The sequence below is a fragment of the Strongylocentrotus purpuratus genome, unplaced genomic scaffold (genome assembly GCF_000002235.5).
Source record: "Strongylocentrotus purpuratus isolate Spur 01 unplaced genomic scaffold, Spur_5.0 spur5_scaffold_8, whole genome shotgun sequence".
NCBI lineage: Eukaryota > Metazoa > Echinodermata > Echinoidea > Camarodonta > Strongylocentrotidae > Strongylocentrotus > Strongylocentrotus purpuratus.
This window is the reverse complement of record NW_022145614.1, coordinates 1231261-1375439: the sequence shown is the minus strand read 5'-3', so window position 1 is coordinate 1375439 and position 144179 is coordinate 1231261. Positions and strand designations below refer to the sequence as shown.

The following is a 144179-nucleotide window of genomic DNA, read 5'->3' as shown; positions in this document are numbered from 1 at the left end:
TTCTTACTTCCCATACATTGTGATGTATTGACATATTCTCAGTACACAAACACTCTCTTTCATTCCGTTTTTAAATGAATAATCAAGTTTGTAAGATTGACCATTATTGGTTTGTGACTCACCTTAAGGAGGCGAGTTGGCTCAGTCAGTAAAGCGTCTGCCTGTCGAACCAAAGATCCCGGGTTCGACTCCCACCCAGGTGGATGACTGAAGCCTGCGTTGTGTGTTAACGTGCCCCTTCCCTTGTTCATAGACGAAGGTTATGTTAAGTGGAAAACACTCCGTCCCTCGGATACGACGTTAAATGGAGGCCCCGTGCCGAGAAGAGTCACTACCTTTGCACGTTAAGAAACCCACTGCACTATTCGTATAAGAGTAGGGGGAAACCCCGGTGTAGTGGTCCACCTGCACACACCCCCAGTATAGTACGATACTCTGTAAAGAGGTCTGTACTCAAAAAGGAAGAAGAAGAAGACCTTGTGAGTCATCTTTATTTTACTATAGATATGACAGGTTTTTCCCCCAAGGGAAAAGTGAATGATATCTGCATTGAATCAAACATAGTTATCTTTCTACAAACAGATGAACAATGATGTAAGGGGTCTTTGCTGAAGTATTTAAAGGGCAGTATTTGTGATTCTCCACTCTTTAGACCGGTTAAGTTAATCTCTTTATTTCCTCTCTCTGTCTCTCTGTCTGTCTGTCTCTCTCTCCCTCTCTCTCTCTCTCTCTCTCTCTCTCTCACTATCACAGGTCCTGGCCTGGAATGAACAAGACGCTGAAGATAGGAAGAGTGACTTTGTTCCCAAGAAATATGACTGTCTCCGTAAGGTGCCTTACTATCCTCGCTTCATCCAGGACAGGTTTGAGAGATGCTTGGATCTCTATCTATGTCCCAGGCAGAGGAGAATGAGGGTGAGTGTATCATAGAGGAACAGGGGGTGTTTCACAAAACTTGTCATCAGTGACAAATTACACTTTTGTTATAAGCTACTGAAATCCTTGCTTTTGATTGGTTATCATCAGATTTGCACTGATTTTTGTCATTTGTCATTGAAAAAAGGCTTTGTGAAACACCCCCTCCCCCAGGTCATATGTAGGAATTGAGCTTTATCTCTACCTATGACAGACAGAGAATTATTCGATGTATGATAGTGAATGATTAGATCTCTGTGCCAGGCGAATAAGACAAATGGACATGTGTAGGGTTTGAGTGAATGATTTAAATCTATGTGTCCCAGACGAAGAACAGCAATTTTATCTCAAATATTGGGTTAGGTTATGGGTGTAGGTTGTTGATTATGTGTAGTAAGTGTATGTAAGCAACATATTTCTATTTTGTTGTATGCCCTCTCCAAACCTTATGACCCCACCAGGACTGGATCAGAAAAGGAATAGCAGTGTGATTAGATATAACCCCCCCCCCCCCACCATCCCCTAAGAATAATGTTATATGACTGAGGTCTTGAATGGGTTTATGAATATTAATACTGAAATTTAACAGTAGTTCAAGCCTTCAAGTTGTAGAGAAAAGGCTAAATCAGGGAACCATTCAGTGGACAGTCAAACAGTGGTATGAAATTCTCAGCCAATCAAACCTTTTCCCTTCCTTGAATGCTCAAACACAATGCTTTTTCAATAATATGATTCATTTGGCACATTGATCCCCAGGATTTTACATTTCTGCCATTCTATATCCAACCTCATTTCAATTTCTTTCAAAATCAAGTTACAGTCAAGTTGTAATGCGTGTGAAGGCTTTCTAGCCTTAATTAAACAAACCAAATACAAAAAAAGTGAATGATGAATGGTTTGTGTAATTATTCATGTGTTATATTTTATTTTGAAGGTTCAAGTCGAGCCAGAGGAGCTACTTCCCAAACTCCCAAGACCCAAGGATCTTCAACCCTTCCCAACCACTCAAGCTATTGTGTATGAAGGTCACAAGAGCTATGTGAGGTCAATTAGTACAGACCAATCAGGAGAATGGTTTGTCTCAGGTGTGTATATCAATCTCAATCACATTCTCAAAGGGATCGGGTATCTTTGTCTCAGAGTCTGAAACAAAATCCTGGATTTAGCTCATGCTGCAATGATGATTATAAAACTTTAGGTCAGTCAGGAACCCCATGACTTTTACAAACCGATCGCCTGTCTGATTATCAAGATATTTATGATTGGAAATTGCCTAAGGGTTTTCCTCTCTTTTTTGCCACTATGGTTCCCTTTTATGGTTGCACAAGGTTGGCAGCTCTGGGTTATACTCATGCATTTTATTTCAAAAATAAGTTTGGTACGAATTGTGAGAATGATGTTTTACTTATTTGATTGTACCACAGGTTCAGATGACAAGACAGTAAGGTTCTGGGAGGTGTCAACGGGACGATGTATGAAGACCATTGAGATGGCCGATACTGTGCTGAATGTAGCCTGGTGTCCTAACCCAGCTGTGTGTCTGGTAGCTGTGTGTGCAGAGAATAGCATCTATATCATCAACCCTCATCTTGGGGATAAGATGGTTGCCTCAGGAACAGACAGGTTGATAGAAGGATATGAGAGACCGGAGGAAATGAAGACATCTCCGCTGGTGGAATGGATTGTGGTAGAAGATGAGGAGAAGAAGGAACAAGGGTTTAGGTTACAGCTCAAACATTTCAAGGTTAGCATGTCAATATATATTATTACCGGTATGTAATAGCAAGATACTCTTTGTTTTTACAATGATTTAGTTAGAGTAATAAAAGTCTTTCCATATTATTCAGTGTGAAATATCCTGCAGGAAATATGGAAAATGTGAGCTAGATCTATAGTGGTTCTTAAATTGAAATGAATTTATCTCAATCAAATTGAAATAAATGTTTACATACAGGCAGTGAAGCAAAGTATGGGGAAGCAGATTACTTGTCATCGAGGATTCCAAAACCAGAAGACTCATCGGAATCGACAAGAATGACAGATAATGAATTCAATCAAACTGAATACAATTTAGTTCATGTGGACTGTCTATCACGTCTATACAGGCATTGAAGCAAGTAAAATGGCGTAGAAAAGAAAGTTACTTCTATGCCGAGATCTCAGCTCAGATGGAGAAATTTATCCAAATTGACATAGATGGAACACAATCAAATAAACTAAATTGAAATGAATGGAATGTTTGTAAACAGGCAGTGAAGCAAGTGACATGGCATGGGAAAGGAGACTATTTCTCCGCTGTGATTCCAGATGGTGGAAACTCGTCCGTTCTGATCCATCAGCTCTCCAAGAGAAGATCTCAAGCTCCCTTCAAAAAGAACAAAGGACTGGTCCAATGTGTAGCCTTCCATCCTACCAGACCATTCTTCTTTGTGGCGGTAAGAGAGTATTTCAAGGAGTAAATCCATGATACAGTCAGACCTGATTTAGCGACCACCTGTATAGAAAGAACACATTTTTTGTTTCCTTGAAAATGTTTTTTCATTGAAACATTTACTAAATGAACCTTTACATAGATACATGTACCCCCTGCCTATAAAGACAGCTTTTCTCCCCTGAGCGGTCTTTATTCACAGGTTCACTGTAGTGTTAAACACATGAAAAGCAAGCAGTGTCAACAGTTTGAAAAGAAGTTAATGTTATAAGCCATGTCAAAAGAATAACAATAGACAAGTAAAACTGCTTTTTATTTTTTGCTTACCAATTTGTCAGTAATAAATTGAAACAGCAAAGTTTAGTTTTGGAAGATTTGCTCTTTGGATACACCCATATATGTAAATCATATCTTTAAGAGTCTCCTCTCTCTTCTATAATTACATATTTCTATAGTTATTTCGATAACAAAATGTAAGTCCTCCGTTTTGCCTGTCACCCTAACAAAAACTTGGAATGGATTTAGACAAGAAAAAAAACCTGCAATTCACTTTTTTCAGGCTGTCAAATTTCAGAATTTATCATATTTGATGAGGCGCTTCACCCCAAAATCACTAACTTGACCTGTTTTCATTAGTCTACTTGATTACTTGTGTTTGTATTTCAGACGCAACGGTACATCCGTGTGTATCACCTAATGAAGCAAGAACTTACCAAGAAGCTTCTATCCAGTGCTAGATGGGTTTCCAGTATCTCAATACATCCAGCAGGTAAGCTTCTAGAACAATTTCAGTAAGATTAATCAGATTGGCTGATCACGGTCATTTACACATTACTTTGTCAGGCCACGATTATAGTCTGTTTCATAGCGTGTTGAGATAGGTGTGACACATACACACATGTGCAGTCATAGGTTGAATCACTGAGAACTGAACTCTAAATGCTTCCTTTCCAAATACAATCTCAATGCGATGGAAATCCATGTTTTTGAGGCTCCATAAGATGACTGACCAATCAAGAGCAAGTTCCGGTGATGGAACTAATTCTCTCAACTAGCTATGGTCTGTTTATGTGGAGTATATTAGCATCATTGTCTTTTTGTGGTTTAAAAAAAAAGTGTAAATGCGACATATAGAGAGACATTGATGGAAAATCTATATGTTGTATGATGTGAGCATTTTTGTTTTCCTCGTAAGTTTAAACATTGGTAATAAATTGGTATTCCTTTATTTCATTATAATCCTAACTATGTGTTTGATGCTGCTTTTCTTTGCTAGGTGACAATGTGTTGATAGGGAGCTATGATTGTAGAGTGTCTTGGTTTGATATGGATCTATCTACTAAGCCATACCAAACCCTAAGACATCATAGGAAAGCTGTGAGGCAAGTCAACTACCATCATCGTTATCCACTCTTTGCATCGGCATCAGACGACGGTGCTGTCATGATATTCCACGGCCAAGTCTACAAGTAAGCATTGATGGAAACATGTTCATATTATGAAGCAAAATACAATCTAAAGTGATCTCTATTATTCGCTAACTATAATACAAGATTTTGTGAGATCTTTTAAAGTTTTCAATGCAACACCTTTCCGTTTTCTAGGCAATTCTAAATTTTGTTTGGAATAGTTTTTCTTCCCCTTGACATGTATGTCATTTCAAGATTTAATGTCATGACAAGATTTGTGGTCTTGTCAAGATTTAAAGCCTCACTCCACTACTTGTAGCTACTTGCGCCCTCTATATAGCAAACAATGCCTAATCGGTGCCTGTTGGTCCCCCATGATCCCCTTTTTCTTATGTTAATTAAGAGCTGATTTGATGAGATAACCACCTGTCAGTAACCTTGCAGGGAGGTCTAATCCCCCTGGCCAAACTAGTGCAGACAGGCTTTAAGGTCATGTCAAGATTTAAGGTCAGTGATGAACAGTTTTGTATTGATTTTAGGAACGCCTTTATATCTGTCTCAATTAAAGATTTGATGTGTGTCCTATAATTTAATCTCCAAAATATATTGTTTTATTTTCCAGTGATCTACTACAGAATCCACTCATTGTACCTGTCAAGATTCTACGAGGTCATGTGATTACAAACAGTCTTGGTGTGCTTGCTTGTGAATTCCATCCTACTCAACCATGGATACTGACTGCTGGAGCCGATGCAACCATTAGGCTCTTCACATGATCATGTCACATGATGATGTCACATGATGATGTCACCTGATGATTACACTAGATCATTAGAACATTTAGAACATTCACAATTGACCTAAATGTTTAGGAGATTAAGGTCATGTATTCATGCAACATGTAGTGAATACCTGGGGGGCGTTTCACAAAACTTGTCATCAGTGACAAATGACAGTTTTTGTGACTTCTCAAAGGTGTCTGAATCTACATGCCCTTCCACACAAACAAGTCAGGATTAGGCAAACACATTGGCCCAAATTCACAAAGGAGGTTTGTAGACAAACGACGAAACACGTCATATGACGCACATAAAACTAGGTTTTTCGACAAACCTCCTTTGTGAATTTGGGCCATTATGTATATGAACTTTTACCCTCCAAATACATATACCACACTTTTGACCTTGTAACCCGGGTAATTTTTTATCAGACGGGTACTCGAGCATCTTCATGGTTCAAAGTTTGACCTAAATTAGAGGTTTATTATTGTAGGAATTTCCTTTATTTATCCCTCCATATTGAGTGGGTGTTCAATGACAAATGGTAAAGTCTGGAAAACAATAAATGGCAAAAAAAACCTTATCCTCATAAGAGAAAAAGATTCTTGAAATGGAAATGAATATTGCTTTTATAGTTGTCATTGTATGTCTTGAAATGGTTTTCATTCTCAATAATCACCAATAACATTTTATAGATACCAGTACATGTATTACATATTCAGATTGCAAGTGAAATACATGAAGTTGAAAATGCAAATGATCACTCCAATATCTAATTGCAAATATTCACATGATAATGGCAATTATGATTATTCCAAATCGACACAAAGCTTACAAATTATGAAAGCAGAATACAGCTAGTAATCATTGGGACATGGCAGTTTCCAAACACACTGTCCTGTTGAATAAATTATTTTTTAACCATGTGTGTTGATTTTGTTCCCGGTCTACCCAGCTCCCTTCTTCCATCTAGACTAGAGAGGTTTCTAGGACACCAAGCAATGTATGAAAGGCATGGCTGTCTATGTTGTGTAGGATTAGTCCTTGGATGTCAAAAAGAAGAATAGCTGTACCAATATTTGATACCATCCTGAGGCCTTGCCAACATTTTAGGATCAGTTTAATATTGTTTCACTGTAGACGTTAACCAGTTGGACTCGCCATAATGAATATATACTAACTGTGACAGTTAGAGTTGTTGCTGAAATACAAAGAACATCAATTTGATTGGAATTATCCCGCATGATGCATCTAAGAATGTTTTGATATGAAGGTCCTACCCATCCCCTGTACCTTACTCTAAACAAAATTTCAGTGAAGGGTTCAAGTTTTGAGCGATTTGTAAGCTCATATTCAGGAATAAGAAATACAAGTTATTCATTTTGTCTGCTGTGGCAAAAAGGAATCTTGAGAATTATGTAAAAACAAATCAGGGAGACTTATCCTAGTGGAAAAGCTTCTATTTTTAACTAGTTAACGAGTCAAACGTATTTAAGTATGCTCCTTTCTTCCTGCAAATTCATTGTACAATTTTTGTTGACACACTGTATGTTGATAAATAAAGCAAAATGAATTTTATTCTATTTAAAGTTGTTCATTTATTCATTTGTTTGTATACTGTACAAAATAAATACTATAGTTAATTAAAAAGAACACAAAACAGGAAAATGTTTACTGTAATGCCATAAACCTGTGCACGCATGACATGTTGGCAGTGTTTGTGAGTGGTGCAGATTCACTACAGTTTTAATGCCATGAAATTAATCAGTCGCAGTTAAACAAACCGAGAAAAAACTAGTGATTTACAAATCATAAAAGATTCATGTAGTGTAAGTTTCTGATTATACAGTATATGAATGTCTTAAAAAGTACAGCAGAAAGTTGCACAATTGCTGCTCTGAAGAAAAAATTTTAGGTAGATAATATGTTGGTGTACAATGACTAATTAGATCATCTACCAGAATTCATGTTCTACAAACTCTGTTCACATTATACAACGTCAGTAATGGAAGAAAAAATCTTTGGTTCGATGGTGTACTACATGTACTTACTAGCAGTACCGGTACACATATTAAAATAATAAAAGATCTTGATATAAATGATATGTTATAAATCATGAAAGAGTATGCAATTCAAAGTTGTTGTTTTTCTTCTAAATTCAAAGGCATGCAAACCTGACTTAACTTGTGATTTAAACTCTGATAATATTTGAAGTTGTAAAAACAGTATATCATTACAGTGACACCTAATTACAAATGCCTTGGGGCAAAAAATAGAAACTTATATATAACAGAACTTCTTCAGATCAGGGCTAAACACAACAATAGAATAGACAGAGCTACCACGTATCACGCATTAGGCGTGACATCACGCATTTCGAAGGTCTGAAAATGCTCTTATGCACAACGCGCCCGCTAGATTTTGAAAAAAAGCTATACCTTATACGTGTGTTATACCCTCGCACGCGCACTTGCGCGCCGAATCATGAAAATGTCACGCATTGCCGATCTTTGAACTTGGCATCTCTGAATAGAAAGAAGTGAGATCAGCAACATTACCTTGTTATAACGAGAATTTGTAGTAACAGTACTGGTACATATATTTCTGTGTCTTGGATGATTTCTACACTTAAACCCTGAAATCCAAGGATCTGCAAGTATAAAGTTAAGTGGCCTTCATATGAAAGAGTACACAGAGTCATGCAAAATTGAACATTTTCTTTGACTTGATTTAATATGTGTACTATCTCCTCCAGAAACAATGAAATATTCTTTGAAAACTTGCAGCTTTTCTTAGAAGTTCATTCAGTGACTTTGGGGAACTTTTGAAGCTATTTGAACCATCAGACAAAAAACTCTTTGATATGTCGGGTTATCTTTAAGGTTGAACCATGTCATATTGTCAATCAGACTGGGCCTAGATCATGAGCCATACATGGCTGGGTTACAGACATTCTGTGTCACAAGCAAATTCAGTAAGTTTTCCTGAAGTTCTGGAGCCAGATTTTAGCTGGGAGGAGTGGATATCTATTTGAGAGAGATCGATGAAAGACGTCAAAGTCCGCTCGCTGAATTCTCTTAAGGTAGGATTCAAGTGGAGCAGTGGCAAGGAATGCTGGGATAGCACCAGGTGTAACGTCCTTCTTCAGCTCACGAGCCTGTCAGAGTAAACAAACATTCAAAATTAAATATTCAAATATATAAATATACACATATAGTACATATTATTTTTCAATTCCATTTATATTGCTGATATTTTAATTAATTATATGACATCTCAAGCTGTTTAAAATGGCCGGCTTAAATCTTGATGATGGGAGAATTATGACATAAAGAAATTAATTTTCTAAAACTTTTTTGTTGTGAAAAGCTGCTTTAGAACTATGCTTCACTGAAGGATTTGATTGAGTAAACTCCATTCTCACAGTCTCAAACAAACAATTCAAATAATAATTTTGCATCTTACAACTAGGGGAAAACCCCCAAATCTTTACCATAAGAGTATTATAGACTTGGGATATCATGTCACTACCTTATAAAAGTCAAATGTACTCACATGTATAAGATGTGAATTTGCAAGACTAGCTAATTCAAAGGTCATATCCTTCATGTCCTGACACCTGTTGCCCCGGATAATGTCCTCTTGTGATAGGTCATACTGGAATACAAAAAGAAAAGATGTGTACTGGAATACAGGGGTCAGATTATTGTAAATGCTGAAGTAAGAGCTTTAAGCTCATATTTTTGAGTGATTGTGAAAAACTATTTAACATACTTTAATAACCTCCATAACATCTTCTCAGATACTTTCATACATTAAGATTCATACACACACAGTTACAGTAGTTACTAGTAGTATTGATCTGACACAGGTTTGCTGTTTATATGAAATCAACATATCCATGATTATTTCAGACTTACATATGTGATCATAATTGATTACTTCCTGAGCTATCCAGGGTATCATTTGTTTAGAAATTGAAACAGAAGTTCTACGCATTCTTCAAACAGACCATTGTAATACAATCACAATATGTGTAAGATTGAAATTATAAGAAATCAACTCAAACTCAAATGCTGCACTACCATTATAAGCGACATGTATTTTCAGCTTCTGTGGATGTATCAAGTTATCAACCATGCCACTTAAAAAAGCATAAGGTTTCAAACTGATTATGCTACCGTCAATTTTTAAAAATCAGTAAGTTGTTTTAATGAAAACTGCTAAACTCTGTCTGCAGCATCCAGATATCACAAGAATCATATAGAGAGAATAGACAAGACATTGCTATTATCCTTTTCAAGTCCTTAAAGCTTTCGGTCTCCTGGTCACTTACCTACAAGCATCCTATGCTTTCTTAGCGATTGGGTAAAACACGAGCCAAACCAAAACAATAATTTGTAGTGGTGCCTTATCAATATATTTTCTAGCTTTAAAACAGAAAGAAGTGACTTGACTCTACTCTTCTCACCTTTATTGTGAGTTCCATTGGAATGAGAACATCCCTCCTCTGAGCTAGGAGGGGTATCCCCCTGATCAAGTTGACAATGCCTTGAGATTTTCCTATGTGACTAGCAGCATGGTCTGCATGCACGTCTTGAATACCTTACCATCAGAGAGAGAGAAAGAAAGAAATACTCAAACAGCTGTTGTTACAGACGAAAAGGCCGACTACTTGAATATCCCCTTTCCAATACATCATTATCTATCAGATAAAATGACATTTCACTTTCCTTTATATATTCCATGCCATATAAAGGCATGATTTCACAAGGGAGTTGGGCTACTTTTTCCCCTTGATATTAATCTTTCTGTTTTCACGTTTGTCATTTTGTAAGCTAACAAAGCAAGCTAGAGAACAAACAAATACATAACAAAAAATTCATCCATTTAAAAGCATTTTTAATGACATTTTGTCATAAAGATATATATATACCATCTATACTTGAAATTACAAAGAAGAACCTGACTGATGGAATATGAGGTAACAGTATCCTGGCCAAAATAATGATGGGTCATTTAAAATGATCAGTGGTAGGAGGAGGGGGGAGGAGGGGGGGGGGGGGGCTGCAGCTTAACTCTCCCTGACTCTTATGCATGTGATAATACATCAATAAACATGAGCTAAAACATGAACTCGTCTACTATCACTGATTGCTTGGCTACATACCTAATGACTGAAGCACGAGGTAGAGCAACGAGGAAGAGGTATTTTCTGCATAAGTTTCCACATCAGCCACACTGGGAAAAGGTTTATCTTCTAAGGTATTCTCCTAAACCAGTACAACAAAAAAAAAGCTTAGCTAAGGAACCACTTGACAATTATTGCACTTAAATGAATATTTAATATTATCTCAGTTAAGGTAATTTCACTCACATCTATCTATATCAATAATGATATATTGCTTTTATTATAGGTATAATTCAAAATATTAAATAAAAAATTGAAATGGTTGAATTTTAAATGAATCTGTTTCAAGCAAGGGTATGACAGTAGTGTATCTTAAAAGATATTTTTTATTTCTCATCTATCTCTTTGTTTTCTGACGGCATTCAACTATTCAGAAAGGCATTTCGAGAATATCAAGCAAAATATTTAATTTTTAAAGAGAATTATTTCACCTTACTTTGAGTTGTTTTATTCAATGTATTTCATTTGCCGCAAACCTCTGATGGAGTTTTCAACATTGCCACAAAATGTTTGTAGGCAAGTAACTCCTTAACTTGCTTTTATTTACTAAAGACTCTACACTCTCAGTCTTACAAGACTTGCATGCTTCACTCTCTGATTGATGCATCATTTACACCTAAACTTTCATTGGGTTTAAAAAAATATATATTAAAGATTGAATGCTGTTCAACCGAATAAAAGCAATACACTTGGTAAATGAAGTGATATATTATACAGATAATAACTATATCCTACCCCTTGTAAAATTGATGTTTTTGCAACTCAAGAATGATAGGTGAAGGAATTGAATAAGGACCTTCAATACTTTATATGTAAACTGTTATACATCACATTCTCAATAAACATAAATTGGGACAAATCTTTTCACGTACTTAGAAATTACACAACTTAATAACCTTGGGTGTGAATAATTCATTTTTTAATTGTACTTACTCGTTCCTTTATCATCTGTGATAACCATCTCTTTGATAGCTTATGTCGATTGACTGCTTTGAAGAGTTCCTTGGCAATAGGTTGATGAGATGGTTTCCCCTGTAATGTATAAACAAAAGGCAGAGCAATCTAATGAAACAAATGAGGAACAAAAAGTGAGACTAAGACAGAAAGAGCAAGAGAGAAGGAGAGGAGATCAAGATAGAAAGGGGAAGATGTATGGAAACCATATACTTTAGGCAAACAAAATTAAAGAGAAGGAAGCTACAACAAAAACTTTGATTTATCAAAAATTTCAACAAGCTACAATCTTTCTTCAAGACAATTCATCTACAGGAGCATAATTCATTCAACTTCAAACTTTTTATTAAATAATATGATAAAAAGATAGATCACAAAATCCTAAAACATGCTTCTGTAAAATACAGTATACATTATATTTTATGATACAGGTACTCACTGCATAAATGTTTTCTAGACCATCTTTCCAAAACTGGAGTCTCATTTTACCAATGTGAACATTTGAGACAGAATCCCTGACTGAAGCTAGTTCAGCATTGAAAGCTCGGAGAGTAATCGCAGCAGAGCGTGATGTGTCAGGCATGAGAAGAGATACTAGGAATCCTTCATAATCTTGTTTCCTATTAGCAATGGGATAAATATGGAAAAACAAGACATGAAAAGGCCTCCTTAGTCCAAGGATCGAGTCTCAAGTCAAAAGAAAAATTACTTATTTGGACGGCTATCGGTACTCATAAAAGTCCTGAGCATAAAATATGAAAATATCTGAACACATGCGTTATTTCAATTCACCTTTACCATGTTGAAAAGCAAGATACAGGTCTAAATAATCATTTCATACAGAACATGAGAAATCCTAAGTTAATGTCACACAAAAATACTTTCAAAGACTCCAGACTCCCATGCATGATAGAAAAGAAACAAAAAAGAAGAAAGTAAAGCACTTAGAAACGTAGTAATAAGAGTTATACAAATGTGACTACTATTATTCTTTTAAGAAGAAGAGGAAGAAAAGAAGAAGTTTTTTTTTTTTAAAGAAGAATAGCGAAAAACAATGGGATCGAATTAGGAATGGATTAAGGCCATGTAAAATTGATTTCATGTTGATCGTCCCCGCCCGCTTCCTTTTTGGGGGCCGCCTCCTATTTTTTGTTATTTGTTATTTATTTTTTTTTGAAAGAAAAAAAACATGAAAAACACTGCTAAAATGGCTCTATTTCTGATTTTAAAAAAAAAATTTGTCGGCGGCCATCTTGAAAAAAAAAAGCCTCGACTGTCAGGGAAAATCACTGATCTCTACGGAAAATTGTGGGGAAAATGTACCGAGCGGCCATTTTGAGCGGCAATTTTGAAATATCAAATATCAAATAACATGGTACACCCTCCTCCTCTTTTTCAAAAAATCCGGACGATCAACATGTAATCAATTTTACATGGCCTAAAGCCATGATGATTACGGATTAGGAAAAAGAGCTTAGCCTTAGTCTTAGCAGAAGAAAAAGGAGGGGAAGAAGAAACACCAACAAAATAGCTCAGGACAAGGCATGGACAGAGTCGTAGTTTTGCTAGATTTTATCTATACTAGACTTAGCTGCAGTTTTGTAGGCCATTCTAAGCTTAACTCTAACTCTACTCTTTAACGTTACACAAACTTGTGGGGATGGGACCACAGATGAAAGTCGCATAGCCTAGAACAGAATGTTGTTTTACCTTACGAGGTCTAAGCAATATTGACCATCTCTAACATTTCTTGAACAATATCGACGAGATAAGCCGATATGCTTGCAACACTGTCGAGGGAAGCTAAACATGCTTGAATAACCACTGGCACAAATAAGTAACAAGTCAAGATTGTTCTGAGTTCATAGAAGCTGCCATCTTGTATGGTTACTTACAGAATGCACAAAAAATGAATAACAAGGAAAAAAAGAGGGAGACAAGAAAATCGTTATGAAGAAAAAAAAAACATTTAAAAAACACATTTTTAAACAGTAATTCCAGTGGGCTTACGCCTCTTGCCAATTATCAATTCGAGGCTATTCGAGCTAGCAAAGAAAAAATTGATACATTTTGTGGTAAAAAATGTTGTACTATCAATCATAATTGTCAACATACCGTTGACGAATCCAAGATTCTCGATCGGGCAATCGATAAATACTCTGAAAGTTCCCTTGTGGCCAGGCGCGTACACACAGGGGGTGGGGAGGGGGGGGGGGGGGGGGAGGGGGGGGGGGGGGGGGGGGGGGAGGGGGGGGTTGGGGGGTTAACCCCCCCCCCCTTGGTATTTTTCTGTGTGTAACCCCCCCCCCTAAACCCCCTAAATCCCCCTAAACCCCCTCCTTTGTTTTGTTTTTGGGTTTTGTTTTGTTTTTTGTCAAATTGTCAATGATGTCAAATTTATTTTCAAATGTCGAGACAAAAAAAAAAAAGACGATGTCCTCTTACCCCCCCCCCCCCCCCCCCGCTTATTCAACGGTCGGCTGAGCCGTTGCGATTTTTTTTTTTGGACCAAAAACAAAAAACCTCTTACACCCCCCCCCCCCCCCCCGCTTATTCAGCGACTGGCTGAGTCGTTGCGAAATTTTCGGCCTGATTTATAAATGTTAAACCCCCCCCCCCCCCTAGAAAAAATCCTGTGTACGCGCCTGCTTGTGGCACTAACAATAAAGTGTTATTAGATCTTTGGAGTGCCTTTCAAAAAAACAAACAAAAAATCGTAGGCAGGCACTGAAGTAGGTCATCACATTTTGGTCGTGCATGACATAAACTAGCCGCGCCGAAAGAACTAGTAAATAATAAGGGGGACTATGCTTTCATAGTTTCATAAATATTATTTTAAAGGGAAACTTATCAGAGGTGACGAAGGGCATTTATAAGAAGGGGATCAGGGGCATTTATCAAAAAGGAATATGGGCACTCATCAGATATGGGAATTAAAAGGGGCACTTATCTGAGCTATAACGAGGCACTTCTATTACCAGTGAAAAAAGTCACAGTCATCGGATGTGATTTGATTTTGATATCTAAAAAAAAAACGAGAAAGGAAATCCTCTCACGAGTATGTAGGCCTCGGAGGCGGGGGGGGGGGGCGGTCACTCTCATGCACAAGTGCTACCCACCTGTGTCCATCAACCTCCGAAATGGAACCTAATGGCATATCTCACCTTTTCTGAAATAGACCCTAATGTCGTACATGTATCGCCATTATCAGGCTGACCTAAAAAAGTTGACCTTACCCCCCCCCCCCCCCCCCAACGGAGCAAAATGTCAAATTTTCAAATTACGAGACCAAAAAAAAAATTAAAAATGTCCTCTTACCCCCCCCCCCCCCCCCCCCCCCCCCCCCACTTATTCAGCGGCTGGCTGAGTCGTTGCAAAATTTTCGGCCCGATTTAAAAATGTTAACCCCCCCCCCCCCCTTGAAAAAAATCCTGCGTACGCCAATGGCCATTATCATGTATTATTCATTATGGAATTGTCTAATTGGTTCCGACGCTATTTGTGTGACAGGACTCAATTTGTTGTAAGGGCCGGTACTAGTTACCAACTTGCTTCTATCAAATATGGTGTACAGTCAGGCAGAGGCGGAACCGCAGGGGGGGGGGGGGGGGGAATACAGGTAAAAACACGTAGTTTTACCTTTATTTGGAGACGAGCTCCCTCCCCTTGTGCTCAAGGGGGGGGGGTGAGATTTTAAAATTTTCGAGGGCAAAAAAAAAATTGTGCTCATGCACTACCCCCCCCCCCCACCCCCCCTTACTTTATTCGAAAGAGTGCTGATAACATTATAATATAATAGTATTATTCTTCCATATATGACATATTGTAATGTTGCTTGGGGCAGTGGCGGATCCAGGGGGGGGGGGGCTCCCCCTGGCCCCAAAACAGGTCAATTTCAGGGGCAAAGAGTAAAGGCGTGGAGTCTATAGGGGCATATAAAGCCCCGCCTGATAGGGCGGAGCCCCCGGAAACTCTATCCAGCCCTAGGCAGGGGCGTCGCCAGACCTTTTTTAGTGGGGGGTGTAGAGGCCAACGTTTACCGACAAAACTAGCCACCAATTACCGACAAAGAAATCCAATATCTACAAATTCAACCGTATAAACCTGGGGCCGAAGGCTAAACTGTTTTTCTATGGACTATCTATAGTACTTGCATATGCGCAAAATGGTAATTTTCCTCGACGAAATAAATATACGAATTATTTCTTCAATTTAGTCAGCATCATAGCTATATATTTCAATGCAGGCGCGGGGCTAGGATCTTATTTTAGGGAGGGGCGGTAGTGAGCAAGAGAATCACTTAATTAAAAGCGCGGAAGCCTAGACGTTTCCTGAAATTATTAGGAAAAGAAGACGATTAATGTACCGTTTTCAACTGGTAATCCTTGGCTGAATGAAGTTTCCCCCCTCCCTCTCCCGCATGAAGCGCGAAAGTTTTGACGTTTCATTAAATTATGATAAAAAAAGAAGACGATTCGCTGTACCGTTCTCGACTGTTTTTACTGAATTCAGTCCCCCCCCCCTCCCTCGCAAAGCGCGGAAGCTTTGACATTTCATTAAATTATGAGAAAAAACAGACGATTCGTCGTACCGTTCTCGACTCGTCTAGGCCTAAATGAAGTTTTCCCCTTTCGCGCGAAGCGCGGAATTTTTGGCGTTTCGATATAGAGAAAGGAAGACGATTCCTCGTACCGTTTTCGATTGTTATTAAGCCCTATTCATCTGAATTCAGTTTCCCCCTTTCGCGTCAAGCGCGAAAGCTTTGACGTGTCCTCAAATTATTAGAGAAAGAACACGATCCATTGTACCGTTTTCGACTTTTGATAAGCCCTAATTGTCTTAACTAAGTTTCCCACTCTCGCGCAAAGCGCGGAAACTTTGACGTTTCCTTAAATTATTAGAGAAAGAAGACGATTTGTTGTACCGTTCTTGACTCGTCTAAATGAAGTTTTTCCCTTCCGCGCGAAGCCCGGAATTTTGGGCGTTTCATCACAATATAGAGAAAGGAAGATGATTCCTCGTACCGTTTTCGAATCTTATTAAGCCTTATTCATCTGAATTCAGTTTTCCCCTCTCGCGCGAAGCGCGAAAGCTTTGACGTTTCCTTAAATTCTTAGAGACAGAAGACGTTTCGTCGTACCGTTCTCGACTCGTCTAAATGAAGTTTTCCCCTTCCGCGCGAAGCCCGGAATTTTGGGCGTTTCATCACAATATAGAGAAAGGAAGATGATTCCTCGTACCGTTTTCGAATCTTATTAAGCCTTATTCATCTGAATTCAGTTTTCACCTCTCGCGCGAAGCGCGAAAGCTTTGACGTTTCCTTAAATTCTTAGAGACAGAAGACGTTTCGTCGTACCGTTCTCGACTCGTCTAAATGAAGTTTCCCCTTCCGCGCGAAGCCCGGAATTTTGGGCGTTTCATCACAATATAGAGAAAGGAAGATGATTCCTCGTACCGTTTTCGAATCTTATTAAGCCTTATTCATCTGAATTCAGTTTTCCCCTCTCGCGCGAAGCGCGAAAGCTTTGACGTTTCCTTAAATTCTTAGAGACAGAAGACGTTTCGTCGTACCGTTCTCGACTCGTCTAAATGAAGTTTCCCCTTCCGCGCGAAGCGCGGAATTTTTTGGTGTTTCTTCACAATATAAAGAAAGGAAGACGATTCGTCGTACGGTTGTTGACTCTTAAACCTTGTTTGAATTTAGTTTCCCCGAAAATTTTAAACCTCTGATTTCTTTAGCTGATATTATAGGAAAGTGAAACTTCGAGAAAATACAAGTAATTGTAGTTGTAGTCACTCTCGAAGTCGTCACAGCGGATACGTAGTCACAGTTCGAGCAAGAATACCGACACAGCTGACCCGACACAGCAACATATTTACCCGTGTCTTTCTTGCTCCCTCGACGAGATGTCACCCCGGCGAGTCTCACATTGTTCTCTCTTTTACTCCCATTCCTCCTCTCTCAGACTCTTACCTCCCCTCTCTCTCCTCTCTTTCACCCCGGCCCCCCCCCCCCCCCGTTTCTTCTTTCGTTTCCCTTTCACTCTTTTTTCTTATTTTTCCCTTTTCTTTCTTTTCCTTTCTTTCCTCTCCTTACCTCTTTTTCTTTTTTCTCTTTCTTTCTTCTCTTTTCTTCCTTTCTTTTCCTTTCTTTCTTTTCTTTCCCTTTCGCTCTCTTTTTTTCCTCTCTTTTTTTCCCTCTCTTTTTTTCCCTCCCCTTTTCTCTTTTTCCCGACGGCAGCGCAATTTTACCGACTGAATATCCGACAGGTGGGGGGGGGGGTGTCGCACCCCCACACCCCCCCCCCTTTGGCGACGCCCCTGGCCCTAGGATGGATGGGTTAGGGGGAAAAGGCTCGTCCGGGGGGGGGGCATGGGCCGGGATGAATTATGTTCGAAGCATTATAGGTAGGCCTACCGCATGTTTTTATGTTTTTTTTTGTTTCGGGGGCTGAATAGGGGGCCGTGACCCCTTGTGCCCCCCTGTCTACGCCTATGGTGTAAATATACGTAAGCAGAGTATAACTAGGGTCATTATATTTTTTTTCAAGTTGGAGAACATGGAATGGTTGGCTGGCATCTTACCCCTGCCACTCCTCCAGGTACGTATGGTTAGTTGACCTTCTCCATCCCAGGTCAGCTGGCACGCGCAATGAACGTGAACATTTTGTTGTAGTCAATATCAAGGCTGTACTCATTTTTTAATTAGTAATTGGTGTACTTTATGTTACAATATATATCGAATAACTATCAGAAGTATTTGATAATATTTAAAATTACTCTTTTTATACGATATATTGAAAATAAATTTAGAAAGATATCAATCATTCCTATTGGTACAATATTAAAGTCTATTTAAAGACTATCATTCAGGCTACGTGATTCCGGCGTGCACGTATACACTGCAGACGTCAAAAATGGCTTTCAAGATAGCAGTAAAATCCTCTTTCCTACAATCATGTGTATCCAAAAACGTCAGATTTTTCGGATCAACAGCATCTGCAAAGTCAAGGTATTATTATTTGTGAAATGAATCCTTGGATTTTATGTAGGAAGGTGTTGACGCCGCGTCATCAAATGCGTGCCATAAATAAAGGCCAGGCCGACTCTGTTCTGCGGGGCTCCGACTCGGAGGCCCAGCTGAGCACCGGTACTGCTTGCCGCGCGCCGCGGCCCAGTTGACCGCGCCGTTGACGTTGTTGGCAGCCCGCTAGATCTAGGCAATCTTGACAATGGCAAGAGGGCATTTTCGTGATAAAAGCCGCCGAAGAACTATTGACCCGTAACTCCGGCGTGGAGATACCCTTCTAAAACATACCCAAAGTGAAGTAGCCTAGATCTAGATTTCTAAATATTCATCAAATATCCAAGATCATGATTTAAAGTTGACTAGACCTATGTTTGTTATCTGTTTTGTGTCAATTTTCTTATATTTTTCGGAGTATTTTTCCTTAAAACGAAGACTTATAATATGCACTTTCTCACAGGATTCACGGCAAACTGCAACACACAATTGCATACAGTACCAACGCTGGGTGCAGGCGCGCGTGTGTTAACATGGTTCAGTTAGGGACAGTAAACTATTACAGTCGCTAACTTAAAGTTGTACAAGTGGCTCTGAACATCACCGCCTCATCGCATTGTCAATAAACTGGTGATGATGTACAAGCTCCAAAACAACCCGGTAGCACTAGACACAGCATCCTACATCAACCCTGTCACAAGACCCTCCAGGACTGCCCATGCACATAGCTACCAAGTCCTCCGTTCAAGAACTGAGCAACATAAGCAGTCCTTCTTTCCCAGGACTGTGAGGAGTTGGAACAACCTGCCATCAGAAACGGTATGTGCCTCATCCGTCAATGCCTTCCGTCAATGCCTGACGGGAGGCAGCAACTAAGTCCTGGAACTTTTTACTTGCACCATGTAAATAGCATTACACCATGCACCTTGCTCTCGTAAGCACACACACTCATCAGTCTACAAGAATCTTCAACTGTAAAGGAGGTAGACTTAACCCAAAGAAGAAGAAGAAGAAGTTTGCACAAGGTTTTGCAAAAGCGTTGCAAACAGCTCCAAAAAAAAAAGGTGGCCGGATCTGAAGATGCAAAGGGTCCCTCACTTGGAGACACGAAAAGACTTACTCGGTACATAAGGATTCAATTTTTTTAAGGAACCCACTTTGATGTGCGCGATATCTTGGTCTTCATCCGTGAATGGGTTTTTCAATCGTCCCTCCATCGATGCGCCATTCAATCTGGACTGGACTACAAACACACTTCAGTGGATTGGGCGAATTTCCTTTGTGACCTGTGTCGGAAATTTGTCGACTGCCTTTATTTTGGAGGCACAGAAACGATGTTTCGTGGAGAGATGGAGATTGATGAAAGTTTGTTCGGCCGTCGGTGCAAATACCATCGAGGAGACCCAAGAGGGGGTTCGAAAGTGTGGATCCTGGGAATGGTGGAAAGGGCCACAAAGCGAATCATCCTCTACCCAGCAGACAAGAAAAGAGAGATGAGGCTACCCTCATGCCCCTCATCAAGAGGCACGTAGAGAAAGGCACCACGATCTACACCGACGGGTGGAGAGCCTATTCCACTTTGAATGAGAGGGGTTACTGGCATTTCTCCTTGGAGCACACACATGCCTATGTGCAGGTCTACAGAGAGCTAGCGACGGGGGAGGAGAAGACAGTACACACCAATACAATAGAGGGTAGTTGAAAACACGCAAAAGATCACTTCTGGCGCATTAATGGCACCAGCATCGGAAGTTTCGAGGGGGACTTGAGTGAGATCCTTTGGCGTAATCTCGAGGCGGTAGCAGGAAGTAATATGATCGAAGCATTCTTCTCGCTGATCATTGAATACTACACGTTGTCACGCAAGCCATCCCTGTGTGTCCGTGATCCACTCTTTGACTCCTGGTCGGCACGACACAAGCAAGACAAGGTCATCAGCGACACTCTGTATCACCCAGAGATGCCAACCAGTACGATTAATTCAGATTTAGTTCGATAATAAGAGTGAAATATGATAATACGATATCACCTCTTAAAGGTACTATGTCCCTTTTGCAGCCAACCTCAAATGCTGTAGAACTTTGCAGGAATTATGAATATGACATGTATGTCCTATCTGTGAAATTTTAACGTTAGCAGTGTCCTCATATTCAAATTATGCAAGGAAACACGTTTACTTGCTAGACTTCACTGTCAGACACTATTGAGTGACTGACTGGCTTTTTTTTTCTTCTTTGGTAATAACATACTTGAAAAGAGTTGTAAAAGGTACATGAGCATTTGTCTACATCAATAACCCACTTCTTGTGATGGCCAAGATTAAACTGATTGAATCTTTGCGCAGCATAAAACGTATGGCCATTCGGTACAATTGTCTGAAAATCAAGACTATTACTTTTGGGCTCTATAGCCCTAAAGTCGATTTGACAACTAATAGTCGTTATTTTCCCACTTGAAGACATTTTCAAGCCCCACATTTTACAGGGAAGTTCTAAATTAGTATTATCTTTCAAATGCAGTTGGAATTTAACTTTTTCATTTTTTTGGCCTGCAAATGGGACATAGTACCTTTAAAATAAGATTTTTCATCTGTCATTTTTTTTTTTAACCCCCCAAAACAGCGGAATCGCATAGAAACATGTACAAGTAAACCCTGGCAACCCAAACAAAAACTTTGCTTTACATTTTTCTTATTAAATTTTAATGAAAGAGCAAACATTTTACTTTACCGTACTTAAAAGTAAAATATTTTTATGACATTTTACTGGCCCGGAGCCCCAGGCCAGTGGTAGCGTCAAGTTTTCGTGAAAATCTGATTTTTTAGGATACTCGGTCTGTTTTTTTTTGTGTCAAGAGGTTGGCATCTCTGCATCACCCCCAAAACCGCATCCTTAAATTAAGAAAGGCTGGAAAACCAACATGCAAAGCCAAAGGGATGAAGAAGAAATCCACCCTAAACCCTAACCCTAATCCGAAAAAAATCATAACAAATTAAATCATGCCGGGACAGCTCGGCCCTGTATTCGCAACGGGCCGAGTTAGTTCGTTTCCTAGTAGACATAGTGAAGGAGACTTTAATTTTGAATATCACATGTGTACTGTAGTACATTAACAATTCAAACTAACAACAAGGCACTTTTTCCAACTTAGAATTTTGCCTTCCTAAGTTCTGAAGCCCATTTGTTTTGTGTGTGGAACTGTGGATGATTCAAAGAATAGTATGTATGAACACAAAAATAGACATTGAAGTTTTAAAGAAGATGGTTCAAGACTTCAAGTTCATTTTTTATTCCTTTGAATATCCATGACAATGTCAAAATACATCTATTGTAGAGTTGCCCAAAGAATGAATCAAATTGCTCAATTTGGTTTGGTATGTATTATTAAAAGTTTGAATTGCAATAGAGCCAAAAACCAATACTACTACCGATACTAGAACATTTTTTTTTTTATATTTTCTTTCTGACTAGCTTGTGGGATGGAGTTGAGATGGGACCTCCAGATCCAATCCTTGGTGTTTCAGAGGCCTTCAAACGAGATACCAATACAAACAAGATCAATCTTGGTGTAGGTGCATATCGTGATGATGAAGGAAAACCATTTGTTCTACAGTCAGTCAAACAGGTAAGAATTAAAATCTTCAATTCTGAGGGCTGGTAGTCTGTTCCAAGATGCATAGTCTCTGGAGATCTGGAGATAAAATGGTGGTCTTTAATCTTTAAGAAGTTTTATGTTCTTAACCACACACTCTTCAAACAAGATCACTGATGTGTGGATGCATTTGTATAAATATAGTCATTCCATTTTTACATTTACCAATTATGCTGCAAGCCTAGCTGCAAGGTTTATCATTTTATTGGTCTGAAATGATGTTTTTGACCAGCCTCTGGTCATGTTTTAGATGTGTGCAGTGAATTAAATACATTTATCAACTGCCCTTATTATTTTTCTAGATGTGAAAGAAAGTTGCTCTTATCAGTTTGGTAAAGAAATGTTTAGTCAGTATGGATAGTATCAGCCTTTAAGGAAAATGCAATGAAATTCCTAGCATCTTTGTACAAACAACATTTGATAAGATGCAATTTATAAGAGTGCTTCAGGAAGAGATTCAAAGTCTTACTTTTTACCTTTTAGAAGTGGTCTTCATGATAACTTTACAGCACGCTTGGTTTTCTCACAAAAAGTTCTGAAGTGTTCAGTAATTTCTCTAGATTTTTGGCTGGTCAGACACAATAATGGGATGATTTTGTTTGTATAATTACGTTTGAGCTTGCCTTATTTTCAATAGGCGGAGGACAAAGTGAGGAATATGAGTCTAGACAAGGAATATCTGCCTATCACAGGTTTAGCTGACTTTGCTAAAGGAGCTGCCAAGTTGGCCTTTGGGCAGGATAGTCAACACTTAGCAGAGGGCAGAGTAAGTATTTTGATAAGCTTCCAACTTCACCTTCTTGTGGGATTATTTGTGTCATGGAAGTTTGACTTTTTCTCATCTTGAGATGTACAGGAGTATGTGCAAAAAAAGACAGTGCGCCACAAAAGCAATGTCATTGAATTAAGCAAATAAAATAAAACTAGGGCCACGTTCATTCTAGTTGATTGAAAACTGAGTTTGTAAAACTCTCAAGACTTTTGAATTTTTATAAGGTCTGTTTTGTACGTATGTGGGTTGAAAGAATTTTATCTTGTAGTATTATTAACATAACTTTAATCAATAATTTTGTTTTATTCAGAATGTTACTGTGCAGACCATCTCTGGAACAGGATCTCTTCGTGTTGGGGGTAGTTTCCTTCAGAAATTCTTTCCTGGTAACAAGGTTGTCTACTTGCCATCACCATCATGGGGTAACCACACACCAATCTTCAAGTGAGTCAGTCACATTAGCCATTCTAAAACTCACAAATAATTTGTAGTATTTTGATAGGAAAGGCTGTTATTTGTATAAAATGATTAGTATAATTGAATTGATCATCAACAATTATAATTTGTTTTCTGTCCAAACATTACTAAATTTGTTTTTCCCCTTTTGTTAAGCACACAAAGCATTTCTTTCTTGTATGAAAATAATCATAAAAGATAACATTCTGTGGAGTGCTCCATCTCTGTTTACTTGTGGTAATAAATCTTCTCTTGCTATGTCATTTCTTTTACTTTGAAAAGGAAAATTAAGTAAAGATAAAGTTTGATAGTACCCTTATAAATTTCAATATGGATCTGTTACTCTTTTCTTTACTCCATTATTCCTATGCTACTTTGTTTACGGTGAAAGGAAATACCCTTTTTCATGAGAAGGAACACTTTTACCATCATTGCAATGTAAACTCATGGTATGTAATATTCTGAAATGTCTGTAAATACATGTATTTCTTTATGCTTGCATGAACAGACATGCTGGTTTAGATGTGGCAAGTTACCGCTATTATGATAGGGCAACATGCGGATTTGATGCAGCTGGGGCCATGGAAGATATATCGGTAAGTAAAGTTGTTTTTCGGTTGTAATTTTGTGTAGTTTTATCATAAGTAGCTTCAGTGAATAGAGGAAAACATAATGGTTCAGTCACTGTTGTAAATTTTATAGTTCATAGATTCCTACATTTTGAGAATGAAGATTTTAAATGTTAATACAGAATTCTGTTACTACACTATTAGATAAATATGTAATGGATTTAATGTCCTGCTTCACTGTTACATCCCATTGTTGAGTAAAAATGCTTATGTTTTCCATTATGACTTCAACTCACTTCCCCTTGTGTTGGTAAGTCATTTTATTCTTCCAAGATGTAATCCAGTCAAACCTGTCTTAGCAACCACCTGTCCATAACGACCATTATTTGTGTTTCCCTTGGGTGGAAGCTATAGACAGGTTTGACTGTATACATGTATACATGTAGGTAGTATAACACAGAGCCAATCACTTGGTAATGATTGCATGAACACAAAGTATGCTTTATTGTGTGTCAGGACCACATCTCTAATCCAGGGGCGTGTTTCACAAAGATCCTAAGTTGAACTTATCTCTAAGTTGGACTTAAAAAATATGGAAAGCCGTTAGCATCTATGAACATTTTTTCAAAAGTTATTTTTAAAGGCATACAATGTTGATTCAAATCATTCATATTTTCTATTATCAAGGAGATTTCATGTTCTTGATGTAGAATTTATAAAAAGTCTAAAATAATTCAAATTTTGCTTTTGAATATATTTTATTTTAAGGCTACAAATGGCTCTCCATAATTTTAAAGTCCAACTAAGATTTTAGTTAGACTTAGGATCTTTGTGAAACACCCCCCAGATCCATTCAAGTAGAGTTGGAATGATTTTTGCAATGCTTAAAGGTCTTCTAGTCTTTCAAGTAAACAAGTTATTCCCCTTTTACTCCACAGAATATCCCAGAGAACTCCATTATACTGTTCCATGCGTGTGCACACAACCCTACAGGTGTAGATCCCAAGGTTAGTTCAATGTCACTACAATCTCTGTGTGATAAGAGCCATGATACTGTGTGCAATTTGTAAACAGTAAGGGGGGGGGGGGGTTACAAAATAAAATACCTATGGAAATAGAGGCAATTACAAGTCATAAGATATACTGAAGTTAATGAAGTTCTAGAGGATTTTTTTTTTTCTTTTTAGATTTTACACTTCGAACTGTATCTTGTAAGAACGAAGGAACAAAAATAATTTTATAATTAATTTAAAAAAACTACAAAATAGGGGTAGCCATGTTGAGCCATTGATTCTTTTTACACAATTTTCTGTCATATATTCTCCTCTTTTCAGAGGAATTTGAAACCTGAAGTTTGTCTTCTTATTGAATTGAATTGAACTAATGAGTGCAATACTATTAGTGAGAGTAGTAGGAATCGTAATTGCATGAAAGTGATGATTACTGTGATAATTTCTAATGCGTTTGTACTGACATGTTTTCTTGAATGTTACTTTATCATGCTGTAAAAAGTAATCTGTAATACATATCCATTGATGTTTTCTGTATTTCATTACATTTTACAGCAAGAACAATGGAAGGAGCTGTCAAAGATTGTTAAGGTATGTTCTTACAAACTCAAAATATATTGTTCTAGAGTTTGCGGGTGAGTTGTGTGAAACAGTTTAAAAACTTTCAGGGATTTCATGCTATGAAATGAAATAACAAAGAAAGTATTACATTGAATTTAATATTTCAGAAAATGTTCTCAGACGCCATGGAGACTCCATCAAACAAGGTGACTCGAACAGGCACAGGTTCATAGCACAACTCTATCCTCCGCCCGTCTTGAGATTTTACGTATATCTAACAAGTTTTAATAAGTAGCTGATACATGATTCAGGTGTACAACTTGAAAATGGCTCAATTTAACTTCAATTTAAATATTTTCAGTCAAATTCTGTCTTATCATAATTTCATTTGTAATTATAATTTTGTTGTCAATTTGGAAATATTATTCTAGAAATAGTTTCATAAGAATGAGAATGTGAGAAGCAGATTACTTGAGAGGTATTGAAAGTGATTGCTCTCCCCTCCCCCCCCCCCCCTCTCTCTCTCTCTCTCTCTCTCTCTTATCACATCAGACAATCAAATCTTCTTTTTCTTTTTAATAAAGTATTCTTTATTATCTCTCACAGGACAGGAAGTTGTTTCCTTTCTTTGACATGGCTTACCAAGGGTTTGCATCAGGTAGTCTGGACAAAGATGCCTGGCCAGTACGTTACTTCATGGATGAAGGACACTCCCTAGTCCTCTCACAATCATTCGCTAAAAACATGGGTCTCTATGGTAAGCATCACTATTCATTATTTTACATCTTGCAAATAGAATGCAGAATGATCAAGACAAATTGCTTAGGTTTCTGAGGAATTTTTATTTATTTATTTATTTATTTATTTATTTATTTATTTATTTTTTTTTTTTTTTGGGGGGGGGGGTGGTTATTTTGTGTGATGTTAATTGTATGATGAAATGATCATGTTTCAAGGTACACATTTCATTACAGGTTGACTACATAGTATGTCATTTCTCTACAAACATGTACGATCCTACAGCTTAAAATGTTCAACAATACACAAGGATGAAATGAAATAGATAACTACTAATATCGGATTACTTGATGTTTTGTGTGTGTGTGTGTGTAGGTGAGCGAGTTGGAGGTTTTACAGTACTCTGTTCATCAGCTGAGGAAGCCAAGAGAGTCGAATCACAAATCAAGATCTTGATCAGACCCATGTACTCTAATCCACCTCTCAATGGAGCTAGGATAGCATCAACTATCCTCAATACACCAGAGCTATATGAATTGTGGTGAGTGTAAATGTACAGACAATATTGAGTCTTAGTTACACATGCCCCTTCCCTTTTCCTTAGATGCGAGCTAGGTTGCAGTGGGAAACAATTTGGATATTAAGCTTAGGTCCCTTGTTTCGAGGAGTCACTACCTTATAATGATAATAGTGATGAAACATTCCTATTGCACCTTTTCTTGAAAGAAGATACAAAGCACTTATGAAAATAATATGAAAAGAACCCACTACACTCTTCTTTCAAGACGGTTCCACCTGCACAATCCAATCAGTTTTACTTTGATGAGAGACTTAATGGTGACAGTGATTAAGTTCCCATCCCAGGGTGATGCCAATTTGTTTGTTTGTCTTACCTGGGGGTGTTTCATAAAGCTGTTCTCAAAGTTACTCATGACTTTACAAACGACTTGAATATGAAGTGCTAGATGGGATGCCAAAAGTTTTTCTTGATGTTTTAACAAAGTGTGACTATATTTCCAATAACCTCAATTAAATTATGGCAAAAATGCATTAAAAATGTTTGTTATAATAAGAATATTAATCTACGTCTGCACAGTTGAACTTTAGTTGATGCAGTTAAAAATGATTTAGCATCCCATTTGGCTTTTCTTATTTAAGTCATTCGTAAAGTCATGCGTAACTTTACGAAAAGCTTCATGAAACACCCCCCTGACTGCTGAGATATCATGTGTATGCTTGTAAGTAAGCAACCAGGGGACCAACTGCTTTAAGTCCTCTCGAAGGACTTGGTAATGAGGATAAATGTCTTACCAAAGGGCACTAGTGCATCAAATTGTTTTTTTTTTAACCCGGGTCCTCCCGGGTACATGACCACTGCTCTACCATTGAGCCATCAGTGATAATGCTGTAACATTGTATTGTACATGTACATTAAGCTCAATCTATTGTATTACAGGTTGGGTGAACTACGCCAGATGTCTGGACGTATCATCTCTATGAGAGAGCAGCTTGTTGCCAATTTGCAGAAGGAAGGATCTACGCACAATTGGCAACACATCACAGATCAGATTGGCATGTTCTGTTTTACCGGTCTTAATCCTGATCAGGTCAGTACTCATCTGTTAAAGGCTTTCAGATACAATAACATACATGCCAACTGTTCAGATTAAAGAGGAACATTCCTCTTTTTGGGAGAAGATAATTATCATTTTAATGCAGGTGTTCCTCTTCCTGTACAAATTTGTCTGTAGTATTGAATAGGAGAGTTAGGATTGTTCCTCTTTTTTTTGAAAATTCATAATTTGTACAGATTTCTGATTTTCAAATGTTGGCATGTATGCAATAACACGCATAAAAGGAACCTTACTTTCACCACTAAAGATGTCAAATTGCTCTGCTAGAATGCCAGATTGTTTTAACCACTATTTCAATATAGCAGTAACTCAAGAATTGTCAAGAGAACTGTCTTGAAAGAATGGCATATATGAACCTTGTAGCAGATTAGCCTTTTGCATCATAAGTTAGCCACATCAGTCTCCATCTACCACTACTACAACATACATAACTTGTATTCCCATTCTGTTAAAGGTACTATGTCCCATTTGCAGGCCCAAAAAATGAAAAGGTTAAATTCCAACGGCATTTGAAAGATAATACTAATTTAGAACTTCCCTAAAAAAAGAGGGCTTGAAAATGTCTTTAAGTGGGAAAATAACGACTATTAGTTGTCAAATCGACTTAAGAGCTATAGAGCCAGTAAGTAATAGTCTGATTTTCAGACCATTGTACTGAATGGTCATACGTTTTATGCTGTGCAAAGATTCAATCAGTTTAATTTTGGCCATTGGAAGAAGTCGGTTATTTATGTAGACAAATGCCCATGTACCCTTTACAGCTCATTTTATGTATGTTATTACCAAAGAAGAAAAAATAGCCAGTCAGTCACTCAATAGTGTCTGACAGTGAAGTCTAGCAAGTAAACAGGTTTCCTTGCATAATTTGAATATTAGGACACTGCTAACGTTTAAATTTCACAGATAGGACATACATGACATATTCATAATTTCTGCAAAGTTCTACAGAATTTGATGTTGGCTGCAAAAGGGACGTAGTATCTACAAAGGTCAAGGGTCATTCATGTCATTCACCATGTGTCAGATTGCTTGCCGAGGATGTACATGTACCTATTGTCATTCCAATTGTGCATGTTTTGATTTATTTCTTCCAATTGTATATTTTTGTTTTCAGGTTGAGCGTCTGACCAAGGACTTCTCCATCTACCTGACAAAGGATGGGCGAATCTCGGTAGCTGGGATCTCATCGAATAACAATGCCTACCTGGCGCATGCTATGCATGAAGTCACTAAGTAAAGCACTCTTGATTCAATCATCAAGGCCCGTATTCATATAACCTTACCGAGTCTAGTTCTATACTAACTAACTACAGTCAAACCTTCTTTAGTGACCACCTGTCTACAAAGACCATATTTGTTGTTTCCCTTGAAAATGGTTTCTCATTGAAACATGTACTAAAGGAACCTGTGTACAAAGGCCACCTGTCTTCACAGACCACTTTTTGTGTTTCCCTTGGGCGGTCGCTATAGACAGGTTTGACTGTATGTTGTAAAGCATATGTAATTAGTTGACAACCAGTTTTAATAGTAAGGTCTTGTGAATATGGGCTCTGATTGGTAGGCCCATGTATAGTTATTGTGTGTGACCGAGCATAGAAGAAAGGTCAGGAGTAACCGTGTTATCTTTGGGGTACAGACAATCACCAAAACTTTGTTTAATCAAAGTCTTTTACAGGAATTACAAAATCAGAAGAAAGGAACATCAGTTTGATGATAAGCAGATATGCGAATTGTGTTTCACATCTTATGTGAATTACTATTTACCAGCAAGAGTCCAAGGAATAGACCAGTTCACGGTTAGCACATTACTGCAATGACCCCGAATATCCACAGATCTTAAAAACATGAAGAGGTCCCACTTTTTACATTTTGAAATAATCACTCCTACAGCGATGGAGGTGCTATATAAATAGCCTTTGTTTCCCCTTTTCAAAGAATACTTCCACCTGTGTATCATGGATGGCACTGAATGTGCATGAATGAATAATGTTACATAACTTTCATGAACACGTATCCAGTATTTCGTCTCCGTGTATTTCAAAATTTGTTCTGCAATGACCTTTATCTGCTCATGCTCAGACTGCAACCGTGAACTGGCTTATTGGATGAATGGAGTTGAGTTACATACAAGAGCTGTACATGGGCTTTTGTAGTTACTGAGTGATGTTATGACTAGTTAGTTTGACTGATGGTCACAAGACATCATGTGTTCCTGTAAGGAATGTCTTGATCTGTTCCCTGTCTTAAAGTTTTACATTTACCTTTTAGAGTTCAATCTGAAATTGTTAGGAAAATTGTATAATGGAACTTTTTTCCTTGCTTATTCTGAATGGAATCCCATTGATATACCAGGGAAGACAAGTGGTTTGAGGACTCTGAATAATTGTAAGTTTTTCCTATTTCTTTACATGTAATGTAATGAACCATGTTAAATACATGTAAAAGTCTATTTAGTAGCATACATTATATGCTTGAGGATGATACATTGTACAATTCAGGGTAATTTCACTATGATTTAGACAATTTTACAGTCCATCCCTTTGGTTTGTTGTTGATTGTCTTTTTTTCATGGTGTTGTACTAAATGCATGTAACCATAGGAGAGAATTTATTTGCTGTGTTAAATTCAAGTACCATTGGCCTTCTTTGAGGTTTAGGTAAATCCCAACAAAGAGATGTTATTCTTGACCCAGTGCCCACCCACTGTTGAATTTAGACACTTCATGAGCTTTCTTGCTATGCACGTAACCAGACTGTCAAAGAGTCAAGTACCAATTTACAAAACTGCCATGATACAGCATGTGATGATTATAGCATGAAAAACAGTTGACATAACATTTCATATCTATAAAGGTGACTTTGAAAGGTGACAGAATCACCTCTCTCCTGTATTTGCCCCAAGATGATATGTCGTCATTCACTTATGATCCAACTTCAAAATACATGTACAATAAATAGTGTGTGGTAAAAGATTATATTTTCCCTTTATATATTTTACACTATGCTGAATGTGTATAAAATGCCTTGTCTAATGGCGTGACCACACACCAATCTCTCACATTTTGTATTTGAATTTCCAAAATTCATAAAGCTGCTTGGCTGTCTTGCTATTGATATGAAACTTGTCATGTCATAAAAGAGAAGGCAACATGTACTCCCTGATGTGAGAGTGAATCCTCATTCACAAATGACGCATTAAACCCTGGCATTTTTTTAAATATAAGAAGTCATTATTGTAGTTATCTTCGCATTTCTGTATGTTTTAACACAGAGCTCAGTGATTACATGTAGGTCCATTGGTGCAAGCAGTTGCAAATTGTTTGCACCAGGGGAGCGTTTCACAAAACTAAATCCTTGCTTCTGATTGGTTATCAGCAGATTTGTCACTGATTTTTGTCATTTGTTATTGAAAAAAGGCTTTGTGAAACGCCCCCAGTTTACTGCTTCATTTCTGAAGGAGCCACAGGTGTGTGTTCACTTTTCTTCTAAATCAGGTGGATTCACAGCAAAACAATCACTTTTGCCCTGGGGGGGGGGGGGTTCACAAAGCCTTTTTTTTCAATGACAAATGACAAAAATCAGTGACAAATCTGATGATAACCAATTAGGAGCAAGGATTTCAGTAGCTTATAACAAAAACTGTCATTTGTCACTGATGACAAGTTTTGTGAAATGCCCCCCTGGATGGGTGGTTTCATTACTTTTTTGTCTTAAAAAAAAAATCTTGAGAAGATCTTGGATACAAAGGTGATGCTAGTGTTATAAATTGAGTACTCTTCCGATTATATGAAGGTTGTGATGCTTTCATACCGGTAGTTATAATGATGGTCAAACTATGAATTAAACTTCTATTGAGGTCAGCCCCCTTTCTTACTCCTGATTCAGAATATTAGAGTACTAAAATTCTCTGTCATAAAATATTAGATTATGACTTGTGTATTCAGCTTTAACTGAATGAAATAAGCTGATATATGGTGCAGAATTGCAGATGGATTAATTTTTTTAAAATGTTAGTGTTCATACGAAAGAATTATAGGATTTGTTTGTGGTTTCTTCCAAGAAGGACTCGACTGTGTATGGAGAGTATTAAAGCAGCTTCAATTATATGAATCGTTATAATTTTGTTTTATTACATTTTCAGATTTTATTTGCTTTTCTGAATCAAGTATTTGAGGATGGAAAGAGAATGGCAGTCGGGAGGGAAGGAAAAGAAAATGAGAGAAACAAAGTAGAGCATTTAAAGAGTAAAAGAGAGAAAAATTGAGATAATATGAGAAAGAGAATGTAGGATGAAATTAAAAAGAGGTAGCTAGTGAAGAGAGGATGCGAAATGGGGTGAGTGATAAGGAACGATTGGGGAGAGAAAAAAAGAGGAAGATGGCAATCCCCAGAGAGAAAAAAGCAAATTGGGAATGATCAAGATATAAATTAGTAGAGAGGGAGTGATTGAGAAAATACAAACAGAAAGAGAGATTTGCAAGAAGGAAAATGAAGAAAGCAGTAGATCAAAAGAAATGGAGCCGTATACAACTTTGTGATTCTGTATCGAGGTTTATCCATCCATTTTTTATGCTATATGAATTAAGCCTGGAATTTAAGTCGTTGAAATTAAGGCTAATGCTACAGAAGGGGATATAATATTAGACTTTCCATCATTGTCCTAACCCCCATAGACCCGTCAGAAAAGGGTTCCGCGGTCCCTGGTTACAAACCACTTGAACCTAAATTCGGAATAATTTCTCAGGAGTCCAAAGAGATGAGAGAAAGAAGAAAAAATCACCCCTTTTTAAAGAAATCTTCGGGTGAAAAGTCAAATACACCCCTTTTTTACAATTCTCGGGCCGGACTTTGTCGCACGAAAAGTACCCCTTTACCGGACATTTTGGTAACACGCATGCGGTCATTCTGACCCCGGAGTGAGGGGGGGGGGGGGGGGAGTCGGGAGTAAAATACATCATCTTGATGTAAAGTTCACAGGCGTACTATGCCTTTTGCCCGAATAGCAGCGCTTCAGTTTTTTTCAATTTTCCCCGCGTGAGTGAAGCGGGTGCGCAAAAACTTCACACTTGTTGTACTAAGTTCAAGAAATTACATATTTGGGCACCCCCCCCCCCCCGAATATAATCTATTGAAGCATCTCGCTCGCCGGCCGAATGTGATGATTGTCGGGCATTTAGATCACTCCCCCAATCTGAGGTGGCGGTTGCCCGAATATTGGAACTAAAAATACCGTAGGTGCGGGAAGGGGCAGTGGGGGGGGGGGGGGGTCTGCATCCCCTGGCCCAGTTCGCCCATGGTTACGTTTGTTATCGATTATTTAAAAACCCTCCTGGCTGTGTGACCTTGCTGGTCCAGTTAACTTTCTTTTAGTCCCGTTTTGTTTGTAAGAGCTGTAAGTGACACTCGACTGGTAAAAGTTTGAACAGTTTGACAATGTCAATAGACATTCATTCTCCTCGTCAGTGCAAACATAACTTCGTGTTTTTCTATGCGCTGTATTTTAATGTGTACACGTAAAGATACACCCTCTCATTATAAAGATAACAGGAAACAAAATCTAACTACTTTACACGAATAATATACACACCTATACAGCAAATAATTATAATGTAAGTGCCAGAAATGTTTGTCAGGGATTTAGGAGAATATTTCCTGTCATTGTCGATTAGGTTAGGTTAGGTTAGGTTAGGTTAGGTTAGGTTAGGTTAGGTTAGGTTAGGTTATGTTTGTTTGTTTGTTTTACCTAGCTGACTGCCAAGAAATATGGTGAATAGAGGCCGCCTGCCTGCTACGCATTGCCTTTAAAGTTTGACGGTTGGTGAATTTTTGTTTTATGATATGAATGAAAGATAATCAGTAAGGAAAAGTTTTCCTTTTTCGTGAATTTGTATGACCCAAAACAATACGATGAAGGTCCTCCAAGGCTACTTTAAAAAGTATCCATTATTTTCCGCCAAAAGTTAATGAGGCCTACTTGTTCTGAAACGCAACCAAACTAAGACAAATGATCATGACAGAAACAATTACAAAATTCAGTTTGTATCACTTCGACATCCGAATGGCCTGTCTGTATGCTGTTATGAAAACTGTTTTTCCGCCAACTGAAACTATACCTTTCGTCCTTCGAATAACTTTCAGCCGCAATGATGATACTTAATTTAATTGAACTGATTTTTTTTTTTTTTTTGGGGGGGGGGGGGGAAGGTTAATTGGTGTGATGGCAAAAAAGTATTCCGTGGTGGGCTTATTGTCGGAAACTATATATTGAGTTCACGAAGATGAAAAAAGCATGATTACATAATTTACAATTTCGAGTTCTTTTATTCATAGTTTTCTCCTTCACAAAAAAGGGAATAAATTCGATCAATTAAAATAATACCATTACAATGTATACTTTTACGGTCAGAAAAAAGGGCTAAAAGGGTTGAAAATCAACACTACATTTACATTACGTCTGACATAGCAACTCCCATGTTGGTGTTATATGGTCTATTGTAAACAGTTAGTCAGCTCTGATGAAGCTACATATACCACTGTCTCTTGTTAGCTCACAAATGATCGACAGATGATGTCACAAGATGAATAAGATCTGGAGCATGATTTTAGGGTGGAGCTTAGCGGGTCTGAGAAAATTGATTTAAAAAATATTTAAATATCTATGAAATATATTTAGATTTTTGAATTACAAAATATGAGTTGTATGCAGTCCTGCTCTTCAACAGGAATCAACTAATTTATAGCCTGGAATCGAACCCGATACCTTTGCATTTTGAAGCGATCGGTTATCCACAAGACCACTCTGACGTTATTATCTAATACGCTTCTACTTAAACACTTTCTGATTTCAATTACTTTACACAAATGCAGATTTACTGCTTTTACGCTTTCGGGTATAGCCCACTGCGTAGCTCCCTGATGACATAGCATATAATAATGAATACAACAAAATGGGCTTTTTAAATTTAGTATGACTTGTATTCCCTAACATGCATGAATAAGGAAGCTTCGCTATTCAGTTCTGTTATCAACAGCTTGCATCAGGGATATTCGAACAGTGACGTAACAAATTACTCAGATCTTTCTGATATATGGAATAAATGCCAATACCAATACGTAGCATCAATAAATGAATTTAAAAGAAAACGACCCTCTCTTCCTCGGAGAGGCATGCTTTATTTGATTTATTGTGTGTCCTCTTTGCCTTCTCTCTCTCTCTCTCTCTCTCTCTCTCTCTCTCTCTCTCTCTCTCTCTCTCTCTCTCTCTCATAGCATTTGCAATATGTTTGTTTTGCCATTTGATTGGGGACATTTGCCCCCGTCGCTATGCAACTGGGTCACCAAGATGCCTCAATACATCATGAGTCTGATTGTACATCAAAAGCATAAACATCGAAAATACCAAAATACTGTCCCATCATACACAAAAGAAAATAACATTTCGTTTGATTAGCGACCATTATCAATTGATTCTAATAAAGTGGCAATTATATTATTTTTTACTTTTGGTTATTGTGTCACTGTTATCTCGTTTAATCAGACCCCGCCCCCCCCCCTCATAAAATATATAAAAAAAGAAAAATTTACAAAGTGTTAAAGTTCCTCTTGAAATATATTTCAAAAGTCTTTAAAGTATACACAATCCATGACCTTAATCAATAACGTAACAATTGAATTTACATTTGGATTAACACATTGTCATTTTGTTTTACTTCATACTATTGTCTCCAAGAGAGACAGACAACTTCACCTGTGTTAGTGTGTAGAAACCCTAGAGTCAGCTTTCTTTCTATTGTATGATGGAATAATGGAAGAGTCCCTCGAGAGAGTCTGTGAGGGGTTTCGTATTGATTGTGTAGTCGCTTGAATGAACTCTTTCTTGGTATAGCTGCTTGGAAAGTGAATAGTTAAAGGGGAGTCAAAGTAGGTTCAATCTTCCAACCTCTTTCCTTGATGTAGTTTCGTTTCGTATCCTTTGAACTCTGTGTTAACATTGATCCTCGCAAGATCTGTACAGTTGAGATTCGTTCTTCTTTTCCACTCTGGTACACTACACTGCTGGAGTATTATCGTATATGCTTTGCTCGTGGAATGCACTCGACAAACTCAGGATATATAATTCTATAGATGAATTATTATAGTGAAATATTTTGCCTTCGGAGAGGTTCCTTAGCGGATTATAAGATTGTTCCATCGGCCGTCTGTATCTGAAGCTGAATCTGGAAATAATACGATTCAACACAGTGAAGTAAAACGAGTTGGACTGGGTGTGCGCATAGAATAATATAAATTTCATTTTGGTTCCGATGTGGATTAATTGGAATACGCTCAAGCGAATTTTTGCCCGATAGTAACATTGTGTGGTGAGTATTCCATGCCTAAGCTAAAATTTGAGAGTGAACTAATTGTGATTCATATAGTTTATTTCGTCAAATATCATAAGAAACGAAAATGGCGATTATTTAAGTAATTTAGATTCCCATAGGCCTTGTATGTTATCGTCCCCTTCATTTTTGTCGACGCATAATTATGTCACCTTCTGTTGATTTTGTTTTATCCCCAAAAATGTAGGTCTGTTAATATTTTTGTTATAATTTATGCTATGATTGATATCATCATCCGAAAAAAGCCACACTTCCTCTTTTCCTCGTTTCGGGTTTTTGGGGTGCTTGCTTGCATCCCAAGGGGTGTATGTACGCACCTTTCAGGAATTGTGCACCCCAAACCCCTGCACCATAATCAAAACTCTATGTTCTTGATTTGACCAAAGCTCTGTGTTCTTGATTTAATCAAATATAATTCTGGATTTGATCAAGGATCTCATTTACCGTTCATTTGACATTACAACTATACGGATCGAACTTTGCAAGAATAAATAGTTTAGCCTTATATGCTCTTCGTCCATTCTTGCACAACCAACTTCATTCAGTTTCTGCCTAATGCACTATAAAGACCCAAGGAGGAATAAACCCTCCTGAATTATCTTCTCTCTTAATGATAGGCCTATATGTTCATATGGCTCATCAATCAGAAAACAATCATGTTATATGCATTTGATTTGTTATGAAATACGATCCATGTTGCCGATGCAAAGGCCTACCAGGAATATGTGAGTTAAACTCACATATCCCTGGGCCTACCGTGCATGAACTACACAGCTATATATTATGGGGAATGCATGAACAGGGAATCACTTAATTTCTTAATTGCCTGACATGTCACGTGGCTTTGTGTACTATAGTATGCATGCCTGCACAGACCGTCAGATAGCTTTCCGTTACCATGACAACAGTCATAGAGTGAAACCGATCCTATTGTTGTATTGGAGTGAGGTGTACGAGAGATTATACTTAGTCTATAAACCCAGACACTGTGGAAGATAACAATGCACTCTAGCTGATCTCTCTCTCTCTCTCCCCCCCTCTCTCTCTCTCTCTCTCTCTCTCTCTTTCCCCTCCCCCCTCTCTCTCTCCCCTCCCCCCCTCTCTCTCTCCCTTCCCCTCGCTCTCTCTTTCCCTTGATCCCCGTCTCTATCTCTCTCTATCTCTCTCTCTCTACCTCCCTTTCTCTCTCTTTCTGCCCACCTATAAATAGTCGATCTTAATTTCAATTTCTAAATAATTGACAATTCAAACAAAATGTTATCAAAGAATTTTACTAAATATACTTTGATCATTATAATGATATTTGTTCACAGGTAATTTTATATACGATCTACCTTTTCATAAAACTCCTAATACTCAAAAATTGATCAGAGAATATAATTGTGAACGCCTGAACGGTATATAGCTCATACAGTATATTATGTCGTACATTACACTGTATATTCTTGTGATATAAAACACCTAATGATTCTACCAAAGCAAGTGGAGTTTATTATGTTGAGACTAGACGCGCACATGCACGGAAATATGGATCGTTCAAAATCTCCTTGGTTCAATACATGGTGTGGACATAGCGGGACAGGCCGGGGGGACAGGTCGATTGGTTTGGGCAACAGTCCGAAGTTATAGGAAATCAATATAATAGTGGTCAAACATTGAATCACATCTGATTGTGAAAGAGGAATTTGTGTGGTCATCATATGGGAACAGGCTGATTTCTCTAGGCCAGGCACACAGCTAATTTGTGATACTCGGGTAAGTCAAACGAACATAGTTTTCTAAATATCACATGCAACTTGATGCAAGCAACACTGTTGATATGCTGATAATATGAGATGAATCTCAGTGAGATGGCCGATGGTTGACCAGTAATTTCATTTCACTTACGCCTTTAAGGGTAATTATATTATTTGGGTGTCACAGTCACTGCCAGTGGAGTTGTTCAATTGTCTGATAGTTGGTGATCTATGAAATATATGATTATTAATTTACTCTCGCTTATCATAAATTATAACCCTAACCCTACGGGGGTGGTATGGTAGTGAACACTATTTTTTTTTTTTTGCCCTCAATTTTTTTTAAATTGCATCACCCTCTTGAGCACCAGGGGAGGGGGCCCTCCTCAAAAAAAGGGTAAAATTAACGTTTTTCCCCCTTTTTTTTTCTTCTTCCCCTGGCTTCCCCCTGGATCCGCCACTGGACGAAGATAAGCACTCAAGTAGTTATATATATATCTGCCATTTTGGCTTAATTTAATTACTAGAAATCAAAACCTTTCATAGAAAAAGGATCAGTCACACAACTATTTTATGATGATTGGTGTAAATTCAAATCTCTGATTTGAAGCCTGAACCTAAGGGAGAGGAAAGGAGAGAGAGAGAGAGAGAGAGAGAGAAAGAAATACATTTAAAAAAAATAGAGTAGTCTTTAAATTCGAGGAAAAAATAATAATAGTAAATGGTATCTAAAATGAAATTGATATTAGGCGCTTAATACGGGTGTCTCTAACTGCACCATAGTCTGACCAAAAAATGATTTACCAATCCTTATAATAAACACACAACTTATACATCTGTTCTTTATTCAATAAATCATGCATATATAAAGAGTGAGATCAAACATACATAATGTCAAACATAGGATCAAACATAAGATCGAACAAACAAGCAATAATACGGTGTGCACCTCCTTTGACCGACTCGCAACTGCAGAATATCATTCATGAATTAAAAAGTTGCGTTTTCAGCAAGGACTTAAATTGGTCAAGAGAATGAATATTATGAAAATGTGCTGGTAATTTATTCCAAAGGATAGGGGCATTTACTGAAAAAGCTCGATCGCCATATTTTGTAACGGTACGAGGTCCAAGGGTTAACTGCAAGGTTGATGATGATCGAAGAGGTCTTAAAGAACTAGAAGAACGTAAGGAAATCAAATCTGAAAGATATTTAGGGGCTTGGCCATGGAGAATTTGATCTTCTACAAACTAATTATTAGAAAACACGTAAATGTAAAGGTGTATCAATTGTATTTATTCTAGAGGGAACTGGGCATTGTCTTTTGTGATATGCAGGATGGTGTTATTTCAGACTTCCAACAAGGGTAGTTAATTACTTTATACGAGCAACTGCACAATGCTGCTTATGAATTGATTTATTGAGTATTTGCATTATAATATCAATTTGCACTTCACTTCATTAACTATTTGTAGGTAGCGATTGGATTAAGATCGAGGCTCACAAACCTGTCATAGTACTATCCTTAAACTGGCAGCGTACTGTATCATGCTATCACCATGGATACATCATCAACAAACTCCACAGAAATGTATAGTCATTTCATGAATCCAATTATGGGAAGATCGTTGACAAATTTACTTATGGTTATTGGAATATATGCAAGTCCTTGGCACATATTATATTTAATTATATTATCTTTTCTGCCCTCTACTATTTGGTGATATTGTTGTCATGGCAACATATAATTTGATTAATTTTGCAGGACTGAATATGTGATATATATATTGACACACAGTATTCCTGGTGGTATATTGATATAATATTTCACAAAGCCAGATAAGAAACTGTGGGACTTTTTTTTCTTCACCTGACCATATTATTGTACCAAAATATGTTTTATCATATTGATTTATTTGATTGGGAATGAGATGTTTACTTTAAGGCATTTCATATAGTCTGCCAATTTTGTAGGTGTGATAAGTTTTTGTTAGTTGTTGTTGTTTGTATACCGGTACAATTTTAAATCAAATTCTTAGTAACATATTTGCTTTTTTGTGTAATGATTGCCAGAAATAACATTTAGGGAAAATTTAACTTTCGTAATCCATGCAGGGAAGTGGGAGGACACCTCCCTGATCCATGTCACTATTTTAAACAGGGCAAATGAAACATTTTGTCTTTTTAGGCCTAACAGATCAGATCAAAGAACAGGTGCAACTGAGTTCACTGTGTGTTTGAAGGGAAGCTGACATTATGCCTGGGTGCTGTTGCCATATGAAATGTGCTATAGATCAATACAAGATATAATTTGTTTATCAAAGAGTTTAACTAAATTGCATTTGACCCAGTTCCTCATTTAAATTCTTTGTTGACTTTCCTATCATTTTATATTTGAAGATAGAAGCAAATATATAGCATAATTATTTTATCCCATTCTGCTTCCCATGGTATAGCATTTTAAATTTGGCATTGATTTCCACTTGCATTTTATAACACCTTTAAATGACATATGAGTGGGTTCCTTTGAACTGATAGAAAATGTCATCAGCTTTTTCATTTAGGCTACCCCATGATGTCATAAGAAAGTTTTTAATTATTTAAACACATAATTATTTTGAAATGTATGTTTTCTTTGTTTATCCAATATTTCAGGTAGAGTTTGCTGAGGATTGCTACAACACGATACTTGCAGATGTTACAATGTACTGAAGGAAGAAAAGACATTAGTATTTCAGGATCAGGTTTATACACATAACAAGATGTCTTTTAATAATCAGCCGGTCCCTCAAGGTGTGAATCATAACCCCCAGTATGGAATGGAATCATCCAGGGAGAGTGATGGCAGTCAGTTTGATTGGATGATGGATCAGTTGATGGAAGGACAAGGGGAGGGAGGAGCAGGACCAGGTGAGGGGGGAGCAGGGCAAGGAGACCATCTTCTACATATGATTCTTGAAGAGGATGAAGGGGAACATGGCAGAAATAAAGGTAAATAATACTTTTGATTCAACCTGTTATGATTATATAACTACTCTTCCTTTTATTAAAGAATCATCAGCATGTTATTTTGTTTAGCACCTTTACAAGGGAGTCAAAAGCACTTCACCCATGTGCTCCGCAAAGTAGCTGTTGGTCACAATAAAACATAAAATAATAAAAAACACGTCGGCCAGCTTGGCCATTAAATCCATGTAACATGTAAACGAGCCTCCAAAAGGTAATAGTTTGTTAATTTAGAAGCAAGGTTACATCAACCGGTTTTAAAAAAAAAGTTAAAAATAGATGTATCAACAATAAATCATCCTTGATATTGTATAGGAGCAGTATTTTTGATGCGGTTGTTTTTTCATATATACAGACATACATAAATAATAAACATGGCAGTCATAATGTAGGATCTTATGTCATTGCAGTTTCACAATACCTGCATGTATATGATCTAAAAATAGCTTGCAGTATATGAAGTCTATTAATTACATAAAGACATTTCTAATGTATTTTAACAACAGATTTTGAAACTGATGCAGACGGTAGACCTGTAAATGCTGGATATGTCACATCAGATGATGAGTTTAGAAGTCAGTCTGTGGTTCGTCCTATGTCACGTGACCAACCTATGTCAGGTGACCAGTCCGGTGATCACCATCAAGGATCAACCCCTAGGAAAGGTCGTAAGAGGAGGTTGATTGACCCGTTTGGAGAGCTTCCTCCTATTAAAGATGCGCTAGAGACCGATGACCTGGATGAATTTGGAGAGGTACATTTATTTCATTAACTTATCATACTTGCATAGTCGATATACTTTAAGTATCCATGCAGGTTCAATACTAAAAATTTAACTTCAAGAAGACTAAATTCTCAGTATTGAATTAAAAAGAGTATTACCTGGATTAATTTCCACATATATATGGCATTTCCACTCATGCTAATAAAACACATATTGCTTTTATGAAGAGCCATGTATTGGAATTGTAAATTTGTTATAAACAGCATTTGCCTCAACTCCTGCAGTAAACTATTAAACACAAATCCCAAATGAGAAGAAAGAAGAGTGATCTGAACAACAATATTATCACTTCATTTTGTAACTTGTCACTTTTGACCCTGCCCCTTATTCTGATGTACTGTTCACTCCATGGCTGCAAAATCATAGCAAGTATGGTATAATTTCAAAGACGAATAAATACTTATGATACTATAATCAAAGTTATGATTATGTCATAATAGAGCTATCAATCCAACTTGAGTTCCCAAATTTTGTTAAGTCATATGTCATATGTCATCATATTCCATTCAACTAATGTAATTTAATTCTTATTTGTTGATTTCATAACGATCAGACCAAGGAAAGGGTTTGTACATATATTAGATATTAGAATATTTGCACCCTTAATCATATAATAAACAGCATTCTGCTTCATTTGTATTACCTATAAGTTTTAGCATGATGTATTCTTTCTTGCTTTATTATCAAACATATAGTTTGACAATTAAATAGTAACAATTTATAAAAGGAGTATATTGTTTCAAAACAATTTCTGCATGTTTTCTGCGTAGAAATATATTGAGTGCATTAATAATTAAGTTGTGTGTTTTTGCAATTTATTTCAAGTTTATTTTCTCACTATACATAAATGCTTTCACTAGAATAGTTACTCAATCTCTGCATGTAGTTGTACCTATAAAGGATTCATAATGGTGATGCTGGGTATTTACTGTTTTATTGAGTGACTGCATGTATGCACATGAGAGTAGTTGATCCATAATCTGGCCGATTTTATTTTTAATAATCTCCACCTCCCCGATCTCCCCCTACTTGCCGCAAGCCGAAGATGATGTACAGTGTAATCCTTGAATTTCTATGCCCAGCGAAAATCGCTAATGTTTATTTATACAGTCAAACCTTTCTATAGCGACTGCCCAAGGGAAACACAAAAAGTGGTCTTTGTAGACAGGTTCCTTCAGTGCATGTTTCAATGAGAAACCATTTTCAAGGGAAACAACAAATGTGGTCTTTGTAGACAGGTGGTCTTTGTAGACAGGTGGTCTTAGTAGACAGGTGGTCACTAAAGCAGGTTTGACTGTATATATATATATATATATATATATATATATATTTATGACAATCTTGAATCATATTTTGTACAAATTAATCAATATCCATGAGCATAATACTATTTATAAGTGAAGTCATATATTTTTCTTCATTCAAAGTAGAAAAACAAGTGCTCCTCCTAAAATGAAAAAGAAATTGAAAGTTTAAATTTTCAATTCCCCATACTTAACTTGTAAAAATATTTACATTTTCTATCAAGACCAAACTGAAGGGGATTGGTTTAATCTGTCTAATTAAAAAGATTGTATCAAGCATTTTCTTACTTCGTTTTGTTTCTCATGCAGAAGAAAAAGCAGCGGGTAAAACGTTTCAAGTGTACCCAATTCAGTGAGCCTGACAAACAGCTTGTATGGACCATCTTCAGGACTGCTGATAGAGATAATGACAGCAAAATAAATAGGAAAGAGTTTGGAATGGTAAGATGAAAGTGGATCTTCGGTTGAGTTTAATTTATCTGTGGATGCAATACCTTATCAAGGTTGTAAAGCTGTATTATATTTTTAATCTAATGTTAATCTTTTTCAATCATTAGTAACTGATTTTCCCCAGTAAACTATATTTTATTGCATAGAAAATATAACAAAATCTTTCCTCTGAGGATAGTTTGATTTGTAGACTTGAAGGCTCCTTTGTTTAATTAATATCTTATATAGCATTAATAGGGTCTGTTATTTCTTTTATATGTCCAGTATTTGAAGTTGATGGTTGAACACTTTGTTTCTGTAAACAGATCATGAACTCTCCTCGACTGGATCTTGAAGTCTCCAAAGATGACATCACCAAGCTAATGAAAGACATCTGCCATGGACGAGATAACCTTAAAGTAAGATTCTAGTAAATTTAATTTATTTCCACATTACCATTTAAAATATGGAATTTATTTCATAATTTACAAGCTGTTACAGGACACAATAAATGAATAATAACATCATCAATATAAAGCATCATTAATATCATGCATCTACAAATTTATATCTTTTTATGTGCTAGCTTATTGGCAAACGTGATGCAAGCTATTATTTCATGTAAATAGCGGCAAGCTTGCCGCAAGCTTGATGGCAGGCTTATTAAGTTGATCATCTTTTTTACAGGATTCCCCGATGACATTTGATGAGTTCCTGCCGTTTGGTGTTCATCTGCTCAAGTTTTTCTACAGTAAGAAGGATGTCAATTCAGAGGTAATCAGATGCTAATTTAATCTCTTTAAGATATGTTTTGTAGATAAAGAAAAAGAGGGAGAATGAGAAAGAGAGATGGAGAGAAGGGGGGGGGGGGGGATAGAGAGAGAAAAGAGGGAAAAGATTACCTTGAAAAGGATAGAGAGGGAATGCAGTATTGTCTTCTTAATAATTATGTTGATATCCACTCACAACAAAATTGTTGGTCAAAAATAAGCTTTTTATTATCCATGCATTTGAAGAGATGTTTTCCTCCTTTTTTCATTGCAACCTCCAAGCACTTCAAATCCATACTTAATATATTTTTCAGAACTTTCATAATCTAGCTGATCCGTGTTCAGAAGTGTTTATGTTAAGAAGCTCAATAACTAAGAAAAAGAAGTTACACTGACATGATCTTGTGTTGATTACTTTGGCCTCTCTCTAGAGTAGTTGCTTTACATCTGTATGTTTGGGACACAAACAAAATTTAACACACACAACAAAAACTCTCTTGGTTCCTATTATCTTAATCTAAGATAAAAGCAACGATTAGAAAAGATTATTTTATTGATTAGAAAAAATTATTTAATTGATTAGAAAAGATTATTTCATTGATCTTCTTTCTAATGTCTTCTAGAACCACTGGGTTGTGTTGGACAAAGGCTTGAAGAATGGAGTGATATACTTTAACAAAGAAACAGGCGAGGCTAGGTAAGAAATTACATCTGTTTTCCTAATAGTAATGCCTACCGGTATCTAGATTACAATATCCAGTCATTCTTTGTATTAAACTTGCATTCCTTATTTAAAACAAATATATCCAGAATGGTTTTGAAAAGCAAGATTGTCTAGATGGTTATATATAATGGTATAGAAACTACTCCTCTACTTTATGATTTTTATGAGCTTAGATTTTATTTTTGTTCTTATTGAATATCAATATGATTGTTTTTCCTTCATTGAATACATCATTTTTCCTACAAATTTCAAGGATAATTTTATTATGTTCTCTGGCAAATCGATAGATGATGAACTGCTTTCAGAATTACATGAAAAAGTTGAATAGTTCATTTCATTTTTTATTTGCCCCTTCCCACCTTTTTTTTTACAGGCAGGTTTAAATGAAGTGAAACATATTAGGATAAATATGATATGAATACATCTATGTTACTTATTATACCAATCTCTCTGTAGCACTACACGGCCATTAGACTACGATGCATGGCATTTTCAAGAACCAGATCTCTTTGAGAGATCTCTGATGGATCTCTTTGAGATTGCTGATATGAATAATGATGGAAAGATTAACATCAACGATTTGTTAGGGTAAGATAAACAACTGTTCATTAATTCAAATTCAAAATCGATGTTTATACACAAGACAATATTTATTTTACATATATAAAAACATATAACTCAAGTTAATATGAAACGTCATGCACTTAAGAGAATATGTCATATTAATTATTAAGAATTAATATATGAAGTGAAGGAAATTTGATCAATTTGGCAGGAGGTATTGAAGATGCTGGCCTACTTCTGATAACATCATGTAATCATGTATTCTTTGTAACTGCTTGGTTAGTTATTGATGTGGAACACACTTGAATGGCTCATATTAAAAGTCTTACTACTTTTAACCATTTATCTCAGGAAATAGGTATCTGTATTTGAATTGTTTAAAATCATATGTGCTTTTTTGCTGAGTACATGTAGGGACTGAAAAGTGACATGCACTATACAAATATGGTCTATTATATATGATTATTATTCAGCTATCTATGCAAAATGTTAACATTATTATTTTGCAATTAATATATGATATATTATATTTTCCTTTGCTAGATAATAAATTCAATCAACTTTGGATTACAACTGACTGACGAGGACTTGAATCAAATCAGCAACCACTTTGTCAAGTAAGTATCTCATTTATTGAATAAAGTTTTATTGAAACAAAATAGAAATATATTACAACCATTTACACAAAATATGATTTCATAATATTGGTATAATCTCCTTAATTTGATTGTAAAATTTATGGTTTAGACAGGACAGGTCATCTTTTTGTGAATTGTAGATTGTTCATTAGACACTGGACTATGACAAGGGTCCTATTTTCACAAAACTTGTCATCAGTGACAAATGACAGTTTTTGTTATAAGCTAGTAAAATCATTGTTTCTGATTGGTTATTAGCAGATTTGTCTCTGATGTTTGTCATTTGTCATTGAAAAAGGCTTTGTGAAACAGGTCCCTGGTCAAGCCTTTAAAATGCTACATTTTGTATGCATTCTAGTGTAATTTTACCGATGTATTTTCTCTCCATACCTCTGTTTATCTTTCAGTGAGGCTGGTAGGAAGATTAATATGCCGTATGTTTACTTTGTTCCCATGGCAAAGAGACTCATTGTTACACTGTACAGAGCAAGGGATCCTTATCCTGTAAGTCTTGTGGAATATTTTGCATGTTATATAATTTTGTTTTTATGTGACAAATAAAATAATGGATATATAGTATCTCTATCATCAGTCATTCTTGTTTTCAACCATATATATAGTGCAACTATTGCTATAAGGTTGAGGAAAGATAGAAATTAAATGTGCAAGTATTTTATTAAGTATTAAATAGCTATGAACATGTAATTAAGAATTTTACATTTGGAATTGAAATGCAATGACTATTATGATACTATATATACTTATCCTTGAAATATATTCTTGGGCTACAAAGTTGGTTTGTTCACAACAGAGAGATATATACAATCTCTTTAAAAGTTGCTTGACATGTATTTTAGATGCTTTAGTCTTTATGATCCATATCTGACATTAATAAGACTTAATTTACAGTATATGTTCATGTAGTTGTATCTTTCACTGCCCAATTTGAGCTCATTCATATAGGCTGTGTGATTATGTGTAACCACCAGATTTGTAAGTTTGTGGGATATGTGGATTACTACAGACATTGGAAAAGACTTATTGAAAAGATATTCTCCTAAACTATATCTCCAGGGGGTGTTTCACAAAGATCCGAACTTAACTCTAAGTTGGACTTAAATTTTATGGAGAGCCATTTGTAGCCTAAAATAAAATATGTTCAAAGCGAAATTCAAGTATTTTAGACTTTTTATAAATTCCAGATCAAGAACATGAAATCTCCTTGATAATAGAAAATTGTGATTGATTTGAATCAACATTTTATACCTCTTAAAAAAATATTTTCAAAGATGCTAACGGCTTTCCATAATTTTTAAGTCCAACTTAGAGATAAGTTCAACTTAGGATCTTTGTGAAACACCCCCCTGAAGAACAACGTAGTACATATAATGACTATTATGAATCATGTTAGGATCTTGATATTCCACAAACTTTGAATAGAGATGGGTGCTATTATTTCATTTCATTTCATTTATTTATTTCACTCTCTTTTAAAAAACATCTAAAGAAAATACATGTTCGTTCATTATCAACATAAGATAAAAGGAAGTGAGGAATCATGAAAACCAAAATTGGCTTGATGAGAATGATCCCCAAGATATTAATCAATGTTGTAAGCAAAGTCTGATATAAAATACTGATGATATAGTTCATGATAAAGTAGACAAGTGACAAAATGGAGAGCTAAGTATAATACAGTTCAGGTGTAAAAATGTTGAGGAAATGATTACCGTTTATAGGGTATATAATGCATTCTCCAGGGTATGTTTGTTACCATGGTAATTTGATATTACCTGAATGTTTAGTTTAAAAACACTCAGAGAATCAACTGTCAAACTGGCCAATGTGTCTTTGTAAATAGAGTTGTTGAAAGTAGCTTTTAATTCTGTTTGCTGCGTTCTCTAGCCTTTGTAACCGATGAAGGGATCACAATCAGTAGCTTTCTTTGTATTGAAGATAATAGGGCTATGGTTAAGTGCTCATCTATTCAGGGACTTACCTTTATATAGAATAGTCTTGCTTGGGCAGACCCTTTCAAATCCCTTTTGTGTTATTGTAAGAAAGAGATGTATGTAACATTTGAAAAAGGCTTAAAAACAATTTCATGATTAGTCCTCAGTTATTTCAAATTAATATAAAATCTTTACAGTTCCACTGCATTGTATTTGTGAAGTTGAAAGCTCTTTGGCAACAACTTTGAGGCTGGTCTTTATAGACTAGTAGAGCGAGCGTATGGTTGCTAGGGCTCACAGTCAATCTATATGGGGGTAGATTTTTATTATTGAACGAGGGTTTGCGATAACCCTGTTATCATTATAAGGGATATATACACGTTGTATTGTTGTGAAACTTGAGAACTTAACAATATATACCAGTATGTGTATGGATCAAGTCATGTTCATCTTATTGAATAGGTAAATGCATGCCATACTCTTTTGTACGGTACTTCTTTATTTTGTTTATTTGCTTTCATTATTGCAAAAAAGGCTTATCTATTTGTTATTTGTTCTGGATGTAATCTTACTATTTATATTGTAGGCCTATGTACTATGACAGGTGTTGGCAATTAAGCATGTACATGTATGCAAGACACACATTAAGTGAAATGTATGAATTAGAATACTTTTTAGATCAGTTTCAATTGTTGATAAAGTTCTTAATGATTATATTTTTGTATGCTAATAATATCATTAGTATAGGCCCTATACTTTTTCTTACTGTCAACATGTTAATTTTAAATGATTATTGTATTACAACGTGACCTGAGCTGACTGTATTTTGTTTCTGTTCATCTAATATCCCGAGCCCAGATATATAACCATGATTTCTTTATATTATATATGGTTTAAAGAAAGATAAGAAAGGATAAGGAGGCTAGACTTGAAGAAGTAATATTAAGATATCCCGACATTAACCTGTCAACCATATATTATCAAGATTTCAAATTTATTCATGTTTCCAACAAAACATTACAAATCAATAATAAGCATTTAAAACAAATTTAAGAAATACATGTTGGAAACAGAGGGGTCCACTAAAAAGCAATGCTTGTACAAGTGTGAACACCTCAAATGAAACTTAGGAATAATGAGTAATTAAATAAACTAATCTGTTTTCTCCATCACAGCATGAATGGTGTCATCTGTACACTGGTAATGTAGGATCATTCTGGTTTAATAAGAGAACAGGAGAATCATCACGTGTTCCACCAAAGAAGTACGTCACTCAGCAGCAACTCAGATTGGTGGATAGGTCAGTTCTTATACTTTATAAGTTTGGTATGATATTTTTTGAGAAAAAAGTACCTAGGTATTAATTAATAAATCACATTAATAAACAATCTGGAAAGCATACAGCTGAGATAACACAACAATTTAAAAGAATTGATCTACATGTATTTGTGAGCATTCAGTTGTTGATCCCGTTTTATAATCAGTACTATAATTTTTAACAGCTAATGGGGGATTTATATGTTGCTATGTGGATTGTGAGCAAGGTATGAATTAATTCTCATGCAGGCATAAAATCTCCTGTCAATAGTGATATCTTGTTACAGTATGTCTACACCATAGATTATTGTTTATATTTGAAGGCTGAAATAATCCCTTTTTGATGTTTTATTTTATTTTTTTAATTTTTTTAAATACTTCCTCTGCTACATACTGGTAGTCATAAACAAATCTTCTGTTGATACTTTAACACATAGTCAACACCCTCCTGGCTCTTAACACACAAAATATACATTCCAATGTTGAATGTACATGTTGCCTTTCCATTTGACATATTTAGTAAACACTGTCAAAGAGTATATGACATTGACCAATATCCCTATTAAAAATAGTTCATGTTTCTACTCAAATTATTTGGAGGAAAAACATTTGGTAACATTAAAGATAAACTTCAGTACTGGTAAAAAAAAAATTAATTCTCACAGAATCAAACGAAACTTACACTGAATGTTCAAGATTACAAATAAATGACATGTGCCAAACAATTTTGGAAGAAAATGTATACTGGCTGAGTAATGAGCATAGAAAGACAAGGAAATCAAGGTAGTACTAGCCCCGACACCATGTGTGTTGTCCCATATATAGCTTTCTATGTGAGTGCTGTTACTTTACCAAGACTCGGTCAAATTTATTATGATTTTGATGACTCCAGAACCTTGCAGTGCACACCAATACTTACATGCTACATGATCAACTGTTTCTGATCCTTTCACACCTTTTCTTTCACAATGCAATCGCATTACCAGTACTAAAGTTTATCTTTAATGTTTGTATGTATTCACAGAGAACTGGAGATGGAGATGCTGACTACTTCTGCAGAAGATCTGGCATCTACCAGAATTGAACTGGAGAAAGAAAGAACAAAGAGACAGGTAGATAGACAGTGATTTAGATTATATCATGTGGCGTGCATCAGAAGGGCGTTAATTCTGTATTACAACCTTCTAGCTCTCGGTATAGAGGGAGTTAAATTGAGAAAGAAAGAAAATGGAGACAGGTAAACAAAGGTCCAAGACGGGAACAAATAAAATAAAGTCTATGTTATTTGGTTAAGAGGAAAGAAATGAAGGTTACAAATACATTAAAGACAAATACTTAGAGCTATTGTGGATTTCATGTTATTATTTTTATACAAATTGACGTGTTTTAATACCTCTTTTAAAAATTTGTTGATTTATTGTTATTAATTTTTAAAGAGGTAGGAAATAAACTTTTATCATGATTCATTTTTTTTTGTCCTACAGGATCTTGAGAAGCAGCTAAGCACTGTATCGAGAGAAAACAGTAGCAATGCCAGTGCTCTGGAGAAAACTACTAAAACCTTGGAGAGGACCAAATCAGAGGTATGAATTACACACTTCTATCTGACTTCTGTCAAGTTCAGATGTTTATACCATTTGATGCACCCATACCTTTTCCTCTGTACTCACTATCCTATCCAGATATATGCTCATGTCTCTGTTGGTGGCTGTAAGATTCATAAAATTTCATTGAAGTATATTAACTTGAATTTAGGGCTTCTTTAGGGGGAGTGATTATATGCAAAATGAATTCTCACACATGTAGAGAATTTGTGCTTGAAAAAAAGAGATCATTGTAATACAATTACTAAAACTGGGTTGTTATATTGAATGTTCATGCAATACCAGCATTAATGACTGAATATTTATTGAAGGATCCATTTTTAATTATCTAAGACTGACCAAAATATATTTGTTACAGTGTTGCTAGTCTGAAAAGCCATCACAAAGGTCGGATATCAATAATTGCCTTGCACAATTATTGTGTCAATTAAATTTGACTAATACTGATAGAATATTGAAGACAGGTGAGTCATTAGTGAAAGCCTAATAGATAATAATGTTGTATCTTGACAGAATGAACGAAGAGGAAAGCAGATTGAACATCTGGAGAGAGAAGTAGAGAAACTCAATACCAAGATGAAAGGATTAGAAGCAAGAGGTATGATCTTTCTCTAAATAAAATATGATTGTGGTATATGATACCAAACTGCCCTGTATTTTTTACAAATTTTTGTGGTATTTCCTAGAAAATTATTGTCCTTCTTTTTTCTTATGAAAATGGAAAATAGACAAAAAAGAAAATGGATGAAAAATATATTCAGAGTTGAAAAAAGTAAAAATTAAAAAAATAAAAATAAAATGAATACAAAATATATTATCTGTGCTGTTTCCTTCCCCCTTCTCTATTTACAGCTAGTTTTAGACTAATTTATTTGACTAGGGTGATTACTTTGAAGTATAAATCATACTGACAAAAAATAAAAATTGAATTATATAAGAAGGGTGTGATCATGATCCTTCAAATATTCTATTTATTTGTGGAGTAATTAGAAGAGACTTCTTATATCTTTATGTGTATAATTAGTAGTTCATCCTGCGAGACAAAACAAGGACTTTAAACTTAATTAGGGCCTAAATAAGCAACCAGTATTGCAATATCTCTTTGATATGTTTTAGTATGTTTCAGGCATATTTTTTATATCTCTTCTGTATGTTTCAGTAAATATCATAGATATGTTTCAATAGCTATTTGATGTATTTCGCAATATATTTGATATCTTTCAATATACATCTACTATATATCTGATGTTTCAATAAATTATACATCTACTATATTTATGATATATTTCTATATACATCTACTATATTTCTGATATGTTTCAAGATACATCTACTATATTTCCGATGTTTCAATATATCTCTTGTATGTCTGATATGTAGCTGCTGAAGGAGACAAAGCTGAACTGAACCTTGAATCAGTGAGAGATATCCTCAAAGTAACACAGTGAGTTCTTACAACATTCTAAAGATACTGTCTTACAAGTCATTTCCTAAATATAGTTCAGCATATTATATTCACAATTTGGGCATTTACTTAATTACTGAGGTACTATTTCAATTCAAACACAACATGTTTTTATTCTTTTGTCTCTCCAAACCTTTGATTCCAGTGTTATTAAATTGTTTCTCTGCTTTGCAGATTGAAAGAATAAATGGAAAAGGTGCAAAATTATGAGAGGAATCTTGGAGTTACATAATCATATCATTTGAGGGGATGAAGGGGGGATAAATCAGTGTGGGGTGGGGTCTGTATCTCACATTTGATTTAGATGTCAGATGTATAATCACAGATGATGCCAAATACACACAACCAAGATCATTGTATTTGAGGAATTTAAAGGTAATACAAAGTTTTGGTATGGGGTCATGAATTTGGTTCAAATGAACATATTGGAAGCATATACGATCCTACAATATTCAGTGATCGGTGTCGCGGTCGAAATCGACTCTAAAGTTATGAAATTGTAAATAATAAACACTTTATATTGAATAGCTCCCTCTCAAGGTCAAGTTATTAATTAAGCTATAAAACAATGTTTATGACTAAAATTGACTGATTAGCTATTCTCGTTCGAAAATTATATACCACAACTACATACTCTGAGATTTCCATGGTCACAGCTACCATTGTACGGCCGTAGGAGCTATTTGAAATTTATCAAAATTTACCGGGAGCACCGGTAAATCTATATATTCAATTTTTCTCGAAAGCAGAAGTGTTTTAGGGGCTAAAATTTCTGGTGTTTTTAATACATCCATAGGGGCATCCAAATATATCAAAATTGTAAAGAATCACTATCCACCCATTTTTCAAAATTTCCCAAAACTTTGTAATACCTTTAATCTTGGGGATATGATCAATCAGCGTGTTGTATAATCTTTGCATTGAATCTAGGTCTACCGTTCGAGAGAAAGACTATGATCTGCGTCACATGAAGACCAAACTAGAGGAAACCAACAAGACGCTAACTGAGAGCAAGGAGAATGTGGAGATATTAGAAGCTAAGGTAGCTGATCTTCATCATCAGCTCAGAGGTGAAATCAAGAGGAACCAACAAATGGAAGAGGTGAAGATTACCCCCCCCCCCCTTGATGTTTGATAAAAGCTAATATTAAGAGTTTGAAACTGGCTTTTTTGAGAGTGTATATTACTATTGTTATTAGAAGTTTGGATAGGTGAATAATCCTTTACATGATTTTCTAGATCTAACTCCAACTCCTTCCATATGCCTTAGTCACACGGACAAGATCAGTATTAGACTGATTAATCAAAACACACTTCATTAATGGCATAAAAGTCATTCAGTTAAGAGTTTGGTTGTGTAACCGACTTCTTAGGATGAAGCGTTTGATAAAAGTGTAATTTTTTATAAGTCCCACTGTTTTAATTGTTATGATGTTTCAGGAGCTGAGGGTGATCCCATTATTGAAGAAAGATCTTTCTGAGACCGATGAGAGAGTGGCAGCAGTACAGAGTGTCTTAGACGAGAAGAAAACTCAACTTACACACGCAAGATACATCCTGAGAGATAACAAGATAACTATCAAGGTATATAAGAAATCAGAGTAATACAAATCAACAGTTACAATGATGGTAGCAAAATCTTCATTATACAGTAGGCTTGCGGGTGCACCATGTGTGAGAGAGAGAGAGAGGATTGAGGAGTCCTGAAAAAGACTCTGTAATCTTTCTTGAGGATGTGTAGAGAATGGTAGAAAAAAGGTGTATGGTAGTCAACAGTACAAGGAAATTGTTAAAGTATGCAAAATTATCTAAATGATTGAAGGTGTTTATTGATTTGAATCTTAGATAACTTGTTTAACATAATGATAATCATCAGAATTTAGCAATGCTTATGATATATAAATTTGCGTATTATCTCTTGAGAAGCAGAAGGGAGCGAGTTCATTTCTGTCAACAGCCTTTAGGCTCTAGTCAGAAGATGTTTTGCACCTATAACCTATCACAAGAATCTACTTTGTAAATATACAAACCATATACTTTGTTCTCTCTGCTCCCATTGTGAGATATTACTCTTGAGTGGGTTAATGATATCAATCTTATTATTTTGTTCTTCCAGCATCTTGAGGATGAGATAGACCGTTTGATTGCCGTGGAAACTGAGATGGAACATGCTAAGTGTGAAGTTGAGACTTTAAAGAAGCTGTTAGATGGGAAGGATCGCCTTGTCATAAAACAAGCTCAACAGATTGCTAATGCAACAGGGAACAGAAAATCAATGGAATCCATCAACTAGTAAGTAAACCATTTAGAACGGTAACTATTATTTAGGTAGCCAGCTTTTTAGTGGGGTGCAGGCAGCAACATTATTTTACCAAGAGATTGCACAGAAATGATTTGCTTACTTTTGCCTAGAGGGTGCTGAATGTGCCAACCAAATGTGCCACTAACTCTTTTATTTGCCATTGATCAAAACTTAAGAATGCCATATTGTTCGGAGTATATATAGCATACTTCCAGTGCTAAGAGTTAAACAATAACATTATTTTAAAATCATTATTGCAGCAAGTGCCCCCATCCCCTCCCTCCCTCCCTCCCTCCTTCCTCCCTCCCTTCATTCATGTAAGTTCTAGACTTTAGTTCATAAAACCTTGTACAATACTTTTGTTTTCAGCACATTAAGATCATGCAGTGATCCATCATGTCCACTCTACCAGAACCCTAGGAAGACACAAGGTATACAGACGAATGGATACCACAAGGTAGGTCTTCCTGGGATATCGTTGAGGGAGAGAGAGACGGAGATAAGGAGAGAAGCCGAGAGAGAGAGGGAGAGAGAGAGGGAGAGAAAGATAAGGTAGAGAGAGAGGAGGCAAGATAGAGTAGAGAGAGAGAGGGGGGGGGGGGGGGGGGGGGTGGGGGAGGACCAAGAAAGAAAAAGGGAAATATAGAGTAGAGAGAAAGACCAAAATAGAAAGAAACAGAAAAGGAGGGATAGAGAATAATGATAAAGAAATGAGATGTAGAGAGACACTTATCAAGGGAAAGGAATAGATAATGAAACATAAATTGTGATGGTATTGATAATTTCTCATGCAATTGAATGTCCTTAGTAATTTTCACACCCTAGGTGAAAGATGAGATTGTTTATTCATATGCAGTTTTATCTTTTTGTATGATTCTTTTACTCATTTTACTGTTTATGGTGGCTGTCCAGACAAACCCACTAGGGTTTTTATACAGCAACCGATTTCCTATTTTTTTTTTTACTGTCAATATCTTACTATTTTAATAATAATTATGTATAAGTAGTACTTCTTTTATATTACCTGTATGTTGATGTTACTGTTTTTATTATGGAATTGAATAAATGCTAAAATGCCGAATATAGATATATTCTATTTTCTGTATTATTCCTTCCTTCCAGTCTGCTCCAAAACAAGGTGCTTCACCATTACTAGAAGACATCTCAGATGAAGGAGATAATTACCCCTTTCATACAAAGCGCAACTCTCCAACTAAAGCTATCGATACGTCCCAGAAAAGCTTCCTCCGATTTCTAGAGAATGATGGTAACCATGACGACATGCCAACAGTTTATGACCTCTATGAACCCAATGGAGTTTACTCTCCACAAGATAAGAGGTCAGGGTCACCAAGGTCACATCAACGTGTTCGACCCAAGTCTTGTGTTGCTAGGATACAGAGGCGGGACAAGTCAGCGCTTCCTAAAGGGACCCGTCTGTATGAAGATGATTTCATGGTGGCTCAGTTTGTACATGTTGGGGACCGAGTGAGGGTTAAGAAGAGCGGTACAAAGATCATATGTAAGTTACCCTCTTTTTCTAATGTTTAGTCATTTGAAAAGAAAAGATATTCCTGTGACTCAATTCACCTTGTAAACATGTTTCTTCTGAAAACATAAATCCACCAATCATATTGCAGATATATGAAAATGTAAAATTAGTTGTTTGGAAAATAGCATTACAGTTATCAATATGCATATATACTGGATGTCTTTTTTAATGTAATACCCTGTAGCTCAACATAATTTTTTATTTTAATACAAAGCATTCTTCATAAAATAGAGAGAATGTATATGTGTTATTGACTTTCTTTAACGGATGAAATAGAATGCAAAATGCAGATTCCTTCTTTTCAAAACATTAATCTGAAGAAAGGAGTGTTTGGAATTGAATTATCTTTTCTCTTGCAGCAATGAAACCAAGTGATTTCCTGACAGGGATTGTGAAGTTTGTTGGCAAGATCGACAAGGATCCTATCGACCATCATATATACGTGGGGCTAAGGCTAGATGAACCAAGTAAGTTGATTTTTATACAAAAACTTCCTTATCATAGTACAAGAAGAGGAGGTAACTAAGCATGAGTGAATTTTATAGAGTATATATCCTTTTCTCGAGACCTGATGATGGATTGTTTCTAACTATATTTTCTGTAATCCCAAAATGCAATTTAGTGACAAGAACTGTTTTGATAAAGAGAACAGTTACAACATTCTGTAACTAAAAATGGCAACATTTAAAGAATAACCTCAAGTTAACAAATTTGGTGATCTGTTGATTTCCAATACATCATACTTTTTCTGGAATATGGGTCTAACGAGAGTTTAATAGTGGGAATGATTCTGAATTCAGTGTAGCAGGCTTTTTGACTGCTTAGCCTTGAAACAAATCTTTATACTTCATTTTATTTTACCAGCTGGCGACACAGACGGAATCATCAACGGTAAGAGATACTTTCACGCGAACAAGAAACACGGCAAGATAGTCAAGATCACAGACATGTTCCTTGTTCTCAATGCAAAGGTATGTTTATCTCAGAAAGAAGTTATTTATATGTGTCACTAAAGTTCTAAGGTTACTGTGATCCCTGATGTATGGAAGGCACAAAAACAATCTAACACCAAGCAATCTTTATAGGGACTTACTACGAAGCAAAGCAATAGGACAAAAATGGCTCATAAATCCTTTTTGTGTTAAAATATGCAAGGATCGTCTATAGTTAAGTACATTGCTGTTGTTGATTAAGATCCAACTTGAGAAGTTGAGGTATGATAACATGACATATTTGAAATGTGAAATCTTCGTGATTGAGAATCTAAGAAAACAATCTGTATTGATCTGTTGCTTAGTACACCTGAATATAAAGCCAATAATCATCCACCCATTCGTTCAATATCTCAAATCAATTTGTGTGTGTGTGTATGTTTACCATCCATCTCTCATACTTGTTTTTCCTTTTGTAGACTGCTACATACCAGAGAATTAATGAGTTGGTTAGAGAGCTAAGACACAAGACTGGAACTACAAAGACTTACCGAGAAGGAGAGCCAGAACTCATTGAAATACCATGAATAGAAGACTGCTACATACCAGAGAATCAATGAGTTAGTTAGAGAGCTAAGACACAAGACTGGAACTACAAAGACTTACAGAGAAGGAGAGCCAGAACTCATTGAAATACCATGAATAAAAGGCTGCTACATACCAGAGAATCAATGAGTTAATGAGAGAGCTACGACACAAGACTGGAACTACAAAGACTTACCGAGAAGGAGAGCCAGAACTCATTGAAATACCATGAATAGCAGCCTGTTACGTACCAGAGAACCAATGAGTTAATGAGAGAGCCAAGACTCAAGACTGGAACTCACTACAATATAGAGACATGCAGAGCATGAGATGCTTAGTTTGGTTATGGTGTACACAGAGTAACTAGCCGTCTCATTATACATGTATCTATTAATTGTGGATGATCACCATCAATGCAATATAACAGGATGATGTTTAATCTTGAAATGTCATATTAGTTCATTACTTTGGTCAGGTACTCTTTGTCACATGAACATCTATGTACAGAGATTCTGGTGTTTCTTTAGCAAGATATTGAAATATACCATTTATTGTTATGCCTCAGCTACAAAGTAGTCATAGGCATTATGTTTTCAGGTTGTCTGTCCTTTCGTACATCACGTTCGCGTTATCTCAAGAACCGATTGATGGATTACTGCCAAACTTAGGTCATGTATGTATCTTGCAGAGCCTATGAGCTCATTAGATCTTGGGGTCACAAGGTCAAAGGTCACAGGTCTCATTATGTATTTAAAAAAAAAATATTATTATGAGAACCGATCAACAGATTACCCTCAAACTCAAGACATGTATATGTATCTTGCAGAGCCGATGAACCGATTAGATTTTAGGATCATGAGGTCAAAGGTCATGGGGCTCATTATGTATGCCTAATTGCCTATAAATAGCTTGTGAATGCATTATCATAATCCAACAGATGGATTACAATCAAATTTGAATTTTAAAAATTGCTTCCGTTTTGGTTTGTGAAATTGCTTTATGACGGAGGCATCATTTTTTAATATGTGCAGTCAAAGTTCCATCTAGTTCAAAATATCATCAAATTAATTATCCTCATTTCCCAAAAACCATTGATATGAAATTTTCTTTAAAAAAAACAACAATTTTACCACTTACAATCTCAAACCAGAACTACTTAAAATGTAATCCATTATTGCCGCATTTTTGGGAATAATAAAGAATGTTCTAAGTAATAGCCAGAATACATTTGAAATACATGTAATTTCTTATATAATAACCGGATTTCAAACCTCATGGATTTTTTTTATATAGCATAGGGTTTGAAACGATCAAAGGCTGCAAAATCTTTAAGATTTCATGATCATCGTTTGCTGTTGTTGTTGATAGTTAATTAGTAAGTGCCAAAGGGGATGTCAGAGCAGAACAAATTTTGTGCAATAGCTTGCCATGTACATTTATATTCTGATTTTGTGAACATGTTATTTGTTCACTATTGTTGTATGTATGTTTATTTGCAAGAATGATCCTAAGTGGAACTAATGTGAGGTTTTTCAGGTGGAAAACAGCTCACTGTGGTGAATCACTGAATAGGTTCATCTGATTGGTGATGTAACTTGAAAATTAATTCTTCCTCCGCAATCACTGATTTTGAAGAAAGGACTCGTTTTCAAGCACACTATGAAATAATGTATATTTTGAAATATTTGTCTGACTTTAAAAGAAAGTTCAGTGACCTTGTAATGACATTTTGAGAATCAAGTAAAAATAAAGTAAGAATTTAATGTTTATTTTAAAGATAAAAGATATATTGCAATATAATGTGATTGAAGTTACAGTGCAGTATGAATGTATGTAGAGTGTAACCTCACGATGGCAAACACCTCGAGACCAAATGGGTTAACTTGTTTTATCAGGGCTACACAAAACCACAGGATGGTGGGGCCAGCCAAAGTACAGTTTGTTATTATGAGGTCCTTCTGTATTTCCCAAGATGTATATGTATCAACCTGTTTGAAGTGTCTTGCTATACTTTCACAAATATTGCTAGCAATTGTTGATATGCACAGAGTAATCATAGATACTGTAATGGCAATACAAAACTAAAAATCAGAGTATAAAACTAAATGACTTGTTGATAGTATTTATTTATGTCAATCAGTGAATCATTCAATAATTCAGTCAATATTATTCTTCATAAAAAGCACTTTGTACTACTTCAAACATATCACAGTTCAGAACCCCATCCACAAAATGTGGGAAAATGGTTAACTGACTGGACATGACAAAAATAGATTCATATCTGAGACAGGGGTGATAGTGAGCACTAAAAAAAAACAAGGATTCAGGGGGGGAAAATGGCATCTAACAACATTCCCCGCCTTTTGAGTAAGAAAATTGTGAACAAGTTCGGATAAATTGGAGAAGAAAAAAAATCTGGAAACAAACGGGAAACCGATTTAAATTGGGTAATTAATCAGGCCTGATATTCCGAGAACTTCCTTCACTTTCCACTAAGAAGTGGCATCTAGCGATCATATCAATATTTGAACATTAGAAGATGTACCCCTTGAACTCATACATCCCCTCTACTGAGTGTAATATATGACAGACCGTCCACTAGGTTTATAATGACTGCAAGTGGCACATCATTTCTTGGTGCTCTCATAATCCCCCACACCACAGGTGATTGACTGAGGCTAGTTCAACACTTGATAGTTACACATCCAACAACCTGTTTCAATCTATTTCTTACATTATAGCCACTATCCAGGAGATAAATAAGGAATTTGAAGAACTATTACCTCCAAAGAATGATGGCTTACAAATCCAGGAATGCCAGTTAGAATTGATCAGAGGGCCTGAAAATCACCTAGAACAAGCTATTTTGTACACAAAAAAGCCTAAGCTATGGACTGAAAATAACTTGCTAGGGTCTGAATTCAGACTATTGCCTGAAAACTGGCATTCCTGCAAACCAATTCATGATTATTCATAGTAATCACTCAAAATATCACACAAACCTCCCTCCTCTTCTTATATTGAAGATTGGGATTTGTGCTGTGTATAGTCTCTATCAATGTTTGTAAGGCATGGAGTTCGATCCAAGCCTCTGTAAATCTAATGTCTGTCTTTCCATGATTCACATGTCATCATGACACTTCCTCTTCCTCAATCTCATATTCAATGCTAGCATGGGAGAAGTTATGCAGTGATTCATCCATGAGATCTTCTTCTATCTCTTCTTCTGGGTAGTATGTAGGGAAGGGTGGCATCTCAGAGACGGGATGGAGGTGAGAGTCTTTGACCTTGACGAAGCCCAAGTTACGCCCGTGAATGGTACCCTTGACATAGAGGATGTTATGCTTGGTATTCACCCGTAGTACCTGAGGAATGGAATAACAGGATGGAGTCAAATTGATCAGTACAAGAAACTAGACATTCATTGCAATAAATTATCATGGATAAATGATTAAAATTCTGTATTTTTCTACACTCTGCCATAGTCAAAACCAAAGAAGATGTTTATCCAGATTGTGAAAATGTGTTTGCTTCCTCTGTGAATAGTTCAAATACCTATTGTTTAAATTTACATCTGCACAAAAGAGATGAAGAAAAACCCCAATTACTTTTATTAGTGCAAACCTCAACATTTCATACAATCTACAATTATTCATATCACATATGAGTGGCCTGTTTAATCATGTTTCTTAAATACAAAAACATATTGAATCAGGACACCTACCCCCTGGACATCTACCATCCACCTCCCCCCCCCCCCCCCCTTCCACTCGAATAACCACCCCAGTCAACTACCTCCTAAGGCAACATTGGTTGGAGGAAAAAAAAATATTGCTGGTAATTCTATTTCAGAAAACCAATTATTAATCCAGTTGAGACCTGGCTTGAGGAGGAGGAGGGGGAGAGGAGAAGGGGGAGAGGAGAAGGGGGAGGAGGAGGAGGGGGAGGAGGAGGAGGGGGGGAGAGGAGGGGGGGAGGGGAGGGGGGGGGGGGGGGGGGGGGGAGGGGGAGGAGGGAGGGGGAGGGGTGTCATGCTCTGCATGTCTCAAAGCTTGGAATGGTAGAACTGACTTAACAAGACCCTGGAACCCATTTCACAAAGCCTTTTTTTCAATGACAAATAACAGTGACAAATCTGCTGATAACCAATCAGAAGCAAGGATTTCAGTAGCTTATAACAAAAGCTGTCATTTGTCACCGATGACAAGTTTTGTGAAACGCCCCCCTGGTGTGTACCAAGTCTTTCATCATACACTACATACCTTCAGGCCAAATGTCCACCGGAGCTTATCACCCATGAATCCAGGCATCTTCTTACCAGGCCATATCCTACCAGGATCCTATCATAAACAAGACAGTTAACAAGATTGTAAACAAAAAACAAAAAACATAAATAACCAAACAATTAATATAATAATAATATAATCATATGGAATATTCAAGGGAAATCACATCATAAGCACCCTAGCCTTTCAAAACACAGATTTGAAGACAGAAATTTAAAACAGTAGATTACATTTGATTACTGGGGGAAGTGCATAGTAAAGGGAACCTACAAGGTCCTATCATAGACAAAGACAGTAAACAAACACGTTGGTTATACACCTGGAATATCCCACCATGCTCCAATCATAAACATGATAGTGAACGGGGTACAAATTTGACCCCTCTACCATCTTTTCAGCCTACAACGCTGGTATTCTCATAAATATACAAGTCCTTTCATTCCACTTAACTTTATGGTCATAATACTCATCAGCATAGAGGTATAAGTCTTATGACTAGTATTTTCATACATAGAGGTACAAGTGTCACCCCTCCTGTGTTCATACGACTAGTATTTTCATACATAGAGGTACAAGTGTTACCCCTCCTGTATTCATACGACTGGTATTTTCATACATAGAGGTACAAGTGTTACCCCTCCTGTGTTCATACGACTGGTATTTTCATACATATAGGTACAAGTGTTACCCCTCCTGTATTCATACGACTGGTATTTTCATACATAGAGGTACAAGTGTCACCCCTCCTGTGTTCATACGACTGGTAGTTTCATACATAGAGGCACAAGTGTCACCCCTCCTGTGTTCATATGACTGGTATTTTCATACATAGAGGTACAAGTGTCACCCCTCCTGTGTTCATACGACTGGTATTTTCATACATAGAGGTACAAGTGTTACCCCTCCTGTATTCATACGACTGGTATTTTCATACATAGAGGTACAAGTGTCACCCCTCCTGTGTTCATACGACTGGTATTTTCATACATAGAGGCACAAGTGTCACCCGTCCTGTGTTCATATGACTGGTATTTTCATACATAGAGGTACAAGTGTCACCCCTCCTGTGTTCATACGACTGGTATTTTCATACATAGAGGTACAAGTGTTACCCCTCCTGTATTCATACGACTGGTATTTTCATACATAGAGGTACAAGTGTTACCCCTCCTGTGTTCATACGACTGGTATTTTCATTCATATAGGTACAAGTGTTACCCCTCCTGTATTCATACGACTGGTATTTTCATACATAGAGGTACAAGTGTTACCCCTCCTGTGTTCATATGACTGGTATTTTCATACATAGAGGTACAAGTGTTAGCCCTCCTGTATTCATACGACTGGTATTTTCATACATAGAGGTACAAGTGTTAGCCCTCCTGTATTCATACGACTGGTATTTTCATACATAGAGGTACAAGTGTTACCCCTCCTGTGTTCATATGACTGGTATTTTCATACATAGAGGTACAAGTGTTACCCCTCCTGTGTTAATATTACTGGTATTTTCATACATAGAGGTATAAGTGTCACCCCTCCTGTGTTCATACGACTGGTATTTTCATACATAGAGGCACAAGTGTCACCCGTCCTGTGTTCATACGACTGGTATTTTCATACATAGAGGTACAAGTGTCACCCCTCCTGTGTTCATACGACTGGTATTTTCATACATAGAGGTACAAGTGTTACCCCTCCTGTATTCATACGACTGGTATTTTCATACATAGAGGTACAAGTGTTAGCCCTCCTGTATTCATACGACTGGTATTTTCATACATAGAGGTACAAGTGTTACCCCTCCTGTGTTCATATGACTGGTATTTTCATACATAGAGGTACAAGTGTTACCCCTCCTGTGTTAATATTACTGGTATTTTCATACATAGAGGTATAAGTGTCACCCCTCCTGTGTTCATACGACTGGTATTTTCATACATATAGGTACAAGTGTTAGCCCTCCGGTATTCATACGACTGGTATTTTCATACATAGAGGTACAAGTGTTACCCCTCCTGTGTTCATATGACTGGTATTTTCATACATAGAGGAACAAGTGTTAGCCCTCCTGTATTCATACGACTGGTATTTTCATACATAGAGGTACAAGTGTTACCCTCCTGTGTTCATATGACTGGTATTTTCGTTCATATGACTGGTATTTTCATACATAGAGGTACAAGTGTTAGCCCTCCTGTATTCATACGACTGGTATTTTCATACATAGAGGTACAAGTGTTACCCCTCCTGTATTCATACGACTGGTATTTTCATACATAGAGGTACAAGTGTTACCCCTCCTGTGTTCATATGACTGGTATTTTCATACATAGAGGTACAAGTGTTACCCCTCCTGTGTTCATATGACTGGTATTTTCATACATAGAGGTACAAGTGTTACCCCTCCTGTGTTCATATGACTGGTATTTCCATACATAGAGGTACAAGTGTTACCCCTCCTGTGTTCATATGACTGGTATTTCCATACATAGGGGTACAAGTGTTACCAAGACTGGTATTTTCATACATAGAGGTACAAGTGTTACCCCTCCTGTGTTCATATGACTGGTATTTTAATACATAGAGGTACAAGTGTTACCCCTCCTGTGTTCATATGACTGGTATTTTAATACATAGAGGTACAAGTGTTACCCCTCCTGTGTTCATATGACTGGTATTTTCATACATAGAGGTACAAGTGTTACCCCTCCTGTGTTCATAAGACTGGTATTTTCATACATAGAGGTCCAAGTTTTACCCCTCCTGTTTTCATACGACTGGTATTTTCACACATAGAGGCACAAGTGTCACCCCTCCTGTGTTCATACGACTGGTATTATCATACATAGAGGCACAAGTGTTACCCCTCCTGTGTTCATACGACTGGTATTATCATACATAGAGGCACAAGTGTTACCCCTCCTGTGTTCATACGACTGGTATTATCATACATAGAGGCACAAGTGTTACCCCTCCTGTGTTCATACGACTGGTATTTTCATACATAGAGGTGCAAGTCTTACCCCTCCACCACCTGATCCTCCCATCTTCCTATGTGTTTTGGTAGCACCATGAGAAGCTGGTTGTCCTTTCATACCCCATCTCTTCATCACACCTTGGAAACCCTTGTCTATCCTGTTTAAATCAAACATCAAAGGAATAAAGTCATCTCATAGGTGTGATGTTAACATAAAGCCTTGCCAATTGAAGATTTTACAGAGGCTCATCAAGATAAATTACAGCATCTTTGGATGTTCATGTTTAAAAAAAAAGTGCATCAAACATATTTGTATTGATGATTTAAGATTGGCAATTTTAAATTGTTTTATGCTTTTTTTTTCCTTCACCAAATGAAAAATTCATCTGCAATCAATATGCGACGTTTTCTTTGAATATAAAAACAGAAAAACAATGTGATTCAGTAACCTCTTCTAAACATGTGCCTCATCGGGTTAACATGGTTTTATGAACTTAAAGATAAACTTGAGTTCTGGTAATGCGATTGCAGAAAAGTTGATCATATAGCATGTAGCAATGGTGTGTAATGCAAGGTTCTGTAGTCATCAAAATCATCATAAATTTGGCAGAGTCTTGGTAAAGTAACAATCACTTACACAGAAAGATGTATATGGGACAACACATGTGATTTCGGGGCTGGTACTACCCTGATTTCCTTATCTTTCTATGCTCATTACTCAGCCAGTATACATTTTCTTCCAAAATTGTTTGGCACATGACATTTATTTGTAATCTTGAACATTCAGTGTAAGTTTCGTTTGATTCTGTGAGAATTTTTTTAATTTTTTTTTACCAGAACTGGAGTTTATCTTTAACATAAAGCCTTGCCAATTGAAGATTTACAGAGGCTCATCAAGAGAGATTACAGCATTTTGGGATGTTCATGTTTTACAAAAAAAGTGCATCAAGCATACCTGTATTGATGATTTAAGATTGGCAATTTGTGATTGTTTTTATGCTTTTTTTTCCCTTCACCATATGAAAAATACATCTGCAATCATTATGCGATGTTTTGTTTGGAATATAAAATGGTTGCCATTTGAAGAGAAAAATAATTTGATTTGAGTAACCTCTTCTGAACATGTGCCTCATCGGGTTAACATTGTTTTATGAACTTAAAAGAGAGAAGAGATACTTACGTCTTAGCTGCGATGTCCACATACATGCCTGGTCTAAAATGAGCAGCATACAGAGGTGTACCTGGAACCAAAACAATCAAATGAAAAGATTATAGAACAAACCAAAACAGTGTTGATATATGATAATATTCACATAATCCAAGCAATAATGATGGTATCTATAGGAAAGGTAGAAACTTTCAAAAACTCTTCCTCAAGAATGTTGATATACATCAACTTTGAAATGGTTGGCCATCATATATCATCATAGTAATTCATTGGCTTGAAATATAAGAAGCAAAACCTGACATTGTGATCAGAAGAATCAAAATTTATACAAAGGTACATAGATCAAATTATAGCCTTGTAAAATCTATGTAATCACATGTCATAGAGATAAAGATGATAAACACCCAACTCAAATTATACTAGTGCTGTAACATCACGGATATCTCCAATTCCGTTTAACCGCCAGTCAAAACCGGACGGTTTTCGGTTAAACGATTTAAAAAAAAAAAAAAAAAAAAAAAAAAAAAAATGGTTTTTTTTTTTTTTTTTTTTTTTACCTGCGAGGTGCATTTAAAGGGGCCGATTTGTGCTTGTGAACTTGTCACAAATAATAGTAACAATGTTGTTTTTAGAAGAATGTGTAAGATCATTAATGTAAATTAAAAACAGTAGAGGACCTAGGACAGAACCTTGTGTAAAAGTTGGATGAATTATTATTATAAACTACATATTGAGATGATGAGATCTATTACAAAGATTACTTTCAAACCAAGATGACAGACAAATTGGAGTGTTGTTCTAGTTTTGGAGTGGTGAGTCAACACACAGATTACTGAGCTGGGAGACATTGCCAGGCATAGTGCCAGGTGGAGGGGCATAAATCGAAACTTTAAAAAAAAAAAAAAAAAAAAAAAAAAATTATAAAAAAAAAAAAAAAAAAATCGGGAAAACGAAACCGTCCAATTGAAAACGGAATCCGCCATGGGCGGTCGGATACCGGACGGTTAAACGTTTGACTACAGCACTAAATTATACAATCATTAGAATAGACAGGGCTTGACACAAACTGGTGCATGGGACACATGGATGTCCAAAATGTAAGTCCCTTCCCCCCCCCCCCCCCCCCCCCCACCACCACCTCTGATAAAAAGAAAAAAAAGAAGGGTTTTCTATAAAGGGCAAAAGCATAGACTCTTAAAAACAATCTGGGTCTCCCTTCCATAAAAGTTATTGTGGAGCCCTGGTATAGAGTACAGAAGTGCTAACGTCATATTGACGGTAACTTTGCCATCAATGGTAACTACCATGGAAACCTTGATTTTGATTGGCTGTTGAGCCCTGTTACCATGGTAGTTGCCATTGATTGCAAAGTTACCATCAATGGTAAGTTTTATGCAACAGGTCCCAGGTTAATGGTTCCCAGTGAGTTTCAACGAAAAGTCATTCAGACAACAGACTGGAGCAAGGCAAATTCAATGTTTGGCACAACCTTGCTTGGAACCAGGGACCTTGACAACTTGGCTAATATGGAGTCACACTTAGGTACTCTATAGTATTGTACAAACAGGCAGTTCTTAGAAATGGGAATTGTTAAATAATGCTTGCAAGAACAAATTCATCTTTATCATTACATTGTTGTAGTAGATCACTAGAAAGCTCTGGTTAATGATATATGGTATTATCTCGAAGGAATGATGTGAAAGCTTCTCTCTGCTCTAAACTACATAATTGACTGCTAGCTTACCTGGTTGAAGAGCTGCATTATCTGTCACATTGAAGCTAGTGATGTGTTCTTTGACAGGTAGACACACTGACTTGAACAGATCTGCATACTCCTCATCTTTCTGAAGAATGGAATAAAAGACAAGAGTTTTTAGACTATAATCTAGTATTTAATCCTTGGTGTATGAATATTGCTCTCTATACACAATCCAATTGGATACTTTCAAGTGTAACAATCATGAGAAAATATATTGTTCTGTTTATTAGGAGTTCTATTATATGACTGCACTGTATTCCAACTACGAGCTCCAATAATACTTCCAAACAGAGATAATGCCGATTTAAATACAATCCAATTAACATAAAGCGACTTGGGAGTCGACTACTCACCCATACACGCTCGCATAAGCTTATATAGATCTGCCCTGTTGAGGTTTACTTCTGAATCAGCTTAGAATATATTCATTGATCTGATGAAAGCCAACATGAATAAATCACATGCTGAACTAAATCTTTCAAATGTGTAGATCAGGGGTGATAGTGAGCACTAAATAAAAAAATTAAAAAATTCCCCCTCAACTAGCCCCCCCCCCCCTTGAGTAAAAAAAAAAAAGGCATGTAACAACATCCCCCCCCCCCCCTTTTTGAGAAAGAAAATTGTAGGGAAAAGGGTGAAATCGGGAAGAAGGAAAAAAAAAAAAAAGGAAAACCTGGGGGGGGGGGGGGGGGGAGGAATAAAAAAATAAAAAATAAATAAATAAAAAATAAATAAATAAGGAAACCGATTTAAGTCAGGTAATTAATCAGGCCTGGTATAGCTGCTTGCAAATATCATAATCAAATATGCTTCAGTTTTTTTTTTTTATTTTTTTTTTTTTATTGTCCCGACTTATTCCTGAGCTCCACTGACTACTTCTGATTGGCATCATGAATAAGTTTACTTTTGAGATACGAAATACTGCTGATGGATGGATTTGAAGATGGACTCACATAGTATGGTGGGGCATTCTTGGCGGCTACAAGGACAGTCCCAGGTCGATCACTCCCATTTAGCCCTTGAGGATGGAAATCTATTACATTGCACTCCAAAACCTGTCAAATAAAACGGCATATTATATATCAATTAACAACTACATCTACATAATGTTTATTAAATCAACAGATTTGATTCATTAATGCACTATGCGCACCATCTCCATTCCCTGGGGAGTATTCCTACCATATGGTCACTGTAAGGGCATATGGCAATTACTAACACAATTTTTTTTTTCTTCATCCTACCAGGTCACCTTTGCTCTCCTGGCCCTGGGTATGGAGTGGCAAATGTAGATTAATGCCTTGACAAAGGACATTAGTAAAGAATAGAAAAAATGCTATTCTCAGAACTCCCTGAAGAATAATGGGACTGGGAATTGATTTCAAATGACGTATCAACTATGAAATTTACAATAAAATGTAAGACTCATCAAATAAAAACTACTAACATGTTTATATGCACAGAGATGTTAGAGTAGAATATATTCTGCCATAAATAATCAGAGGTTAACAAGAGTACTAGTATAAGGATGTACATGTAACGGTGCCACATCACTATCTTACATGGACTCTGAATTACTCGTCGCAGCCCTACTCTGAATACCCGGTATTTCATAAAAGACGAAGTACCAAGTTATTTTTTGTTGGTATGGTAACCATGAAGCTGCCCTAGAAGTACTAACCTGTAAGAGTGTAGTAGGAACTCGTTTTCCTTCCTTTGTCCATAGAGGTTGCATGCCTAGCTTGATGGCGATGACTCCTGCCCTCTTGGACTGAGGAGTCCATTCACCTTTCAACCATGGAGCCTGCTTCAATGGACTCATCATGTGCTTCGTCTGACTCCATTTATATACAAACGTCTCATTCTCCTTGGTTAGATCGCCCTCTACTGGTCGTTGCTTGAAACGGTTGAAGTTTTCTTTGGAGAGATCAACCTCTTTGAACTTAGGATAGAAGTGTTTATGTCTCACATTCCCAGTGGTGGATGAGGTGGGAGCCAGTAATCTAAACAATGCAAAGAGATGAATAGAAAATAAACATTGCTGTTAGCAAATTTTCATGTCATTCTCGAATGCATTGTTTCTTTTTTTTTTTCTTTTTTTGATAATCATTTATTCATAATCATATTTCACAAAATCATAAATAAGAAAGACTTGAACACACAATCACACATAGCATCATAATAATCCAATTTCCTACATGATATAACTAATAAGGTATTCTTGACATGATATAACACTATTTATCAAATATGTACATATATATTCTTAAGTGTATACTATTCACAAAATCACAATAAATCAAATATTCACAATAAATCCTTAGCTGTGAAAGAAACAATGTGGTCATCTTTCTGCCAAAATTGCTTGGTTCATTTATCAAATCCATAAAAAGTCTTTGGTCCATATATTTAATAGAGTGCTTGATCACTAATGATACTTTGGTACATATTCATATGTATGCCATGCAATAGGTCTGTGAAAGCACTTTAACGACACAAACCGCTTTCTAATAGTCAACAAATATGTTTAGTAAATGTCATTCTGAACATGTGAAATAGTTTGTAAAATCTTAAATACTTCACTTAAGAATCATCAAGTACTGATACAGCCAAACCTACTATTGAACATAATTTTTTTTAAATCAACATCAAATCAAGACATCAACATGCCTGATATAAATATCTCTTTGAAAAAAAGTCAATATTCAAATATGCTTTGGTTTCAATAAATATTAAGTAGTAGAATAATTGGGCATATAAAGAGCTGATAACACGATGCAACCATATTCCTTTTTTAGAAATCGGATCTTGAGAAAAGATTCTGTAGGCTCTCATGAAAACGTGGTACCATAAAATGAAGCTAGATGAGTTGTGACCTTGTCACAATGTTGATAACAGCTTGAGAAAAGTTTTTGAAGGATGTCAAACAAATCTGGTACCATACAGTGCAGCTAGATGATTTGTGACCCAGTCACAATGTTGGTAACAGCTTGAGAAAAGTTTTTGAAGGATCTCAAGAAAATCTGGTACCACGCAACAATGATAGATGAGTTGTGACCCAGTCACAATGTTGACAACAGCTTGAGAAAAGTTTTTGAAGGATCTCAAGAAAATGTGGTACCATAAAATGAAGCTGTGACCCAGTCACAAAGTTGATGAATTCTTGAAAAAGATTGTGAAGGCTGTAGAACAAGTCTGGTACCATACAGTGCAGCTAGATGATTTGTCATCCAGTTACAATATTGATAACTTCTTGAGAAAAGTTCTTGTATCCTACCAATGAAATGTGGTTCCACATGATGATGCTAGATGGTTGTTTTGGTTGTGACCATCACAATTGTTGGATGCTGGTTAAGAAGTTCTTTGAGAATAATAAGAAGTTCACCTGTTGAATATTAGAAGTTCCTGTACCCAACCATCTGAAGCTGAAACAAACTATCTATTTGATTGACCAGTCAAAATTTCAGTACTTTGGCCAAAAACCAGCTCTCATATCAGTTTCTTGATGAATTTGAAGTAATTAGTACATTAGTACAATGCATTGGTTCTCTACTTTAACAACATTCTTTTTTAATCTTTATTTTTTCAATAACAGATTCATCAAATACATTGTATCTCTTAGAGTTGTTATTTCAACATTTAAACAAACTTTAGCACACATAAAACAATTCATTTGCACTGTTAATGGAGTTTACATAGGTTTGGCTGCATCATGATGACAAGAAACATTTCAATAATTAATACATTTTGGGAATTTCACCCCTCCTGAAAATCATCATACATAACAATTTCAATGGAAAATATTCTTCTTCTTCTTGGATTCACTGCTAAATTTGGCTGAGAATATCTTTCAGAAGAAGAAGTTTTGACAACTAATGCATGTACATGGTATGGTTTTACTTCAGAAAAGGAAGAAAGCCAGCCATTTTAGTGCATCATTACAACAAAATTAGAATATTCTTAGGCAGAATTTTGGCATCCCTGACACAAGAGGGGTCCAGGCATACTTAGTCATGTGATTATAATGGTTATCTTTACAATTATACCAATGGGCAATCCTGTGTTTGTCATAATAGGACATACACACATTTTCTACCCAATTGTTTAACCAAACAGTTAATGAAAATTGTTTTGTGGTCAACATATGATACTACAAAAGGACCCTAAGGTCAAACAATTACATTCATGATTTTTCTTTTAATAAATAATGAATGAAATTAAATGAAAAAGAAAAAAAAAAGGGCAAACATCATACAGGCAAGGCTCCACACTGAAGGGGGTCCAGACTGAACTTTTTACAGTTTCTATGTACGAGCCTTATGTAAAAACTTCATAATGATGGGGGTCTGGACTTAAATCGTATGTGCTCAGGTACCCTAGGCACCCGTTAGTGTCTAGCCCTGATATAGGACATGGAGATATCCTCAATGGATCGGACCCATTTGTATCATTTCCCATAATGAGAAATCACTTGAAGTGAACAGTAAGAACTTTGATACTCTTGACAGTACTTCACGGCTGCGCCAAAACATATCCAACTTAAAAAATTTGTACAAGTAGGCAGCACATCATTCCATAATAATAAATAATAATAGATCACATTTATAACGCGCCTAATACATTGTTTCTAGGCGCAGTGGTGCTGTTGTCCCAGCAGCCATTAAGTGAAGCAATATCCTTACACGAAATAAAGCCGGGACGACAGCACCACAAGTACACAATATTTATATAATATTGACTGGCCTTGAGGGGTATATCAGATATATTGACCAAGCTCAGATCATATTGCCCCGAGTCGAAAGACGAGGGCAATATGGTCTTAGCGCGGTCATTATTTCTGATATCCCCCGAAAGTAAAGCCAGTCAATATTTTTATTGTTATCCAAATCAGACATCTAGAGCAAATACAGAAATCCACCATGACAATCTCAAGAACTGAACAAACTTTGTCAAACCAGCACCAGTGCTTGACAAAATTTTCGATACACTGCAAACAGTGTGCATTTGGTGTGATTATTACGTCACAATAGAGTGCGCGCAAAGTGCGCAGGTTCTCGTACGCATAATAGATGCGCAATGAAAATGACAAAATACGGCGCGGAGACAACGATGCGCGGAGACCGTGGAAAATACCAAGGTATATTTTCACTCGTCTCTACACGCAAAGTCAATACGCGCAGGGAGACCAAGGAAAATACAAAGAATATACCCCTCCGTTCCCACTGCTAGTGAAAACTAGGGCAATACGGTTTTGTAAATGACCAGCTCAGATGTCTGATACGGGTAATAATATTCAATATTATTCTATAATAGAAAAGAAAGGAATATTTGAACTAAAAATGTTCCTTGCTTTTGTAACATAGAATTGCCATACTTGTACAATTTAATACTTCACATGCATTACCATGCAGCAGAAAGAATCTGAAAATATATCATGTACTATTACAAAAACACCCCCCCCCCTCCAAAAAAAAGAAGAAGATAGATAACCATATATGATATTGATGGGTATGTGTACTATGCCAATTAGGTTTCAAATGGGAGCACAGGCTGGTTGTGCCACCTTATACATTCATTTGCATATGAATGCAAGATGATATGGTTTTGAATTGAATGATTTGTTATATTCTCCTACAGGCAAACATAAAGAGCAAGACAAGGACTATATCTCCCACACTGCAATCATCTAACAACACCCGTCTCTCAACCATCTCCCCTATACCATCATCATCTCTACAAGTTTTGCCATCTTCCAACCAGTTCTTAAAGTCAATGTAGGACAAAAACTCTATTGGTAGAACAGTTTCTTATCTAAGATTCAAGAGAGGCACAATTCCAAAATGTTCTGACATGCTGATGCACATATATTTTGTTTAAAGGCTTAAGTGACTGTTGGATTGAAAATGTGAAAGGTGGACACAATTTGTGTACTATGCCACTTATGTTTCAAATGGGAGCATAGGTCGGTTGTGCCACCTTATATACATTCATTTGCATATGAATGCAAGATGATATGGTTTTGAATTGAATGATTTGTTATATTCTCCTACAGGCAAACATAAAGAAAGAGCAAGACAGGTACATCGCTATTCATCATCTCTCTCACACCAGCCTCTCAACCATCTCCCCTATATCGTCATCATCTCTACAAGTTTTGCCATCTTCCAACCAGTTCTGCCAACATCTTCCAACCAGTTCTCCAAACATCTTCCAACCAGTTCTCCAAACATCTTCCAACCAGTTCTGCCAACATCTTCACACCAGTTTTCCAAACATCTTCCAATCAGTTCTCCCAACATCTTCCAACCAGTTCTCCCAACATCTTCCAACTAGTTCTCCCAACATCTTCCCACCAGTTCTCCCAACATCTTCCAACCAGTTCTCCCAACATCTTCCAACCAGTTCTTTCAACATCTTCCCACCAGTTCTCCCAACATCTTCCAACCAGTTCTGCCAACATCTTCCAACCAGTTCTGCCAACATCTTCCCACCAGTTCTCCCAACATCTTCCAACCAGTTCTCCCAACATCTTCCAACCAGTTCTCCAAACATCTTCCAACCAGTTCTCCCAACATCTTCCAACCAGTTCTCCCAACATCTTCCAACCAGTTCTCCCAACATCTTCCCACCAGTTCTCCCAACATCTTCCCACCAGTTCTCCCAACATCTTCCAACCAGTTCTCCCAACATCTTCCAACCAGTTCTCCCAACATTTTCCAACCAGTTTTGTCATTATCTTCCAACAAATTCTTTCATTGTTTAACAGGTATTCCAACCTTCTTCACAGCCAATACTGCCATTTGTGTCTTGATAGTCTATACACTTATTTATATCAATATTCTATAAACTTGTTTATCTCCACAGTACCTTGTCACACTCAATTACCATTGTATTTCCTGTACCTTGTCTTGCGATTTTTTTTATGTGAATTTTAAAGTGTTGCTTCCCATGGCAAGAGGTTCCCTATTGACAAAGTCTATATTTGCATATGAATGCAAGATGATATGGTTTTGAATTGAATGATTTGTTATATTCTCCTACAGGCAAACATAAAGAAAGAGCAAGACAGGTACATCGCTATTCATCATCTCCCACACTGCAATCATCTAACCAATTCAATTCAATTTCAATTTCAAATTGCTGGTTCCTCATTCGTATATATATTTGTATTCTATGTTCATCTTTCATTTTGTTATTTGTATGTTCTTCACTTATCAATGTAAATATCAATGTTATAATTATGTATGTTTTTATATGACGAATGAAATAAATTGAAATTCATAAAATGTCAATATGGCATTAGTATATAAACTTGGCACCGGAGGATTATAGATGGAGGCAAAGGCCTCAATCCCTGTTCCAATTATAAATTAAGTAGGATTTGCATACGATTACTAAAGATCAGAGATGTGAAAAAAGCAATGTTCATTAATTTGTAGCAAGGAAAATTAAAATAGCATTAAAGTAAATGATTAAAGCAATGTTATGATATGATAAACTGAAACATATTTCTCTTGTACTACAAATAATTATAATTAAATTTGTTAACTGTTTCGTTCTGTTTGTGGTTTTCTAGACTGCTTCCGTAGCCTTTTCGGTGTCCAACCGAAAAAGTTGGATGCTAATGAGGTGTTCGACCTTTTCCACCCTGAATACTCCCTTCCTGGAAGTAATAGAAGGACTAAAGAAGAGGAGACTACCATGCACTTCATTATGTTTTTCTCGAGCAGTGTGGAAGAGAAGGTAGTCATATTTTTTGCCTCCTGCACAACATGGCTGGTGGCATTAGTCTTAAAAAGACCGAGGATGGGCCTCCCTCCTCCCCTAGGCTCCCCATGCAGCCCCGCACAAATTCTCCAGTCTTCTGAAGATTGAGTTTTGGGGTTGTCCATCTGTCCCGTTTTGTTCTTGCAATATCTTGGGAATATCTTGGGAATGGTTTGCCGGAACCTCTCCAAACTTGTTACATGTATAGGCCTACATATTGGGGTTGCTATGACAATGACAATTAATTTTTATTTTGCCATGTATATATTCAACCCAGCAATTGCTGCAATGGTAGAAGGCTACATCAGAATAAAGACCAACACCCATCTTGTGTCTGCCATGTATTCATTTGGGAAGTATGCTGGGGCAGCAAGGGCTCTTCAGAAGAGAGGCAAGAAGCGTGTTTGCTTAAGTGGGAGTAAGATTGGTGTGCAACCGACTGCAACTGCGAGACGAAGAAGCCATATGGGCAGAGGAGGGTCGAGGCTTCATGCTGGGCGGCCAATCAAAATCATCTAACATTCCTGAACATGGGTATTCCCACCCCAATCATCCCAGTCTTCTGCTGCTCTCCTCCACGCAGAAGAAGAGTGCCAGCGCCGCACAATCTAAGCCATACTGTCGCTAACAATCAGTCGCTTGGAAAAACACATACCAGTAGTTCCAAATAAATAAGAGAATTATAATAATAAGAAATATGACAAGAAGAGTGCACACCTTGGAGGTGTCTCTTCAGTCAAAAGGGAGGCAGAGGAACTTCCTCGTGACCGGTCAAACAATTTTTCTGACCTGATGAACAACAATTCAACAACACAGGTTTTAATCCCTCCCAGATGACTTCCCCCAGAATTTTGTGGGAGCAACAACAACAAAATTCCTTCTCTTCTTCGAATGTGCATCACTCTTAACTCCAAGTCCTCTTCTGCTTATAATCTCCTCCAGGATTCCGGAATCATGAACCTCCCACATCAAAACACATTAAGAAACTATACACACTTCACAGACACATCTCTCCTAGCACACATTATCAAAGAGCAAGACTTGGATAATCAACCAAACTTCAAGAGAAATGTTTGTGTGTTGATGGATGAGATGAAAATCAAATCTGGATTAGTTTTCAGTGCAAGTGAAAGGTTGGTGGGGTTTTGTGACCTGGGTGATATAAACAATGAAACCTTTAAAGAAAGTTTGAAGTTTTATCAACCTTTGTAACATTTCAGACTCATGGGCGAAAGCCAACATTAGATGTGATCCGCTGTTATTTACCTCAAATCCGAGCGAAAGTGAGGAGGAGGAGGTGGCCATCCCACAGAAGAGGGCTAGGAAGTAGGTTCATAATTAGTTGTTACTTTCCTTGACCAAAGGTCAAACACTTTATAGGCAACAACCTGTCATGAATTCCTTCTTTTTTTTAAAGAGTTGTTAAAGTGAAATCAAAGGCCAGAATAGTTGCTTTCTGTTACAGATAATTCCTGGCAGTTCTGGTCATTTATTTCCTCTTGGGTGACACTATACCCTTACAAAAAAATCTAATGGTACTTGAATGGTGGAGTCTGTATGGTGAATGGTGTTTCAATGGTGGTGTCTGATGGTGAATGGTGTTTCAATGGTAGAGTCTGTATAGTGAATGTTGCTTCAATGGCGGGATCTGATGGTGAATGGTGTTTCAATGGTAGAGTTTGTATGGTGAATGGTGTTTCAATGGTGGAGTCTGTATGGTGAATGGTGTTTCAATGGTGGAGTCTGTATGGTGAAAGGTGTTTCAATGGTGGGATCTGATGGTAAATGGTGTTTCAACGGTGGAATCTGATGGTAAAGGGTGTTTCAATGGTGGAATCTGATGGTCCATAATCAAATCTATTCATTCTCTCTCTTTCCGTAAATACAGACAGCAAAACTGAGCTAAAAACACCTCTTGATAGAGCGCTGGAAGGGAAAGAAGTTAACAGTACCGACAGTCCTCTGGGGCGAGGGAAGAGATTAACAATAAGGAACAAGAGGCTCGCGCTCCATTCATCAGAAGAGGAATATGATGAGGAGTGTTCTGGTTTATTTCAATATTTTTTTTTTTACTTGTGTTAATTTGGTAGGAAGATAATTTATTCCTGCGTACCAACTTTGCTTTTATCACAATATTGCTTCTACAGAAATTAATTATTTTGTGTGAAGTTGATTAGTGTTCTGATGTGAAAATGTAAAACTTTGTGGTGATTGCTGAACTTTCATGATCAATATGTAAATTTCATCCCGCCGTGTAAATAGATATTTTTGTTTTATGTACAGGATACTTCGTAGAAAGACTAAAGAAGAAGAACCTAACAGAAAAGGAGCAGGAGCTTGAACTTCTCAAAATGAAAAAGTATATCGGAGAAAAGATACAAGACCTAAACAAAAAGTAGTTAGCCAAGTACTACTACAGAAAAGGATCAGGAGCTGGAACTTCTCAAAATGAAAAAGTATATCGGAGAAAAGATACATTTCATCCTGCCGTGTAAATAGATATTTTTGTTTTATGTACAGGATACTTCGTAGAAAGACTAAAGAAGAAGAACCTAACAGAAAAGGAGCAGGAGCTTGAACTTCTCAAAATGAAAAAGTATATCGGAGAAAAGATACAAGACCTAAACAAAAAGTAGTTAGCCAAGTACTACTACAGAAAAGGATCAGGAGCTGGAACTTCTCAAAATGAAAAAGTATATCGGAGAAAAGATACATTTCATCCTGCCGTGTAAATAGATATTTTTGTTTTATGTACAGGATACTTCGTAGAAAGACTAAAGAAGAAGAACCTAACAGAAAAGGAGCAGGAGCTTGAACTTCTCAAAATGAAAAAGTATATCGGAGAAAAGATACAAGACCTAAACAAAAAGTAGTTAGCCAAGTACTACTACAGAAAAGGATCAGGAGCTGGAACTTCTCAAAATGAAAAAGTATATCGGAGAAAAGATACATTTCATCCTGCCGTGTAAATAGATATTTTTGTTTTATGTACAGGATACTTCGTAGAAAGACTAAAGAAGAAGAACCTAACAGAAAAGGAGCAGGAGCTTGAACTTCTCAAAATGAAAAAGTATATCGGAGAAAAGATACAAGACCCAAACAAAAAGTAGTTAGCCAAGTACTACTAAAAATTAATCCCTCTAAGAAAATTGGCCCGAGGCGAAGCAGAGGAATATAATAGATCAGGGGTGTGTCGTGGGCCATGGGAAGCAGTATGTCTTCATGAGCAAGAAGGGTGATGATGTTCTGGCTGCTCCACACATCCTTGACATGCTGGAAAAGAGCTACATGCCTTTAAATGCCAGATTCCAACTGGAAGGAGCTGGTGAGGCAGTGTACCACACACCTGTAAAGCTGGGGAGGGATAGAAGGAATGTACAGGAGTACAGCGAGGTCAGCTTTGAACCAGTGGACCTGTCAGATCAATTCCGTCACTCCAAAGTGCTTCTCACGCAAAATTTGGGGGCGTGCATGCAAAATAGCTCCTTGTTTCCTGAGCAAACGTTACGTATTCGTGGTTGTGATGTACCTCTTCTAATGCTTGGACACCCTGCCTACCCTCTTCTCCCAATTTTGTTGAAACCATTCAGCGACAATGGCCGTCTCACTCCTGAGCAATTTGTCTTCAACAATCGTCTCAGCAGCTGCCGTATTGTGGTAGAGCATGCATTTGGGCGCCTAAAAGGCCGCTAGCGATTGCTCTACAAGACTTGTGATCATGACTTACGCAATATGTCAGACATTGTAACATCATGTTGCATTCTACATACATTGTTGAAAAGCAAAATAATCCCTACCTGGATCATTGGAACGAGCAACCCTGGCATCTCGCACGTCTGCGAAATGGTAGTAGTCAAGTGCAGTTAGGGTTAAGGGCCTTACTCTACCGGTATGGCATTTTTGTCATAAAAATTTAGTTTTTGTTCTTTCACGATTTCATAATTTCTTGACTTAGTTCCATGCAGCAAAGAGGAGCCATGCCTGTCCAAGACTCAGAGACCTTCATAATTGAAACTGAAGGGTTGATGACCACGCTTTACTTCCTAATAGAGGCATATAAGGCAGATGCGATTTCTAAGGAAGAATTGATTACCATGATTGTGGACATACTTTATCAGTAGAATGGTAAATGAACTAGACCCAAATTAAGGCCCGTATTTGGAACCCTGGTTTAATGTTTGACAGATGGTATCAAAATACAGTCTAAGTTTGTTTTCAGAGCATGTAGGTCAAAGGTCATGGCTCTTGAACTATGCAAAAGTAGCTAATTAGGCCCCTGTTTATCCGAAAATATGGTTTCCGTTTGATAAATTTAGTTATGTTGTACAGCTCTCACTATCCATCTCCTTTCCCCCTTTTCTCCCCCTTCTCTCCCCTAAGTAGGCCGGTAGGCACTTTTTATCCAAGGTTGGCTTGAGGGAAGTGATTCCGCATGGAAAGGTCATGCAAATCATGAATATTCAATAGCACAAACCCTGCTCTACGGAAAATGAATATTTATCAACCCCCGGCCAATCACGTACCGGTACCACACAATGCACAGAGTGAGCATGCAGCTCTGGGAGAGATGGGGGAGGAGAAAGTACTGCCCACATGTATAGTGCACAAAATGATAACAGCTAGCAGTCTGCTAGCTATACCGGTAGCTATGATATTTGACAGCCCTATTCACTTCACATGCTTCATGTCATGCATGCGGGGGATGCTGTACCCAACATGGCGAACTCGTGGGACCACATGTGGACTCCAATCGAAGTGGAAGGAAATGGATGGCAAGGATGAGTACCATCGTTATCGGAGGTTGCCCCAGTAGTAAAGTCTTTCGAGATATCATCCTCAGTTACGTATGTGAAAGACTTCAAAGAAGTATATCATGATCCAAGTAAGTTTAGTTGCCCTCTTCATAGATCTAACTCAACTTAGATTCTAGATCTATTAAACTAAAGTATTATTAGTAACTAAAAAAGTAACTAACGACGATCACTTAGATCTAGTCTAGAATCTACTGTCTAAATGTTAGAGTCTAAATTCTAACGTTAGATCTATTCTAACTTTAGATCTAGCAAGAACGTTAGTACTAGATCTAACTTTAGATCTAACGTTTAGATCTAGTAGATCTAGTAGTAACTTTAAGCCTTTAACTAAGGGCCTATTTACATGATTTAAGACTAACGTAATGTAACTGTTCGTCTCCTAACAAGTAACAGTAACAGACTAACACCACTGTTTCCTAGGGCTCATCTCACTCTAACGTTAGACTTGTGTTATTGCAACTTATTGTTATTATTATTGGGGTTAAAATAGCGATCATTTGTCTCATAACACTTTCCTATAGGGCTAGGCTTATGAAACCTCACCCTACACTCCCCTCATCTCACTCTAGACTTGGCTCATTTGTCTCCTAACACATTCCTAGTGCTATTCTTATGGAACCTCACCCTACATTCCCCTTAATTTGGGTTAGAAAGTCCAGTGTTTCCCAGTTAGACAAGTTCACTGTTTTTATTTTTTATTTTACAAGTCTGACATAAACTTTCAATTATTCAGGCAAGTGGGTGAGTCCCATTGTCAAGCTTTTACTTTATTATAGTGGGCATTCTTCTTTTTTTTTTGGAAAAAATACATTGAAACATTTTTAATATTAAATGCAAGTCATATCATTTAAAAAGAAGACTAGCAAAACAAAATGTTATATCTTTCTGTAGCATGCACAGTCTACTTGTGTGATTTCCATCGGGAACAAGCGTGGGTCCGATGGACCAACAAAACTGACAACGGAGTCAGTTCATGCAAGCAGAGGATATTGGCCATGATGAGAAATTGTGCTCATGCTGCCCAACCAGCCGACTATGAGGCCCCGTTGGCAGCTTTTAAGTCATCACCCGAGTGGAAGGCAAACAGCAAACTGCATAAGTGGTTCACCAAGCAATGACTTCCACATTACAAGGTACTGTATTATGATGTTGGCCGGTAGAATTTGTCATTTCAGCGTTTGCATGTGGGGAATTTGTCATTACAGTGTTTGCATGTGGGGAATGTGCCGTCATCATGGAACAATGTATATGTTATTGGGAAATGTTATTCATGCATTGTTGAAATACAAAGGCGCTTGAATTCATTAAAGACCAATGTATGCCCATGTGTAGTATGTCCATGCACGAAGAAAAAGGAAAATAATGCTAATCTCGGTGTCAGTTCACCTGAAAAGTCTTCTGAATTGCTAAAAATCTAGAGTAATGATCAACCAAATACATTAGTTGTTCAGTGTATCCCAAGAATGTAACAAATCAGCACTTCTGGTTTTGAGCTCCACCCTGTTTTATACATGCTTATGCGTGAATGTGCCCAGCCATATCAATGCAACAGTTACATAATATGGGTAGGGTCACATTTGAATTCAATTTTACAGGCGTCTCCAAATTATTGCATTCTTCATTCATTATTAAGAAATTACTGTCCAATTGGAGTTGGTGCAATTTTGCATGAGGTCATAAATCTTTACTTCATTCTTTGATTTCAGCGTTGGGTGTGGACCTTTCGTGCAGACAGAGATCTACAGATCAACACCAACAATGGTCTGGAACGTCAGAATCGGGTCTTCAAATACAAGTTCCTACAGCAGAGAAGGGACCTCAGCATATCTGGAATGATATCTGTCCTTATCACAGAATACCTGCCCTCAATGAAGCATAGGTGAGATTGTGTTCTTTATCAGCTAAAATGAATTGCTTTAAAGAATTTAATTAGTACCAATATTACCATTATGTGTCGGTAGTATTGCTATTTTAGGAAGTGCATAAGGTTTGTTCTGCCAGAAAAAAAACAACAATCTAGTCTAATTTTTCAAGAGATATTTATGTTGTAGTGAAAAAAATGCTAAACCCCATCCTTATAACAATTTTATTGTGAAAAAAAAGTTGAAACCCCATCCTATTTCATAAAATTGCAATATCTTTGTTAATCATTGGCCAATTTCCAGAGTCTCTTCTTTATCATAATATATGAAAAATGTTCTTGCATGAGTGATCATCTTTGGGATTACAATAGAAAATTTGGTCTTTGTTGAAAGACCCATTGCTTTGGAAACCAGATTAATGTAAAAATATTTGCATCACCATGTCTAGCTTTATAGCTTACCTGAGCCAAGTGAGTCATAATTCTCAATACCTTCCAGTCTGTTTGAAGTTTGCACCATCTGTTGCCATAATGCAGACAACTGAAATATTTCACTCTGAGGTTAATCAGTTGCTATGTTACAAGCACTCATAGCAACCAATTCTAAAAAGACTAAATTTTCAACATATCAAAAGGTCTAAGTTTTGATCCGTGTAATCATTTATTGGATTTTGTTTGAGAAATATGTTATCTGTGGGTGTGGGAACAGTTGGTTGTCTCAGAAACCAGAGTTTAGAAGAAAAAAAAGGACAATTCCCATATAAATTGGACAGCTGATACTCGAGTTTCTCTCTTATCATGGGTGGGGTAATCTCATTCAATGAAGTTTCTCTTTATAAATATTGTTATTAATATCTAAAAGATACATCCGGGAGAATGTCATCTCTATGGAATCTGTAGGAAGGACATACAATGACGGTGTACCTACTTACCTCAGAAACCGTCCGGCCTCGTTCATACTACATTGTATGAAGAAAATGGGAGTATGCAAGGACCATGGAGAGGGGAGATGTTGTCCGAATCTCTGGACCTCACTTCAAGGTAATACACTTGCATATTACATGTAAGGATTTACAATGAAATTTGCATAAAACAATTGTAAATGCACTTATATGAGGTCTATGCTTACATTTTCAGCTCGCCTGACCAGCATCAAGTGCATACATTTGAGTAAGAGTACACACCAATAGGAGAATTCACTGACCTGGGGAAACAAGCGTTTCACCGATATATAAATTTCTAGTTTGTAATTGGTATTTGGTAATGGCAATATTTAGTGATTGCGTGAGAAGGCAGAGGCATCCCCATTGACAGCGAGGCAGTCAAATTGCTGTAGGTACATTTAAGATACCCCTGTAACTTGTCGATGAAAACTGAATTGGCCTATTTTTTTCCAAATTCATCTTTTTGTCATATTAGGTTACAAGTGAAACTGCTCTACCGGGATCACACTACAATGTCCACCTCCATAAGGAAAACAACATGCCCTCATGTGAGTGCTGGAACTGGAGATGGACCCACTTACCGTGCAAACATATCCTTGCCGTTTTGCAACACAGCGAAGCCAAATGGGTAGACCTACCAGAGGCTTATAGAGAGTCCCCTCTATTCACACTGGACCCAGATGTTCCTGTATTTCTACAAACACAGCCCCAAGTCATGGTTGAAAGAGTAGAGGACGAGGAAGATCTTGCTGAGTATGATGACCTGCCTATGGAGAAACAATTTTCATTAAAGAAAGCGGTAGCGATAAAGTGTCGTGAGCATCTAGCGATCCTCCGTGATCTCACCTATGTTTGCACAGACATCGAGGTTCTTAATTCGATGGAGGACAAACTAGGGTTGTTAGTAATGACAACCAAGCTGCGTATGCAAGATGAGGTTGGTCTAATCGGAGATGCAGCTGTTTCAGGGCCCTCCAAGAGAAAAAGGAAACGGCCACATCAATGTGGAGAATCTAAGTCACTTCCAGAAAGGAAAAGAAAGCAATCGGTGCGTGTTGGAGCTGCAGCAGACCAAAAGAGGCAAAATCTGAAGCTGATAACAGCTAGCAACAAGCATAAGGATAATCGTGTACAAAGAGCAATATCACTTCCATGAGATGAGAGAATATCTGCTTTCGAGGTCTTCAAAAAGGAAGGAATTTTGCATGTAAATAAAGATTTAGCTTCTCTGCAAGACCTAGTAAATGATAATCTTTTTAAGCTGTGTACGTGGTTCCAGGCAAATAGGCTATCTGTTAATCCCCTCAAATGGAATTAAATTGTTTTTAGTACCGGTAATCGAAATAAATTATACAACACCAACTCTGGTCAAGTTCAATTAATTAATGTGGAGATTCCTAGAGTTGAAAAAACTAAATTTCTTGGTGTAATTATTGATTCAAAGTTAACATGGAAATTTCATATTCAAGAGTTGGAGAAAAAGAATTCAAAGAATATTGGTATTATATCCAGATTAATTAAGCTATATTTTACCAGATGGCGTATTACGGATGTTGTACTCCACATTGGTCTTGCCCTATTCGTCTTATTGTAATTTAGTGTGGGGAAGTACTTTTCAGTCTAGCTTAACAAAATTGGTTGCAAAGCAAAATAAAATAGTACAAATCATATCAGGAGCACGCCAGTGATCAAAAGCTGGCATACTATATTATATTAAAGTTAAAGTTGCTCACTTTGAAAGATATTACCACTTTAATACCAGCAGTGTATTTTTATTTATCAATGTATTAACAATTTATGCCTGTCCAGTTTGTTCATTTGTTCGATACAAATCAGAGCTTGGAGAAATGATGTTGACAGGACATTTTCTGCACCAGCGGATCCCATGTCCATGTCAGGACAGTCAGAAGAAACTCCACAATCATTTGTGAGGCGAAGCGTCCCTACTCTTTATGTTGCCAGGGAACCAGGCCAAAGTCCTTTTTCATGAAAAGAACACTCCAAGCATTCTAGGCCTCATATCATGGGAGGAGGAATTAGTTCGTCAATAACCTAGTAGGGCGAGACCTGAACTTTGATCAACATCACAAAATATAATTGTAGTTAAAAAAAATCAAATGAGACTCTCCTTATTATGTAATTTGCAAACTTAAAATGTTGATCTTTGTAGACAAAATGGTTATGTATGATGTAATGTTTTTTTGGTATATCTTACTGGCATTCTTTTTTTTTGCTGGGGGAACTTTTCTCCGGTCGGTGGTGGGGAATGTAATGAAGAAAATCATTGCTCACCCTTTGAGCAAGGATGTAAACTTGACAGGAGCAAAGGGGAAGATGGCGATGTCAGAGATGAAGGCCATATATGCAGTTTTAACAATTATGTTATCTCTTAGCTGTTTAATTCATTAACTTGGAAAAGCGATGAATTCAAATCTTCTTGGTTCTCTACTTGGCCAATACAGGTTGTTATGAATGAATTAGACAAGAGATGAGACCCAAACATGTACTGTTCTGTGGGCTATGGGTTGAGCCTTGAAGCAAACCAGACATGAACACCTTCTTTACACCTATGGTAAGGGAAGCAAAACACATGGCTGAAGAAGGATTCGACTGGATTGACTTAAATATTACAGAGACAATACAATACTCTGTTGCTCGGCCAGTCATGAGGAATCGCATGCAGTTCAATGGCAGGTATGTGTGTGATTGGTGTTTTCATCCAGGTCAAGTGGCAGAAAAAGGAGCGGTAATTTCTGGTGTTTCCTTGATACTGACCCAGAAACAGCACCTCGTTCTCAAGTGCATTGGGAAGATGATTTTCCCCAAGTGTCTCCTACACATCCAGTACATGGTGTGAAAGGGCCTATATTACTTCTCTTTCTTCCCCTTTCTAACATTACAGGATTTGTGCCCGATTATATGCACTGTGTTTTGTTGGGTGTGGTGAGGCAGTTTGTCAAACTTTGGTTTGATTCAAGCTACTACAACAAGCAGTGGTACTTAGGCACCAGTACACAACACTTTGATCGCAAATTGCTCAATATGAAGCCACCCAGAGAATTGAGTCGAGCTCCAAGATCGATTACCACCCTAAGTTACTGGAAAGCTTCAGAGTGGAAGCTTTCCCCATTTGTTCTTTGTGGACTGTTGCCAGTTCAGTACTTCAAACATTTGTGTTTACAGGTGTTTGGATTCCATATTTTGGTGCGAAACAACGTTTCTATGAGAATGATTGACAAGGATGAAGTAGCTCTGAAACAGTTTGTTGAAATATTGTATGGCAAGGATTATTTGAGTTTTAGTGTTCATTTTCTGACTCACTTACCTACTTCTGTGAGTGATTTTGGCCCATTGTGGGCAGCTTCAGCACTTTCCTTTGAGGCCAATAATGGAAAACTTTCATGGTACTCAGTTTGTTCCACAACAGATAGCAGCAACATTGTCCTTTCGCAAAGTATTCCAAAGTTTTTAAAATTATTTATTCATTTATTTCACATATTTTTTAAAAAATCGGGAAAAAAAAATAGTAATCAGGAAACCGATTTAAATCAGGTAATTATCAGGCCAGTACAAGATACACTACTGCCTGTAAAAATGTAAAATGCTATGTTGAAAGATTGTGGATGTGCAGTGGTACTTTGCCTTTAAGTGCTGTTAAGTTGTCAAGAAAGATGGGGTGCCCTGCATCATTGGAAATGAGGGAAGTGGTATGCTTTGTGGATTTTCAGGTGGATAAGCCTGATTCCATATGGCAAATGAAAAGGGTGAGCCCGAAGCTGAGAGAGGCCTTAGTAAAAGGTGAGAAGCTCAAGGTAGAGGTACAGTTTTACCTGAAGCTCCCACATGACAAAGAACACATGAATATCCATAGCCTTGGACAGGAAGCTCATTCAAGAAGTGACAAAAGCACCAAACCTTGGTGGTCAGAAGAGGACACAACCGGACCATCTACCAAGCATTCCCTAGTGAAAAGCGATGAGACAAATAAAACACAGGAAGAAGATCCTGATTGGGAACCTGTTCAACCTGAGGTACATATAGTTTGCTGAAAACGGAAGAGTCCTGTCAGAGGAAGACGAGGACTCCATGATCAGCAGGGTAAAGACAGTTTGTGGGGGTAATAGGAGAATGGGTCGCCCTCAATCATATAGAGAAGTGATGACACTTGTATACCACTCTATGACTCAAGTCCATCGCCCTATGCATTTAAGTCCTAACAAAAGAAGATGATGGCCTGAGTGATGGAGAGGCGACCTAGAGGTTGTGGGCCTACATGAAAAGATTTAGCAGGATGAGTAAAGAGATGACACCAACAGATAGGAGAGACACTCTCAACAGTGCTCTAAGTCCTAACAAAGGAAGATGATGGCCTGAGTGATGGAGAGGCGACCGAGAGGTTGTGGGCCTACATGAGAAGGTTTAGCAGGATGAGTAAAGAGATGACACCAACAGATAGGAGAGACACTCTCAACAGTGCTCTAAGTCCTAACAAAGGAAGATCTTGGCCTAAGCGACGGAGAGGCAGCGGAGAGGTTGTGGGTCTACATGAGAAGATTTAGCAGTATGAGTAAAGAAATGATGCCAACAGGTAGGAGAGACACTCTCAACAGTGCTATCCTTCATTTTGCCTTCAGGAAGCAAGAACATGTTGGTATGTTTTTCTTTACACTGGCTATAACTGAAAGGAGATGCTATACAATACAGCTGAATGATAAGGTCAGCAAATTGGTCCAATCAGGGAAAATTGTTTAACATAATCGAAGTTAATATCCTATCCACCTTTTGCAAGCCAAAAGTTAAGGTTGCAAGATTATTATCTTACATGAAAGAAAATGCCATTTAAGAGCTAACCTAAAAGATTGCTACTAAAAACCTTCCTTCCATGGAGTTATATTGATTTAAGACCTACAGATAATTAATATAACTGTAAACATTTGTTCTAGTTGAAGAGCCATGTCTGATTTTGCTCACATAATCTGTTAAGGCAGTGCTAGCTGATCTCCTTGATCTGTACAATGACAGCTGAACACACTGGCAGACGCCTAATTGGTGAGGCATTACAAGACCTACTCACAATGGTTGATCAGTTTGTTCCTGGATTATCTCCTACCTAAAGCTTTTATTTAACAAATGTTTTCTAGATACCAAGGGGCAAATAGAAATTCATTATTACTGCAAATCTTGTACGACATACATAGATCAAGATGAGAATGTAATCACTTGTCTAAATGAAGCATGTGGGGAAGCATTTGATGCTTCTCAAAGCAGAAAGAATGGCTGTTTTCTTCTCTACATTCCATTGGAGTCTCAATTGAAAGACGATTGCCTTCCAATGCGCATCACAACATTGACTTCAAAGAGGAAGTATAAGGAACAGTGTAGGCTCCCAAAGTCCAAAGGAAATCACTCCCTCAAGCCGCCCCATATACTGGACGAACTAGAAAAAAAATACATGCCTGGCAGCGTCCGGTTCCAACTAGACGGGGGAGCTGACCTCATCCATCATACCCCTGTGAAGGCAGGCGCAGCCCACATTGAATATGAAAACGTATCATTTGAGCCAGCCGTCATTGAAAGTGGAGCACTACTGTACATGAGGAACTGGAGCTGCCTCTGCCGAACTTTAAGGGTGTAGAATGGACTCACCAGGACCCTTGAGGAATTGGATCAAGAAACAGAGAGCGGGTTGGTGAAGTGTGGGCTAGACACAAAAGAAGACCATCTGATCTTCACAACCATCAAGGATGGCGCTGATGGCATTTGAGACATAAGCATCATGAAGGAAGCTAGTGATAGGCTGCCATCAGACAAGGCTTTTCATGCTGCCTTTGCTATTATTGAATGTGAAGTGAAGGTAGGGGATGAAAGGAAAATTGTCTATAGACCCGACAACCCTAATTCCATTGAAGTAACCCGGTCCATCTTAGAGGCAATAGCCGACGAGAACAACGAGGCGTGTGGTGTGGCAATGCTTGACTCCATGGAGCACAGCCGAGAGGTCATGCTGAAGACGGAGATGAGGGTCCATACGAATGGATGGTGGAGAAAATCATCGCCTCATCTTCTTCAATTCAATGATCGATGAGAAGTTACATTACTCATTGGGATGAAGCAACAGGCTGGGGGAACAGGAGAGGAATATGTAAGCTCAATAACAGAATCCATATCAGCAGCTCACCCTAACCTCCTGAAAGGCATCCAAAATACTATGACCGACAGAGCCACAGTAAATACATGTATAGATAAGAAACTGTCTGAATACACAGATGAAAAAATCTACAGTTTCCGGTGTGGAATGCACCCACTTGACACACTGGCAAAGTCATGTGACCGCGCCCTAAAGGAAAACGAAACACCCGGACACTATCCAAGACTTTTTAAAAGGAGGGGAGAGAGCAGCGTTTCTGGCCTGTTAAGAAAAGCAGCAGATTTATTCCACAATGCAGCTACAGGCTGTGCTATAGAATTGAGTTCATACCTAAAAAGTGTTAATTGTCCTTTTACAACTCTCTGCAAGGAAGTGGATCAAGATATCTGTGCACATTGTGCCATGCCACAAGAGAGACAGCTAGATCGGATGTCGGCGAACTCACCATAACGCGCACCTTGGAGGAGACCAGAGACACTGCCGACTATATATAAACCAATCAGGACGACCTTACCCACAATGACCTCACCAACGTTGCTAAAGACGTCAAAGAATGTCCACTCCTCACATCTGAACCACATCACAAATTAATTGATGCCACTCATGCAGACATCAATATGGGGTCTTTTTTCAAGAAACTTATAGTATGTGAAGTGACACACACATATACATGGAGCATTACACGTGATGTTAAAGCGATGTTCGAGGAGGGAGAAAAAAAATTCAATGACCATGTGAGAGCATTGCCTGGACTTGCACCAAGCCTGATAATGCCAGGTAATTATGCCCGTCAACTGTTTGAATCTGGAAATATTGCTACAGTTCCAAGCCTCATCCCTGACGTAGAGAGGAGGAAACATCTCTATGATGTAATGGATCTGTTCAGAAAGCTCCGTGAAGTGTACAGGGCCCATCATCCCAGACCAGCAGATGTGGCAACATACAAAGCTAACGTAAGTAAGTGGGTGATGGACCAGCTGGACAAGCACGAGGTACTTTTGGTCACTACTGCTGAGCACCAGCAGGCACCGTTAGCCACGTGGTCAAAGAGCCACGAATGCAATGGAGGCAAATATTGTCATTATAAACAACATCCGACAAAGTACTGCCAGACTTATTTTAGCGATACAAGATGGCAGAGATATTGATGAAACCATTCAATTTCGGCTAGACAACCTTTGCAAGGATAGGATGTACTGGAATTGCGGGACTACATCGCAAACTTTGATGTTTCACGGTCCCTGCTTCACGCTAAAGAAACACTTGAAAGGGGCATTGCAGCTAGCCAGGCTGCGGACGTGGCTACACCTCCCGTGGCTCAACCTGCTGGAGGTGTAGGTGGTGTTGGGAGACTGAGAATCAATATATCGGAGGAGCAAAGAGGAAGGAGAACTTCTCACATTAGAACACATAGTCCAGTTTGTAACTGGACTAACAAACAAGCCAGTGTGTGGATGGCAGCCGCCTCTCACTATATTATTTGTGAAGCAGGATGTGACCACAATGGGCATTGGGGCATCCACCAGCTCCCATGAATTGCATCTCCCCATTCCCCAGAATCCGGCACAGTCCCTACCCTCAAGGAACGTTTTTTTCCAACTATTGTGTGTATCCTTCCCTGACAAATATTTTGGGAAGGATTAATCTACCATCACAATTCAATCCAAAGGGAATCCCCCCCCCCCAAAAAAAAGTACAAAATACAAACAAAAATCTCCCTCCCAAGTAGGGATTAAAGATGCTGCCAAACCATTTTTTTGTTTTCCCCTCAACCACGCCCCCCTTGATTAAAAAAAAAAAAGAGGATTCGCGGGGCAAAAATGGCATCTAACAACATTCCCCCCTTTCGAGTAAGAAAATTGGGAAGAAAATAGGGCAAAAAAGGGAAAAATAGAGAAAATAAGGGAGAAATCGGGAAAATCAGGATAAAATAGGGAAGAAAAAAAAAATCTGGTAAAAAGGACTTTGAACAGTATTTGCAAGAGAAGAGGGCCCTCTCAGTATTATACGATCCACATTGTCTGTTCAATGCAGATTAGAGTGTATTCGCTTTAGGTGGCAGGTTGCGTGACCGTGTTTTAGCTAAAAAGGGTGAAAAGCGTATTTACAAGTACGGAATAGACATTGCCTAACTTGACGGATCGGTTTATCCTTGATACAGATGCCTCTACGATTGCCATCGGCACTAAATTACTCCAACTCCAAGATGGTATGGGAAAATATGGGTAGCTATACGGACCGCACGCGTGCGTCGGGTGGCTTTCCACGCTCGCACATACATGCGTGCGCCGTATATATAAAGAGGCTTAATCCCGCCGGCCTTCGCCAGAACCAGAGTTGCACCACTAGCTTATGCAAGTCTTTCTCTTTCACCTGAATAATGTAGATATTGTGTCACCGGGCGTGAGCTATTAGCAATTGTTATATTAAAGCAAGATCATCCATCCTGCAAAAAGAAAGACAAGAAAATGCAGTCGTCAAAGAAGACGGGATATCCAGCAAAACTCCACATGAGGGAAGTCGCATGCATCATGGATTTTAAGGCTGACAAGGCTTCTACCACCTATCAGCATAAAAGGACAAGTCTAAGAGTGAAAGAGGCCATGGCAAGAGGCAGGGGTGATAGTGAGAAGTTTTAAAATAAAGTGGGTTTTTTTTTGTTTTTCCCTCAACCACGCCCCCCTTGTGTGCACCAATGAAAGTATGCGACGTTGCCATTGATGTACATTCTTCAATCCCATGAGGTCTCAGGGTACTCTTTGCCACGCAACTCAAAAATCAGCAAAGGCAGACTTGGGTTCTTTTTCGATCTCAAGAACTTGCACAGAAACAGATGAAACAGCAAAGTACATCAGGGTGAACCCAGACAACTTGTCCATCGCTGACCTCGGTAGCTTCGCAAAAAAGGTCAAATCTCGGCCGGTCCTGGAGTCTGAGCCACGATAGTGCCTCATAGATGCTATTCACTCTGACATCAACATGGGAAGCTTCTTCTACAAGATAATCACGTGTGAGATGGCCAGACTGGATACATGGGAGATAACAGCTGACCTCAAGGCAAGCTTCCAGGACAGTCAGAAGAAACTAAAACAATCATTTACGTGCTACTTTGGCAAGCGTCCCTACTCTTTATGTTGCCAGGGAACCAGGCCAGAGTCCTTTTTCGTGAAAAGAACACTCTAACCATTCTAGGCCTCATAGAGGATCATGGGAGGAGGAATAAGTTCGTCAATAACCTAGTAGGGTGAGACTTGAAATTCGATCAACATCACAAAATATATTTGAAGTTAAAAAATCACGAGACTCTCCTTATCATGTAATTTGCCAACTTAAAATTTAGATTTTTGTAGACAAAATGGTTTTGTATGATGTAATTTTTTTTGTCTTGCAGACTGGCATCCTGTCCCTTGCTGGGGGAGCTTGTCTCCGGTCGGTGGTGGGAAATGTAATGAAGAAAATCATTTCTCACCCTTTGAGCAAGGATGTAAACTTGACAGGAGCAAAGGGGAAGATGTCCATGTCAGAGATGAGGGCACTGTATTTCAGACTGGCATCCTGTCCCTTGCTGGGGGAACTTGTCTCCGGTCGGTGGTGGGGAATGTGATGAAGAACATAATATCTCACCCTCTGAGCAAGGATTTAAACTTGACAGGAGCAAAGGGGAAGATGGCGATGTCAGAGATGAGGGCACTGTATTTCAGACTGGCATCCTGTCCCTTGCTGGGGGAACTTGTCTCCGGTCGGTGGTGGGGAATGTGATGAAAAACATAATATCTCACCCTCTGAGCAAGGATTTAAACTTGACAGGAGCAAAGGGGAAGATGGCGATGTCAGAGATGAGGGCACTGTATTTCAGACTGGCATCCTGTCCCTTGCTGGGGGAACTTGTCTCCGGTCGGTGGTGGGGAATGTGTTGAAAAACATAATATCTCACCCTCTGAGCAAGGACGTGAACTTGACAGGAGCAAAGGGGAAGATGGCGTTGTCAGAGATGAGGGCACTGTATTTCAGACTGGCATCCTGTCCCTTGCTGGGGGAACTTGTCTCCGATTGGTGGTGGGGAATGTGTTGAAAAACATAATATCTCACCCTCTGAGCAAGGACGTGAACTTGACAGGAGCAAAGGGGAAGATGTCGATGTCGGAGATGAAGGCATTCTATGCAGTCTTAACAAGTATGTTATCTCTTAGCTGTTTAATTCATTAACTTGGAAAAGTGATGAATTCAAATTTTATCAGTACTTTTATTTTGAATGTGGATTTATTGATGCTAGTGTATTTGATATATGTGTGCTATACGTTTTCGCCAAGCAATTTAGAGTGAACTGCTTCAACATCCTCAAAGACTCTGACATCAACATGGGAAACTCCTTCTACAAGATAATCACGTGTGAGATGGCCAGACTGCAAACATGGGAGATCACAGCTGACCTCAAGCAAGCTTGAGCTCAGGCAAGCTTCCTGGACAGTGAGAAGAAACTCCACAATCATTTGCGAGCTACTTTGGGAAGTGTCCCTACTCTCATGATGCCAGGGAACCAGGCCAGAGTTCTTTTTCTCGAAGAAAACGCTTAAGGCATTTTAGGCCTCATCGAGGACCATGAGAGGAGGAACAAGTTGGCTGAGGTTTTGGCACTCTTTCGTCGCCTGAGAACCGTGTACCGGGCAACTCACCCCAAACAGGATGAGGTTAGGGTTTACAAGACCACAGCTATAGAGATGGGGCAGCTTCTTCGCCATCATTTCTCCTACGTGTCGTGGCCAAATTATCTCCACAAGCCGATCGAGCATGTGCAGGAGGTGCTTCAAGATCCACTTGGGCCGGGCAGTATTGGTGGTCTGAGCAGCGAGGGCAACGAGGCAGCCAACAAGTTGTTTAGAGACTTACGAAAGAACTTCTCTCTACAGAATTCCACCACGCAATCCCTTTGTGACATACTCTGGTTTCATTGGCTTTATACCAGTCCAAAATTACGCAGGATTGGAGCAGTACCCTCGAGAAAGACACATGTTCGAAGTGTGGTCAGCTTGGTCCTTCCTGCATTGTCCAGCTCCATAAGTTCGATTTGAGTGTTGGGTATTTTGACGAGTCTCTCATAGTAAAAGACGAAGTGTGCGAGTATCTTACAAGCCCTGGCCCCTTTGATAAAATCGCTCTCTCTCTCTTCTTCAGCACACTCTCATCACTTTTCTTCAGCTCTTTAAACGTGTTACGGCAGACTACCTTCCAGGTGGAAAATTCTACAATGTCAAAGATGACATAGACTTTAGACAAGCTACAGCATCAGCTCTCAAACATAATAAGCTTCCCGAAAGAGTATTTGGATATCTTGATTATTTGATACATAAACGCCCAAATTCTACAGCAATAGCAAATGAGGCACAAGTCATGTATGTTTTTAATAAAACTGCTGCAAAACCTAACGTCAGCAGCTGTAAAACCCCCAAAACAGAGGAAGGTTTGCGATATGGTGGGGTGTACCCAGCCCAAATTGCCCACTGATTGGGTGTGTTGTGAAGTTTGTGGGAGATGGTGCCACTACAAATGTGTCCAAATATGCAAGCCTCCTGAAGGAGACTATGTCTGTTCGATTTGTAAAGCGCAATATGAATGAAGTCACTTAAAGGGAAACTCCAACCTGATTAAGTTGTTTTTAATAAAAGCAGAACATTAAGAGAAACGTATCAGTGAAGGTTTGACGAAGATCCGATAGAGGATACAAAACTTAATAATTTTTAAAGTTTTGGTTTTGTGACGTCACATGCGAGCTGCTTTCCCATACGTTGTGTGCTGTAAATTCCAAAAATTGCCATTTTCTCAGAATAATACAAATTATTTTACCTGTGCATTCGATATATTATCAGACACATGTTTTTATACACACCTCTATGAAATAGATCCATTCCTTCATCAAGAACCATGAAAAAAAAAGGACAATTTGTGGAAGTTACAGTGCACAACCTCTGGGAGAGCGGCTTGCGGGTGACGTCATAGAATTGAAACTTGAACAATTTAAAACTTTGTTATCCTTTCATGAGTTTTTGTCGAGCCTTCACTGATATATTTCTCTCATTCTTATTAAAACCAACTTATTTTTCAGGGTGGACTTCCCCTTTAAAAGTGTAATCTGATGCCAAAGAGAGTATATGTTGGTTCCTAATTTTGATAAAGTAGGTATAGATCCAGTAGGGGAGGATGTAGCAGGGCGAGCCAGAGATGATAATGTTAATGTTCCAGGGAATCAGGATGGTGCCGTCCCAGGAAGGTCGCAAAGACAAACTAAGGGTAGACATTCTAACCCTTTTAATTTACCAAAATCAGTTTTGCGCTGATTATCTACAAATTTTGAGATATTCTATGTACAGTCGGATATTTCGTTGTTTTTTTTTTCAGACAAATTGAGAGACTTTGTATTTTGATAAAATTTAAGGCAAATTGAGAAATTGAGGCGATATTTTTCACCAATTATTGAAGGGACCGTAATATTGACGGTTAATTATCACGGTAATTAGTCGTTTACATCAAATTGGAGAGTTAATAATTTTAATTATCAAACTTTTACTGTTTTAGGGCTGGGCACCCGTCCTGATTTTATGAGTCATGTTCTTATTCGGTCATAGCTTTGTCCGCCGGACTCTGGGCCGGCGGGCTGGGGAGTTGTCACTTATCGTAGCTGCTGAGCAGCGTTCTGTGCAGTGTTACGGAGAGGGGGGGCTGAGCTTCTCCAGGATGCGGGCTAACCCGAGAAGGTATTTTCGTATTCTGGAGGAGGCCAGCTCCACGCACTCTGTGTTGGTCATCGATTTGGGTACCAACGACTTGAGTCATGCGGAGCCCGTGACCGTGGCTCGGCGTCTGTGGGAGTTCGTGGATGAGTTGGGTCGTCGGGGGTTGTTCCCCACGGCGATCTTTCTCCTCCCCATGCTCCCACGGACTCGGAGATGGGCCGGTTCGACTGTCTCTAAGGGAATTCAACTCCTGTGTGGAGGAATTCAACCGACTTATGTCGGATGGTTCCTTCCACCGGGACTTTGTGTGGGTGTGGGAGCATCGTTTGCTCCCACACGCACCCCATCTTATCATTGATGGGGTGCACCTCACTCCCCGGGGGACAGAGTTGTATCGGCGTACGCTCCGTCGGATTTCTAGTTTTTGTCGAAACAGTTTTTGGATGTAATTGTGGTGATTTGTAATTGGGGTCATTTATGGTTATGGTGATTTTTGCCTAATTGCGTGTTGAAATTGGTTGTATATTCCATAGGTCTGCATATTACAAATTTTTATATTTTTCCAGTTACACGTATCGTTGTCTATTCCAGTGTTTATTTCTGATTACATATGGATGTTTACAAGTGGCAGGAGAAGTCCCAACAACCGGTTGGAGGGGGTCTGGGGTATCCGGCTCTGACCGCCGGGGTTGTGACACTTCCCTAAGCTTCATGATAGTAGTAGGTCATTAATGGGGGGTGATATTTCTAAGTATGTTTGAACTAGTGGGTATTTTTGTGAGTTGGATTAACAGTTTGATATGTGTGTTTACATTTTGTAATTTGGAAGCCATGTTCGCTTTATATGATGTATATGAAGTTATTGTAAATGTTTTAGGGCTGGGCAGCCATGTACGTGTGTGTAACTTGGAGGGGAACGTATATATGACGAGAATTTCTATTTTTTTTTTTTTTTTTTTTTTTTTGCGATCTTATGGGACAGATCGTTTCAGTAGGGGAGTTTGTAATAATATGGATATTCTCGTGTTTACGTTTTCCTCAAAAATTCATTGACGTACATGTACAAGGCAAATTCCTGGTAGATTTCGCTAGAACTATTTTTACAAACATACATGGTGAATTCCTTGTATGCTATTTTTAACACCTGTTCCGAGACGTTGCGCTCTTAATTTTGGCTCTACTTTTTCGGCTTGGCCGATTGGATTAGGTGTCGCTGGGCGTGTCGCCACAGTTGACTTAAATTTAATTAGGCAAATTTGGAAAATAGATTTGTATTACAATTGGAAGGGTTTTTCCTTGTTGCCGGGTCTGTTCACACTTATCGAAATAGTATGAGAGGGGAAGTGAGGATTACAGGTGTGTAATAGCCAGAAGCATGTGGGCTCGCTAGTGTGGACGGACATAGCAACATTTATCCCTTTTTATATTCATTGAATTAATTTCCAGGGTTGTTGGGTCTCCGGGTGATTTGCATCTCTTGTTTGAAAGATTAGAATGTAAGAGACACAGGTGGGTGCGTGAAAGAAGTATGTGAGGAATAGAGATGCGGATCATCCGGAGCACCTTATATCCGGGGGGGGGGGGGGGGTAAATTCGCCAAGAAATATAGAACCTTTTAATACGGAAACTAATTATGGGTGGATTGATATTACGCAAAGCGTCTGTGTGACACGCCTCAATTTTTGGGAGGACGAGGCTTGTCAGTTCAGGGGGATAAAAACCGAGTTGCGTCTCTGGAGCGGGACCTCTTTTCCGTTACGATACCGACATGAGTTGCTAATTTGCTTGAATTAGGTTGCCCAGCCCCAAAACATGAACTTCGTGATTTATTAATTCTACGTTTATTTTAATAAATCTTCAACTCCAATCAAGAATTTGTTTTAGTGACTTTGATTTATCTTCGTTTTCTACACTTCAAGAACTAAAGTTATACTTTAACATTTTCTGAGTCGGTACTAGGCGGGGCGGCTTTGGCCACCGGGCCGTCTCGCCGTGGATCGCTTCACTATCATGAAGTGAAGTGAAGGTAGGGGATGAAAGGAAAGTAGTCTATGAACCAGACAACCCTAATTCCATTGAAGTAACCCGGCCCACCTTAGAGGCAATAGCCGATGAGAACAACGCAGCGTGTAGTGTGGCAATGCTTGACTCTATCGAGCACAGCCGAGAGCTCATGCAAAAGACGGAATTGAGGGTCTACGCGAATGGATGGTGGAGGAGACATCGCCTCATCTTCTTCAATTCCATGATAGATGAGAAGTTGGATCGAGCGCAGGGGGGTCTGCAAGGAAGTGGATAAGATATCTGTGCACAATGTGCCATGCCACAAGAGAGACAGCTAGATCGGATGTCGGGCAATTCACCATAACACGCACCTTGGAGGAGACCAGAGACAATGCAGACTATATATAAACCAATCAGGACGACCTTACCCAAAATGACCTCACCAACGTTGCTAAAGGCGCCAAAGAATATCCGCTCCTCACATCTCAACCACATCACAAATTAATTGATGCCACTCATGCAGACATCAATATGGGGTCTTTTTTCAAGAAACTTATAGTATGTGAAGTGACACGCACATATACATGGAACATTACACGTGATGTTAAAGCGATGTTCGAGGAGGGAGAAAAAAAATTCAATGACCATGTGAGAGCGTCGCCTGGACTTGCATCAAGCCTGATGATGCCAGGCAACTATGCCCGTCAACTGTTTGAATCTGGAAATACTCCTCCAGTTCCAAGCCTCATCCCTGACGTGGAGAGGAGGAAACCTCTCTGTGGTGTAATGGATCTGTTCAGAAAGCTCCGTGAAGTGTACAGGGCCCATCATCCCAGACCAGCAGACGTGGCAACATACAAAGCCAACGTAAGTGGGTGATGGACCGGCTGGACAAGCACGAGGCACTTCTGGTCACTACTGCTGAACACCAGCAGGCACCGTTAGCCACGTGGTTAAAGGGCCACGATTGCAATGGAGGCAAATATCGTCATTATAAACAACATCAGACAAGGTACTGCCAGACTTATTTTAGCGATACAAGATGGCAGAGATATTATTGATGAAACCATTCAATTTAGGCTAGACAACCTTTGCAAGGATGTACTGGAATTGCAGGACTACATCGCAAACTTTGATGTTTCACGGTCCCTGCTTCATGCTAAAGAAACACTTGACAGAGGCATTGCAGCTAGCCAGGCAGCGGACGCGGCTACACCTCCCATGGCTCAACCTGCTGGAGGTGTAGGTGGTGTTGGGAAACTGAGAATCAATATATCGGAGGAGCAAAGAGGAAGGAGAACTTCTGACATTAGAACACATAGTCCAGTTTGTTACTGGACTAACAAACAAGCCAGTGTGTGGATGGCAGCCGCCTCTCACTATATTATTTGTTAAGCAGGATGTGACCACAATGGGCATCGGGGCATCCACCTGCTCCCATGAATTGCATCTCCCCATTCCCCAGAATCCAGCACAGTCCCTACCCTCAAGGAACATTTTTTTCAAACTATTGTGTGCATCCTTCCCTGATGAGTATTTTGGGAAATGATAAGAGGAAGAAGGTTGGGATGCTGGCAAGCTACTGCTTAAGCGTGGCTAACTTTTTCAACTTGACCTACTTGGCGACCATGCCAGGAAGAGGAGTGTGGACCATGTGCACTGTGCAACAACAAAAAGTTAACAAGGTATTGCTATCTCATTAATATGGATTCTCAAGCAATAATTAATATGTTACGTGCAAAATATGAGAATGTAAGTGATGTAGATTGTATTTGTAATGCTTCTAGACAAAAATATAGTACCAAAGTAAAAAAAAATGGTTCATACACACCGTAACAAACCAGAAAAAAAGAAAGAATAATCTTTGTACTTTATCATGTGCATCAGAATGTTCCAGTATTTCAACAGTTGAGGCATCAGATGTAGCCGATTTGATCCTATTATTTGGAACATCATAAGTTTGCTCACTTTAAATTTGCATCGCTAAAGGACATATTAGTTTCCAAATGAAGGTACCTCACATGGTATGCAAAGAAAAATCAGAAGGATAGTCATAGTTTTCATTTTGCAGTTTGCATTATAATAGCAATTGTTGTGAAGAGAATGTTGCACTCTTCAAAGTTACTTAAAATAATGAATAGGTTAGGTTTGTGTTGTTCAGAATCCACCCTTGATAGATTTCTACAGCATGACAAAGAAGATAGAGATGCTCATCCAGCCCAAGCACGAGCTCCAGCAGCTCAACTCACCCTCCCAGAGATCGTTGCTAGGGCGTAGCAAAAATGTGAAAGCCATCCATCGCTCAATCAGAAAATTGATAGCCATCGATTTGAGGCTGTATTCTGTTGTGGAGAATGACAGCTTCAGAGGACTATTCACAATGTTGGATTTTAGGTACAAAATCCCATCTTGATGGCTCTTTTCTGAAAGGGTGATACCAGAGATGTATGCTGAAGTGAAGGACGCTATAAAGTCTGAACAATCACAAGCTCTTCACAGGATTAGCCACCGACATGTTGAGGTCTAATCAGAACAAGGAGTGCATGGTGGTGACTTTCCACTGCGCAACTCTCAAGGATGAAATGGTAAGTAATAATTTTATCTTTGGGATCTCCCCCTTTTGTTCATTAAGCTTATAACTTATTTGGTTATTTTCTTACATTATATCATTCTGATTGCAATGTAAAAAAGTTCATATTTAAGCCTGGCCGAATAATAAGGAAATGTGTTTTTTCCTTTCAAAGAAAAAGAATTCAACTTCCTGTATATAAAGCGGAAAAAATTGAAAAAATATACCGTAAATCTATGGAAATAAGATGCATTACAAAACCTCCTCCTCCATCGATACATTACAAGACCTCCTCCTCCTTCGATGCATTACAAAGCCTTCTCATCCTCCGATACATTACAAGACCTCCTCCTCCTCCGATGCATTACAAAGCCTCCTCATCCTCCGATACATTACAAGACCTCCTCCTCCTCCGATGCATTACAAAGCCTCCTCATCCTCCGATACATTACAAGACCTCCTCCTCCTCCGATGCATTACAAAACCTCCTCCTCCATCGATACATTACAAAACATCCTCCTCCATCGATACATTACAAACATCCTCCTCCTTCAAGGCCTTACAAAACCTCCTCCTCCTTCTTGGCCTTACAAAGCCTTCTCATCCTTCCAAGGCCTTACAAAGCCTTCTCATCCTTCCGAGGCCTTACAAAACCTCCTCCTCCTTCGATACATTACAAAACATCCTCCTCCTTCGAGGCCTTACAAAGCCTCCTCCTCCTTCTGAGGCCTTACAAAACCTCCTCCTCCTTCGAGGCCTTACAAAACCTCCTCCTCCTTCGAGGCCTTACAAAACCTCCTCCTCCTTCGATACATTACAAAACCTCCTCATCCTTCCGAGGCCTTACAAAACCTCCTCCTCCTTCGAGGCCTTACAAAGCCTTCTCATCCTTCCGAGGCCTTACAAAACCTCCTCCTCCATCGAGGCCTTACAAAGCCTCCTCATCCTTCCGAGGACTTACAAAGTCTCCTCATCCTTTAAGGCCTTACAAAGCCTCCTCATCCTTCCGAGGCCTTACAAAGCTTCCTCATCCTTTAAGGCCTTACAAAGCCTTCTCATCCTTCTGAGGCCTTACAATACCTCCTCCTCCATCGAGGCCTTACAAAGCCTCCTCATCCTTCCAAGGCCTTACAAAGCCTCCTCATCCTTCCGAGGCCTTACAAAGCCTCCTCATCCCTCCGAGGCCTTACAAAGCTTCCTCATCCTTTAAGGCCTTACAAAAACTCCTCCTCCTTCGATACATACAATGCAAGGCATCCAAAGCGGTTGCGAAGGAGCACTCCAACACCTGGCTAGGTAAGAACGTTGCTTACTCCAAGCCTGTAGCTTTCCACTATAGCTTGGATTTTGCGCAACTTATCAATTTCCCAGGAGACCCCTTCATCAACCTGGCCCTGTGTACTTTCGTACACCAAGACAGTGTCATATTTTTGGCATCGAGTGGAGAGGGGCTCTCTGTTCGGGTCAATTACTTGGAAGATGAGGGGGTTAGCTGTGGTAAACAGCGAACGCAGGTGTAAGTTACTTACATCATTTCTTGGAAACATTTCTTGGAAAACTACTGGATTGGAGAGCAACATGTACACTTCCATGCTGATAACTGTTCATGACAAAACAAAAACAACATAATAGGCCTGTCATCATCAGCCTGAGTTGACCAAATAGCCCACTATTTCTGATCCAAGAAATTAGCCGGATCACAAAATAGCTGGCTATTTGTTCGGGAAATCATCCCAAGATATCTAGGGCTAGTTTGCAATTTATGGTACGTCTTCGCTAGCTAGAAGACTCAGGAAGATTTCTTGATCCCGGCATGAATGACAACATCCTACGGTTTCTGGTTTCCAGCGCTAGTTTTTTTTATGCTTCAGGTGCGATCAACCGGTGGCTAGAAAATCTGTGTGGATACACTGCTGTTACTTTTTTTAAATTGCTGCATTCGGACTTTAAATTAATCATAGTAAATTATTCATTGTTTTATCAAAGATATACCAGTTAATTCTTTGTTATTTTGTTTTGATTATTTGAAGTTGTATATGTTAGTGTTGTATTGTGTTTTATTATGTCTTACTGTCTTCATAACTTGTAGCTAAGTTCTTACAGCTATGAATTGCTAAAGTGCATCAAAATGGCAGAAAATTTCATCGTAGGCGTAGGTAAAAGAATTCAAGCAGTAGATGAGTTAGGCAGGTGGGCTAATGGGAAAATTTTGGATGGAGACGATGGGAATGGCCTGCTGGTGGCTTTCTTCGGGTATCCCGATGATGACTTGCGTGTGCCAGCGAGCTACATTCGTAAACCCGTTTTGTCTCCGGAACAATATCAGAGAGGTAAGTAAAATATATTAGATCTAGGTCTAGGTCAAGTCTATAGATCTAGCTAAGTCTGAAATTAAATAAATGAAGAAGAAGACCTAGCTGTATTGACGTAAATTGTTCAATAAATTCATGATACACAATTTTCAATTAATTTTTTTGTTTGTTTTACTTATAATACAAGGAATAAAAATAAATACCATCTATGGGTTGTTGAAAAATCTTATTTATTATTTTCTTTCAGACATAAGGCACCAACAATATGGAATACTTTGCCAAATAATATAACATCTATAATGAATTACAATGGATTTAAAAGAAGTGTAAAGCAGCTTCAAATTACATATGATTTTGGGTAGAATACTTTTCCACTTTATATATATGTGTGTTTTTGTAGGGATTGTATGTTGTTGTTTTTTGTTATACAAGTTTTCTTTGGGGCAAAATAAGTTTATGTAATTTCAAATCTTTATTATGTTCATCACAATTTGTTAATTATTTTGGGGAGATATCTCGGCAAACTCATTAATTTGGGTTTTTATAACTCCCTTTTCCATTATTGCTTAATGTACTTACTGTATGTATATTCCAGTGAAAGATTTTGCATGTTCTTATATGTATGTGTTTTTTGTAATGTGATTTTTATGGAAATGAATAAACTTAATTGAAATTAATTGAAAAAATTCCTTTGTTCGTTTTAATTGTCATTTATTTGAAGACTCAACAACGGTTTTGCTTCACATAGGAACAAACAATCTTGAAAGGGGAGTTTGGGAGAAGGATTGTGTTCTGCTTATTCTTTCAGTAATATGTGGGATTTCAAAGCTTTACACAAAGACAGCATTTATCATAATAGAAACTAACTGAACTACCACATTTTTACAATTTCAAGATTTTTGACTCTAGTAATACTTTTATTCACAGCGATACATTGTATGCGTGTGATGGCCTCCACCTGAATGGCATCGGAAAGAGCTTTCTAGCTTAGAACTTTGAGAACTTTGTGAACAATTTGTATGTTTCCGCACCTCAATATCATATTTATGTAAGAATTCCACATGAATTTAAAAAAATCAAGCCACCTTTAAAAAAATCAAGCCACCTGCAACAAAATCAGTGTAGCCCAGTTACTTCCTTGGAGCTCCACTGATTTGGACTTTGTTTTATAAAGAGGAAGGAAACGTATTAGAGGAGCCGGAGAGATGCAGGCAGTCAGAGGAGTGGCAGGAAAAACAGTTAGTGTAGATGAGGCTCTACAAGCTTTTGTTTTCGTTCTCCCAAGATTAGCATGTCACAGAACGAACCCCGAACCAACCGGAGACAACTCCTGCTGGAGGTGTAGATTGTGTTGGGAGACCGAGAATCAATATATTGGAGGAGCAAAGAGGAAGGAGAACTTCTGACATTAGAACACATAGTCCAGTTTGTAACTGGACTGACAAACAAGCCAGTGTGTGGATGGCAGCCGCCTCTAACCGTATTATTGTTAAGCAGGATGTGACCACAATGGGCATTGGGGCATCCACCTGCTCCCATGAATTGCATCTCCCCATTCCCCAGAATCCGGTACAGTCCCTACCCTCAAGGAATGTTTTCTTTCAACTATTATGTGCATCCTTCCCTGACGAATATTTTGGGAAGTAATAAGAGGAAGAAGGATGGGATGCTGGCAAGCTACTGCTTCAGCGTGGCTAACTTTTTCAACTTGGCCTACTTGGCGACCATGCCAGGAAGAAGAGTGTGGACCATGTGCACTGTGCAACAACAAAAAGTTAACAAGGTATTGCCATCTCATTAATATGGATTCTCAAGCGATAATTAACATGTTACGTGCAAAATATGAGAATGTAAGTGATGTAGATTGTATTTGTAATGCTTGTAGACAAAAATATAGTACCAAAGTAAAAAATGGTTCATACACACATTAACAAACCAGAAAAAAAAAAGAATACCGGTAGATCTCTGTACTTTATCCTGTGCATCAGAATGTTCCAGTATTTCAACAGTTGAGGCATAAGATGTAGCTGATTTGAATCTGTTAGATGCTGTAGCATTGTTTGATCCTATTATTTGGAACATCGTAAGTTTGCTCACTTTAAATCTAGAAGAAATTTGCATCGCTAAAGACCATATTAGTTTTCCAAATGAAGGTACCTCACATGGTATGCAAAGAAAAATCAGAAGGATAGTCATAGTTTTCATTTTGCAGTTTGCATTATAATAGCAATTGTTGTGAAGAGAATGTTGCACTCTTCAAAGTAACTGAAAATAATGAATAGGTTAGGTTTGTGTTGTTCAGAATCCACCCTTGATAGATTTTTACAGCATGTCAAAGATGATAGAGATGCAAATGGAAGACAGCTGCAGCAGCAACGTGGACTAAAAAGACAAGCTACAGACGATGGAAAGCTGGAGCTGTTACAGATCGAGAGGATGAAACTAATAGTGATTCTTTTACACATGTAAGTATAGACAATATTGATGTTCTTGCATCACATGCTGCTGTGACTGCAGACCAAGTACGTAGCTGGCATGGTACATTAATCATGGCTTTTGAAAGGTTAGACAATCCGATTTTGTCTATATTCACAAAAATGATTTATATGGCAATAATGAAAATATTTTTTAATGAAAAAATGTCAATGTTCCATCATTTTCTTAGTATTTCTATTTCAGGTTGTCTACTGGGAGAGCATACAAGTCATTCCAGTCAGAGCAGAAATTTCCGGGTATCACCGGAATACTCTTCCAACACTTGTGTATTTCTACGGTCACTGACCTAATTGTTCTTTTGAGAGGGGAAGGGTTATTTTTCGTGTTACTCTAGTATGACTGTAAAAAAAAAAAATCTGCACTTCCTCTCATTTTATTAGATCATGGCATCCTGGAATGACGGACTTGTACAGGAGGTCACCGATAATCATTGTCTGGCAATGAGAATAACAACGATGACGTCAAAAACTCGCTACAAAGAGCAGTATAGACAGATGAGGCACAATGGCAACAACATCCTCAAACCGCCCCATGTCTTGGATGAGGTGGAAACAAATTATATGCCAGGAAGCGTACGGTTACGCCTGCAAGGGACTACAGACTTGATCCATCACACGCCAGTTAAAGCTGGTCAGGCACACATCGAGTATGGTCCACTGTCCTTCGAGCCAGACGTGATTCAAAGTGAGATGTACCCTGGGTTTGATGCACCACCTCCCAACTTTCAGGGCGTACATTGGGATAACTCGCATGCGTTGGCCAAAACTTTGGAAGAACAAGAGTCTGACATCGCCAGCGGGCTACATAAGTGTGGAATTAGCCCGGAGAAAGACATACAGAACCTGATGACAGTGAAGGATGGTGCCGACGGCATGGGAAATATCTCAATTTTTAGGGAAGCAAGTGATATACTACTCCCAGATAAGGCATTCAGAGCAGCATTCGCTATTATACGTTGCGAGGTAATGAAGGACGGAGAGAGAACAACCGTATATGAACCGTCTGACCTCAATTCTGTGACGATCACGAGGCTGTTAATAGGGTGCACTGGGGATGAGAACAATTCTGCATCGGCCAAGTGCATGCTGCACACTATGGAGAGGCAGAGGGAGCTCTCCATCAACATCAACAATAGATGGAGACGGCACAAGGTCATGTTTTATAACAGCATGATAGACGAAAAATTGGACAGGGCCGACTGTGGATTGCAAGGGAGCGGTTCGAAATATCTGTACACCCTGTGCCAAGCAACCAGGCAAGAGGCCAGAGCAGCTATTGGATCTTTCGAGATTGACAGAAGTGTTGAAGAAGTCCTGGAGACAGCTTCATATGTGATAGTGAATCCTGACAAAAGGCCAAGCAATGAATTGGCTGACGCCGCCCAGGGTGTGAAAGAGTTTCCGGTTTTTATGTCAACCCCAAGATGGAAGCTACTTGATGCAACTCTCGACGACATCACTTTTGGCTCATTTTTTTAAAAGCTTATTATTTGTGAAATGGCGTGGACATTTTCATGGGAAATAACCTGTGCAGGGAATAATTTTCCTCAAATTTTTTGATTAGCAATTTCAGCCGATGGATAAATATTTCAAATGAAATTCTGTACATTTCTATGGAAGAAAACTGCTACACAAAAGATATTTTGTATAGCAGTCATGCAAAAATGCATAGCAAATTGCGATGCGATACCAGGAAAATTATTCCCTGCTGTGATGTAAAGCCGCAGTATGATATGCCGAAAAGGAATTTAATGACCACCTTCGAGCCACACTTGTGCTGGTTTCAGGGTTAATGATGCCTGGAAACTATGCAAGGGATTGTTCTCGAGTAAGAATACCAGCATCATTTTACATTTGATTCTGGTTGTGGGAAGCACTGTGATGTAAATATCAACGTCAATGATCGGATACAAGCGAATTGCGTTGTCATCTCGGAATTCAATAACCAGAAGCAACTGGATTCCAGCATATCTTTTAATGTACAGGTTTGTGGTAGTGTAGAGTTATATTTTGAACAGGACAGGTACTCCAAGATGCAAAAGGCCCCTTAACCATCACTTTACTTTTCACGATTGCTATGGTTAGTCTAGCTCTCCTTGTCCTCTCTGAAGTCTGAATAGGCCTTCATTCATTTTCTTGTAGAGTTTAATATTCGCATTTCAGATTTGATTTGATTTGTTTTTGTTTTTGTGATTGTATATGTTTAAATTATCCAACATTTTGATTGCTTCTGAACCGTCGCTATGTCTAGGAAGGTTTGGAAAGTGTTTTGGAAGTCGACTGATAATGCAGTGACCTGCACTATATGTGATCGCGTCATGGCATACAAGGGAGGATCGACAAGCAGTCTCCTTGGGCACATTAAGACTTTCCGTGCAAACACTCTTGAAGAGGCTCATGCCGCAAAGCAGACAAAACTAATTTTCAACCCAAAAGACCCAAGAAGGAGTGCTTGCATTTCGGAAGTACATGTAATTGCGAAGATGATTGCCGTGGATGGCCTCCCCATTAGTGCTGTAGAGGGGAAGGGATTTAAATCCCTTATGTCTTACGTCGAGCCAGATTACTCTCTACCAACACGTAAAACGGTGATGGCAATCCTCGACAACATGATGACGGAGAAGAAGGAGTGGGTGAATTTAGAGCTTCAAAAGAGCGAAGCAATATCCCTGACAACGGATTGCTGGACGAGCTATGCCCAGCAAGGATGCACGACTGTCACAGCACATGGGCTTGTGAACTGGAAGAAGGACTTGTGAACTGGAAGAAGGGCTTGTGAACTGGAAGAAGGCAAGCGTTGTCTTGGACCAGACTCCTGTCGCTAGCATAGATGAGGAAGCAGAAGGAGGGCCCAGAGAACCACAACGCCACAGGCACTAAAAGTGCAACTTAACCGTGTCGCGGTCGATTGGGAGGCCAACGGCAAGGTTTGCGCTGTCGTGTAGGACAACGCATCCAATGTCCCAGTAATAGCACTTTCTATTTTCTCATCTACTTTAAACAGTTTAGTTCTTTTCTTGAATTCTTACATTTTCATATCATGTTATCCACTGTTCTTTTTTTGTGTGTTCTCTATCTCATTGCTTTTCTGAAATCACATTGTCTATTTGTTCTTTAATATCCCCCCCCCCCCCCCATTATGTGAGTACATGCAAAACCATCTCCTACCACTATAGTGGCAAAGGAGGGGGCTGGCCTGGGGCACATGCTCCCTCCAATTATTTGCCCAAAACAATAAAAACTAAATTTAAAAAGAGGGGGGGGGGGGTCTGTGTGAATATATGGATACATATGATCATTCATAAAGTATAATTATATCGTAGCAATGAATTTCGTGATGTGTTTATTGAAAACCAAAATTATTCAATGCCCCTTTTGTTTTTCATCGTTTCATCTGTGCAGCTTGCTACCGTTCTGGACGAGGTGAACCCACCAGAAATACTGGAAATTCCGGCTGGGATGCGGGTCTCCCTCGAGGATGATGTGATGGTGGTTGCCGCAAACAGCCTACGAGAGCAGGTCCGGAATCTAGATAAGGCTCCAACCTTCCAGCTGCCGGCAGCTGTGGGAGAGGGATTTGTTCTTCAACAAAACATAAGAATTATGGAGCGGAATGCAGAGCTGGAGACGGACAACAAGGAGCTAACTGAACGAGTAGAGCATCTGGAGATGAGGATGGCCACCATGGAAAGAAGGATGGCAGAGGTCTCTTCTTTGGAGAGGCTGCCGCCTACCACACCTCTAAGCACCAGCATCAACTCAAGCGTAAACTCAAGCACCAGCACCCCACATCGTCCAGTCACCTGGCCCCCTCTCCGCCCAATAGCCATGAATGAACAAGGACGTGGGATAACAGAGGATCTGTTGACGCAGTGCCGGATAAACGCCGACGACATTAAGGTTGTAGCAAGGAAGCTTGCCAGTGCAATCTTCTCAGAGGAAGAGAGGATGCGGGGTTGCCTTTCCGGTAAAAGAGGACAGGCACTAGACCCTGATAAAGTAGATATTCTTTGGGAGAACCTTTTCAGCGTGTGTCCTGTGCCTAGATCCTATCGAGATAAAGCATGGAAAGCTGTAGTTATCAGCGTGTGTCCTGTGCCTAGATCCTATCGAGATAAAGCATGGAAAGCTGTAGTTATCAGCGTGTGTCCTATGCCTAGATCCTATCGAGATAAAGCATGGAAAGCTGTAGTTATCAGCGTGTGTCCTGTGCCTAGATCCTATCGAGATAAAGCATGGAAAGCTGTAGTTATCAGTGTGTGTCCTGTGCCTAGATCCTATTGAGATAAAGCATGGAAAGCTGTAGTTACTGCGGTTGACAACCAGACAAGATACATGAGACTTCAAAAGGGACGAACCCTGTGATTTAAATTATCTTGTCTGGTTGCCAACAACAACTACTACTGCTTTCTATGCTTTCTCTCGGTGGGATCTGGTGTCAGTGCCGGTCATTCTGTAATACATCTGCATTATTCAAAGCCAATTAATGTTGAGATTGATTCTTTAACGTTGATTGAAACGTGTCATTTTCTGTATGCCTATGTATGGACTATGGTACGTAAATAAGATAACATTTGCTTGACCTGAAGCATTATTCACTACATGTACCTCATGTATCTCTTTGCATTCAATCGTCTATGGTTTTAGATGTATGCTATAATTAAAAATGTATCATGTACAATAACTTTGTCTTCTAAGACATCATTTTAGTGTTACTGTTAATTGCAGTATATTTCAATACCATACTGTACACATATACACACCATTTCAAATAGTGAGCATGAAATTCTATTTTTGTAAATTTAATTTAGTTCTCACTTAGCATTGTATTCAAATAACGACACTTTCTTGAAATGCTCCTCAAATCACATGTGTTTAATAAATGAATCATTGTTAATTGGAAAGAATAATGTGTGTCAACGTCTATTTGTGTGTGCTTGTTTGTGTTCGTGAGTGCGTGGGTATAAATTTGCATGTGCATGATTGCGTGAAAGTGTGTCTGTACGTGTGTGTCAGTATGCAAAGGAGTTGTACAGTGCGTCCCAGTAAAAACGAAACCGAGAAGTATCAATGTTTTATCATAACTTAATCACAACTATAATTAATAATTGACACATATTTGCAAAGCTTAGATCCTCCTTTTTCATTTGATGCTACTCATATGATGCATATTTCATGCATGATCCCGCCACTATTATTCATGTATATGTTATTTATTTGTAAATTGTTTTTAAAGTAGAAATAAATTGAATTGAATTGAATTTCCTATTTCCTCACCAAATAATCCACCCAGTCTCCACTCCCTAGGACTAACCACCTTGCACGCTCATCTGACTAGATGGCCAGATGCAAGATATCTCATACATTGAATACTGTAAAATGCTTACATGTTTGTCCTAAACCAGAGTTTATAGACTTTAATATGGTGATGAAGAATAAAACGGTGCAATCTGAAAGTCTGACTCACAAACCCAGAAAAGATGTCTCTTGTTGGAAGTCTTGAGTACAGCAAAAGTACCCACAAATAAAACACTTAGGACCAACACTGACAAATTAATTCATTTGTGAAAGTGAAAGTTAGATCTAGATGACCTATTCTACACTAGATCTAAATTGTAGGGCCTAGACCTACCTTGAGGATCCAAATGGCAGTTGTGTTGATGAAGAAACCCGGCAATTATGAAGAACAGAATGTTTAACAGCAACCATCAACATCAAGCAGCTTTCCTTGCAACTAGCCATGCCCACGTTGGTAGCTGTGTCTTATGGTTCAGACCCTAGTGTTGCACATTGCCTAGACCTATGGTACACACAGAAAGGTAATAAATTGAAAGTAAATTAATCGAAAATTTGTTATTAACTTCATTATTAATCTAGCAATGTCAATACATTTTTGTTATAAATACAAATGGGTTGACAAGATATGAGATTAATTACATAGACAGTACCCAACCAGGCAGTCTCGCAAGGATTTGGTCAACTAAATTACCATTAATGCTAAATATATTACTCATTGCGGATATAGTATCAAAAATAATATCGCTAGTGAAATTCGTTTGTCTCGCCTTGTATGGTCAACAAGGGATCTGAAACAACGTTTTGTGTGCCGCTGCTACACTTAGTCAGGTGATAAAATATATTGTAAGCAAGCGTCTTTTATACTCTACCAATGGACCTGCGGTCAAATAATTAGAACAATAACGGACAAAGCCTATTGGTCGAAGCACATGGGTGCTCAACCAATCAACAGGCTGTCGGCTCGGCCGTAGCCAAACATGCTTGGGATAACCAACACCAGCCAGACTGGGACGGGGTTCAATGCCTTTCCCAGGAACGACATTGGTACAGCCAGCCCACATCTAGCCAGCGGTCCCTTGATTGGTTGAGCACGCATGTGCTTCGACCAATAGGTTTTGTCCGTTATTGCTCTAATTATTTGACCGCTGGTCCGTCCGGTCCATCCATAGAGTATAAAAGACGCTTGCTTACAATATATTTTATCACCTGAAGAAGTGTAGCAGCAGCACACGAAACATCGTGATCTTTCAGATTCCTTGTTGACCAGGCCTCTCGCCAAGAAATTAAAAACGCGTGGCACGACCCGAGGGGAAATTTGATCCCCCCCCCCCCCCCCCAAAAAAAAAAAAAAATTCTCACAAGTATTACAAGTAATTTGATGAATTTTTATCATGGTATTATATTCCGGGTCATTGTCATATTTACCCTTGCACTAAATGACCTAAATTATCAATGTTATTCTATCCGTCTATGTTGGAATTTGTGAAATTTGTTATCCAATGTTACGAAGAAATCAAAATGAGAATGATCCTAGTTTGGATTTTTTAAAGCTTTAATTATTTTCCTTATATTAAAAACAATATTGCATTTTCTTTATTTCACAAAAATTGCAGTACTCAAATTTCTGCAAGTCTTTTACTTTATATTTGAGTAGAATAAATTCTCTGTCTCAAAATGAAATTTATACACCCGTCAATGAAAGTTTGATTTGAGGTCAACACACACACAGACAAGGCCGCTGCGCTAAGCTATGTGCACACAATACCATACCTGCCAAACCTTACGATTAATTCAGAATACGGTATTCTTTTTTTTTGATTTCTAGGACCTGAAAATCAGGAATATTCTGATTTTTCAAAATTTTGATTTTGATTTTTTTTGGATTTTTTTTTTAAAGAACGCGTGGCGCTAGGTCGGGCCAATCAAGAACGCGTGGCGCGTGTTATCTGTGTACGCGAGGGCCTTGTTGTTGACCATACATTGCGAGACAAACGAATGTCACTAGCGATATTATTTTTGATAAATGACCATTGTCACAGGCCATTCTTCTCACAAGGTCTAAACATAATTATCGCTACAGTACATGGACATCTTGAAAATGCTGTAGAAAGAGGGGGGAGAGAAGGAGAGAGAACAGAAGAGGAAGACTTCAAGCAGAATTACATGTAGGGCCTACATGATTTAAATCAAGACTAAGAAGCTTCTTGCACAGCGTGGTTTGTGCTCTAACTTATATTGGTATTTATTAAAAGGATTCCATGTGGCAGCCCAGGGGCTGAATAAAATGGAGTTTACAAGGTAAAATGACAAAAGACAAATTGTCTCACAAATTTGTGAGCGAGAAAAACTTTTAGATTGTGAGATCGCAGTGTGAAAGACGAGAAGAGAAAGTATGCATGCGCAGTAGCGGCGCAGCAAATATGAATATTTATGCTATAGTAGGGAGGCCAATGCCCGGGCGTAAGGCTTCTACGCCTACGATTTGTGCGCTCGTCGCCCACTTCAAAAAATTAGCAGAGGGAAAAAAATGATGTAAAAAAAAAATTGATGAAAATAAGAAAAGAAAATACAATTATACATTTCACAACATACCTATAATCACGGATCTGTAACAATCTTTCACCATTTGTTGACGATCTTGCAGATTTTGACGTATTTGAGTCCAATAATTGTCGTAGCAGAACAACTTTACGGACGCGCATCACAGACTAAGAAAATTCTAGAGGGCGTAGAGGTTTGCTCACTAAAAACCTTCTCATTGGCTGAAGGTAGACACTAAAAATATGGGATCCGTTTTGAGTAAAAAACTTTTGATAGAGATCAACATTTCAGATGTTCACAATTGCCACTTCTAACAACTAGAAAATATAAAGAAAAAAGATTATATCTTTTTAAATACAGATTTTTACAAACTGAACATTCGAAAGTAGATAGAGTACGATGTTTCTGTCAATCTTGCGTTGGTTTGAGCCCTATAGCTACATCCATCTCAAAATGAGAAGAAAAACTGTGAACAGTGACGTCATTGTTCGCGCCAAAAATAAAGGGTATTGCGACATAATGTCTGAGCTCCACTGAGCTCCGGTCAGATCGTGCGCAAAGCGTAGTCTAATTTATAGACCCTAGTACCTTATTCTCACAGCACTAGATACGAGTGTCGTGCAGTAATGTATGAGAAGTGTATGAGAAGTGTATGAGAATTGTTGGAATACACATCTAAGGTAAATATCAATGAATTATATATGTTTCTTAGCTGCCAATTTTTATATCTCTTCTTCATTTTTGAACCATCGCCTTCGGCTCGTAGTAGTAGAAGATGGAATCGTTCGCACATTGATGGCTGGATTTCAGCCTGCATTGGGGCTTGCCTTGTGTCGGTGTGTACGTGTGCGACCGATTCAAGGCTAGCCGCTGTTGAGTGATTGCACTTTCGCGCGAAGTTTTAAACTTCATCATGAACTTTGTCCGGACAATGACACGCCCATTCCCTCGGGCCTGTCTAATTATGAACGTAACTTCGCGACATGAAATTTATCTGTTTCAAGGCTCTTACGTACGGCCAGCCGTAGAAGGAAGGGTGTTTTTAAAAGCTGGATATCTCCTATTTGATGGAACTTCTGGAGTCGGCAGATGGGTGAATTTTCTTAGTGAAGGTAAATGCTTTCTTTTAATCTTAGTTTCATTATAAACAAATTAGTAATTAAAAAGTTAGATTTGGGCATTGGCCTCCCTAGCTATAGTTTACGAGCACTGTTTAGTGTTCGCTCATAATGCTGAATATGCACAAGGTTGTGTAGGGCAGCTCTGTTGTTTTGAGTCGTGTATAGGCCTAGACCTATTCAGCATTTTCAAGGGAACGGTGCTCTATAGCATGAATATTCATATTTGCTGCTCCGCAACCGCGAATGCATACTTTCTCTTCGCCATGTTGAATCAACGATACAACATGGACGCTCGGTTTAGGACGAGGAATCACCCCTTCTCCTAGACCGAATTTTCCGTCTCTTTCGTTCGTTAGCCTCTTATTGGGGTAGGGTCGGCTCTCTCTTTAGAGACGGAAGCCGTTTATACACATGTCCTTGCTAACGCCACGGCCAGTCCTGGTCGTAGCGTTTTGCCCCCAAAATCCCCCAAAATGTCATTTTACCTCGAGCATGTTATATTGTAAATTAGGCCTAGGCTATAATAAATCAGTTCCACTTACCAACTTGACTGAAATAATCAGTTTAATAGTCCCTTTTTAGGAAATTATGGGTCAAAATCGGAATCCATGTTGAAAAAGATGAAAATTCGGTCTACCCTTCTCCCATCGAAGACTTCTTCAAATTATAATTTCAAGTGGTCAGCCAGATGCTCAGAGGAGTCCCGCAACCTATTAAGTCAAAATTGTGAGACAGTACTCTCTTTGCATATTTTGAGATAATAATTAATATCGCCCCATCCGCTGTTTTAATAACCTTACGGTTGACCCACTGAAGCTCCGAGTCCGACGCCTCCGGCGTCGGCGTCGCAGCGCAGCTTCCTGGAGTTACTAGAGATGTTGCGCTGACTTACGGTACTCAATACTCAACGGCGCGGCAATGCACACAAAAGTCTAGACCGAATTTTCCGTCTCTTTCGTTCGTTAGCCTCTTATTGGGGTAGGGTCGGCTCTCTCTTTAGAGACGGAAGCCGTTTATACACATGTCCTTGCTAACGCCACGGCCAGTTCTGGTCGTAGCGTTTTGCCCCCAAAATCCCCCAAAATGTCATTTTACCTCGAGCATGTTATATTGTAAATTAGGCCTAGGCTATAATAAATCAGTTCCACTTACCAACTTGACTGAAATAATCAGTATAATAGTCCCTTTTTAGGAAATTATGGGTCAAAATCGAAATCCATTTTGAAAATCTTTTTCAAAATGGATTTCGATTTTGACCCATAATTTCCTAAAAAGGGACTATTATACTGATTATTTCAGTCAAGTTGGTAAGTGGAACTGATTTATTATAGCCTAGGCCTAATTTACAATATAACATGCTCGAGGTAAAATGACATTTTGGGGGATTTTGGGGGCAAAACGCTACGACCAGAACTGGCCGTGGCGTTAGCAAGGACATGTGTATAAACGGCTTCCGTCTCTAAAGAGAGAGCCGACCCTACCCCAATAAGAGGCTAACGAACGAAAGAGACGGAAAATTCGGTCTAACAAAAGTCAAACTCAAAACTTTATAGACTAATAATAATGATGATAAGGTACGGCAATGTAAATTAAACTTACATTACCTATGAAACCATTACGATACTTCCGAAACATGCCTACGTTACGACTAGAGCATAATTTAAAAATAGACTCACACAAGTCACAGAAATTGAAGATTTCTTGGTCTTGTCCCGTCTTGTCTTGAGCAACTTCTAGAATGGATCTACGGGGTACGTACGCACGGCATATGCGGTGAATGTACATGGTAAACACGTGCGTACAGCATAGCACAGTCGATGAACGGCAAACTTGCAAACTATGCATATTATGTATGCATAGCTTGTTATGGGGCGCCAAGCGCTCACCTACATTTCATTGAGTCGGATCATAAGATCTACATATTCTAATTGTATGCATACTTTTTAAACAATGATTGTTCTTGACAACCTAAAGGTTTACCCGAGGCTTACCTTATATAGCCAATTGCTATGTCAGGTAAGCCTCGGGCAAACATTGTCTGCATCAGTAGCAATACATAATATATGCAGACTGAATTCCTATAGATTCTAGTTCATTCATAATAATAACAGCTGATTACAATAAAGCATGCATGCCGGGTACGATTATGTGGATGCAGGACTTGGCGACCCAACATGTTTCAGTTTGCCTTTGTAGATTTCAAAAGGCTTCTCGTGATAGACAGTCTTTACAACTTGTACCCTTTTGTTAATATTGAAAGTGCACTTGAACTCTTATGAACTTGTAGGCCTATACTTAGGATGCTGCACTCTCTCTCTCTCTCTCTCTTTCTTACCCCTCCCGGCATTCCTTTTCACTATTCACCTTTTCTCCTTCTCCTTCTTCCTTGTCTATCCTATTCTCTTCCCTTTTCACTCTCTGTCCTTTCATACAAGTTTGATTTTCCCTAAAAAAGTAAAAGGGGCCTATAGATGCGACTTCACAAGCTTCTTTTATAGGTTCCTCCACTTTTTCTCACCTTAAGATGTACTGAAGAATGATTATATTTTTCTACAATTCTTCATAATGATGCAATGTATACTAACAAATTATTATGTATCGATTTTGGTAATGCACTGCTTTGCCTTTGTTTGTGTTTTATTAAATAACATATATGAGAAAGTGGAAATATAATTTGAAACATTGTTCAGATGAGAGAAAATGGTGCTAATATAGTGGTTTCGATAGGCCGGTGTAAGATATTCTGAAAGTTTGATTAAAAACAGAATATTAAAGGTATTACAAAGTTTTGGTATGGGGGTCATGAATTTAGTTCAAATTAACATATTGGAAGCCTATGCTTTCCTACAATATTCATTGATCGTTGTCACAATTGAAATCGAGTCTAAAGTTATGAACTTAATAAACTCTTTTTGTTGTATAGCTCCCTCTCAAGGTCAAAATATTAATTTAGCTATGAAACAATGTTTCTTGACTAAAATCGACCGATTAGCTATTCCCGTTTGGAAATTATATATCACAAATACATATTCTGAGATTGTCATGGTCGCAGCTACCATTGTACGGCCGTAGACGCTATTTGAAATTTATCAAAAATTTACCGGGAGCACCGGTAAATGTTTATATTCAATTTTTCTCGAAAACAGAAGTGTTTTAGTGGCTAATTTTTTTAGTGCTTATTATACATCCACAGGGGCATCCAAATATATCAAAATTGTAAAGATTCACTATCCACCCAATTTTCAAAATTTCCCAAAATTTTGTATTACCTTTAATGATGCAAATTGGGGAAATTTACCTGATCGATTCCTTTATTCTCCCAACTATAATAATCATTACAACTTGATTACATTTTAGGTGAATGCAAATCATCATTTTTAATATATTGTTATTTTACATCAATCATCTTTGTCCTCCTCTCACACAAATTACGCAACCCCCGAAAACACACCCGTCGTAAAAATACGCTTGTTGTATTGCCAGTGATCGTGAGGATAAGTATCAGTGGCGGATCCAGGAATTTCTTACCGGGGGGGGGGGGGGGGGGCACAACATCGCTTGGGGTGAAATCATATATGGAAAACGATGGAGCGAGGCGTCAGCGGCGATGGAGCGGAGCAACCAAGCGGGGGTCAGAACCCCCTCCCTGCGTAGGAAGCACTTGCAATTTTAGAACCACATTAATTAGGCCCATTTTCAGGCACTTCATTTGAGAACCACATTTGGCACATTAATGTCCACCCCAATGTCAACCGGCACTTCCTGGAGAAAAAAAACGAGGCCTTCTGATAAGTTAGAAAGACAGTGGTCTGGTACTTCACTAGTAATGCTTGCAAAAATAGAGTGTATATTAAACTGCAGTTGTTATCAGGGGCGTCGCAAGACCTTTTTTATACAAAAATCCTAATAGATGACCTAAAAAAGATGACCTTACCCCCCCCCCCCCCCCAACGGAACGGAAAGTCGTATATTTTGTGACCAAAAAAATAAAATAGTATGCCCTCTTACTCCCCCCCCCCCCCTCCCCCCACCCCCGCTTATTAAGCGGCTGGCTGAGTCGTTGCGGAATTTTTGGCCCGATTTCAAAATGTTAACCCCCCCCCCTTGAAAAAATCCTGCGTACGCCACTGTCGGGGGGGGGCGGGGTGTAGAGACCACCGATAACCGTCAAAACTAGCCACCAATTACCGACACATATATTAATGCAAATGTCCCAATATACAAATTTAACCCTATAAACCCAGGGCCAGGAACTAAGTTATTTTTCAGCTTCCCCCCCCCCCCCCCTCCCGCGCGAAGCGCGGAAGGTTTGACGCTTCCTTAAATTGTTAGAGAAAGAAGTCGATTCGTTGTACCGTTCCCGACTCTTAATTCTTCTTTCGCCCCTCCCGCGCGAAGTGCAGAAGCTATGACGTTTCATTAAATCATTATAGAAAGAAGTTTCGTTGTACTGTTTTCGACTCTTAATCCTTGTCTGAATTCACTCCCCCCCCCCCACGTTTCATTAAGTTGTTAGCAAGAAAGAAGACGATTCGTTGTACAGTTCTCTACTCTTAATCCTTGTCTTAATTTAGTTTTCCCCCCTCCCGCGCGACGCGCGGAAGCTTTGACATTTAATATAATTATTAGAGAAAGAAGACGATTCATTGTACTGTTTTCTTTTCTTAATCCATGTCTGAACCCAGTTTCCCCCCCCCCCTCCCGCGCAAAGCGCGGAAGCTTTGCCGTTTCATTCAAATATTGGAGAAAGAAGACGATTCGTTGTACCGTTCTTTACTCTTAATCCTTATCTGAATTCAGTTTCCCCCTCCCGCGCGAAGCGCGGAAGCTTTGACGTTTCATTAAATAAAGAAGACGATTCGTTGTACCGACTCTTATTCATTAATGTCTACATTTTCTAAAATGTTTCTCTGTCCGATAAAAAGTCACAGTTTGTTGGGAAAAAAAGTTTGCCGGCCGATTGACATAATAGTAATACATCTTACCGACTTTAAACTTCTGCATTGATATAGCACACGAGGATCGAGCAAGAATACCGACACAGCGGACCTGACACAGCGGACCCGACACAGCAACCTAATTATCTTTGCGTATCTTTCTTGCCCCCTCGACGTGGCGACTGCACCAAATATCCCCCCCTCTCTCTCTCTTACTCCCACCCTTCTTCTCTCAGGCTCTTACCCCTCTCTCTCTTTCATCTTCCGTTTCTTTTGTTTCCTCTTTCTCTTCTAGTGTTCCTTTTTTCCTTTTTTTAGCGACGCCCCTGGTTGTTATCCCATTATTCTTTTAAAAGAAATGCAATTCCTCATGCTCTCGCAGCTCTCTTCTATCGTTGTTTAATTCTCTCCCCCCCCCCCCTTTTTCCATCTCTTTTTTTTTTGTTCTTCTTGTACTTTTTTTTTGGGGGGGGGGGGCTACACGTATAGCACTGAGAGGGACCCCATATTATGCACACTGCAAAATTGCGTGCCCCCTTCCCCGCCCTTTTCCCGATAAAAAACATCTTCTTATAATAATCATCCCCCTTTCTTTCTTTTCCCCTTTCCCTTCTCATTATTCTCCTTATCCCCCTTTTCGCTCCTCCGTCTTTCCCCTTTCTTCCTTTTCCTCCTCTCTCTTCCCTTTTCTTCCTTTCCCCTTTTCTCCCTCCCTCTTTTCGTCTTCTTTTTCTCCCCCCTTTTCTTTCTTTTCCCCTCCTTTTTCTTTCCCCTCCTTTTTTTTCTCCCTTTCTCCCTTTTCTTTTCCCCTCTTTCCCCATTTTTTTTTTACCGGGAGGGGGGAGGGGGCACGTGCCCCCTGTGTCCACCCCGGAATCCGCCACTCGGAGTATAGACTTATGGCTAGAGTTTTTTTTTTTTTTTAAGCGCTGTATGGGGAATTGTATATTTTTACTTTACGATAGTCAATTTGGCTTTATAGGCGGCGTTGCAGGGATTTGCGAGGTGAAAATAATAGGGGGAAAATGTTTTTTCAAATAATTGAAAACTTTCCTAGAAGTATGGTGGCATTGTTCTTTTTCAAATTTGAATTTGATTTGCAACGTGCAGTGTTAATACAGAATTAGGGCTTCAATTTTCACTCAGGAGAGATATTTTGATCTGACAAATTGACTTTTATAAACATTATTATCTAAATTGCAGGCAAGTTTTCGAGCCGCTGGCAAATACCGGATTATGGATAGCAAGCATACTATTCTATATGACTCAGTTGTGTATTTTCGATTTGAAAGTGATTTCCATTTATCGTAGGAGGACACCTTGCTTTTGTGTAACTCTTCCTCGATGCTTCAAAAGCGTAGGAGGACACCTTGCTTTTGTGTAACTATTCCTCGATGCTTCAAAAGCATTTGACCGCATTCTCATGAAAAGCTCTTTGAGAAAACTTGATTAGGGGCCTCAGGTAATATATAGACTCGGGCTTTTCCGGTTTTCCCCCTTCCCCTTATGCAGAAGGACATTGGTATATAAGCTCTCCAAATTAAGATAGGCCCTCCACTTCATGTTGGGAATTGTTGCGTAATGTGAGGAGACACTGTCTTCCTTCCTGATTATTGTGGATGAATGTTCAAGGGGTACGTCCTAAAAACCATTCAGTTTATGATGTAATCAAGTTAGAATATGTTGATTGATGTACTTTTATACCAGTCTCTTTTTTACCGGTATGTGACAGATTATATCATGCTTTGTCTGGTTTTGAATAAAATGAACTGAACTGAATGTCAGTGTACAGGCTGCGCAAAGTGAATCATTTTGATGTCGGCCTATACGCTGACGATCTTTTGATTTTTAGTCCGTCATCTGCAGGTTTGCAAAGTTTAATTGCTTATTGTAGGAGCAGATAGTGATGTAAAATAAAATGTAAAGAATTTGAGTCATTGCTGTTTTCTCCCAATACGTGTGGCACAAAACTTGATGTTTGTCGGCGGTATTACATTCATTAACCTCAACTATATGAGTCACTTTTAAAACGGCATATTGGAAAAGGGACTGAAGAAAATGAAAAGGGCTATTATACTGAACTCTTATCCCAGCTAGGAAAGAATATCAATAAAAAGGAGATGTTTCACGTGTAGCTTTTCAGGGCCCGCGTTCATAGAGATTCGATCATCCTCCGCAGACCCGTTTCTCGCCAGCTTACTCCGCGTACATGGAATCCCGGAAGTAAGATAGACAGACACATGCAGAGAAAATATAGCGCTGGCAGGCCCGCGCTTGTCAGCAAAACCTGAGGCTAGGCAGAGAAAGAGCTAAAGATAAAGAGTGAAGACTAACGTTAAAGAGATTGGTCTTTCAGGCATTTCAGCTCATTTTTAGCCCGGATTGACACCATTTTGTAAGGATGACTTCAAAAGCAAAGCCGAATCCGAAGCATCTTGTTCAAGGTTCGTGTTGCAAAAACCCTTGTTTATAGATTTAGCTAATAATAATGTAGGGCCTAGCTCTAGCCTAGGCCTAGGCTACTCCACTTTGACAAGAGCGGCGACCGCTAAGCCTTGGGCGCGTTGATGATTCTGATCAGTCGGCAAGTTGTGGCAGTGGGGCTGCGCTAGGGCCGCTTGCATGATGCTTACCATTACAAATGGCCTTTAAATTATGTTTTAAAAAATGTGTGGTAAAGACAGTAGACTATCACTTTGGCAATATATAAATGGTGTATTCACAAACTTTACACCCGACCTTCCTCGAAAGTTGAATAAGGGTGTAGAGTCTTATGTTTTCAGGAAGTAATTATGTGATTGTATTAGACCTAGACTTCTATAAATGCAATTCATAACCGGCCTGCTGCAGCTGCTCAACAACCCATTGGCATTGGAATTTCAATGGGTCGTTGTGTGGAACGAAGTAAGCCATTGAACAATAAACAGAACAATAAGTAGACTGAATAGACTTGTTTTTCTTAAATTGAACTATTAATGGAACAGAGTTTACTTTGAGCAACAAATTAATGTGCAATTTTTTTTCCTTGTAGACCCTAGCAGTATACTCCGTACAGTCTGTCCAAGCTCCACGGCATAGTCTACGCAGGATTTTTTCAATGCCGGGGAGTGTTTTAAAATTGAAAATCATGCCAACTGATATTTCGCGCAGTGGGGGGGGGGGGGGGGGGGGGGGGTTGTGACTGTTGTGCACTAAATTTTTTTTTTTTTTTGCCCCCCCCCCCAATTTGAAAATTGCACCGACCTATATTCCGCTCAGTGGGGGGGGGGGGGGGGAGGCTGTAAGGAGTGCTTTTTTGTTGTCCAATTCAAGATAAAATATTTAGCGGCGGCCAATAAGCGGGGAGGGGGGGGGGCAAGGACCGAGGAGCTTATTCTTCTTATCCAATTCGTTATCAAAAAAATTGCGGGGGGATGAGGACAATTCTACAGAATTCTTTGATGTTAGGCCTGTGTGACAGGCCGGGGTGGGGGGGAGAAATTTTGTTTTGTTTGTTTTGTTTTCAACAGGGGGGGGGGGGAGGAGAGGAGGGGGTAGTGTGTACTTTTTTGTTATCAAGACCCACCCCACCCCCCTTTAGCAATAACAGAAACATGGAGGGGGGTTAACCCCCCCCCCCCCCCCCCCCCCCCCTGCGTACGCTCCTGAGCCTGTCTATATCTTTGTTTTGTATTGTATTTTCTCTGTGGTGCTGATGGAAAGCAAATGTTCATGTTTGGACCATTAATATATGTGATAAATTATTGATTGATAATTACAGGAGACCCTATACCACCTCTAAAAAAGGGAGTTCCTCGTCTCTTCAGTTTCCGATTCTGCCCTTTCGCTCATAGATCTCGACTTGTGCTTGCAGCCAAGAATGTAGAGTAAGTTTTATTCTTGCAGCCAAGATTCATTGTAGATTCTTTGATTCATATTCACAAGTTAAAGTATTATCTGATTCAGTCGACTAATAGAACACACATTGAGCTGCCTCTGTATACTTTATTCAAACGTCCTGTATGTGTGTAAAATATGCTGCTAAAAGTTTAGCCGACTGGCAGTCTTGTATCTCAGTCTGCAGTAGACAAATACTTAAGCATGTTTCTAATACGTCAGTTCTGTAATCATTCGGGAAGATACTGAAAGTAATGAACACCTCAAATATGCATATATTTTTAACTTAAATAAACATACTTGTCATTAAAAATAAAATGATATCAATATATGCAGATATAACATGATCAACATAAGTCTTTTCATGAAGCTTAATTGTCATCACAACTGTCTATTCAATTCAATATTCTATTCTACTAAGAACTTGTCAATGCCTCAAAATTATTTGTTCACATTTAAGCTAAAATGTCAGATTGAAATGTTATTCTTTTGGTTGATCTACCCAGCTATGAACTGGTCAACATAAGTCTCTCCAAGAAACCAGAATGGTACAAGACAAAGAATCCTTTTGGGACTACTCCATGCTTTGAACATGATGAGAAGATAGTGAGAGATTCTTCCATTGTCTGTGAGTATGTGAATGATGCGTATCCTGGTGTCAACCTATGGCCTGAGGATCCGTACAGGAAGGCTCAGGATAAGATGCTCCTGGATTACTTTGGAAGCAAGGTAAGATTGACATATTATCTTGTGCAATGTCATTGCATTCAATATGTGTTTTATCAGTCTCCTTTAATTCATACATTTAAGTCAGGAAATGGAGGTAGGGAGACTAGGGACTTTTGGGAAAAGGATGAATTCAAGTGTACCATGATGTTTTTTCTTCTGATTAACCATTTTATGATGCAAGTGAGATCATTTCAAGAAATGGATTACTAGTAGCCTATGGCTTGATCAGCATTTCCTTTTGTCTGTTGAATATACTTTGCATCTCTTGAAAAGGTGCGTTATGAATGAGATTATTACATGATTGATCACCCCCATGTGTTTGTGACTTGGTGGAAAGAAGAGGAACTAATGATGAGCTATAACACTACATATTATTTTAATTTGTTTAAACCTGAACAGTCTTGGAGAATGAAGCCTAGTATACTAAATGCCTAAAAGATATTGTCATGTCTCCGTCCACTCACAGATAAGTCCACCATTCTTCAAGGCCACCTACCATCCTCCCCCATCCTCTACAGAAGACTTTCTAGCCGTCTATCAGAAAGAACTCTATGTTCTTGAAGAGGAGCTTAAGAAGAGAGGCTCTGCTTTCTTTTTTGGTAAGTCAGTTAGTTTTCATGTGAGTTCATACACCATAATTGTAAATTAATGGGTCAAATTATACTGATTCATGCAGAAACAACTGTCATGAATGGAAAATGAACTGATTTTGCTATTATCCTGACTTCCCCACATGTAACTCCACAATGTTTAGCCTGTTAAATTGTCAAAAATCCATACCCGGTAATTCTTTAGAATATTATTATACCAAACTTGATACATTCATTTTTATGCCTCCGTTACGAAGTAGCCGGAGGCATTATGTTTTCGGGTTGTCCGTCCGTCCGTACGTCCGTACGTCCCGTTCTCGTGATCGCGTTATCTGAAGAACTGGTTGATGGATTCCTGCCAAACTTTGGTCATGTATGTATCTTGTAGAGCCGATGAACTGATTAGATTTTGGGGTTACGAGGTCAAAGGTCAAAGGTCACAGGGCTCATTATGTATGCAAAACGAGCTCGTGATCGCGTTATCTGAAGAACTGGTTGACGGATTCCTGCCAAACTTTGGTCATGTATGTATCTTGTAGAGCCGATGAACTGATTAGATTTTGGGGTCACGAGGTCAAAGGTCAAAGGTCACAGGGCTCATTATGTATGCAAAACGAGCTCGTGATCGCATTATCTGAAGAACCGATTGATGGATTGCTGCCAAACTTAGGTCATGTATGTTACTTGCAAAGCCGAAAAATTGATTAGATTTTGAGGTCACGAGGTCAAAGGTCAAAGGCCACAGGGCTCATTATGTATGCAAAACGAGCTTGTGATCGCGTTATCTGAAGAACCGATTGGTGGATTGCTGCCAAACTTAGGTCATGTATGTTACTTGCAGAGCCGATGAACTGATTAGATGTAGGGGTCACAAGGTCAAAGGTCAAAGGCCACAGGGCACATTATGTATGCAAAAACAGCTCGTGATCGCGTTATCTCAAGAACCGATTGATGGATTCCTGCCAACTTAGGTCATGTATGTTTCTTGCAGAGCCAATGAACTGAGTAGATTCTTGGTTCATAAGGTCAAAGGTCATGGGCTCATTATGTATGCAAAAATAGCTTGTAATCACAATATTCTGAAAACCTGTTAATGGATTACAATTGAACTTGAATTCGAAAAATTTCTTCTGTTTTGGTTTGTAAAATTGCTCTATGACGGAGGCATCATTTTCGACTGCGCGCAGTCGAAGTTCCATCTAGTTTTTCTTTCTTCACTATTTGCTGAGTTTACTTCTTATCTCTGACTTTTAGGTAAATAATGTGTCACAAATTTGTAACTCATAAATAAAAATATTTGAATGTAAAGATGTTCTGTAAATTTAAGAAACAATTATTTGTTCTATTTTTTATAGGAGAGAAACCTGGACTGGTTGATTTCATTATGTGGCCTTGGTTTGAAAGATGGGCTGTCCTGGGAGAAGACTTTCATAGAGAGAACTATCCTACGGTGTGTATAATTATGTTGATGTTGTTATTTTTTGTTATAATCCCCATACTAAAAATCTTGCTCTACGATTGGTCCAAAGTAAATCACGCGATGAAAGAAAGTTCACCCAACATTGATGGGAGAAGAAAAGTTTGTTGCACTGTGTAGATAGTAGTACAATCTACACAATGCAATGCACTTTCATTGAAGATAGTCGTACTATCTACACAGTGCAATGCACTTTCTTGTATGCGTTGCGTATACGAATGTACGTAAGTACTGCATGCACTGTACGTATTATAGACCGTTCGCTAGCTGTTAATTGATGACTTGTTGCTCTTAAATGACGGAAGAAATTAAATGTTTCCGATGTGGGATATAAAGCAAATAGTCACCTTTTGGTTTCAGGCGATGGCAAACTATCACTTCCTCAGCGATCTGAATGTATACAGGCAAGCCTAAACCTGTTTTGTAGGGTAATCTGGAAATTGCTTTAGAGACGTGGTAGATGTATCACCGGTAGGTGCTGATATACACATATAACCGGTGTGTTGGCTCAGTCAGTAGAGCGTCCGCCTCACAACCAGTAGGTCGTGGGTTCGAACCTGGCCGCGTCATACCTAAAGACGTTAAAAGACGGGAGTTGCTGCTACCTTGTTTGGCGTTCAACAATGAGGGATAGAGCAACATCAATCTGGCGCTGCTCAGTGGCTGCCGGGCTCAGGATCAATTGAGCAAAAAGAATTTCCATTTTCGGTTTAACTTAATAAAATTTGGAGTGGACTTTAAAAGATTATTGTTACTATTATTATTATAAATCCAGAGTATTATTATTATATTTCAAAAGTATTATTGACATTAATACTTTCTTTCTTTGAATGGATAGCTGATGGGATACTGTGGTCGAATGAAAGAAGATCCAGCCGTGATAGAAGCAGCTACACCTGATGAGATCTATCAAAATAACTTCAAGAAACAGATGGAGGGAAATCCCCAAGATGACTACTAGAAACAGATGGAGGGAAATCCCCAAGATGACTACTAGAAACAGATGGAGGGAAATCCCCAAGATGACTACTAGAGACAGATGGAGGGAAATCCCCAAGATGACTACTAGAGACAGATGGAGGGAAATCCCCAAGATGACTACTAGAAACAGATGGAGGGAAACCCCCAAGATGACTACTAGAAACACCTGTCTATCAGCATGCTTTCTCAGGGTAATATATCAGGGTAGAGTAGCAAGTTTAATAGGCCAGATCGTAAGTGGTTCTGAATTGATGGATGGAATATTAGAAAACTATGGTAGAATAATAGTTTGTTTTTCAAAACATGCATGGATGTTCTACCAAAAGTACCTTGTGGTGAACCAGTGCACTGATGTGTTATGAGACATTGAAATGAAATAGTATAGACACAAGTATGCTAAATGTGTACATTAGTTGTTCCAATGTCATTTGATACCCAAGCTTCAGTCATCAAGAACATCCGTTGCATTCTTAATCTATCTTTCAACTGGGGGGTGTTTCATAAATAGTTCGTAAAGTTACGCATGACTTTACGAACGACTTGTATATGAAGTGCCAGAGAGGATGCCCAAAGTTTTTTTCTGATATTTCCAATAACCTCAATTAAATTATGGCAAAAAATATACTTTGCATTAAAAATATTTTTTATATAAGAATGTTAATCTACATCTGCATAGTTCAACTTAATAAATAATAATCAAGAATGATTGAGTATCCCATTTGGCTTTTCATATACAAGTCGTTCGTAAAGTCATGCGTAACTTTACGAACAGCTTTATGAAACACCCCCCAGGTCTGTTCTGATTAAAGCACTATGCTAGAAATGAGATTATCACATGGCTTTTTGATATGAACATTATATTAAAGCAGTATATTAGTGATTAGCATTAATGCACAAGATATGTGATGTCTAATAGAAATGTTTTGTATTAAACATATTGACATGTTCATGATATTCCTTTATAATATATGACCAGCTCTGAAGCTGGTGCTCGTCTTCCATGAGGGAATCAGTGAAAAAATACATAGGGGCTCAGGGCGTATCAGAAAAGAGTCCCTGTAAATTTGCATAGAGTTCAATGCAAAACAAATTTTAGAGTGTTATTTTTATGGAGGCAAGCTTGAAAAGTAGCCCAAGAAAATTTTTTTTTTTTTTTTTTTTTTCCCTGGAGGGAATTGACCTTCAGGGCTCTCAATGAGACTGGGGAGCACAGTCTTCAGGAGGTATACTAATATCTGACAAACACAAAACAGAAATAGAGGCAGATGTGGATCTACTTTAATATTCAGAACTTTGAGAACAAAATACTGCCATAGAGAGCAGTGAAGCAGATTTGAGCTTCAGAGCTTATCCTATATCATGTTTGTAACATCATGAAAATGGATGAGCTGCATTGATATACTTCATTTACATTAACAGAAAAAGAGGTTAAGAGAATGGGTAGAAGGAGAAGTGTATTGCAGACATTTGAGCAATATTGCTCTTCCAAGAATGCATCTATTAATTACTGTGAGAAGCTGGCATCCCTACACCTCATAAGGGACCATATAACATACTCAGGTTTGTGTGATCAAAGGTCTACAATTGTTTTTATTTTACATGGATTCTTCTGTATCATTGAATGAACAATATAAGGGTAGTTCTAGTTGATTGACAATCTTTAGATTAAATGTATGAAATCTTTTTATAGGAGTGTTCAAGAAACTGTTAATATATCTTAAAAGATATTTGTTATACCGTAGTCATGATCTAGTCATGTAAGTTTGTATTTGTATTTGTTTACTAAATTTTTAATTCAACATTAATTTGTTTAACCCCGTTTGAGCAAGTGGATTCTTGAAACAAAAATCAACGTTAGTCTCTTTGTATTAGTTTTGTACTCGCTCTTTCAACATTTTATGATTCAGGAAAGATTACTGGTATGTACGATTTCTTAGAAATCAGTTGGACACCGTTTATGTAATAGATGTATTTTGGAAAGTTAGCTTGAAGCATTTCGGAAGGTATTTTGATGTTTGAATAATAAAGTCCTATTGTAAGAAAGCATGATTGTATTCATTTGTAATGACTTAAGGGTGGTTAGATTTACTTTGTACACCAGTATTCAGCTCACCTTGTTTCCTGTATATTCAGGGTGTTTCAAGTTTCTTTCCTCTGTAAAATTTATTTGTTTCCATGACTTTGGATTGGAATGAATTAGAATAAACAAAAAATGAAGATTTCTGAATTGCTTCTGTAAAGAAATATTCATTATAAAGGTTCAAAACCTGGTAAAACCAGGAAGATGTTAGATCTAACATCTCCCTGGTAAAACAGATTAATATACACCAAGGCAATAAGAGTTTTTTATTTTATTTAATAGGCTTTAAACTTATTTCAATAAATATCCCATACATAGAGATTATGTTTTATATTTTACAAATGCATACAATGTCTTTCACATATGTGCACAGCTATTACTTGTGTGTGAATTGGCTAAGAGCCTACTCTATGTCCTCATTTACAATATTACCTATGCTACAATTCGTCCTTGTTTTCACGAAGTGACAGTAGCGAGGAAAATCGTAATGCAAAGTGAATGCAATTTTTTTTCACTACCGTCACTTCGTGAAAACAAGGACGAATTTAACATAGTTTGTTTTTATATCGTTTGTATTAAATACATCTGTAGATAGAACAAATTTTGACATTCTATTTTTGTTTCTGTTGATGACTGACATGATTTTTTTCTCCCTGCATAAACAATGCAAGGAGGCAAAGTTATATTTACTGATCAAATAATTATTTATTGGTAAAGTTCTAGTTCAAATCTATAGTCTTTAAAGAGAAGGTTGAGTTCTGGGAAGAGGTTAAAAATACTTTGTGAGTGTTATCATTGTATAATGCAAGTGTGGAAGAACATCAGATAAAAAAATGTCCCCTGAAAAGCATGGCCCTTCAAATGTCTTAATATTCTAAATATGGCATGTACCGGTAAAATCATAAAAATCGGGACAGATTTTTATGCCACATGTTCGTGAAGTCCCATATATCTTTCTGTGTACAGTGCTTGTAACTTTACCAAGACTGGGCCAAATTTCTTATCATTTTGATGATTCCAGAACCTTGCAGTACACACCAGTACTTGTATGCTAGATGATCAACCTTTTCTGATCGATTCCACAACGTTTCTTTCACAATGCAATCGCATGACCAGAACTCAACTTTATCTTTAACCTTCATTTGACTCTTCCTTTCTTACTCTCTGATGGCACACCATTCTACTTTATCAGGCTGCAAGTGTCATGTGGGAGCAGTGTAATATGGCTTCTTCTTTCTTATTAGAACAAGTTTTATCCCTTGTAATAACATAGCATCAACTAAATAATATAAAGATGGGCAGCATGTCACGAAACCGTCTTAAGTAAGAATTCGCTGATATCCCATTGAAACGCATGTTAATTGCAATACATGTCTTTCAGTGGCATGGCCTTGAACTTATGCCTATGACGGTTTCGTGAAAAGATGCCATGATGTGCACCGTTGTCTTTGTATTAAAGTCAAAGTGAGAGAATATTCTCTATGAAGGGAGAGAACTTGTTCTGCTTAAGAGTTTTTTTATTTGTTGTCATCACTGGTCCTCACAGTCTGATCTCAAACCATCAGTTCATGTGCTCGCATATACTCTAGTTCTCCATTCTCTGTCATCTAACAGTCCAACATCTTTCATACAATAATAGTCAATTTTCTATATTTCTTAATGCTCCTTTCTTAAGTGCTTTATCTTGTAATTACATTATTAATCACCAAAGAGCTTTGAACAGAGAGATTCATCAGCTTTTATTGTAAAAATGAAAGAATGTACTGAAAGATGAAAAACTTCAGCCTGTCTTTGATCAAAGCTTTTCTCAAATTTTGTAGTAATGATCTATCATTTGAAGACTTCCCATTTGATATACAATTAGCTACAAACCATCACTGGTAGTAATCAATTACAAGATCACAAATAAAAATGAATTGCACACAACTAATATCCAGTGACATGTAGTAATACATTGCATTTAATCAACAAAGTCATGATTTTTACAAATTGCACAAATTGATATAATAAATGTACATCTTGGAAGACTTTCCTCTCAAACGTCAGTGATTGCAATTGTTGATCATTAACTCGCATTGTTTTGACAAATGCTTCAAGGTCATTTTCATTTCCCATAATAACTATCTTAACAGTCGTTATAACTCTTTCATAATGCTGCACATGTACTAGCTGCCATTGACTCCAGATGAAAATGACTTGCTGGAAAATAACAAACTGGATGGGCACTAACTTACATTTGCCACTCTCCACCCAGGTGAAGTGCTTTGGTATCGTCCTTGAATGCGTGAGCTTTTTGGCAGCTTAAGTAAAGCTTTGGTAAAAACTTTGTACAGCATTAAGAAACAGTATCAAGTGTCAAATAATCGTCATTATTACACTTATCTTACATTTCCTGCCAATTTCTTAATAGCAGATAACATTTACTCGTATTTCTTCTAAGTTTTCTCTTCTTAAATGATCTCTTTTGATACAAAATCATATCCAACTATCACACACTTTTTAGAATACTTACTGTACAAATGCAGCTGCATATGGTAGAACTTTAACAAATGTGGAAATGAAAATATGAGGGGGATTTATTTTAAGACACATGACACATCTATCATCAAAAAAGGAATTACATCATCAAATTCAAAGACTCAATATCAAAGTGGTCCCAAGGCAAATGGCAAAAAAAAGAGGAAATCATTATGATCGTCATAAAAACTGATGTCACTGCATTTTAGAGATCTGGTCTCATCAAATCTAAAAAAAACACTAAAGCAAAGAATAATGAATGCTGAATCACAAAGAAAAAGAACATCAGGAGTATCGGAATATTTGTCGCAAAGATTAACCATCTGTTCATTCGGCAAACTTTACCGGTATGTCCATTTTAGACACTTTCTTAGCATTTTCCCTCTTACTAACAAAATTATTAACTGTAGGGTCTTGATAACCCCTCAAATTATAAAACCACTTAATAACATACAATCATTACAATGCACCTTGAATGACACTTGGAGATTTCCCCCCGTCGATTAAACTTATACTCGGGTATAAAGCTATGTGAATGGGCTCAGCCGGAATCTTTCATCTAGGTAGGTTTAACGTTAGGACCATTGGCGTTGCATAGACATTGGGCCAGTGCCCAGTGGGGTGTATGAAAAATGGGATACAGGGCCAGTGGGATGTAGGGCCAGTGGGGTGTAGGCCTAGCCAGTGGAGTGTAGGACCAATGGGATACAGGCCATGTAGGGCCAGTGGGGTGTAGGAGTAATGGGGTATAGGTCTAGGGCCAATGGGGTGTAGGATCCATGGGATATTGGATCTAGGTGGAGGACCAATGGGAAACAGGGCCAGTGCAATGTAGAATAGGACCATTGATATATATGCAAGGGCAGTAGGATGTAGGCGGTTGATAAGAAATAGCATTCTCTATCGACAGGGCTGGCCTCAGCTGTGCCAACCCGGTACCCCCTGAATAAACTTCGGACAAAAATGAAAAATGAAAAACCCCATCAAACCCCTTGAAAAATAATTGTGAGAACAAATATGCCTCCATTTCTGATCACTTCAATGGTTGGTACACATCAAAATACACACTTCAGAGATCACGAAGTCTACTCATTAAAAATAATTTCTTGATAAAAGTGAGTAATTTCCATCAATACCGTACTTAAAACAGGTCATCGTATTTTTCGCACAACTAGATCATGATCCTCGCTGCACATCTACTACTTACTTTATTGAATAGCTAATAGAATATTGAATAGCAATGAAGCTAATCACAGAAGTGCTAGTGGAGTAGGACTGAGCCTCTCCTATTAAATGAAATATTCATTATTACCTAAAAAGCCAATCACAGTGACTGTCTCACGAATAAAGGCAGGAAAATGAACAAAAAAGGCGGGAAAACAAAGAAAAGAATGTGTGTACAATGGGGAGAGGGGTGTCAGTGAGCACTAATTTTTTTTTTTTTGGGGGGGGAGGGGCCCCCAAAAATTGGAAAATCGCGCCGGCCGATATTTCACTCAAGGGGGGGGGGGGCGGTTGACCCCCTTGAGCAACAAAAAAAAGGGTACATTTCTAGTCACAAATGATTTTTTTACTTTAAAAAAAAACAACCTTTTTTGGCCATTCATACACATGTAATTTGCGTATGTATTTAATTTTAATGACGGCAGTGTATTTATCCTATGACAAATACTTTCTTGTTAAATTTTTGTCAGAGCCAAATATCTTGCCTTTTCAATAATGAACACAAATATTTGAATTCTGCAATAAAATGATTTGGTTTTTTTATCACATACTGAACATATAATATTTTTTAAATAAAAATGAAACAAAACAATAACAAAGAACTCATCTGTCATCTGCAAATGCGTTACACTGCCCTTCACACCCCAGCTTAGTAGTTTGTAATTTGCATGAATGTCTCTTCTTCTTCTCTCTTTCTTCCTTTCTCTTTTCTCTTCATTCAAAGTCGCCGTTGCGTAATAGCTATTTTATACTCCGATAATTTATTGTCTCAATCATCTCCATCCAGGCATTTCTATGCCGGAGCACTTCTCATGTTGATTGCAGTGTCTGTGTGTGTGTAGGGCGTGTACGATTATATTGTGCGTGTGTGTGTAAGAGGTGTGTATAGGGGTGTGTATAGGGGAGTGTCATGTGTGTCTTTGTATGTGTGTTGATGCGTGTTAGTGTTTTAGAGGGAGAGGACCAGTAGCATCCCCAAAGCCAGAGGACATAGAGCTAAACGAACTGACCGAAGCCTTCGCATCTTCATCTACCCTCACCTTACCTGCAACAGACCGGAGACTGGAGGAGATTAGAGACGCACAGAGACTTGATGAAGAATGTGCGTTAATCAGAGAGTATTGTGAGAAACTAGAGACTACTTTTTAAACACAGGCTTGGTTTATCACCCAATAATTTATGCAATATGTTAACTTTAAATTGTTCAGTTCATAACTATAATACTCGAAATAGAATGAATTATTACTTATCTGCTATTTCAAAATATATGAATTACACTCTTTTAGCGGTAGACATAAAGCTCCTGCTGTATGAAACTCTTTACCATCAGATATTACTTCTATTACAAGTTTGAACTCTTTAAAAGAAAGCTTAAATTCTATCTTATTTCCAATGATCTTACTTTGTAAAAACACTCATATTACTCCACAGTGCAATTTTGTTTACGGTTGTGCGGTCTATAGTCTTGTTTTTGCTTATGTTCTTTTTTGTTTTGTTTTGTTGTTGTTTTTGTTGTTTATTTATTCATATAACATATATCATTTTTTATGATTCTTTTACTAGTTTTACTGTTAATGGTGGCTGTCCAGACAAACCCCCTACGATTTTTATATAGTAACCAAATTCCTATTTTTTTTACTGTCAATATTTTACTATTTTAATAATAATTATGTATACCGGTAAGTAGTATTTTGATGTTACTGTTTTTTATTATGGAATTGAATTGAGAGAAATGATATACTGACTACATGCCTCACGATCCTATCATCAGACACTACGTTGAACAGAGGGGACACTTCAGTGTGATTGATGATTTGCTCCTGTATGATGAAAGACTGGTCATTCCCAGGGCTCTGAGACTAGACATCCGACAGCGTTTACATCAAGGTCATCTAGGCATCACAAAATGCAGAACCAGAGCTCGACAGTCGGTCTGGTGGCCAGGCCTCTCGAAGTCAGTGAAAGAGATGATCTCCAGATGTACTACTTGTGCCATCCATAGCCAGGAGACTAAAGAACCACTGATGACTTTGTCCTTCCCAATGCATCCTTGGGAAAGACTAGGAATGGACCTCTTAGAGTATCAAGGAAAGAATATAAAAGTGGACTACTATTCAAGATAATGGATAAAAGTCAGAAGGCTACATGAACACAGAGAAGAGCCACTACCTTTGCATGTTAAGAACCCACTACACTATTCGTATAAGAGCCACTACCTTTGCACGTTAAGAACCCACTACACTATTCGTATAAGAGTAGGGGGGAACCCCGGTGTAGCGGTCCACCTGCACACACCCCTAGTATAGTACGATAATACTCTGTAAAGAGGTCTGTACTCAAAAAGGAAGAAGAAGAAGAACACTCTTATGAAGCCGCGATTAAATCCTTGAAGTAGATATTGCTAAACACGGTATCCCTGATTTGATGATTTCGGATAACGGACCACAATTCGCGAATGAGACTTTCTGGAAAATTACAGAGAAGTATGGATTGTCCATACTACCAGCTCACCAAGGTATCATCAGGCAAATTGGGGAAGTGGAGTAAGGTGTACGAACAGTGAAAGCCTTGTTGAAAAAGAATGATGACATGAACCTTGCTTTGCAGAGTTACCGGTCTACACCACTTCAGAATGGCCTGGCGCCATGTGAACTGCTCATGGGACGGAGACTGCGAACTGAACCCCCCACTCTACCTGATACATTATGCCACAAGTCCAGAACTTGGAAAAAGTGAGAATAAAAGAAGACAAGTACCATTCAAATCAGACACTGAACTACAACCAACGACATAGAACCCGCATCTTACCGACCCTCCAGCAAGGTGATGTAGTGTGGATCCGAGATCAAGCTCCATGTGGTCAAGTGGTCGTTGGGACCCATCATCCACGTTCCTACATCAGTCAAACGGATAATGGTAGGGTGAGACGAAACAGACACACCTTGGTAGCCATTCATAGCCGTCCCTGAAAAATCCCCCTCTGCAATCATATTATTGTATAATCTTTCTGACTTTCAAGATCACATTACCTAAGAATTACTTTGCCAACTTGACAAAGCTACACAACCTTTCATTTTATTCATCTTTAACATGAATAGGTAATAAACTTGAACTGAGTGAGAGCTTCTCAGTGTACCAAGGCCGACAAGACTGGCTTTTCTGCAGAGTGGACTCCTGTCTCAAGGACCCTCCAACTACTGAACTAAGCTCAGTGTACTTTAGCATGAACAAAACTTGCCTTTCACATTTTGGACATACATTCAACATGAAATTTCATGCCAATCATCCATATACCTCCAGAGTTCCTATCCTACCCACAAGGAATGAAGAGAAGAAAAAAACTTGGGCATTCAACATGGTGCTATATAAGACAATATTCAGGAAAGCTTCAGTCCAGCATCATAAATGAAATAAGAGATGTTTGGTTTTTTATTACCTTTAATAAAGAAAAAACAAAGGGGAGTGGGGACTCTCACCCTCTTTTTGATGCAAGTGAATGCTGTTAAAGTATTCCAAAAAGGTGATAACAAGATTTGGAATATAAAAAGAGACTTGAGAAAACTTGACTAGACTGTTAATACTGTTACATGTTTCTATCTTAAGCTATGGTCACAAATCAGAGCAGCGACCGACCGATCAGTAGCCTGCTCGGTCGCTGCTGGAATTAGGCATCGCCCAGCAATTAGGTCGGTGCCCGGGCGGCGACCGCTCAGGCACCGAGCGTATTTTGGGCGGCGAGTGAAAAATGAGCAGGCGCCGCCCAAATTTTAACTCCGCGCTAAAACTTCAGCGGCGACCGAGCGATGCCCTAAAAACGAGCGGTGCCTGGGCGGCCGCCGCTCGGTGGCCGGCCAGCCGCCGGGCAGAATTTGTTAAAAACTCGCCGCTCGGCCGCCGAGCAGCCTACTTTTTGGTAATGTGACCATAGCATTACTCAATGCCAAAGAGCTGAGATACTAACTGTTTCTTATTAACCTTACCCATAGCATTCCTAGGTATTTCCTCTATGACCTTCAGTTCAGTAGGCATCTGATACGATGGTAGCTTATCCCTCCCCCAATCCCTAAGCTCCCCTAGAATTAACCTTTGACCTGGCTTTAATGTTACTATGGCAGTGACCCTCTGACCCCATGTGATGTCTGGGAGACCAACGACGACTACCTCAGCAATCATAGGATGGGATAGGAGATGTCGCTCTACATCAAGGGCGCTGATCTTGTAGCCTCCAGACTTAATGATATCTACTGATGACCTACCTAAGATCCGAAACACACCTTCATCTAAACATGCTGTGTCTCCTGTTCAAACAAACAATAAAAAGCACTAATAAATCACTATGTTATTAAAATTGATTTCCTAGACCTCTTCTTCTTATTGAGAGCAACATTTATTATAACATAAAGCATGACAGTATAAACCAGAGTGGTGGCTCCAACCTGTTTAAATAAAAATCAAATGATTGATGGTATTTACATTTTGGCCTATTCTGCTTTCCATATTATGTCAAATAAAGAGATACTGCAACTTTGATGATCGCCAAAAGATATTTCAAAATTTTCAAAAAAAAATGCTTGCTGCATTTAGGGAAATGTCTGTTATCACAACAATTTACATACCAGTTCTGAACCATCCATCCTCGGTGAAAGACTCCTGCGTCTCTTGAGGTTTGTTCCAATATTCTTTGAAGACTGCAGGACCTTTGACCTGTAATTCACCAGGTTGACCTTCAAACCCTGGTACTACCTCACTATGAAAGGAGTTTCCTCTGGCGATGATTTGGTTGGTGGGGGACACGATTTGCACCTCGACTGTTGGGAAGGGATTCCCTACAGCACCTGTTTACAATCACAAAATACAATGCAGTTGACATGTAATTTTTAATCAAATATTTTTTAATTTTTATATTTATTTGAAGAGAGATGATGAAGAAATCTCAATTATATCATGTACAACACCACTGATGTGAAGAACTTTTAAGTGAAATGTTTAGAAGAGATTTCTTCGAGACAACGCTATTAATATTTATAACAATATTTCTTGCTTCATGGTGTGTAAATCCAACATTTCTAGGTATAACACAGTGGAAACCCACAATAAAAACTGGGTAAATATCTGATGTTGTGTACCCCCCCCCCCCCCCCCCCCCCCAGAAACCACACATCATAACTCAAAAACTTTTTCTTTTCTTTTCAAAGGAAATAACTTGAGCGATAGATATATATTAACATCGTAGACACCCCCAAAAATTAGAAGCCAATCCATATGATCAAACAAATGTGTTACCTGGTATTCTTTCTCCACTGAGTGGATTAGTGAGAGCCATACCAAGTTCAGTCATTCCATATCTCTCTAGTAATCTATGACCTGTTGTCTGCTCCCATTCATCCATGATAGGCTGAGGTAGGGCTGCTGAGCCAGACACCATCAATCTGGAAATAATAATAATAATAATAATAATACGTAAGATTTATAAGGCGCCAAATCCACTTGACAGTCAAATGCTCAAGGCGCAGCTTGTGCAAAAGATGAAATACATACATGATACATTTATACAAAGTGCGATAGGAAAGGTACAGATATGAAAGGTTATGGTAATCAATTATAAGCTAGTTCAAATATGAAGTAGTACATTCTTATCAAACACATTTCCTTACTAAGGACTGTTTGTTATAAAGTACTTTATTAGTTACAACTGACCAAAGTGCTTACACTATTTTTAATACCTTTAGTCACTGGATTCAAATATTTGTCTGCACATTACAGGGCACATTCTCCCATCCCTATGGAACATTCTAACATACTCGTAATCCAATCACATTGACCTTCGTATCCAACCGGGCACCCATTTAGCACCTGGATGGAGAAAAGAAATATAAATAAAATGCCTTGCACAAGGACATAAGTGCCGCGCCAGAGTTTGAACCCACAACTTTTGCATTCAGGTCAAGTGATGAAACCACTCGACTACGACACCTGACCATTAGTGTGTCACATTTTGAAAATGCAGTTATAATTTTCATTTCATATCATTTTTTGCTTTTTTTTTCCTGTCTGAAATTGAGGTTTCATTATGTTTAGGACTTTGTAAAATCTAAAATGTATTAATGTTCAGTTTTGTCTCGTTATATTGTCCTTCTCAGCACTTTACTCACTGGGTTTAAAGCCTAAATGCACTAGGTTTTCCAGGAGGGATTAGACCTCCCTGCGTGGTCACTGGCAGGTGGTTATCTCATCAAATCAGCTCTCAATTAACATAAGAAAAAGGGGAACATGGGGGATCAACTTGTACTGCTTAGGCATTGTTGGCTATATAGATGGTGCAAGTAGCTGCAAGTAGTGCAGTCCTGCTAATTTAGATATAAAAGGTCGGTTCAGGAAGTTCAAAAGATTAAGTTTGAGATCCATATATTATTGTTTCTTTAACTGCATGTAGAGATACAAAATTATTCAGATACCACTCTTCACTTGATCATGTATTGTGAATCACCTTATTTTCTCTTTCAATGTTGCTTTAATGAAAGCCTGCACCTTTGGTGTGGTGTACTTGTGTTGGTAGAATTCTAGAAGCTTTGCATACACAGTTGGTACTGCCATGAAGAGATTCACCCTGGGTATATGGTCTTCAAGGAGCATGTGCCAAACCTGTAGAACATGCCAAAAATAAAACACATAACAGTATGGCCTACAATTAAAATGAACATTTTATAATGCACATCTATTAAAAATAGCGCAACAAGGAACTAATTTTTTTTAAATAAAACTTTTCTTTGACTCTGCAAGATAAAATGTGCTCTCGGTGACAACTTAACAAAATTGGGGTCATTAGAACAAATCAGATTTGATATTATAATCAATTGCAATCGTTTTATTTCTAAAAACAGACAATTTGTAAGAAGAGAACATATTTATCAAGAATTCTACTATTTTCCCAGTGTTAAATTCTACGCTTTAATGAGAGAAGGCTGAAACCCTTGCAGGAATCTATCACTTCTCACATACAGATTAATCAATAATAATCGACCTTGTGGCAGATCAGCCTTGTGCTATAAACAAGTTATTCAAAGAAAGTCTACTAGGTGGATTAATCTATACAAATATTAGGAATTTTCTAGATATCTCTAACCAAATTTTAAAAAAAGGAAATATCATCAGTGTGTTTGAATTCTATTTATATTATTTTCCTGTAAGCCATCATTACCTTCTCTGCATCAAAGTCAGGCAGCATGACACACGTAGCACCAGACCACAACGGGCATGCTAATACATTAACGACACCATGAACATGATGAAGAGGTAAGACATGAAGAATAACATCACGAGACGTCCAATCCCATGCTGATATCATCATCTGTATCTGAGCTTGAAGAGCACCAAAGGTCACCTGGACACCCTTAGGTTGGCCCGTCGTACCACTAGTGTAGACTAACATAGCACCACGATTCTTCCAACGAATCTGCTTCCATTTCTCAGTTAGGATATTCATGTTGATGAGGTCGTCAGTGTGATGATTGAAAGTCATGATTGCAAGATTATCCTCTATAAAATCTGCTTTTTGTTGCATTGGGTCTTCCTGTAACTCAACTTGACTTTTAATATCAGCTACATTATTTCCTTCAGCAAGAGATAAAGCCTGATTGTCAATAATCATGTAGTTGATCATGTGTCTTTCAACAATGGGTAAGATCTTCTGAGCTAATTCTTTGGTTGTTATTACCAAAGAGCTTTGAGAATCCTGGATTATGTATTCTAATTCTGATTCTGGGTGTGACTTACATAGAGGAACGGCCATTCCACCACTCATCCACACACCCCACTGGGTAATAGTATATGATGCATCATTGGGACACAGGAAGGCTACTCTCTCACCATTCAGAATGACCTTTGACCCTCTCCTTGTGAGGACTTCATCTCTCTTTGTATTAGAGAGGATGTGTCGTGATAAAACCATACTCCAACTTATGATATCATTGTAAGTGTGTGTCCTTTGATTATCAACAATGGCTGTTCGTTCTCCATACCCTTTCTTGATTGCTTGCATGAAAGGAGTCCTTACTGTTCTACCTCCCGATGAGTATCTCTTAGGAAGCAATGACCTCCCATGTAATGTGATGTGTCTCCATGGTAACAAGATGCCTGAATACATCCTCATGATGCAGGATCTTGACTCTGCTGTAAAAAAAAACATCAAATTGAAAGTCAATAAGTTTTAATTTATACACAACACAGAAAAAAACGTATGAATGTGACTATACTTGTAACTCAGTCACTGTGTCAGACCGACTCCTAACCGACACCAGACCTGACTGATTCTTGGACATACGAAGTAATATAATGGCTTGATCGGTCCGTTGTTGATCTGGTGCTGGTCTCATTGATATGACTGAGGTATTACTAGGATGCAGACCTGTGAATGTTATTAATAACAATGTGCACTAGACAAGGTAACTATCATTTATGTCCTAAACCTTATGACCCAATCTTTCATAGTTTAAAACTTGTACTCTTAGGATTCGTGTGGCATGTATGTAATACATAAGTTAGAATTCTTATATTAAAGCTTTTAAAGCTCGTGATATAATTAAAAATCTATCTTCAAAGTTCAAGTTCAACATTGTTGTATTCATGATCATGATAACAAACACCATTTTTATCAAGTTAAAGCACCGCAAATTTTGAGATGTAGACTAGATCAATAAGTGTTACATTATATAACACTAACAACATTACCACAACAAGACAACTGCAACAGCAACATTATATAAACATCAAATTAACATGTTACTGTTAATTCCTGCCATCCTGGCCTGATTCCCTGACAAGTAAAAATTGGTTAAACAGTTGGCGTTGGTGAAGGGCAATTCCACGGTAACGGAAGGACACTCAGACAAGATTTTTGAACTTCAGGTTCATACTAAAAGAAATGTTTTATTAGTATGTATTAAACTATGGGGAACAAAATGTGTTTCAGTCAAGTGGAAAGCTTCATCAACTTCACAAAGTTTGGATAAACACTAATTAACTGGAAAAACCATGTCCATTTTTATGTCCTTCTGTTACCAAGATTTAATATGCACATTCTTAAACTACTTAACTATAATGACAATTTTTTGGGGGAGAATTAAAGGCACTTATATAGGTATTATATCTGTACTGTTTCACATCTTATACTAGACCGAATTTTCCGTCTCTTTCGTTCGTTAGCCTCTTATTGGGGTAGGGTCGGCTCTCTCTTTAGAGACGGAAACCGTCTATACACATTCCCTTGATAACGCCACGGCCATTTCAGGTCGTAGCGTTTTGCCCCCAAAATCCCCCAAAATGTCATTTTACCTCGTGCATATCCACATGTAAATTAGGCCTAGGCTATAATACATCGGTTCCACTTACCAACTTGACTGAAATAATCAGTTTAATAGTCCCTTTTTAGGAAATTATGGGTCAAAATCGAAATCCATTTTGAAAATCTTTTTCAACATGGATTTCGATTTTGACCCATAAATTCCTAAAAAGGGACTATTAAACTGATTATTTCAGTAAAGTTGGTAAGTGGAACTGATTTATTATAGCCTAGGCCTAATTTACAATATAACATGCACGAGGTAAAATGACATTTTGGGGGATTTTGGGGGCAAAACGCTACGACCTGAAATGGCCGTGGCGTTATCAAGGGAATGTGTATAGACGGTTTCCGTCTCTAAAGAGAGAGCCGGCCGACCCTACCCCAATAAGAGGCTAACGAACGAAAGAGACATAAAATTCGGTCTAATCTTATACTAATAAAACAGTTCTTTTAGTAGATCTATGAACCTGAAGTTCAAAAATCTTGTCTGAGTGTCCTTCCGTTACCGTGGAATTGCCCTGAATCAACCATGACAGGGAATATAAATTGTCGACAACACAATCACACAATCTAGACTATATCTGCTCTAAATTTCGTACAGAATACAGAAGGAAATTCAACATACCGGTAGTCATGCTTATAGGCCGTGGCGCATGGGACGACCTCGTTTAAAATTAAACAAGGCCGGTCAGGCCAGGTTAAGTTTCGTTCACTAGACCCTACCTGAAAAAGTGAAGGGCATTAAGCAAAGCTGTGTTTTATAATACTGTACCTAGACCTACCTTAATTATGGTGAGACGATGACTGTGGCTGTCACTTGATTACGTTTGAATTTCTTCAATTTGCAATTTCAAGAGATGAAATTCTAAATCGGAGACAAGTCTCTGACTTGTCTTGAGCAGGACTCGTGTGCATGTACTGTACGTAGACAGTCGACCCGGCTCAGCCAGGCAGGTACGTGGGTACGGTGCCGCTGCTCCCCGCCCGCGCGCCCCCGTACCGTACGTACCCTTTGTGAGCTAGCTAGCCAGCTGAGCCGAGAGAGTCGTTCCATAGGAGTCGGCGCCTGTGTCAAGTTGGCCAACAATACGCGAGCCCACAACAAGCCAGCCCAATAATCTAGCCAACATTAGCAGGATTAGCTATATCGGATACAGTATTACGCGGGGCTGTAGAAATTGGACTCGCCTGCTTCCACGGCTTCGCGAATCGGCCAAGAATTTTCAGGGATGTCACGATAATTGCTACGGCGACATTTTGTCCGGGGTTTGGGGTGGGGGGGGGGGGGGGGGGGGGGGGGGGGGCTCTTTTAAATTTGGACATAATTCAAAACTTATTTAAAGTTATAAATAGTGAATATTTGATGGCGTACTTGCCCGAAAACGACAGATTGTTCCAAGGAATCCCTAAGTGGATTTGTTGGGGGACACCTAGTCATTCATCCCATGATAGTAAAAGTGGGACCAGTGGTCAAGTTTTACTAGCCCCACTCTTT

At 38.3% G+C, this 144179-nt stretch overlaps 8 protein-coding genes and 1 long non-coding RNA gene across 14 annotated transcripts in view; 5 read left to right on the top strand and 4 right to left on the bottom strand.

Annotated features, from left to right (window-relative positions):
• LOC575063 (ribosome biogenesis protein bop1-B) overlaps positions 1-7117 on the top strand; it is a 14966-nt gene extending 7849 nt beyond the window's left edge. Inside the window, exons 8-14 of the mRNA XM_775480.5 lie at positions 754-915; positions 1850-2000; positions 2340-2659; positions 3165-3350; positions 4013-4115; positions 4623-4815; positions 5378-7117. Of these exons, the coding sequence (XP_780573.3) occupies positions 754-915; positions 1850-2000; positions 2340-2659; positions 3165-3350; positions 4013-4115; positions 4623-4815; positions 5378-5531 (1269 nt within the window). The 3' untranslated portion in view covers positions 5532-7117. The remainder of the gene's footprint in view (positions 1-753; positions 916-1849; positions 2001-2339; positions 2660-3164; positions 3351-4012; positions 4116-4622; positions 4816-5377) is intronic.
• LOC575135 (NADH dehydrogenase (ubiquinone) complex I, assembly factor 6) lies at positions 7113-13575 on the bottom strand. The gene is made up of 7 exons (XM_775554.5): positions 13390-13575; positions 12119-12299; positions 11659-11757; positions 10705-10807; positions 10006-10139; positions 9090-9191; positions 7113-8691 (listed from the first exon to the last, which is right to left on the bottom strand). The coding sequence occupies exons 1-7, from the start codon at positions 13488-13490 to the stop codon at positions 8506-8508; spliced, it is 906 nt and encodes a 301-aa protein (XP_780647.3). The 5' UTR covers positions 13491-13575; the 3' UTR covers positions 7113-8505.
• Positions 13576-18545: 4970 nt separating this feature from the next.
• On the top strand, positions 18546-29871 carry LOC592180 (aspartate aminotransferase, mitochondrial). The gene is made up of 11 exons (XM_030976255.1): positions 18546-18691; positions 22174-22327; positions 22992-23120; positions 23437-23570; positions 24091-24178; positions 25090-25158; positions 25717-25752; positions 26329-26479; positions 26836-27001; positions 27917-28067; positions 29209-29871. The coding sequence occupies exons 1-11, from the start codon at positions 18597-18599 to the stop codon at positions 29329-29331; spliced, it is 1296 nt and encodes a 431-aa protein (XP_030832115.1). The 5' UTR covers positions 18546-18596; the 3' UTR covers positions 29332-29871.
• A 15925-nt stretch (positions 29872-45796) lies between these two features.
• LOC100887836 lies at positions 45797-59021 on the top strand. Of its 3 annotated transcripts, none has more exons than XM_030976253.1 (16): positions 45797-45815; positions 46335-46408; positions 46837-46933; positions 49557-49681; positions 50723-50810; positions 51183-51281; positions 51816-51900; positions 52683-52746; positions 53698-53869; positions 54208-54351; positions 54884-55059; positions 55439-55526; positions 56192-56591; positions 56981-57088; positions 57486-57592; positions 58148-59021. In XM_030976253.1, the coding sequence occupies exons 3-16, from the start codon at positions 46859-46861 to the stop codon at positions 58253-58255; spliced, it is 1839 nt and encodes a 612-aa protein (XP_030832113.1). In that variant the 5' UTR covers positions 45797-45815; positions 46335-46408; positions 46837-46858; the 3' UTR covers positions 58256-59021. The 3 variants fall into 3 exon arrangements, with proteins under 3 accessions (XP_030832113.1, XP_030832112.1, XP_030832114.1); XM_030976252.1 differs by having other exon boundaries at positions 58033-58264; XM_030976254.1 differs by lacking the exons at positions 45797-45815; positions 46335-46408; positions 46837-46933 and adding an exon at positions 48565-48843 and having other exon boundaries at positions 58033-58264.
• A 1219-nt stretch (positions 59022-60240) lies between these two features.
• On the bottom strand, positions 60241-83659 carry LOC756465 (39S ribosomal protein L3, mitochondrial). Of its 2 annotated transcripts, none has more exons than XM_030976249.1 (8): positions 82601-83659; positions 70013-70334; positions 69285-69386; positions 68317-68416; positions 66585-66645; positions 65451-65562; positions 62401-62478; positions 60241-61503 (listed from the first exon to the last, which is right to left on the bottom strand). In XM_030976249.1, exons 1-8 carry the CDS (start codon positions 82603-82605, stop codon positions 61270-61272), a joined length of 1014 nt encoding a protein of 337 aa, XP_030832109.1. In that variant the 5' UTR covers positions 82606-83659; the 3' UTR covers positions 60241-61269. The 2 variants fall into 2 exon arrangements, with proteins under 2 accessions (XP_030832109.1, XP_030832111.1); XM_030976251.1 differs by lacking the exon at positions 82601-83659 and adding an exon at positions 71390-73131 and having other exon boundaries at positions 70013-71207.
• Positions 83660-106429: 22770 nt separating this feature from the next.
• On the top strand, positions 106430-107452 carry LOC115920226 (V(D)J recombination-activating protein 1-like). The gene has a single exon (XM_030975536.1). It carries the CDS (start codon positions 106430-106432, stop codon positions 107450-107452), a length of 1023 nt encoding a protein of 340 aa, XP_030831396.1.
• A 14720-nt stretch (positions 107453-122172) lies between these two features.
• Positions 122173-127971, top strand: LOC587859 (glutathione S-transferase omega-1). 2 transcript variants are annotated; one of them, XM_030976042.1, is made up of 7 exons: positions 122173-122314; positions 123631-123736; positions 124253-124475; positions 124942-125074; positions 126421-126515; positions 127381-127473; positions 127510-127971. In XM_030976042.1, exons 1-7 carry the CDS (start codon positions 122272-122274, stop codon positions 127537-127539), a joined length of 723 nt encoding a protein of 240 aa, XP_030831902.1. In that variant the 5' UTR covers positions 122173-122271; the 3' UTR covers positions 127540-127971. The 2 variants fall into 2 exon arrangements, with proteins under 2 accessions (XP_030831902.1, XP_030831901.1); XM_030976041.1 differs by having other exon boundaries at positions 127381-127971.
• Positions 127972-134982: 7011 nt separating this feature from the next.
• On the bottom strand, positions 134983-136057 carry LOC115920242. Its single transcript, XR_004062274.1, has 2 exons — positions 135561-136057; positions 134983-135513 (listed from the first exon to the last, which is right to left on the bottom strand). It is a non-coding gene; the product is annotated as an uncharacterized LOC115920242 (long non-coding RNA).
• Positions 136058-136710: 653 nt separating this feature from the next.
• On the bottom strand, positions 136711-143742 carry LOC579933 (malonate--CoA ligase ACSF3, mitochondrial). 2 transcript variants are annotated; one of them, XM_030975588.1, is made up of 7 exons: positions 143467-143742; positions 140543-141513; positions 139832-139986; positions 138628-138773; positions 137961-138179; positions 137274-137642; positions 136711-136941 (listed from the first exon to the last, which is right to left on the bottom strand). In XM_030975588.1, exons 2-6 carry the CDS (start codon positions 141491-141493, stop codon positions 137275-137277), a joined length of 1839 nt encoding a protein of 612 aa, XP_030831448.1. In that variant the 5' UTR covers positions 141494-141513; positions 143467-143742; the 3' UTR covers positions 136711-136941; position 137274. The 2 variants fall into 2 exon arrangements, with proteins under 2 accessions (XP_030831448.1, XP_030831449.1); XM_030975589.1 differs by having other exon boundaries at positions 140543-141510.
• Positions 143743-144179: the final 437 nt, after the last annotated feature.

What these genes read in the sequence shown, in the direction of transcription:
- LOC575135 (XM_775554.5), bottom strand. Translation starts at nt 13,490, where the DNA reads ATGTTTAGCTTCCCTCGACAGTGTTGCAAGCATATCGGCTTATCTCGT. An exon ending in TATTGCTTAGACCTCGTAAG is followed by an intron (nt 12,300 to 13,389) that starts GTAAAACAACAT and finishes CATTGCTAATAG; the next exon opens with GAAACAAGATTATGAAGGAT. An exon ending in CCTCGTGCTTCAGTCATTAG is followed by an intron (nt 10,140 to 10,704) that starts GTATGTAGCCAA and finishes TCTGATGGTAAG; the next exon opens with GTATTCAAGACGTGCATGCA.
- LOC592180 (XM_030976255.1), top strand. Translation starts at nt 18,597, where the DNA reads ATGGCTTTCAAGATAGCAGTAAAATCCTCTTTCCTACAATCATGTGTA. An exon ending in AACACTTAGCAGAGGGCAGA is followed by an intron (nt 23,121 to 23,436) that starts GTAAGTATTTTG and finishes TGTTTTATTCAG; the next exon opens with AATGTTACTGTGCAGACCAT. An exon ending in AGCTGTCAAAGATTGTTAAG is followed by an intron (nt 25,753 to 26,328) that starts GTATGTTCTTAC and finishes TATCTCTCACAG; the next exon opens with GACAGGAAGTTGTTTCCTTT.
- LOC100887836 (XM_030976253.1), top strand. Translation starts at nt 46,859, where the DNA reads ATGCCGTATGTTTACTTTGTTCCCATGGCAAAGAGACTCATTGTTACA. An exon ending in TCAATGGAATCCATCAACTA is followed by an intron (nt 55,060 to 55,438) that starts GTAAGTAAACCA and finishes TTTTGTTTTCAG; the next exon opens with CACATTAAGATCATGCAGTG. An exon ending in GAGCGGTACAAAGATCATAT is followed by an intron (nt 56,592 to 56,980) that starts GTAAGTTACCCT and finishes TTTCTCTTGCAG; the next exon opens with CAATGAAACCAAGTGATTTC.
- LOC756465 (XM_030976249.1), bottom strand. An exon ending in AGAATGCCCCACCATACTAT is followed by an intron (nt 68,417 to 69,284) that starts GTGAGTCCATCT and finishes TCCATTCTTCAG; the next exon opens with AAAGATGAGGAGTATGCAGA. An exon ending in GAGGATCAGGTGGTGGAGGG is followed by an intron (nt 62,479 to 65,450) that starts GTAAGACTTGCA and finishes TGTTTATGATAG; the next exon opens with GATCCTGGTAGGATATGGCC.
- LOC115920226 (XM_030975536.1), top strand. Translation starts at nt 106,430, where the DNA reads ATGACGTCAAAAACTCGCTACAAAGAGCAGTATAGACAGATGAGGCAC.
- LOC587859 (XM_030976042.1), top strand. Translation starts at nt 122,272, where the DNA reads ATGACTTCAAAAGCAAAGCCGAATCCGAAGCATCTTGTTCAAG. An exon ending in TCCGAAGCATCTTGTTCAAG is followed by an intron (nt 122,315 to 123,630) that starts GTTCGTGTTGCA and finishes TGATAATTACAG; the next exon opens with GAGACCCTATACCACCTCTA. An exon ending in AGGCTCTGCTTTCTTTTTTG is followed by an intron (nt 125,075 to 126,420) that starts GTAAGTCAGTTA and finishes TATTTTTTATAG; the next exon opens with GAGAGAAACCTGGACTGGTT.
- LOC579933 (XM_030975588.1), bottom strand. Translation starts at nt 141,493, where the DNA reads ATGAGGATGTATTCAGGCATCTTGTTACCATGGAGACACATCACATTA. An exon ending in CAGTGGAGAAAGAATACCAG is followed by an intron (nt 138,180 to 138,627) that starts GTAACACATTTG and finishes GATTGTAAACAG; the next exon opens with GTGCTGTAGGGAATCCCTTC. An exon ending in GGATGGATGGTTCAGAACTG is followed by an intron (nt 137,643 to 137,960) that starts GTATGTAAATTG and finishes TTGTTTGAACAG; the next exon opens with GAGACACAGCATGTTTAGAT.